Source organism: Pteropus medius, unplaced genomic scaffold (assembly GCF_902729225.1).
Source record: "Pteropus medius unplaced genomic scaffold, Ma_sr-lr_union100, whole genome shotgun sequence".
Taxonomy (NCBI): Eukaryota; Metazoa; Chordata; class Mammalia; order Chiroptera; family Pteropodidae; genus Pteropus; species Pteropus medius.
In genome coordinates this window covers 88445-207347 of record NW_024349409.1, presented here as the reverse complement: position 1 = coordinate 207347, position 118903 = coordinate 88445, and the positions used below count along the sequence as shown (strand labels likewise).

General features: G+C 31.6%; 5 protein-coding genes and 1 long non-coding RNA gene across 8 annotated transcripts; 5 read left to right on the top strand and 1 right to left on the bottom strand.

The window, feature by feature from the left end:
• Positions 1–15546: 15546 nt before the first annotated feature.
• Positions 15547–114527, top strand: LOC120618063 (NKG2-A/NKG2-B type II integral membrane protein-like). The gene is given in 8 exon segments (XM_039881917.1): positions 15547–15592; positions 16225–16318; positions 16632–16732; positions 77412–77507; positions 77998–78051; positions 78657–78808; positions 113331–113431; positions 113756–114527. Coding segments are annotated over 8 exon segments (756 nt in total). The 3' UTR covers positions 113868–114527.
• LOC120618068 (NKG2-A/NKG2-B type II integral membrane protein-like) lies at positions 25308–35883 on the top strand. Of its 2 annotated transcripts, XR_005657132.1 has the most exons (8): positions 25308–25514; positions 25908–26003; positions 26471–26524; positions 27132–27283; positions 28965–29065; positions 29395–29537; positions 30161–30206; positions 35859–35883. XR_005657132.1 is itself a non-coding variant. In XM_039881924.1 (6 exons), exons 1-6 carry the CDS (start codon positions 25328–25330, stop codon positions 29504–29506), a joined length of 702 nt encoding a protein of 233 aa, XP_039737858.1. In that variant the 5' UTR covers positions 25308–25327; the 3' UTR covers positions 29507–29547. The 2 variants fall into 2 exon arrangements, 1 of the variants encoding a protein (XP_039737858.1); XM_039881924.1 differs by lacking the exons at positions 30161–30206; positions 35859–35883 and having other exon boundaries at positions 29395–29547.
• Positions 36840–44904, top strand: LOC120618066 (NKG2-A/NKG2-B type II integral membrane protein-like). The gene is made up of 7 exons (XM_039881922.1): positions 36840–36942; positions 38661–38877; positions 39269–39364; positions 39897–39950; positions 40470–40621; positions 44339–44439; positions 44676–44904. The coding sequence occupies exons 2-7, from the start codon at positions 38691–38693 to the stop codon at positions 44803–44805; spliced, it is 720 nt and encodes a 239-aa protein (XP_039737856.1). The 5' UTR covers positions 36840–36942; positions 38661–38690; the 3' UTR covers positions 44806–44904.
• On the bottom strand, positions 51190–52855 carry LOC120618072 (uncharacterized). The gene is made up of 3 exons (XR_005657133.1): positions 52801–52855; positions 51790–51861; positions 51190–51315 (listed from the first exon to the last, which is right to left on the bottom strand). It is a non-coding gene; the product is annotated as an uncharacterized LOC120618072 (long non-coding RNA).
• LOC120618070 (NKG2-A/NKG2-B type II integral membrane protein-like) lies at positions 57801–64231 on the top strand. The gene is made up of 6 exons (XM_039881926.1): positions 57801–58125; positions 58641–58736; positions 59250–59303; positions 59824–59975; positions 63656–63756; positions 64004–64231. Exons 1-6 carry the CDS (start codon positions 58056–58058, stop codon positions 64122–64124), a joined length of 594 nt encoding a protein of 197 aa, XP_039737860.1. The 5' UTR covers positions 57801–58055; the 3' UTR covers positions 64125–64231.
• LOC120618065 (NKG2-A/NKG2-B type II integral membrane protein-like) lies at positions 90006–101684 on the top strand. Of its 2 annotated transcripts, none has more exons than XM_039881920.1 (7): positions 90006–90411; positions 90803–90898; positions 91439–91492; positions 92014–92165; positions 95872–95969; positions 96203–96303; positions 101451–101684. In XM_039881920.1, the coding sequence occupies exons 1-7, from the start codon at positions 90225–90227 to the stop codon at positions 101504–101506; spliced, it is 744 nt and encodes a 247-aa protein (XP_039737854.1). In that variant the 5' UTR covers positions 90006–90224; the 3' UTR covers positions 101507–101684. The 2 variants fall into 2 exon arrangements, with proteins under 2 accessions (XP_039737854.1, XP_039737855.1); XM_039881921.1 differs by lacking the exon at positions 101451–101684 and adding an exon at positions 96828–98067 and having other exon boundaries at positions 90009–90411.
• Positions 114528–118903: the final 4376 nt, after the last annotated feature.

Genomic DNA, 118903 nt, shown 5'->3' with positions numbered 1-118903 from the left:
TTCATTCCCTTGTCGAGGATACTCCCTCTGCCGAGAAGGCATGCTCTACCACTGTTCCCTGCACTCACTCTGCTCCAGCTCTCCCAGCCTCCGTGCTGATCCTCGAAGATGCCAGGCATGCTTCTGCAGGAGGAAATTACACTACCTGTTAGCTCAATTAGAAATGCTCTTCTCTATCTTTACGCATTGCTAGTTTTCACACCAACTTCATGTTTTTGTCTATATATTATATTCCCAATGAATTCCAATTGAATGCCAGTTCCCTCCCACAGATGGCGCTTTCTCTCATATTTACTGATTCTGACAGTTTAGGAACAGAGTGTGAGGCAGATGAGAGAAAAAATAACTGGAAAAAGAATGATGAAATGCATGATGAGTAAACATGATACCTAGACTAGATAACTTTCATTTTAGTACTTATTCCCAGATAATTTATTTTAGAGTCTTTTGCACAGCTAAGCCCTTTGGTTAAATGTAAAACCAGCAGCCACATTATTATTTTTTTTTTCAATGCTGTAATGGAAATAATCTTTTTGATGGCATAAACACTTTTTTGCATCTTAATAGTTAAGGAAATTAAAAACCGAAGCTATGAAAATCCAAGTTATACATTTCAATGATTCAGGCTTTTTTTTTTCACAAAATATGAAAACTTCTGCTAACCTTTTTTCCTCATATGAAGCATATAATTCACTTAGGCAAAGTTGCTAGCATTGACCTTTCTATTCTTTTGTGTTAATGAACTGCATGTTTTTAAGACCCCATACTTTCATCCCATCATTTTTTCACCTCGATTATACTTCTCAGAATATAACAGGTAATAAGTGATGACATCGTTCATAGGGCTTTCAAAAGTTGCACTTAAATGAGTGGGATAAAACCATATTATAGAACTTTCTTTTAGAACTTCTTATATTCGGCATGTATATCTCAATTGAAAATTTTCAATGCGTGCTTTATTTTGTTAACTTTTTCTCCCTCAGGTGAGAACATTTAGATTCAATCTCACAGTAAATTTCAATTATACGATACAAAGCAATTCACTATAGTTATCATGTAATAAATTAGATCCTCAGGCCTTATTGAGTTTATAACTGAAAGTTTGGTCCTTTTTACCAACTTCTCCCTATTTTCTCCAACCCGTAGCTCCTGGAGACCTCTTTCTATGAATTTTATTTTTTATAATTCCTTGTAAAATGATACCATACATTATTTGTGTTTTCTTTTTAACTTATTTAGCCAAGCAAAATACCTTACAGTTTCATCCTTGTCGCAAATGACAGAAATTTCTTTTTCTCATGTTAGGAATACAACCTAATTATTATTGATACTTTTTGTGTGTGTGTGTGTGTACTCATAATATTTTGATACCTATTCATCCATTGAAAAAACTTTGGTTGCTTCCATATCTTAGTTATTATGAATAATGCTGCAGTGAAAATGGCAATACTGATATCTCTTTGAGATAATCGTGTCATTTTTTTAGATCTATCCCCAGAAGTGAGATTGGTAGTTCCTATGCTACTTCTAATTTTAATTTCCTTAGGAATGATAAACATTCCCCTTTTATTGATACACGAAGAGTAGGATGAAAAGAATTCCATCTAATTCTAACTAGATAATTTAGATTTCACGTGCTTTTTTTTTTTTTTGACATTAGTGTGTCATTTAATTTGTGTTTTCAAAGTCTACTATTTCTACCCTCGTTATTTTCGGTTAAGTGAAATAAAAAAAAATTACCTTTGTTTCCCCCTACATAGTGAGACTTGCACTTTTGTCATCAACAAAATATTTCTATTCAAATACAGATAACTAGTTATGATTGGAGGATGAATTAATGACTAAAATAATGAGTAATATTTAATATTTCAATGTCTTTGTGACAGAGTTCAATGCTGTTTTAATGTTTTATCTTTCACAGACACATTGATTTTTATCAGAGGAAGTATAAATCACTTATACCTAATATTAAAATTGAGTGCAGTGATTTTCAGTATGAGGGCAGAGAATTAAGGATGATAAGTTTGGGAACTGATGATTGTTGTGACAGTTATAATGAAGTTGAAAGTGTAGTAATTCTTCAACAGATTGGTGATCAATATCATTAAATACTTATTATTAATTAAATTATGATTTTATAATTTTTCCTTGTGATAGAAATGACATCATGAGAGGAAAAGAAGTATGTAATGCCATGATTGAGCAATCTGGAGTAAGAGTAGAACATAAGCATCTAATACACTCTTAAGAAGGCCTGGGTTTTCAGTGCTTGTGATGAAGATGGAGGCAAGTTAACAGCATGATGGTCAAGTTTTTTGTCCCCAGAAATCATTTAGAATATGAAAACAATTTCTCACAGCACTTGCCATGGACAAAGTAAATGGCATAGTACGAGCTCAAAGTCTCCTATATTCTGCAGGTGTATGACGAGACAAGCTGTCTTCAAAATAGCTCAAGTACAGAATTTCCTGTTCAAACTTTAAGTGACACGTTAATGAGAAATCTACTTTTTTCACATTGCTTCACACTGAGTCTTCACATGCAGGCTGTGAAGACCATGAAAATTATAGTAGCAACCTGGTCTCCCGCTAATGGATGCACGCCTTTCTGGCCTACAGAGGTATGTGTCTCTGCTCTCCTGTCTGTCTACTGGCCCAATTCATTTAATGGTAAATTATAAATTCTAGATGTGATACAATTGAAGTATAGTTAATATGCAATCAAATCAAAGAAACATTGGTATCTTTATTTGTACAATTCAGGATAAAAACAAGAATGAAATATAAAACATGTTTGAGAATATCTTAAAATATTCAAACTTTAGCCTGTGGAAAATTACTCAAGTGCATGCACACATGCATAATTGGGTTTGTAAGTCAATATAACTTAATGTGAAACCCCATAAGCAACACGACCAGGAAGAGTTATTTATGGATTTTGAAATGAATAAATATAATTATATGATTAATTACATATATGATCTTTTATATTTGAAAAACGATTCTTAAAATGAAGTCATTGAATAATGAAGGTCTAATATAGTTTCTCATACATGTACCTTGATTAAATAAAAGCAATTTGACCTGTAATAAAAATCAGGATGAGATAGTCTCCATAAAATGTTTATTTATAATTAGTTATTAACAATCAACAGACTTTTTAGAAATTGAATAAAACATTGTAGGAAAAGATACCACACTGACAACAAACCCTTGTCTAATGAATTATGTTATATTAATTGATGTGAATCAGAAATAGCAACATAGCAATTGTATGAAAATAATAATTAAGCTAAGTAACATATATTGAGTGTTTATAATTGCCAGATTGGGTATTAAGTGTTTTACATGCACTATAATTTATATATTTTTATTCCACTTTAGATTAGTAAACTAGGTTGCTAGACTAAGTAATTTTTAAAATTGTAAATTTCAAAGCCAGAATTTATTCTAGAACTGTAGAGCCAACTCGCTAATTTATTAAATAATTTATCTGATTTATTAGATTTGCTTACACAACTAAAGCTACCCTCACCAACTCTGGCAGCCATAGGATCCTTCAGGAAGTTTGTACCAACAGTGTTTCTCCATAAATGATCCACAGATTTATTTTTCATCTTATGGTTTCATGTCTTATCCATTAACTAAATTATAAATTACTCATATAAGATAAGTATTTTAAAAAATCATTTTATATTGTGTTTTTTTATTTATTTATTAAGTTTTGGATAACTTCAGTGAGTCATTTAACATTTTTTCAACACATAAAATATTTCTTTAAAATTTTAATAACTTGTCAGAAGTCCACAGTCATTCAAAATAAAACATCATTTGATAACACATGCCTTTTTGATAACTAAATGTGATGAAATAAAAGTAATTTAATGCAGACTATTACTGTATATGCTAAGGCTACTATTTGCTCAACTAGAACACTTAAACGATTAGTGGATATAAAAGTTATCATAAAAATTGGTGCCTTCTTATTTTTTCCATACAATGTTTTCATTTTCACACAGTTATTCTAAAAGTGTTAAAATGTTTCAATGGAATTTGACATTAAATTAATAAAGATATTATTTACTTCTTTTCTAACTTATTCGTTTTCATTGCTTCAACCAATAATATCATGTCATACATAAATTATCATTTTAAGAGCTATTATTCTGTCGTGAAACACTCATTTAAAGCTCTAAGTAAATTAAAACCTGACTTTCCATTGGTCACCTGCAAAATCAGTGCTGTTCCTTCTCACACTCCACCCACGTTGACTCCACCCACATATCCTAGGGATCTTGTCTGTGTTCATACCCTTTATTAATGACTTCAGGACAGTTATCATAGAGCACTGTCACTGGCGTTACTGAGCTGAAGAGATGAATATCCAACAAGAAAATGACTCAGACTCGAATCTGGCTAAGGTGTCAATGAGAGCAAATGAAAGGTAAGGGCACTAAAAACTTCATTTCACTAACAGAACAGCAAATATCTCTCCTATGTGGAATTAAATCTTCACAATGCTTTTCAGAACTTCAAGAGAATGACAAGAGCGACCACTGTAAAGTTAACACATTGAAGGGACACACAATATAACTGTTTTAGGATGTGCAGCTGGGATGCAGAGATGTGGGAAAAGAATAGTGAATAAGCTCACATATATTTTATTTGTGAGGTTCAGAGATGAAAGTTGAAATACAGTACTCTAATATGCAATCTGAGGACTGATTTTATTCAGGCATTCTTATAAGGTGTAATTTTTGATCAACAACTCATGGAGCATTATATTTCCTGAAAATTCAATGGTATATTCTGAGAGGAACATTACAATAATACCTGTGTGTTTGGAATCCAATTTTATATATATGATTCCCAGTGCATGTGGATTCTCTGTGTGTAAACTGTCTAAGCGATTGTCTCCATCTGTCCTTTCTCAGTGTTCTCATTTCTCTCCCTGCATCTTTACCATCACCTCCAGAGAAGCTCATTGCTGGCATCCTGGGCGTTTTCTGCGTTTTCTTGATGTATGCTGTAGTAAGAATGATACATTTTATTCGTTGTAAGTAATTTTTTGAAAGATTTTATGAGTACTTTTCACTTCAATAATCATCAGTGCCTCTAATCACTTCTTGATACAATGAATAGAACTCTAATTTTCATGTATGCTTTTAAACTAATTGTGAAATGTTCTTCTGATATCATCCAAGATTTAAATGTCAGAATGATTGCAGAATGTATTTTATAAATACGTGTACATATAGATATACATTTCTATTCTGATTTCATAACTCAAAGACATACTTAGGATACGAAAGTATTGAGAAATACAGATTATTTGTTAAGATTGGTAAATCAAATATTGTAAAAGATAGTGTAGTTTTTTTCTTGCAGCTTTTAAAATGTTTTTGTCCTCTTTATTATTTCATTAATTTTTCTTGGTAAAATCAACTTTATCCCAGATTATTCCAATCTTAAACAATACATCAAATGTCAAAGTAAAAGTCAAAATGTATTATAATTTATCTAGATTATTTAAAATGTCATGTTATAAGAATTACTTCTGGTTTCTTTTTTTAGCTTCCCTAATACTAGAGCAGAATAATTCCTCCTTGGTAACAAGAATCCAGAAAGATACAGAATGGTTTTCAAACTTCTGATATTAGTAATTTATACTTTGTCTCTAACTCAGCATAGATCAAAATGGTAATAGTTTTTTTGAAAACAAATCATAATAATTGGGTAATAGATATTCATAAATAATAATTATAAGGGAATGTTTTCCCTAAACTCTTTTATTACTTTATTAATTTTTCTTAGTATAGTCAGCTTTATCCCTGATTATTCTCATCCTAAACATGTCAAATTTCAAAGTAAGAAACAAAGTATTATGATTCATTTAGATTATTGAAAATATTATTTTTTTAGTACTAATTACTTTGTGTATTTTTTTAGCTACCTTAAACCCAGAGCAGAATAATTCCTCCTTGGTAACAGGAATCCAGAAAGGTACAGAATGGTTTTCAAACTTCTGATATTAGTAGTTTATACTTTGCCTCCAATTCAGGGTAGATGAAAATAGTAATAGTTTTTTTTTAAAAACAAGTTATAATAGTGGGTAATAGATATTCATAAATAATAATTACAGGAGAATGTCCCTTCTTATGCAACAATATGAAGAAATATTTATTCCAAATCATCATACCCATTGTTGTCATTTGGCTGGAATTTCCTCCTGCTATTCTATGAAACGAATCACTTACTCTTCTAAAAAGGTGGCTTTGTTCATTGACAATGAGGACATGTGTTAGAGTGGATATTGTTGCTTGTGTGTTTTCTTGTTAAGGGCACATAAATTAGGGGCTGAGAGGTTGACTCTTCTCTGTGAGTGTGTGTGACTGTGTTTTGTTTCATATGTAGCAGCCAGTGAAGGTGCATAGATACGTTATGCGCATATATGTTTATACTTAGGCTAATGTAAATTAACTTTTTCTTTTTAAAATTCAAATTGCTTTTTGATAATTTCTTCAGCATATCATTGTGGTCGTTGTCCAAAGGAGTGGTTTACATATTCCAACAACTGCTTTTACTTTAGTACCGAAAGGAAAACATGGAATGAGAGTCTGACGGCCTGTGCTTCTAAGAACTCTAAGCTGCTCTATATAGATAATGAAGAAGAAATGGTAAGATTTTAAATGTTTCCAACATGTTATTAAAAGTTTTTTGGTCTATTGCACATTGTAGAATATATTCATATTCTTGTATACAACTGTAGTTTATCTGAAAGTCTGTTAATATACCATTGTTTGACACTGTAATCTTTCATTTCTATTTTATGCCATTAATGAACATATGATAATTTCCAGTTTTTAGATTTCATAGACAACCATGTTTCCATAATCGCTTTTCTCGCTAATAAATTTTGCTGTTTATTTTTATAATATATCAAGGAAACTAATCATATCATCTTTGTGCAGATTGATTACAAACTGGAAAGACCCATGTAATTATAAATCAGATCATGAAACAGAAGTTTCCAGTTTGCAGTAGCCCTTCTCCTGTGTATCTTCTCAGAAGATCTCCCTCCTTACATAACCATTATTGAGATTTTCAATATTAGAATTATCTTGGCTTCATTTTGAACGTTATATAATGAGGATCATTCAGTATGCATTTTGTGTGTGTCTCCTTTTATTCCCATATGACATTTTTGCAATTATTCTATGCTAGTGCAGTTATCTGTACATTGTTAATTTTCAGTGCGATCATTGTATATATATGACATCTTTAATCTATCCTACTCAGAATATAGTTATTTTATTAGTGTGTGGATATTATGAATAATAATAATTATATAGATAATGAGGAAGAAATGGTGAGATAGAATACATTTCACATGTTTCATTAAAGATTTATTTCAGCCAATATTATATAATTGTAGAATTTATTTGTATTTTTGTATATATTTGTAGTTATTTGTTTTAAAGTCTAAAATATTCCATTGTTTGACTTTATAATATTGTATTATATTTTTATACTTCTAATGCACATTTGATAATTTTGTTCTTGCTATTCATAGAAAACTGTGCTTCTGTGAATGTTTTTTCTAAAATAAACTTAGCTACTTAATATTAATATATCAAGAAAACTAAACCTATCACGATTGAGCAGATTGATTACAAAGAGAATGGGACCATATAATTACAAATTAGGTCACAAAATAGAGTTTGCAGTTTTCTGCGGCTCTGCTCCTGTGTATTCTCTCATCACTTCTCCTCCTTTATCACTTAACCGCTGTCCTGACTTTTAATATTAGAGAATCTCTTTGCTTGTTTTTGAACCTCATATAAATAAAATCAAACAGTACATATTTTTTTTTACTGTCTCTTTTTACTCCCAAATAATATTGTTGAAATTTATGTGTATCATAGCGTTTATTTGCAGTTTGTTAACTCTCACTGTGGAGCTATGTAAATGTAACACTTTAATATTCATTCTGTTTGATGACTTTCATTGGGAGTGTGAATCTGCTGTCCTTAGGAATAAAGAGCCTTTTTGAGTCCAAAAATTTTAGTCTTAGGATTCCCTTTGCTGGTCTCACCTCCAAGCCCCTTACCCTGGTGTCTCCTGGACACCAAGAAGGAGAAGCACTTTCCCTGGCTCACATTGTTAGCAGGTGTCCTGATGGATCACATTGCAGGCTTGCCTGGTGCTGTTGAGCGGGGTTCTCTCTCTAAAGCAGAAGTCAGATGGCTTCCCTAAGCCACCTCCTATTGTTAGGCTGAGTATTGGGAAGGAGCAGGCCTAGGTTACTTTCTTCCATTAAGTGGGGAATATAAGAAAACTTGTTATTCTATTGTTCCTTTATCTGAGGATACCAAATTATTTTCCTTTCTCTTTCCACCTTTCAGAGTTCTCCTTTAACTGTACCTTTCATTAGTTCCAGAATTTATAGCTGTACTTAGCAAGGAGTAGCAGAGAAATGAGTCTCTGACACCTTGTCTGGGCCATTGGATTCTATCAACACAGAAACAGGTCAATTTGGGGCTTATCTGGTTAACTAGTGGTGTGGGGCTCAGAAAACCAAAGTTTTGGCTTTCATGTTATTTGTTTCCTTAATTACAATCCCTTAATGTTTTTTAAAGCCTGATCTCTGAGAAACATAGTAGAAAACTACATTGTACATTGATTTAGTCACAGTATCAAATATGATAAATAAGTATTTGGTAACTTATGGCTGAGTAACATTTCATTATATATATATGTATGTATGTATGTAAGTACATATAAATATATGTACATATATATATGTATGTATATATATAAAACATCTTCTTTATCCAATCATCTATTGAAGGACACTAGTTGTTTCCATGTCTTAGCCACCTGAAATAATGCTGCAATGAACATCAGGGTGTCTATATCTTTATGAATAAATGGTTTTAAATTTGGGGGGTAGATACTCAGAAGAGGGATTGCTGGGTCATATCATAATACTATTCTTAAATATTTGAGGAACCACCATAGTGTTTGCCATAGTTGCTGTAGCATTATGCATTCCCACCAGCAATGTATGAGGGTTTGTTTTTCCCCACAACCTCTCCAATACTTGTTATTACTTGTCTTGTTGATAACTGTCATTCTAACCGGTGTGAGATGGTATCTCATTGCGGCTTTGATTTGCATTTTCTTAATAGCTAGTGACCCTGAGAATCTTTTCTTGTGTATTGGCCGTTTGTATGTCTTCTTGGGAGAAGTGTCTGTTTGGGTCCTCTGCCCATTTTTTAACTGTATTGTTTTTTTGTTGTTGAGTTCTATGAGTTCTTTATATTTTTTGGATATTAGCCCTTTATCAGGGGCATTGTTTGCAAATATCTTCTCCTATTCAGCAGTTTGCCTCTTTGTTTTGTTGATGGCATTCTCTTTTTTTTTTGGCTATGCAGAAGCTTTTTAGTTTGAAATAGTCCCATTCATTTATTTTTGCATTTACTTCCCTTGCCTTTGAGGTAAAATTCATATCTTGAGGTAATCATGCTAAATGAAATTTCAGACCAGAATGGTTGAGATCCATAAAATTTCACTCATATATAGGACATAAACCTAAAAGCAACAAACAAACAGGACAAACAAAAACTCAGAGACACAGACAATCATTTAGTGATTACCAGAGGAATAGGGGGGAAGAGATGAGATAGATAAGGATAAAGGAGAACAAATATATGGTGACAGATGAATATTTGACTTTGGTTGGTGAACATGCTATACAATGTACAGATGATGTATTATTGAATTGTACACTCGAAACGTATATAATTCTATTAACCAATGTCCCTATAACAAATTTATTTTTTATTTTTTATATTTATATTTATTTATTTATTTAATAAAATAAATGATTAAAAATTTTTTTTCCCACCATCTTCTTCCCTGAACCACCTACACTCTGGTAACCACTAGACTATTGTCCATGTCTATGAGTCTCTGTTTATTTGTCCTGTTCGTTTGTTGCTTTCAAGTTTATATCCCACACATAAGTGATATTATGTGATTTTCAACTTTCCCTTTCTGGCTTATTTCACACAGCATGATTATCTTGAGGTCCATCCATGTTGTCGCAAATGGCAGTATTTCATCTCTCTTATGGCTGAGTAATATTCCATGTTATAATATATGTACCACAGCTTCTTTAGCCAGTCACCTATTGTAGGACACTTCGGTTGCTTCCATATCCTGGCCACTGTGAATAATGCTGCTATAAACATCGGTGTGCAAATATCTTTTCGGATATGGATTTTCAAGTCTTTGGGGTAAATATCCAGTAGAAGGATTGCTGGATCATATGGTAGATCAATTCTTATATTTTTGAGGAACCTCCATAGTGTTTTCCATAGTGGCTGTACCAATTTTCAGTCCCACCAGCAGTGTATGAGGGTTCCTTTTTCTCTGCATCCTCTCCAACTTGTTCTGTTGATTATAGCTAATCTAACAGGTGTGAGGTGGTATCTCATTGTGGTTTTGATTTGCATTTCCCTAATAGTTAACGATGTTGAGCATCTTTTCATATAGTTGTTGGCCATTTGTATGTCATGTAGGGAGAGATGGCTGTTCAGGTCCGCTGCCCATTTTTTTCATTGGATCATTGGATCATTTGTTTTTGTTGTTGTTGTTATTGAGTTGTATAAGTCCTTTGCATATTTGGATATTAGGCCCTTATCAGAGGCATTGCTTGCAAACATATTTTCCCTTTCGGATGTTTGTCTCTTTACCTTGTTGACGATTTCTTTTGTTGAACAGAGCTTCTTAGTTTGATATAGACCCATTCATTTATTTCACCTTTTACTTCCCTTGCCTTTGAGGTCAAATTCACAAAATCTTCAAGTCCAAGGTCCTTGAGTTTAGTTCTTATGTTTTCTTCTATGCATTTTATTGTTTCAGGTTTTATATTCAGATCCTTAATCCATTTTGAGTTAATTTTGGTGTGTGGTGTTAGACACCAGTCTAGTTTCATTCTTTTGTAGGTGGCTTTCCAGTTTTCCCAGCACAATTTATTGAAGAGGCTTTCCTTTCTCCACTGTATGTTTTGGCTTTTTTGTTGAAAATTATTTGCCTGTATAAATATGAGTTTACTTCTGGACTCTCGATTCTGTTGCACTGATCTGTGTGCCTGTTTTGCTGCCAGTACCATCAGTTATGATTACTGTCGCTTTGTAGTATAATTTGAAGTCAGGTAGAGTGATGCCTCCAGCCTCATTTTTATTCACAGGATGGCTTTGGCAATTCAAAGTCTTTTGTGCTTCCATACAAATCTGATGAATTTTGTTCCAGTTCTTTAAAAAATGTCGATGGAATTTTGATGAGGATTGCATTAAATCTGTATGATGCTTTAGATAATAAGGTTATTTTAACTATGTTGATTCTTCTAATCCAAGAACATGGAATATCTTTCCATTTCTTTGTATCTTCTTTGATTTCTTTTAACAGGGTCTATAGTTTTCATTATATAGGTCCTTCACAGGTTTCATTAGATTTATTCCTAGGTATTTTATTCTTTTGTTGCAATTGCAAAAGGAATTACTTTTTCCACTTCCATCCTGACATTTCGTTATTAGAGTATAGGAACGCTATGGATTTTCAAACATTGATTTTGTATCCAGAAACTTTACTGTATTTGCTTATTGTTTCTACTAGTGTTCTTGTGGAGTCTTTAGGGCTTTCTATATCGGGAATCATGTCATCTGCAAATAGTGAAAGTTTGACTTCTTCGTTTCCTATTTGGATGCCTTTTACTTCTTTCTCTTGCCAGATTGCACTCGCTAGGACCTCCAATGTTATTCTGAATAACAGTGGCAATAGTGGACAGCTTTGTCTTGTTCCTGATCTTAGAGGGAAGGTTTTTAGATTTTCACTATTAGGTATAATGTTGGCTGAGGGCTTGTCATATATGGTCTTCGTTATGTTAAGGTACTGTGGTGAACCACATTAATCAATTTGTGTATGTCGAACCATCCCTGTGCACCTGGAATGAAGCGCATTTGATCGTAGCGTATAATCTTTTTAATGTATTGCTGTATTCATTTCACTAGTGTCTTATTTAGGATTTTTGCATCTGTGTTCATGAGAGATATTGGTCTTTAGTTTTCTTTTTTTGTGTTATCTTTACCAGGATTTGTTATCAGGGTAATATTGGCCTCATAAAATGAGTTGAGAAGTATTACCTCCTCTTTGATTTTTTTTGGAAGAGTTTGAGGAGAATAGATATTAAGTCCTCTTTGAATGTTTGGTAGAATTCACTGGTGAAGCCATCTGGTCCTGAACTTTAATTTTTGGTAGGTTTTTGATAATTGTTTCAATTTCCATACTGCTGATCGGTCTATTTAGATTTTCCAGTTCTTCTTGATTTAGTCTAGGAAATTTGCATTTTTCTAAATACCGGTCTATTTCTTCTAGGTTATTAAATTTGGTATTATATGCTTTTTCATAGTATTCTTGTATGATCCTTTGTATTTCTGCGATGTCAGTCATAATTTCACCTCTGTCATCCCTGATTTTGTTTATTTATGTCCTTTCTCTTTTTTCTTTAGTGGGTCTGGTCAGGGGTTTGTCAATTTTATTAACCTTCTCAAAGAACCAGCACTTTGCTGTATTTATTTTTTCTTCTTATTTTTTGTTTGTTTGCTTTCAATTTAATTTTTTTGCTCTAATTTGTTCTTCCTTTTCTAGTTTTTTAAGATAAAGCGTTAGGTTGTTTATTTGGGCTTGTTCTTGTTTTTGGAGGTAGGCCTGTCATTATCATTTGTTTCTATGTATTTCTTGATCTTTCTTTTTATTTCTTCTCTGACCCAGTTATTCTTCAGTAGTATGTTGTTTAATCTCCATGTATTTGTGGTTCTTCCTGATTTCTTAATACAGTTGACCTCTAGTTTCAAAGCAGTATGAGTAGAGAATATGGTTGGTATGAATTCAACTCTGTTATATTTGTTGAGGCCATTTCTGTGTCCCAGGATGTGGTCAATCTTTGAGAATGTTCCATGTGTACTAGAGAAGAATGTATAAGCAGCTGTTTTGGAATGAAAGGCTCTGTAAATGTCAATTATGTCCAGTTAGTCTAATGTGTCATTTAAGGATGTTATTTCCTTATTGATTTTGTGTGTGTATGATCTGTCCATATCCGACAGTGGGGTATTTAGGTCCCCTACTATGAAATGTTTTGGTCTGCTTCTCTCTTTAGTTGTTAGTAATTGCTTTACATATTTTGAGGCTCCCTGATGGGGAGAATAGATATTAATAAGTGTTATGTCTTCTTGGTGTGTGACTTCCTTTATCATTATGAAGTGTCTCTCAGTATATTTCTTTACCTTTTTTATTTCAAAGTCTATTTTGTCTGATATTAGTATAGCTACTCCCGCTTTTCTCTGAATGCCATTTGCTTTCAGTTTGAGTCTATATTTGTCTTTGGAGCTGAGATGTGTCTCCTGGAGATAGCATATGGTTGGGTTTTGTTTTTGATACATTCTGCAACTCTATGTCTTTTTATTGGTGAGTTCAGTCCATTTACGTTTAGGGTCATTATTAAAATATGAGGTTTTCTTATAGCCATTTTATCTTTTGCTTTCTGGTAGCTCGGAGTTTCCATTGCTTTCTTGTCCTTGTGTTTCTGTTTATTCTGGTTGGGTTTTGTCATTTTTTTCACCTGGTCCTTCTCGTTTTATGTTATTTACTTCAGTTCTGAATCTTTGGTGTGTGGTTACCATAAGAACATGTAAAGGATAGTTTTATATATATACATATACATATACACATATATATATATATATACATACATACATACATACATATACATATATATATGTGTATGTGTATATGTATATGTATGAATGTATGTATGTATATATACATATATATAAATATTTACATATGTAATAGTCATCCCTTTTCTTCTGCATGTGCCTTATCTCCATTCCCCTTTGTGAATCTGGATCTTTGAATCCTCCCCTTTATAGTTATTACTGTCTCAATTCATCCTTATGTATCCTGAATGTTCATTACAGTCTTGCTATAGCAAATTTTTCTTATTTTTTAAGCTTATAATGCTCTGTTCTTAGTAAGGTTTGCATTCCTCTGCTTTTATCAGACTGCTAGTCACCTTACTCCAATTATGTATTTTTTTTTTTTTATTATCATTTAGCTTTAGGTGAGCTGACCCCTTTCAGTATTTCCTGTAGTGCAGGATTGTAGTGGAGAATTCCCTCAGTTTTAGCACGTCTGGAAAAGTCTTTATGTCTACTTCATATCTAAAGGAGAGCTTAGCTGGATACATTATTCTTGGCCGGTAGTGCCTTTCATTAAACGGTATGAATAATTGATTCCACTACCTTCTGGCTTGTAAGGTTTGTGCTGACAAGTCCGACAATACTTTAATGGGTTTCCCTTTATAAGTTACTCCTTTCTTTTTCCTGGCTGCCTTGAGAATTCTGTCTTTGTGTTTGAGTTTTGATAATTTTCATACAATGTGTCTTGGTGAAGGCCTTTTGGGGTTGAGATAATTGAGTGTTCTGTTGACTTCTTGAATTCCAAGCTCTAGCTCATTCCTTAGATTTGGGAAATTCTTGTCAATTATTTGTCTGAAAATGCTTTGTAATCCCTGTTCCTTTTCCTCACTTTCAAGAATGCCCATTATTCTTATGTTTCCTCTCCTGATGGTATCAGTTAGTTCTTGTATTTCTCTTTTATTATTTTTCATTCTTTGATTTCTCTCTTCTTCCTTCTGATTTATTTCTAGATTTCTGTCTTCGACATCACTGATCCTTTCCCGAGTTTGTTATTTCATTTTTCAACTCTTGTAGTGCATTCTTTATCTCCAGAAGATCTATTCGGTTCTTTTTGAGGGTTTCTATCTCCTTGCTAAAGAACTCATTCTGCTCATCTAGTTGTTTTTTCAATTCCTGAAATTGTTGATATGATTCATTTTGGATCCCATTGAGTTTTTTCAGAAGTACATTCCTGAATTCTCTTTCATTTAACTTCCATATCTCTATGTCTGTAAGCTTATTTTCTGGAGATTTTTTTTTCTTTCTGAGATGCCTTGTCATCTTGGTTGTTCATGGTGTTTAATGGACTATTTCTCTGCCTGGGCATTAATAGAAGTGTATTCTGCTCCACCACCCCTCCCCGCCCCCGAAATAAGATTTACTATATAATGGTCTCTCTAGCCTGTTGCAAAGATGGCATTTTTCTTTTGATTTCCAGTAAGTGGTGTCTAAGCCTCTTGGATCCCTGCTATATATATAGCCTTAATAATGCCCTTTTTTCTCTTGTATATCTTTAATCACACTCGCTACTCTCAGTCACAGTTCCTGTCAGTATTAGTGACAATTTTGGTAGCTTTTGCTCAGATTCCCCTGGGGCTCTGGGGTATTCTGTCTTGGAGGGTATGGGGGGAGGGGCCATGTGGGTTAGGGATTAGGGACTACAGCTCAGCCTCAGTTTTGTAACCATGGCTGGTAAAAATCAACTGTTGTTTCTTTGCCGTCTTGCTTCTCTGCTTTCTTCCCTTATGAATGGGCCGTGCCGCAGGCGCGTGGTGCTCACTGCACTTCCAGGTAGTGCTGCTCAGGAAATTCCCTGCTCCATTCCCCCTCCACCTCCTCCTACAGGGAGCTCCAGCAGCTGCTAGAGGCAGCTTCTTTGTTTCTCCCAGTCCAGCGCCCGACACCCGGAGTTCTGACCTGTGGTAGCTCTTATGCGCAGATCCCATGCTCAGATGGGCTGGTGTGGAGTTGGCGTGTTTTTTGTTGAATTTTAGATGTTCATCTTATTGTTTCAAGGGGAGAGTACTAGGGATGTCTCTCACTCAGCCATGTTTTTGACGTCACACCAACAAATTTATTTTTAAAAAGTATTTGAAAACTTGTTTGAAGCCTTGCTCTTTTAGTTTTGTCAATATGGGTAACCATTAAATTACATGAATCAGAATTTTCCTTATCAACCTAAGAAGAATAAAACTACTAAGCATAAGTATTTAAGAGTTAATTTTAAATCAAAATACAATATTGCTGAACATTTTTGGCAACATGAAAGCGGTGTTCAACTTTATATTTAAATTAGGATCCAATACTCTCATTTTGTTCTGAAAATTAAAGAACCCATGAAAAAATACACTACCTGCATTTTATGAAAATAATACCAACTTTTATAATAATTATTTAAATAAAAATTCTTTATTTTTCGGTAGAAGTTTCTGAGTTACTTCCATCATGGATTGGAGTCTTCCGTAAAAGCAGTGATCAGCCATGGATGTCGATAAGTGGTTCAAATTTTACACTAAAGTAAGTTGTTTTATAAGCTCTACAGAAGAAGAAAAGTATAAGAAATAAAAATTCAGAAGAGTATTATGAATGCATTTGTTTACATTGAATTATAAACATGAAGAATTATGTTCAAAGTTAATGAAACATTAATATAAATATTAACGAATGACTACTCAGTTTCCCTAATAACCAGCTCTTACTAATATTATATGGAAAATGTCATCACCCATTTTGAAAATATTCTTCTATTACAATTACATGAAAATGCTATTGTTTTATAACTCGTTCCCATACTACATAACAAGAGAATTTTGCATTTTTCTCATTATAGGATAGCAGAGGCATCATCTGGTAAACATAACTGTGTCATGCTATCCTCATCTGGCCTCACGTCAAATTACTGTGGATCTCCAAAAATATATCACTGCAAGTGTAAGCTTTAGAGTTAAAACTCTTGAATTGGATTCTGTTGGGTAACTTTATTCTTCTTAAAATATCATGATTGCTTAAGTCTTAAATAAATATATTATTTGCTCTAACAATGAAACATTTTTCCATAAGAAATATTGGAAAACAATATACATCCCAGAGTACAGATATCATTACTTTTAGTGTCTGGCTTTCTTGGTTCAACATATTTGTGGCATTCAAGCTTTCTAAAAAATCTCATGTTGTGTGAGTCAAATTACATGAAACATCAAGAATAGGTAAATCCATAAAGGGAGAAAGTAGATTAGCAATTGCCAAGGGCCGAAGGGAGGTGGGCAGAGGAAATGATTGTTAATTGGCACTCTGTTTCTTTGGGGAGCTGAAAACTTTCTAAATTTTGATAGTGGTGATGGTTGCAAACTCTGTGAATATATTAAAATTTACTGATGTATACACACTAGAAGGATGAATTTTATGCTGCACACATTACATCTCAATAAAGCTGTTAAAAAACACTTGGGTTTATGTTTGAAATTACATTTAAATTTTAATTTATAAAGATTCATCATTTTACAATATCGATCCTTCCAATCAATATGCTTTATCGTTCCAAATATTAGGTTTTCTTTATTTTTCTACTATATTTTGATTTTTCTACATTAAGGGTTTATATGAATATTTTACAGTCATGATTTTGTAACTGACATCCTTGATGTCGATTCCACGTGGAGAGCTGCCCTATGTGGGCCACTCTTGACAGAAGCCCTTTTGGTAACTGGCATCCTTATTTTTAATTTTTCTTTAGTAAATTTTTTGCTTTAGACATAAATACAATTGAAGTTTACATGTTGATCTTCAATGACTTCATTGAAGTTTTGTATTAATTCTATCATTTCAAATATATATTCTCTTGAATGTTTTAAATAAAAAGCTATTTTATCTGCAAACAATCACGCTTTTATTTCTTTTTCCCTAATGCAATTATTTTCTTTCTTGACTTACCTTCACAGGCTAAGGTTTTATTTCTAATGTTGAATGGCAGGAATAGTAAAATTTCTATATGTATCTTTCTTTGTTTAGAACAAAATATTTAAATATTTCATCCTTGTGTATGACGTTTATTTAAAGCTTTTTTCATCATACCTTTCTCATATTAAAGCAATTCTATAATATTCTTATTATTCTAATAGATTTTATAATTACTCAATGTTACATTTTGATTATTTTTGTATCAATTGCCATGATACATATTTTTCTGTGTAATGTTTATGAAACGAGTTACCTTTATTTCTTTGAAATGTTAAACCAATCTTGCATTTCTAAAATGAAAGCACTATAAACATTTAATATCGTCCTTTTTAAAAAATCAGTGCATCTATTACACTTAGATTGCGCTCTTTTCCTTTTGTGTTCACAAAGAGATTAGAATAAATTTTTATTTATGTTATGTATTTGACAGTTTTTAATATCAGGACTATATCTGGAAGCATTTCTCTTTTTCTATTATCTGGAAGTCTTTGTATAAGTGCACTATTTTTTTTAGATGTTATTTTTCACTACTGACACCATCTGAGCCTGAAAAAGTTTTTTGTGAGAAAGTTTATAAAATTGACTCAATTTCTCTAATACAGGCTAGATTTACTGAAGTTTTTATTTGTTGCAGTGTATTTTTATAATTTTCTGTTTCATGTAGATATTAAAATGCATTTATTATATTGCTTTATTATCATGTCAGTATCTGTAAAAGCGGTAATGATATTTCCATGTTTATTCTAGATTTAAAAGATTTGTATTCTCTCAGTTTTTCCTCCAACAGTCATTTATCAATTTTACTAAGTATTTTCAATGAGAATAACTTTGACATTGTTGATTCTATTGTAATTTTGTTTTTTACCCTGATTTTGTATTCTTTTGTTTTTGTCTTCATTTGGATTTAATTTCACGGAATTTTAGCTTTTCCATTTTCTTGAGATGCATGTGTGGATTTCTTCTTTTTTTTGTAACGTGTATTAATGCAATAAATATCTCACAAGATTTTTGCCGTTATATTTTCCTTGGAATTCATATAAAAACTGTGATCATTCATTGCGATCACTTCTTTGGCCCTATATGTTATTTAGAAATGTATTACTGAACTTAAAACCAGACAAGGTTTATTAAATTTTGGATTATTCACTTTTATTTTTGGTAAACTGAGATTAGAGAATTTTTGTAAGGCTGGAAATGTTCTACATCTTTAATTATTTACTTTTATTTATTTATATTTATTTATTTATTTATTTTTAGGCAAGGCAAGCCTTGTTTGATCTCACAGATTGCAAGGACCTTGTCAGCTTACAATCCTTTGTTTTTTTATTTTTTATGTCTGCAGCACCTGGTCTTCTTAGTTAGTCTCCCATCTCAGCCAGCTTAGCTTCTGAGATCAGATGGGATAGGGCTTGTTCAGGAAAGCATGGCCATAGACACTACATCTCTATTTAAATGAAGCTAGTTGACTTAGAAACCTATCTTAAAATTTTATTTATTTTTAATTAATTAAATTTGAATTTGAATAGCCACATTTCAAGTGCCCACGTACAAAATGGCCATTGTCTACTTCAGTGACATCACAGTTTTATACATTTTATACTAATAGCGTTGAAATATTAGTATGTAGCATATAGTGTATTTTTTAAATATTTTCATGTGAACATAAACATATTCTATATTATTATATTTTTGAGTAATATATACTATTATTGTGTGTGTGTCTGTGTGTGGTTAATTGTGTGGTTTAAAACTCTGTATGGAATTTCTGATATATCTGTTACTTTTATAAGCAATGAGAGAAAATTATTTAAATTTCCACTTATGAGTGTTTACTTCTTCACTTGTTTACATATGGAGAACTTGAATATCAGGTACATACAGATTAAAAAAAATATCGCCAATGGCTTGTGAATTTAATCTGTTTTAATGAAATATGCTTCATCATTTTCAACAATGATTCTTGCTTTAAATTGGGTTAATACATTAACTATAGCAGTTTACTATTGGTTTGTGGTTTGTTTTGCATGATTTATTTTCTTCATCTTTTTACCTTCATCTGTCTTTATGCTAATGTTAAAAATGTCTCATTATGACAGCAGTTATTTTAAATATAAACATTTTTGAAATTTAGATAGAAAATTATCTATTTATATTTAAGATAATTATTAAATTATTAATATAATTATTATTTATATTCCTTATTTATTTGTATAAATATATTGTAATTAATTATTATATAGCTTTCATTTAATTGGGATGACCACTACTATTTTTTGAACTCTACCTTTTATTTCGTTTCTTATCTTTCACAGGAAATATTTTTGTTTACTTTCTTCTATAAAAACTTATTAATTTTATATGCTTTAAAAATTCTTTGTTAGTAGCCTGCATTTTACAGCATACATTCTTTACTCATTAAAGCCTAATAAATTAGTATTTTTTCACTCTCACCAATAGTGAAAATACCTACCATCTATTTTTATTTACTGTTAGCTGTATTTGCTCCCTTGAATTCTAATACAAACATTTATTATAAAATATGAAACTTTATCATTAATATTTTATCCACTCAATAACCAGACAGATATAGCTACAAAATTTATTTTCTGCAAATCTTCTTTTCTTTATGTATATCCAAGTTTCTATCTAGAATAAGTGTTTTTTCTTTAGAAGACTCTTAAATATTTTCTTTAGTTAGTTAGAGTCAGTTAATAGCAGTTACATTAAGAAACAAGAAAGATTCCAAATAAATGACCTACCACTATGCTTTAAGAAACTAGAAAAAGAAAAACAAACTGAGCCCAAAGTTAGCAGAATTTAGAAAATAACAAATATTAGAGCTGAAATAAATGAAATCGAGAACTGAAAAACAAAAGAACCAAACTAAAAGTTGGCTCTTTGGAAAAAAATAACAAAATTCACAAACCTTCAGTTCGACTAAGGAAAAAGGAGATAGGACCCAAATGGACACGATTATGAATGCAAAAGACACAACAACTGAAACCAAAGAAATTCAAAGGATCACTAGAGGCTACTATGAACAACTATATGACAACAAACTGGACAACTTAAAAGAAATGAAAATATTTTAGAAATGTACAACCTATAAGACTTAATCAGGAAGAAATAGAAAATATGAACAGATTAATTACTAGCAAGAAAATTAAATCAGTAATGAAAAACTCCCAATAAAGAAACACCCCGCACCATATGGCTTCATTGGAAAATGTTACCAAACATTTAAAGAATTAACACGGACCCTTCTCAAACTCCTCCAAAAAACTGAAGCGAGTAACCACAGCCAAACTGATTTTTTGAGGCCGGCATTACCCTGAAACGAAAACCAGAGAAAGGCATGACTAGAAAAGAAAACTACAAGTCAATATCTCTGATAAATGTAGATGGAAACTTCAAATTAAATGCTATCAAACTCAATTCAGCAGCACATTAAAAGGATCATTCACGACGATCAAGTGGGATTTTTACCTAGGATGCAAGGATTGTTCAATATATACAAATTAATCAAAGTGATACTTCACTTTAATAGAATAAAAGAAAAAATATATATGATTATATCAATAAATGCAGAAAAACATTTGACGAAATGTAACATTTGCCATGATATGAACTCAACAAATGAGGCATAAAAAACTACATATCTCAACATAGTAAAGGCCATATATGACAAGTTCACAGCTAACATACTCAAAGGTAAAAAGATGAAAGCTTTTCATCTAACATCAAGATCAAGGCAAAAAGGTCCACTCTCACAACTTCTGTTTAATATAGTATTGGAATTCCTAGCTAGAACAATCAGGCAAGAAAAAGAAATAAAAAGAATTAGAATTTAAAAGGGAGAAGTAAAATTGTCTCTATTTGCAGATGACATGATTTTACATATAGAAAATCTTAATGACACCACCAAAAATTGTAAGATCTAATTAATAAATTGAGTAACGTTGCAGGAAACAAAATTAACATACAAAATCAGTAGCATTTCTACATGCTAACAACAAAAGTTCTGAAAAACATAAAAAATAGTATCAAGAATAATAAAATACTTAGGAAAACTGAGACTGTGAAAGATCTCTATACTAAAAACCACTAAATATTAATGAGAGAAATTGAAGACACTAATAAATAGAAAGGTTTCCCATATTTCTGTGTTAGAAGGGTTAATATTATTAAGTTGCTAATACTAATAAAAGCCATCAATAATGCAATCCCTATCAAGAGTCCAATGGCATATTTTAGAGAAGTAGGGAAAAAAAGTATCTAAACTTATATGGAAGCACAAAAAAGACCTTGAATAGCCAAGGAAATCTGAGAAAGAAAAACAAAGCAGGATGTATCATACTTCCTGATTTCAAACTGTCCTATACAGCTATAGTCATCAACACTATGATCGCAAGAGTAAATCTGAAAACAGCTGCCAAAATAACAAAGTCATAGAGAAAGAAATCAGACTTTTGTTGCCAAAGGTGAGGGATAGGATGGGAGGAGGAAATTGGAGAAAGGTGGTCAAAAAGGTGCAAAGTTCAGGTATAGGATAAATAAGTACTCAGGGGTGTAATGTACAACATAATGACTATAGCTAACAGTGCTATAGGATATACGGAAACGCAGATAAAGGGGAACTATTATATAGTAAAATCGTTAAGAGAGTAAATGCTATCAGTTCTCGTCATGAGGAAATTTTTATTTCTTTATTCTTTTCTTCTTTGTTTTCTTTTCATTGTTTCACTTATGAGAAGATGAATGTTGCCTGAACCTATGGTGATAATATTTTCACAATATACGTAAATCAAACAATCACATTGTAAGGTTCTGTTTCTTTTGTTGCTCATGTGTCTTTCACTTGTGTTTTCAAAGTCTACTTTTTCTTTAGAATTTTTGGATAAGGAGAAACCTTTTTTAATTACTTTTGTTTTCCCCCTACATAGATCGAGGCTTTTGTCTTTTAAAACATATATTCCTATTAAAATACAACGATTAGTTGTCATTCTAAGATGCATCAATACAAAATATAATTGTTATGTAATATTTCAATCTCTGCCATGGTGATACAGTTCAATACTACTTAATGTACTATATACTTCAAGAGACATTATTTTTATCAGGTGAAATCTAAATAACTTATTTCAGAATCATAAGATGCATAAAAAGTTAGAATTAGGGCAGAAATATTGAGAAGATAAATTTAGAAATTGGTGATCATTATGAAAGTTACCATAAAGCTAAATGTACAGTAATTCTTCAAAATATTAGTGACAAATGTCATTAAATATCTATTGTTATAAAATCATGATTTTAGACTTTTTTCATTGAAATTGAAAGACATAATGAGGATAAAAGGAAAAGAAGTATGTAATTCCAGAATTTAGTAACCCTGCCCAAGAGTAGAATTTAAACATCTAAGATGCTCTCGCCAAGGCTTAAGTTTTCAGAGTTGATGATTGAGATGGAAGCAAATAAACAGCATGAGTGGTCAAGTCTTTTGTCCTCTGATATCTTTTAGAATAAGACACCCGTTTCTCAGAGTCACATGCCAGTGGACAATCTAAATGATATACCACCAGCCAGAATATCCTATATTCTGAAGATGTGTGATGAGATAAACTGTCTTCAAAATAACTCGAGTGTAAGAATTTCCTGTTCAAACTTTAAGTGACACATCAGTGCGAAATCTACTTTTTCCACTCTTGCTTCACTCTGAGCCTTCACGGTGCAGCCTGTGAAGACCACAGATATAGTTTGTTTACAAGAGTAACCTGGTCTCCCACTAAAGGATGCACACCTTTCTGGCCTACAGAAGGTATGTGTCTCTGCTCTCTTGTCTCTCTATTAGCCCATCTCCTGTAGTGGGAGATTACCAATGCTGGATGTGATGCAACCTAAGTACAATTAATATACAATTGAATCGGAAGAACATTGGTATGTTTATTTAAATAATTCTGGGCAAAAAATACAAATAAAATATGACAATGTTGGAGGATTTCTTAAACTCTTCAAATTTTTGCCTGTGTAGAATAACTCAAGTGCATTCACACATGCATAATTGGGTGTGTAAACCAAACAATTTAAAGTAAAATCCTATAAGAATTACAGGAAGAAACAGTTACTTTTAGATTTTTAAATCAGTACAGACATAATTATAAGTAATAGTTTATATTTAGCCTAGACTTTAAAGATAGATTCTTAAAATGAATTATTTGAATTGTGAAACTTTAATTACTCATACGCTTAGATTAAGTAAAAGCCGTTGGCTGTTAATAAAAATCAGGATGAACTAGCTCTCATGAAATACTAATTTAAGTTTAATCATAAGTGATTAAAAGATTTTCTAAAAAATTACACAAAACACTGCAAGAAAAGATACTACATTTGTAAAGAGACTCTTGTCCAATGAATTCTATTACAGGGTCTAACTGATATGAGTTAGAAATAATAACATGACAATTTGTTAAAATAATAATCAGCATAACTCATTATTGAGAATTGTAAAAGTCAGATTAAATATTGTTTTACATGCATTATATCTACATATTTTTATTTCTACTTTTCGTTAGTAAATTAAGTAGCCAGACACCAAGGGACTATTTAAAGGTCATATATTATAAATTTCAAAGCTGGGTTTATTCTAGAACTCAGAGACCGCGGAGCCCATTGACTGAATTATTAAATTACATTGCTTGAGTCATCACCATTGCTCACAAAACCAAAGCTATGCTCACTGACTTGACATCCAGAGGGTCATTTTGGAAGTTTGAAACAACAGTGTTCTTCTATACATGATGTATGCATTTATTCATTATTTCATAGTTTTATATCTTTTCCTTTAAATCAAAGGCCAGTTTCTTGTGTTACAGAAATACCTTAAAAATTTTGTTGTTCTATTTTAGTCAATATTGTTTAGGTTTTGACTTCGTGTGTCTGTAGCATTTTTCAACATATAAAGTATTTCTTTAAAATTGTAATAATTCCTCATAACTTCACAATCATTCAAAATAAAAGATCATTTGATAACAACTCATTCTCTTTACTGAATACTTGTGAGTCGCCAAATAAAATTAATTTAGTGCAGGAAATGACTATACATGCCAACACTGCTAATCCCTCTCATCTTTGACCACCCACTCTTTTACCATTATTGGATTCCAGAACTATCATAAATATTATGATCCCTTTTTTTGAATACAGAATTTGAATTTTTAATACAGACATGCTAGTGGTGTTAAAACATTTCTATAGAGTCTGAGTTATATTGAGGATATTATTATTTATGAACTTCTTTATTCTTTACTAATTTATTGTGGTTTATTGTTCCAACTAATAATATATTATCAAATGTAAAATATCTTTAAACATGTATTTAATCACGAGACTCTTGTTTGAAGCTCTAAGGCATTTAGAACATGACCTTCAGTTCTTTCAGCTGGGAAATGAGCCCAGTACTAACCCTTTACTCCACCCAGTTTTACTCTGCTAGGCATCTCATTAGTGCATATACCATTTATTCTTAAGTACACTTACTTCACAGCACAGACCTGGTACCACTCAACTGCAAAGATGAATAACCAAGGAGTAACCTATGCAGACCTGAATGTGGCCAGGTTTTCAAGGGGACAGGAACTAAAACCTAAGGGCACAAAAAGCTCCATCTCAATAAGTGAGCAGGAGATAACCTACGCAGAATTAAATCTTCAAGATGTTTCTCAGGATCCACAAGGGAATGACGAGAAATACCACTGCAAAGGTAAAACATTTAACAGACACACAGTATAGACTGTTCTAGGATGTATAGCTGGGTTGCAGAGATGTGAAGAAAGAATAGGAGATAAACTCATATTTTTTCATTTGTGAGGATCAGAACCTGAAGTTAGAATACAGTATTGTAACACGAAATCTCAGGACTAATTTTATTCAGGCATCGTTGTAAGGTGTAGTCTTTGACCAACAACTCACAGAGCATTATATTTCCTGAAAATGCAGTAGTATATTCTGAGAGGATGATTACAATGGTAGATACAGTTTTGGGTTCCAAGCTTGTGTATACGATTCCCTGTGCATGTGGGTTCTCCGTGTGTCAACTCTCTTAGCATTTGTCTCCATCTGTCCTTTCTCAGTGTTCCCATTTCTCTCCCTGCAGCTTTACTGTCACCTCCAGAGAAGCTCATTGCTGGGATCCTGGGGGTCATCTGCCTTGTCTTGTTGTCCACTGTGGTAATAATAGCTGTTATTCCCTGTAAGTTAATTTTGGAAGATTATTTGAAAGCTTTTCATTAATAATCATCAATGCCTTTAATACTTTAGAATATTATTGCATAGAACTCTCTTTTAATGTTTGTATTTAGACTGAACGTGATATACTTTTCTAAATTTGTCCAAAGTATAAATATAGAATGATTTTAGAATTATTTTATAAATATATGGACATATATACATGTATTTATTCTGATTGCGTAACTCAAAGTCATGTTTTAGGAGACTCGAAGACCATATTGAGAATTCATTTTGAGATTGATTAAATCAAATATTGTAAGAGATGGTGAAGTTTAGTTCTTTCAGCTTTATAGTATTTGTCCCCTTTTACTTCTTTATTAATTTTTCTTGGTAAAATCTTGTTTATTTCAGATAATTATAATTCTAAAAACCAAAATTATTCTGATTGATATAAATAATTTTTTTAAAGAATCACTTTAATTTTTGTAGCTACTGTAATACTGGAGAAGAACAATTCACTTCCAATAACAAGGATCCAGAAAGGTACATATGATTTTCAAAGTTATGATAATACCCAGTTTATATTTTGTCTCTATCTAAGTCTAGGTAAAATGATACAAATTTTTTACAGGGAATATAAATTATAAAATGATCAATAGATATTCATCAATAATGATTGTAGAAGGGTGTTTCTTCTCATACAACAATATAAAGAAATACTCATTTTAAAACACCATACCCATTGTTGCCAATTGGCTCAAATTTCCTATTGCACTAATGTGATAAGAGATGTCGTATTTTTATTTTAATTTTTAATTGTTAATTAATTAACTTATTTTTTAGGGTGACATTGGTCGAGTTTTTTTTTTAATTCTAAAGAGTGTTTTTGTTCATTGACATTCAGGATATGTGCAGAGTGAATATTTTTATTTGGGTGTATGCTTTATAAGGACACACAAATTATGAATAAGAGGGTGACCCTTCTCTGTGAGCGTGTGTATGAGTGTGTTTTGTTTTATATGTACTATGGAGTAAATGTACATAGATATACTACTTACAAATATATTTATACCTATGCAAATCTGTAATTTTATTTTCATTTTTGAAAATTCACATTGTTTTTGAATAATAACTCATAATTTTTCTTCAGCATATCATTGTGGTCATTGTCCAAAGGAATGGTTTACATATTCCAACAATTGCTATTACTTTAGTACTGAAAGTAAAACATGGACTGAGAGTCTGACAGCCTGTGCTTCTAAGAACTCTACTCTGCTTTATATAGATAATGAAGAAGAAATGGTAAGATATTAAACTTTTTATGTACTTTATTAAAGGTTTGTTTCAGTCAATATTATACTTGTAGTTTTTATCCATACTTTTGTATATATTTGTAGCTATTTATTTTAAAGTCTGTTTAATAACACTCCATTGTTTGACTTTCAAGTATTTTATTTTGATACCAGAAACACACATTCGATAATTTCTCATTCTTTCTTTTCATAGAAAACCGTGTTTCAATAAATGCTTGTTTTCTAAAATAAACTTTTCTATTTAATTTTACCTCATACCAAGGAAACTAAACATATCATGATTGAGCAGATTGATTACAAAGAGACTGGAACCATGTAATTACAAATCAGATCACAAAATTGAGTTTTCAGTCCTCAGCAGCCCTGGACCTATAGATCCTCTCATCTCAACTCCTCCCTCATCACTTAACCACTGTCCTGACTTTTAACATTATAAAGTCTCTTTGCTTGCTTTTGAATCTCCAATAAATAAAATCAAACAGCATGTACTTTTCTTACTGTCCCTTTCCACTTCCATTTAATATTGGTGCAATTCATTTACATGATTGCATTTACCTGCATTTTAATTTTTATTGTTGAATTATGTGAACGTAACATTTTAAATTCCATTCTATTTGGTGACTTTAGTTGAGAAACGAAGTCTCCTGTCCTGAGGGATAAAGAGGCTTCCTGGGTCCAGAACTTTTAGTCATAAGATTCCCTTTGCTAGTCTAACTCCAAGACTCCTCCCCTGGTGTCTCTTGTTGGGAAAGGGGAAGCACTTCTCCTGGCTCCTTTTGTTAGCAGGCGTCCTGGTGGGTCACCCTGTGGGCTTGCCTGGTGTTGCTGGGTAGGATCCTTCCCTAATGGCAGAGGAGGACTGGCTTTCCTCAGCCATCTCCTATTGGCAGGTGTTGGGAAGCAGCAGGCTTAGGTCACAATCTTGTGTTGGGTGGGTGATAAAACAATTCTGTCACTCTGTTGTTCCCTAATCCGGGGGATTAAACCATTTTCCCTTTCTCTTTCCACCTTTCAGAGTTCTCCTTTACTTGTATCTGTCACGAGTTCCAGAATTTATAGCTGTATTTAATAAGGAGTAGCAGAGAAATGTATCTCTGACACCTGGTCAGAAACAGAAACAGATTCCACTGAAACAGAAACAGATCAGCAAGGGCTTATTTGGTTAAAGAATGTTTTGTGGCCCCCAAATCAAAAATTTGGCTCTCATGTCATTTCTTTTCTTAATGGAAATGCCTTAATTTTTTCACTATTAAATCCTAAACTTTGAAAAACATAGTAGAAAACTACACTGATTTATTCATAGTTTCTGGAGAAATAATGCCACGGTTATCTGGAAACTTCTTTAAAGCCTTGCTATGTTAATCGTCAACATAGGTAACTATTAAATCACATAAATCAGAATGTTCCTTAGTAACATAAGAAGATTAAAACTACTAAGTAGAAATGTTTAAAGTCAATTTGAAACCAAAAATACCAATAATGCTGAGTGTTCTTGGCAATATCAAAGTGGTTTTCGACTTTAATGTGTCTTTACTGTTAGATTAGGATCCAAAGCTCTCATTTTGTTTTTGAAAATTAAGAACCTTACAAAAGAATACACTACTTGCATTTTTAAAAAGTGATACAAGCTTTCACAATGATTTAAATAAAAATTCTTTATTTTGGGGTAGAAATTTCTGAGTTCCATATTACTTCCATCATGGATCGGAGTCTTCCGTAAAAGCAGTGATCAGCCATGGATGTCAAAAAGTGGTTCAAACTTTACACTAAAGTAAGTTGTTTTTATATGTTCTACAGAAGAAGAAAAATATAAGAAATAAAAATTCAGAAGAGTATTATGAATGCATTTATTTACCTTGAATTATAAACATGAAGAATGATGTTCAAAGTTAATGAAACATTGATATAAATATTAAAGAATGACTACCCACTTTCCCTAATAACCAGATCTTACTAATATTATATGGAAAATGTCATCACCCATTTTGAAAATATTCTTCTATTACAGTGACATGAAAATGCTATTTTCAAATTATAAAAGTTTTATAATTTGTCCCCATATGATATAACAAGAGAATTATGCATTTTTCTCCATTACAGGATAAAAAGATTATCATCTAGTAAACTTAACTGTGCTGTGCTATACTCACATGGCCTTATAGCAAGTGATTGTGGATATCCAAATAAGTATTATTGCAAGCGCAAGCTTTAGAGTTAAAATGCTTGAGTTCGGATTCTGTTGGGTAACTATTTTTCATGAAATGAAAATAATATTATGATTGCAGAAGTCTTAAAATGAATTATACTATTTGTTCTAATAACAAAAAATGTTTCATAATGATTATTACTAAATAATGTACACAATCAAAAGTACAGATGTCATTATTTTCAGTGTCTGGTTTTTTAATCCAACATTATAATTGTAGCCTTCAAGCTTTCTAAAAGATCACATGCCGTATGAGTTCATTTATATGAAATATCAAGAATAGAGAAACCCACAAAGGCAGAAAGTGGATTAGCAGTTGCCAAGGGCTGAAGGAAGATGGGCATAGGAAATGACTGCTAACTGGTACACTGCTTCATCTGAGGACTGAAAACTTTCTAAATTTTGATAGTGATGATGGTTGTAAACTCTGTGAATATATTAAAAATTACTGTTGTATACTCTAAAATGATGAACGTTATGCTGTGTAAATTATACCTCAATACAGCTGTTAAAAACAACAATTCTTGGGATTATGTTTGGGACTTCTTTTAATATTTAAGTAATTTATAAAGATTATATTAACTCTTCCAATGAATATCATACTTTATCCTTCTATATATTAGGTTTTCTTTTATCTCGAATATATATTTTTTATTTTAGTATATTGAAGTCTTATAGAAATGTGGGCATTTCAAATCAAAATTATGTAAGTATCATCTTTATTTTTCAGTTTTCTTTAGTCATTTTTACTGTTTTAAACAGAAATACAGTTGAAGGTTACATGTTGATCTTATATTCAATGACTTCACTGATTTTATATATTGATTCTGTCATTTTAAATCAATATTATTCTAAAGTTTTTGCATAAACTGCTATTTCACCTGTAATCGCTATTTTGATTCTTCTACACAGGTAAATTCCTTTTTTTTTCCTGACTTATTTCCACAGTCTAGGTTTTATTTTCAATGTTTAATAGAAGGAACAGTAAAGCTTCTATATTTATCCTTCTCTATTTTAGGGAATATATTTAAATATTTCATCTCTAAGTATAAAGTTTGTTTTAAAGTTTTTTCATCATACCTTTCTTATTTGAAAACTGTTCCATAATATAGTTATTTTTCTAATCAATTTTATAACCAATCATAGTTATATTTTTATTATTTTAGCACCAATTAGAATAATAAATGTTTTTCTGTGTAATATTTATGAAGTAAATCACCTCTATTTCTAACATTAAATTAATCTTGTATTTCAAAAATAAAACCACAATCATCATTTTGTATTTCCCTCTTTAAAAATCAGTGCATTAAAACACAAAAGAACGTATTATACCTATATGAAGTTGTTTTTCTTCATGTATGTGCATAAAGAGATTAGAATGAGTTTTTATTTATGTTATGTACTTGACAGTTTTAATACCAAGGCTATATCAAGAAACATTCCTTTTTCTATTACCTGGAAGCCTTTGTATAAGGGCACTGCTATTTTTTCAATGTTATTTTCACTACTGATGCCATGTGAGCTTCAAGAATTTTTTTTTTGTAGAACAGTTTATAAAATGAACTCGATATCTCTAATATATGTTACAATTGCACCATATTTGTACAATATTTTCATACATTTCTATATCTACAGATATTAGAATGTATTCATAATATGGCTTTATTACCTGTTTAATATCTGTAAAAGTAATAACACCATTCGCATGTTTATTCTAGACCTAAAAGAATGCATCAGTTATTTACCAATTTTATTAAGTATTTTCAAAGAGAATAATTTTGACCTTGTTGATCCTTTCTAATGTAATTTTGTTCTTTGTCTTGATTTTGTACTATTTTTTTCTTCTCTATTTGGATTTAATTAAATATAATCTCCATTTATGATTGTTTGCTTCTTCACTTTTTTACCTATTTTGAACTTATTAGGTACATACAGATTTAAAACAAAAACATAGTTAATGGTTTGGACACTCAATCTGTTTTTATGCAAAACATACTTTATTATATTCAACAATGGTTATTGCTTTAAATAGCACCTACACATTAACTATAGCAGTTTTCTACTGGTTTGTGTTGCATAGTTTATTAATTTTTTTATCTTTTTACTTTCATCTGTATATGTTTAGGTTAAAGCAGTGTCTCATTAAGACAGCAGATAGATTTAGATATAAACTTTGGAATTCAACTAGAAAATTATTCTGTTTATACTTAATGTAACTTAAATGAAGTTATTAAATAAGTATTATTTACCTTTTTATTTATAAGTGCAAATATATAGTTATAATTAATTATTAAATATTATATAGTTATCATTTCATAGGGATGAACACTACCATTCTTTGAACTCCACCTTTTCTTTGTTTTCTTATCTTTTTTAACAAATATTTTATTTTCACTGTCTTCTGTAAAAACTCGTTGACTTAATATTCTTTAAATATTCTTTTATTAGTGGTCTGCATTTTACAGTATACATTCTTTACTCATTAAAGTCAAAAAATTAATACTTCTGTACTCTCACAGTGAAAAGTCCTATCTTCTACTTTTATTTACTGCTTATACAGCATTTGCTCCCTTAAATTCTAATACAAATATTTGTTTTAAAATTTGAAACTGTATTATTATTTTATCCACTCAATATCTACATAGAGAGACCCACAAAATTTGTTTTCTGCAAATTTTCTTTTCGTACATTCAAGTTTTCATCCAGAATAAGTGTTTCATCTTTAGAACACTCAAATATTTTCTTTAGTTAGAATTAATAATTCTCTCCTTTAAAAAAAATTCCTGGAAAATATATGCATTTTGCCATCATAGTAAAAGGATATTTTCACCTGTTATTGAATTTCGATTTTGTTTATCTCTCTTAAGTCGCTAGGTATTATGAGTATAGAAATAGTGATGCATACCAATATGTGTATGCATATATATACATATATGATACACACACACACACACACACAAGATTAAATTATAGCTACTTGTTATTTTGAGTAATTTTAATTGTGGCTTTATATTGTCCAAGTTTAGATTTCCTTAAAGTTAAATGCCAGAAAAAATTATAGTTTATAGTTTTACATGTGGCAAAGAACATGAGATATATAAATATACATATATGTGTGTGTGTGTATACAATTATTTATATATAGTTATTTAATTGAGAATATCAAAGGGAATGATTATAGAAGTAAGTGTATCAATTTTAAAAAGACAATATTAGAGCTTTACATTTTTTGGCATCATTAATAAATGATCTAGTTGTTATAGTTCTATAATTTGGTAATATAGAAAAAATATTATTTAATTTATGAAAATGTAATGTTTCTTGAAACAAATTGGAAACACAATATACCAGAAGTTATGGGATACAGCAAAAGAAGTCCTAGGAGGGAAGTTTATAGAAATAAATGCATAAATTAAGAAGCAAGAAAGAGCCCAAAGAAAAAATCTAACTCTATGCCTTAAGTAACTAGGAAAAGAACAAATTGAGCCCAAATTAGTAGAAATAAGGAAATAATAAATATTAGAGCAGAAATAAATCAAATAGAAACTGAAAAACAATAGAAAGGATAAAGCAAACTGAAAGTTGGTTCTTTGAAAAGAAAAACAAAATTCACAAACCCTCAGCTCAACTAAGGAAAAAGAGATAGGACCAAAATCGACACAATTATGAATGAAAAAGGAGAAACAACAACTGAAACCAAAGAAATTCAAAGGATCGTTAGAGGCTACTATGAACAATTGTATGTTAACAAACTGGACAACTTAAAAAAAATGAAAATATTTTAGAAACATACAAGCTACCAACTCTTAATCAAGAAGAAATAGAAAATATGAACAGATTAATTACTAATAAGAGAATTAAAACAGTCATGAAAAACTCCCAATGAAGAAAAACTCCGCACCATATGGCTTCACTGGAAAATGTTACCAAACATTTAAGAAGAATTATCACCAACACTTCTCAAACCCTTTCAAAAAACTGAAGAGGGGTGAACACAGCCAAACTGATTTTTTGAGGTTGTCATTAACCTGAAAGGAAAAAGAGAATGGGACAAGGAGAAAAGAAAACTACAGGCCGATAGGTCTGATGAACGTAGATGCAAAACTTCAAATAAAATACTGACAAACCTAATTCAACAGCACATTAAAGTGTCATTCGCCATGTTCAAGTGCGATTTATACCTGGAATGCAAGGATGGTTCAATATATACAGAGCAATTAATGTGATCCTTTGCATTAACAGAATAAATGAAAAAAATTATATGATGATATCAATAAATGCAGAAAAAGAATTTACAAAATTTTAACACTTGCGATGATAAAAACTCAACATATTAGGCATAAAAAACTACATATCTAAACATAGAGCAAAGGCCACATATGACAAGTCTACAGCTAACATTATACTCAATGGTAAAAGGATGAAAGCTTTTCATCTAAGATCAGGAACAAGACGAAAGTGCCCACTCTCACCACTTCTATTTCACATAGTATCGGTATTCCTAGCTACAACAATGAGGCAGGAAAAAAATAAAATGATCAGAATTGGCCAGGGAAAAGTAAAATTGTCTTTAATTGCAGCTGATATGATTTTACATTTAGAAAATCTTCATGGCGCCACCAAAAGTAAGCTGTAATGAATGAATTCAGAAACAATGCAAAATACAAAATTAACTGCCAAATCAGTAGCATTTCTATACACTAACAACACTAACAACAAAACTTCCAAAAAAGAAGAAGAAATTGATTCCATTTACAAGAGTATCAAGAAGAATAGAAATACTTAAGAGTAAATTTAACTGAGGTGGTGAAAGATTTTTATACTGAAAAGTACATGTTATTAATGAAAGAAATTAAACACATAATTAAATGGAAAGGTATTCTATGTTCACGTGTTGAAAGAATTAATATTGTTAATTTTCCAATACTATGCAAACCCATCTATAGATTCGAGGCAATCTCTATCAAGATTCCAATCGTATATTTTAGAGAGATTAAAAAAACTACTAATTATGTGGAACCATCAGAGACCTTCGATATCCCAAAAATCTGAGAGAACAGACAAAGCAGGATGTATCACACTTCCTTATTTCAAGCTGGACTGTAAAGGTGTAGTCGTCAAATACTGTATGATTACATAAGTAGAATCTAAAAACAAGAACAACAACAACAAATACATAGAAAATGATGTCAGACTGATGTCACCAAGGTGTGGGGATAGGGGATGGGGAATTGCAGGAAGGTGGCCAAAAGGTACAAAATTCAGCTATGAGATAAATTAGTACTAGGGAGGTAATACAATGGCTATAGCTAACACTGCTATATGATATGCCGCAGCTCCTCTGGTATCTGCCGAAGATACATTACAATACCCCAGTGCATGCCTAAAACCAATAATGGTGAACACTATATATACCACTTTCCCTATAAATACATGCCAATAAAGTTTGTTATAACTTTGGCATAGTAAGAGATTAACAATAACTAAGAAAAAAATAGAATAATTATAACGATATACTGTGATAAAAGTTTTGTGACTATGTTCTCTTTCTCAAAATGTCTTATTATACTGTACTCACCCTCCTTTACTTGTGATACTGTGAGATGATGAAATGCCTACGTGATGACATGAAGTGAGGTGCATGACATAGGTACTGGGACATAGCATAAGGCTACCAGTGACTTTCTGTCCATATGTCAGAAGGAGGATCATCTGCTTAAGATGATGCTGGATCATCAAGCCATGGTGATATCAATGGTTGGATGTCAGAGGTAGATAATGTCAGTGGTTAAGGATCTTTTATAGTTGCTGGTATTTTTGCCACATACTTTTTGAAAAGCATCAAAAATTGCTGTCTTTCTTTTTAACTCAGAGTATTTATACAGAAGTTGAAACCCTTTGCTGATCGTATGGGTGACTTTAAAGCTGCATTCCATCTGATGATCTTGTTCCATAATTTTTGTAAAATAAGGGTACCTTGGACACAAGCACTGTGATACCAAAACAGTCTATCTGAGAACTGAGACGGCTACTATGTGACTACTATGAGGCAAAAAGCATCCACATTTTGCATATGCTGGATAAAGAGATGATTTGAGTCCTGGGTCATACTGAGGGGGGCAAGGAAATATTGTACCAAACTACTCAGAATGGAGCACATTTGAAAATTTATGAATTGTTTATTTCTAGAATTTTTCATTTAATACTTAGGTAATGCAGTTGACTGTTTTTAACTGAAACCATGGAGAGCAAAATGTGGATAAGGGGGAACTACTGTATAGTAAAGTTAAGAGAGTAAATCCTCCTCATAAGAAAAAATTTTTCTTTTTTTCTTTTCTTTTTTCTCTTCTTTTTACAGTATCTATATGAGACAACGATGCTAGCTGAAGCTATGGTGGTAATCATTTCACATATATGTAAATCAAACTATCACGTTGTAAAGTTTTGTTTCTTTTGTTGCCCATGTGTGTTTAACTCGTGTTTTAAAAGTCTACTTTTTCTGCCCTTTCTATTTTTTGGATAAGGGGAAACATTTTTTAATTACCTTTGTTTTCTCACTATATAGATTTGGGCTTTTGTCATTTACAACATATATTCCTATTAAAATACGATAATTAGTTGTCATTGTAAGAAGAATCAACAAAAAATAGAACTGTTATGTAATATTTCAATCTCTGCCATGGTAATATAGTTCAATACCATTTAATGTACTATGCTTCAAGAGACATTATTTTTGTCAGGTGAAATCTAAATAACTTATTTCAGAATCATAAGATGAATAAAAAATTTTTGCAAAATAGGGCAGCGATATTGGGAAAATGAATTTGGAAATTGCTGATCATTGTGAAAGTTGAAATTACCATAAAGTAAATTAGTAATTCTTCAAAATATTATTGACAAATATCATTAAATACCTATTGTAATGAAATTGTGATTTTAGATTTTTGTCATTAAAATAGAAATGACATAATGAGGATAACAGGAAAAGAAGTATGTAATTCAAGGATTTAGCAACCCTGCCTAAGAGTAGAATTTAAACATCTAAGATGCTCTCGCCAAGGGTTAAGTTTTCAGAGTTTGTGATTGAGATGGAAGCAAATAAACAGCATGAGTGGTCAAGTCTTTTGTCCCCTGATATCTTTTAGAATAAGACACCTGTTTCTCAGAGGCATGTGCCAGTGGATAATCTAAACAACACACCATCAGCCAGAATATCCTATATTTTGAAGGTGTGTGATGAGATAAACTGAATTCAAGATAGCTCGAGTGTAAGAATTTCCTGTTCAAAGTTTAAGTGACACATCAATACAAAATCTACTTTTTCCACTCTTGCTTCACTCTGAGCCTTCACGGTGCAGCCTGTGAAGACCACAGATATTGTTTGTTTACAAGAGTAACCTGGTCTCCCACTAAAGGACGCACGCCTTTCTGGCCTACAGAAGGTATGTGTCTCTGCTCTCTTGTCTCTCTATTAGCCCATCTCCTGTAGGGGGAGATTACCAATGCTGGATGTGATGCAACCTAGGTACAATTAATATACAATCGAATCAAAAAGAACATTGGTATGTTTATTTAAATAATTCTGGGTAAAAAATACAAATAAAATATGATTATGTTGGAGGATTTTGTAAACTATTCAAATTCTTGCCTGTGGAGAATAACTCAAGTGCATTCACACATGCATAATTGGGTGTGTAAACCAAACAATTTAAAGTAAAATCCCATAAGAATCACAATGAGGAACAGTTACTATTAGATTTTTTAATCAGTACAGTCATAATTATAAGTAACAGTTTATATTTAGCCTAGACTTTAAAGATAGATTCTTAAAATGAATTATTTTAATTACTCATACGCTTATTTAGATTAAGTAAAAGCTGTTGGCTGTTAGTAAAAATCAGGATGAGTTAGCTCCCATGAAATGCTAATTTAAGCTTAATCATAAATAATCAAGATTTTTTTTTAAAATTAAACAAAACATTGGAAGAAAAGGTACCACATTTATAAAGAGATTCTTGTCTAATGAATTCTGTACTGGGTCTAACTGATATGAATTAGAAATAATAATATGATAATTTGTTAGAATAGTAATCATCATAACTCATTATTGAGAGTTTATAAAAGCCATATTATATATTAATTGTCTTACATGCATTATATCTACATATTTTTATTTCCACATTTCGTTAGTAAATTAAGTAGCCAGACACCAAGGGAATATTTAAAGATCATATATTATAAATTTCAAAGCTGGATTTATTCTAGAACTCAGAGACCACAGAGCTCATTGACTGAATTATTAAATTACATTGTTCGAGTCATTACCATTGCTCACAAAACCAAATCTATGCTCACTGACTTGACATCCAGAGGTTCATTTTGGAAGTGTGAAGCAACAGTGTTCTTCTATAAATGATGTACGCGTTCATTTATTATTACATAGCTTTATATCTTTTCCTTTAAATCAAATGCCAGTTTCTTGTGTTACAGAAATATCTTAACAATTTTGTTTTTGTTTGTATGTCAGTATTGTTAAGGTTTTGACATCGTGTGTCTGTAGCGTTTTTCAACATATAAAATATTTCTTTAAAATTGTAATAATTTCTCATAACTTCACAATCATTCAAAATAAAAGATCATTTGATAACAACTCATTCTCTTTACTAAATAACTATAAGTCAGCAAATAAATTTAATTTAGTGCAGGAATGACCATATGTGCCAACACTGCTAATCCCTCTTCTTTGAGCACTCAGTCTTTAACCATTACAGGATTTCAGAATTATCATAAATATTATGATCCCTTTTTTTGAATATAGAATTTAAATTTTTAATACAGACATGCTAGTGGTATTAAAATATTTCTGTAGAGTCTGACTTATAGTGAGGATATTATTATTTGTGAACGTCTTTATTTCTCATTAATTTATCACTTTTCAGTGCTCCGACTAATCATATATTCTCAAATGTAAAATATCTTTAAAAAATGTATTTAATCATGAGACAATTGCTTAAAGCTCTAAGGGTCTTAGAACATGACCTTTAGTTTTTTCAACTGAGAAATGAGCCCAATACTCACCCTTTACTCCACCCAGTTTTACTCTGCTAGGCATCTTGGTTAGTGCATATACCATTTATTCTTAAGCACACTTACCTCACAGCACAGTCCTGGACACCACTCAGCTGCAGAGATGAGTAACCAAGGCGTAGCCTATGCAGAACTGAATGTGGCCAAGTATTCAAAGGGACAGCAACTAAAACCTAAGGGCACGAAAAGCTCCATTTCAGTAAGTGAGCAGGAGATAGCCTACGCAGAATTAAACCTTCAAGATGCTTCTCAGGATCTTCAAGGGAATGATGAGAAATACCACTGCAAAGGTAAAACATTTAACAGATACACAGTATAACTGTTCCAGGATGTGTAGCTGGGTTGCAGAGATGTGAGAAGAGAATAGGAGATAGACTCACATTTTTTCTTTTGTGAGGATCAGAACTTGAAGTTGGAATACAATATTCTAACATGAATTCTCAGGACTAATTTTATTCAGGTATCAATGTAAGGTGCAATCTTTGACCAACAACTGATGGGGCATAATATATCCTGAAAATGAAGTGGTGTTTCTGAGAGGAAGATTACAATGGTAGATATCGTTTTGGGGGTCCAAGCTATGGATACAATTCTTTGTGCATGTTGGTTCTCCGTATGTAAACTGTCTAAGCAATTGTGTCCATCTGTCCTTTCTCAGTGTTCCTGTTTCTCTCCCTGCAGCTTTACCATCATCTCCAGAGAAGCTCATTGCTGGGGTCCTGGGGGTCATCTGCCTTGTCTTGATGTCCAGTATGGTAAAAGTAGCTGTTATTCCCTGTAAGTAAATTTTTGAAAGATTATAAGATAATTTTTTTTTTGTTTAGAGGCATATCATCAGTGCCTCCAAACACTTTATAATATTCTGGCATAGAACTCTCATTGTTCTGTATGCATTTAGACTAAACGTGAAATGTTTTTCTGAATAAGTCCAGGGTATAAATATCAGAATGTTTGTAGAAAGTATTTTATAAATATATGTGTATATATACGTACATACATATATATATTCTGATTTCATAACTCAAGACATGTTTTGGGAGGCTAAAAGATCTTACTGAGATATACAAATTCATTCTTGAGATTGGTTAAATCTAATTTGCAAGAGATGGTGAAGTTTCATCCTTTTGGGTTTTGGAATAGTTTTCCCCAAACTCCTTTATTATTTTATTAATTTTTCTTAGTATAGTCAGCTTTATCCCAGATTATTCTAATTCTAAATTTCAAAGTAAGAAACAAAAAGTATTATGAGTTATTTAGATTATTGAAAATATTATTTTTTTAGTAATAATTACTTTGTGTATTTTTTTAGCTACCTTAATCCCAAAGCAGAATAATTCCTCCTTGGTAACAGGAATCCAGAAAGGTACAGAATGGTTTTCAAATTTCTATATTAGTAGTTTATCCTTTGCCTCTAACTCAGGATAGATTAAAACAGTAATAGTTTTTTGGAAAAGAAATTGTAATATTGGGTAATAGATATTCATAAATAATAATTATAGGAGAATGTTCCTTCTTATGCAAAAATATGAAGAAATATTCATTTTAAATCATCATGCCCATTGTTGCCATTTGGCTGGAATTTCCTCCTGCTATACTATGAGACAAATAACTTTACTCTTCTAAAAAAGTAGTTTTGTTCATTACAATCAGGACATGAGTTAGAGTGGATATTGTTGCTTGTGTGTTTTCTTGTTAAGGGCACATAAATTAGGGGCTGAGAGGCTGACTCTTCTCTGTGAGTGTGTGTGACTGTGTTTTGTTTCATATGTAGCAGCTAGTGAAGGTGCATAGATACGTTATGCACATATATGTTTATACTTAGGCAAATGTAAATTAACTTCTACTTTTTAAAATTCAAATTGTTTTTCGATAATTTCTTCAGCATATCATTGTGGTCGTTGTGCAAAGGGGTGGTTTACATATTTCAACAACTGCTATTACTTTAGTACCGAAAGGAAAACATGGACTGAGAGTCTGACGGCCTGTGCTTCTAAGAACTCTAAGCTGCTTTATATAGATAATGAAGAAGAAATGGTAAGATTCTAAATGTTTCCAACAGTTTATTAAAAGATTTTTTGGTCTATTGGATATTGTAGAATATATTCATATTTTTGTATATAACTGTAGTTTATCTGAAAGTCTGTTAATATACCATTGTTTGACACTGTAATCTTTCATTTCTATTTTATGCCATTAATGAACATATGATAATTTCCAGTTCTTAGATTTCATAGACAACCATGTTTCCATAATTGCTTTTCTCACTAATAAATTTTGCTGTTTATTTCTACAATATATCAAGGAAACTAATCGTATCATCTTTGTGCAGATTGATTACAAACTGGAAAGACCCATGTAATTATAAATCAGATCATGAAACAGAAGTTTCCAGTTTGCAATAGCCCTTCTCCTGTGTATCTTCTCAGAAGTTCTCCCTCCTTACATAAACATTATTCTGATTTTCAATCTAAAATTATCTTAGCTTCATTTCGAACTTTATATAATGAGGATCATTCAGTATGCATTTTATGTGTGTCTCCTTTTATTTCCATAAGACATTTTTGCAATTATTCTATACTATTGCATTTATCTGTACTTTGTTAATTTTCAGTGCTATAATTGTATATACATGACATCTTTAATCTATTCCACTCAGAATATAGTTATTAATGTGTGGGTATTATGAATAATTATTTTATAAAACCTTCATGTACATTTTCTCTAATTCTGTATTAATAATTTAAATATTATATATAAATGCCATGTAGAAAATATATGGAATATAAATGTTATATTTATAATAACATAATAATAATATATAAATATAATTATATTGTTATAATCATATATATAGAATTATAATATATTGTTCTGTATGTGACGAATATAATTGCAAGGTCATAAATATATGTATATGTCCAATTTTTTAAATTATCTCTCCTTTTTTTTGTTTACTGTGTAAATACATATTTTACCATATAGTTCTTTGATCTAAAACATCACTATCAAGAATTTTAATGTTATAATTTCTTATCTTTGCAAAAAAGTGTTATTATGACATAAATAGGCATATTCCTGATTACTATTAGATTTAACACATCTTTTTGGCTACTAATCATTATGACATTGTCTTCTGAGAGAAAGAGAAGTGCCTGTTTATGTCTCTTGCCCATTTCTCCTGTATGTTCTGTCATTTTTCTTCATAGCAGTTCTTTTTATCTTTCAAATATGAGCTCTAAATTTATCAGATATAAACAGCTTTTTTGACTCCATGATTCCATTTTCACTCTCTTCTTGAAGTTTTTTAATGAGCAGAATTTATTAAATGTTAGCATAGTCCAACTTATCATTTTGAGTGTTAGTGATCATTTGGACTTATTTCAGAAATCAGTCCAAGTTCGTGAAGATAATCTCCTACATTACTGTCCCGGTTGTATTTTTTTTTCTTTATTTATTAGCTTTTACATTTAAGTCTATAATCCATTGAGAATTTATGTTTTTGTGGCTCTGTACTTGTGACTCTGTGTGGTAGAAGTGAACTTGATACTTTTCTACACCTTATGTAATCGATGGGTCATAATTTATTGTGAGTATTATTTTCTTATGAGTAAGTATATTTACATATATAATTCTACATATACGTACTCTCATCCTCTCATCTGTTTAATATAGAGATAATATATTTTATGTATCTTTATAAGATGAATATATATATAATGTTATGTGTATATAATATTATATACACATGCAGTATTCCCATCTTATATTAGGGGATATGTTCTACGACCCCAGTGGATGCTTCAAATCACAGATAGTATTGAACTTCATATACATGATGCTTTTTCTTATACATAATTACCTATGATAAAGTTTAATTTACAAGTTATTCACAGTAAGAATTTAAGAAGAATAACTACTAATAAAATAGCTCCTAATAAAATTACTAACTACTAATAAAATTACACAATATATTGTCATAAAAGTTACATAAATTAGGTCTCTCATCCTTATCTCAAAATATCTTAGTGTACTATACCTATCCATTTTGAGGTGCAGTAGCAAAACTAACACACATTTCTTTTTCCTTCACAATTTCACAGATAGAGAGTTATTTATTACTGTAGATTTTAGCAATCTCTGCATAAGATTTTTTTCCTTTCCTTATTAAATCAAGGTTTTTCACCTTTTCCCTTAAAGGAACCACTTCACAGTTTCACTTTGGCATATCAAATTGCCAGAATCATTAGCCTTGAGCTTTGGTTCCCTTATTAAGTATAATAAGGCTTAATTGAACACAAGCTCTGAGACACTGCAGCACTGGATCTGATAACCAAGTGACTAAGTACTAAGTGACTAACACTAATAGGTGGGAGCATGTACAGTGTGTTTTGTTGGACCAAGGGATGATTCAGATCCTGGGCAGAAAGTTGTGGGACAGTGTGAGATTTCACCACGCTACTCAGAACTTCACCCAATTAAAATTTATGAACTTTCTCATTTTGGCATTTCCTATTTAATACTTTCAGATCCAAGTTGACTGTGGATATCTGAAACAGGGGAAGTGAAACCAAGGATAAAGGGGGACTACTGTGTATACATCATAGTCTAAATAACCTACAGGAGCTTGAGTAAAATGGAGAAAACTTACCTCCCTTATATCCCTTTACTGTGTCTATTCATAATATAATTGTCTTAAAAGTTTTAACTACATATATTGAGAATCACATGGGAGAATGTTAAAATTTACTTCAATTTATAATTTTGCCTCGACTATTAAACAATTTCGAAAACAGAAAAGAACGAAACATATAAATCTGATATATTTTTACTCTTTCTCTGTTTTCTTTTTCTTCCTGATAACCCAATTTGGCATTTGTTTTCTGCTTAGACAATTCCTTTTAATTATTCTATTAAAGATAGCCTGGTGGTAACACATTTTCTCAGTTTTTCATCTGAGAATGTCTTGATTTCCTCTTTATTCTTGAGTGGTATTTTTGCTAGACTTTTTAATGTTTTTTTGTTGGAATAAGGCAGTTAGTGTCTTAAAGTTTTCTGTCATTTTGTCTTGCTCCTTTCATGGTCCTTTGACTGGAGAGTAAAGATTTTTCTTGTGACTTTTGTCTGTATCCATTGGTGTTTGTGGTTTACTAGCCTCTCCAGCATCTAGTCTGGGATATATGAAGTAAAAAGTTATTCCAGGGAGCTTCCCACCCCACCATACCATTCCTCATGTTCCAAGTTCTTACAACCTCGGACTGGAAAAAGCACCTTTTTCTCACTTGCTACCTAGCAAATTGTGCACTTACAGTTGAAAAAGTAGTGGACAATTTACCACCCCATCCCCACTGTGAATCAAGTCTGCCCCTGTAGCAACAACACCAATGATATTTGCAGCTTTCCCAAATTGTAAAAACTGTCATTTTTCTTACTCCTGAGATGAGATGGGGATGAGGTGCAATATAGGAGGAGTAGGCAAGAAGACTATATATTTGCTCCATTCTCACCTGAATTTCTAAATATTCCACAATTTATTAGTCTGCTCAATTTTCAGAGTTCTGGTATCGTTATTGTTCTGAATTTGTCCTCTTCACTTAGTCATACTAATTAATAGATGTTCTTAATGTGTCCAGTATGTAACAATATATTGTAAATTAAAAGACTATAAATTAGAAAGAATTAAGTTTATTGTTTTTACAAATTCAAATTAATGTACAAGCTTTTACTTGACTTCTCATAAATTTTTTTTCATAGAATTTTTTGAAGATTTTCAATGACTTTTCATGGATTGGACTCTCCCACAGAAACAATAATGTGAGGGTGTGGCCAAATGACTCATCTTTCTCTTCTAAATGGTAAGTTTCCTGAAAACTCAAATATTTTATGCCTTGAAAAAATTAATCTTGGAAACAAAATGCAATATGAAGCAATTATTTGTTTCCATAGAAAAATTATATGAGAAATATTCAGATTTATATATGTAAATATTCATCTAAATATGCATCTAAATTGGGGCTAAATGAATTGTTTATTCATCAAAATGTTAAGATATATATTACTAAATTAATGACATAGATTCTCTGTATTTCAGGTTCTCAGTAACTTCAGAGCCAGACAGTAATTGTACATATGTGAAATTATTCAGCCACGAGTTTGACTCTGAATCCTGTTTCAAGATAAACAGATATACTTGTAAGCACCAGGCACTTTCACTTACCTAAATTTGGTATGATGGTAATCTCACCATTTATAAAGAGCATATTTTTAGCATCTTTAAAAAACATACAATTATTTTTCTAGGATTATTTTTAAGACCTTTTTTTGAGACTTTTCACAACAAAATTAAGAAGACGGTACCGAGATTTCCCATGTCCCCTGCTCCACACACGCACAGCCTTTTTATCAACATCACTGACCAGAGTGGTACATTTGTTACTGAGCATAAATCTATAGTGATGCATCATATTCACCCAAAATCTATAGTTTATCTGAAGCTTTACTTTTGGTGGTATATAATTATTTCAAAATCTATATTAATTTTCAAAATTATGTATCCAGGTACATATACTACATTTCTAAACTTTTGTTTTCAATGAAAATAAATTACAAAAGTAATACAAAGAATTTTATTTCTAGTCTCCATGATGTGAAGAATTTCACTCATATCTTCAAATTAATTGATTTATCTTACCCCTTAAACATTGAAAATGAGGATTGAACAACCCAGGGTAGTGAGGTGCATAAGGCAGATTGAGTCAGGAGACAAAAACCAGGGGAACTTTGATTTAAAGGCTTAACCATTTGTTGGTGACAGCCTACAAAGAGGGAATAAAAGAAAATTATAAGGAATACTGTACGGTTAAAGAAGATTAGCAAAAGATAGACTCACTGGGAGCCAGGCCTGTTCCTTGAGGATGGGTTATAGACTACATTGCAAGCAGTGTGGCTGCAGATGACTTTATGGTGGACATGTTCACTGGCTTGCCCTGGCATAGAACAGTTCCACAGTCTGCAGGCTGAAATAGGAGAGGATGGATCTCAGACTGTGACTGACAAACAAGAAGATCTCCCTGCCACCGTGACAGCAGGCAGAGGCTAGAGGAGGGGCAGCTAAGACTGACACTGGCCACAGAAACTTTCTGGAGTGTAAATGCCACAGGATTCCTGTGTGTGCAGAGCTGGCAACCACACCAAAATAGCCAAAGGAAAGAAAACACCATGAAACCAGAAACAAGAGCCCATTCTCTGGCAGTGTCTCTCCAGTGCCTTTTCCTGACAAAACTTATCATCATGTGAGTTGACAAGATAGAAAAGGGTGTAAGATCTACCTTCATTGAAAAGACAATATAGGACAGATTTGAAGCTGAAAGTAATTTTTATTGACACTCAAAGTTATTATGCCGCAATTTCAAGGTCCCTATATAAAAGCCACTTGCACCTGGCCCACTTGCTCAAAAAAGGAAAGCAAAATATACCTTCTGAATCGATTTTAGTGCTGCATTATCGATGATTAGATTCTCTTTTTTTAGTAGAGACTGGCATTTTCATGAGGTATACTTAGTGTCCTTTGATATTTTTTACGTCTGTTTTTTCCCTCTACTAGATTTCAGATATTTTGGAAGGTATCCTGTTTTATTGAATTCTCTATCTCCCCACTTGACACCCTCTTAATTATTATTATTAAGAACATACTTAATTGGAAAAAATAAAGTGTTAAATAATAAAAAAATTTAAAGTGTAAATATATTTGTGTAAATCGAACACAAACTAGTCTTGACAGAACTTGGGATGAATCTTCGTCATTTGGCCCTGTTTCAGATATATTTTTACTGTAGTTCGATTACAAGAGGGAGAAATCTTATATTGTTTTAAAATAAATTAATATTTTATATACACCTATCTCTGTAAATGCAGTTTTTATATTCTCTGTATTTATTTCTTTTAGTCATGTAAAGTATATGAACATTCAAAATTAAGTTAATATATTATGTAAATAGTTGCTGTAGGTAATTGCTACAGTTGTGTTACAAACACCCCAAGATTGCATTGTCATTTAAAAATAAGCATTCATTTCTCATTTACCCAGTTGTGGTTTTGCTGGCTTTCCGTTGATATAGGTTGGGCACGTATGGACTCGGCTCCAGACCACAGATTCAGTTCAGATCCTTTTTTGTATATTTAATTCTCTGAATAGTGGGCTACCTAGTACATGACTTTCTCATTAGAGAGATTAGCAGCTGTCAGAGGGGCAAGCAGAACTGTGTTTCTTTATGCATGGGCTCAGAATTTATAAACTGTCACTTTCCCAACCTCATTATACTCTCAAAACAGGTCACATGGCCAAACTTATCATTAATTGTCTGCGAAGTCTACTCTTTTCTTAATGGTGAAAAGGAGGAAATGTAGATTCATTGACTAATAATCCATAGTCAATGGGTTATTAACTGCCATAGAAATAGTTTTCTCATTTTACTTCATGAGATAGATGCATTTGTTTGTAAAAAGATAACATTGGGAAATAAATTTCTTTTGGTATTTTCTGAAGTTATCATCTAGGTTTTTGATTCCTCTTTGTCAAAAATATTGTGAGGTAATTTTCTATAGGGGTAAATATCACCATGTTGCTGCTTTCACCCGGACCCTTGATCAATGTACAAAAGGAAAGTCAACAGTATGATATAAGTTGAAAAACTTGGCAAGAAAACGAGGTCACTTGAGTGTAACTTCTGAATGCACGCTATTAGTCCTGTGACTCAGTAACTATAACAGTTCTGGCTTAGTTTGCTCTTCTGTAATATATGATAGAAATAGTGTCTTATTCATGGATTACCCGAGGAACATTTCAAAAGCCCTTGCAAAAGCACTTCCTGCCACATACGTATTAACGACATCTCAGTTATTTTTACTTAAAACTTTTATGCTTCCATTCCATTGCCTGTGACATGATGATGATAATGATAGCTACCAATAAGAGCTGCTCTGACAAATACATGATATAATGCCCAAAGAGCCTTAAAACAAAGCCTAATGATATTAAGTTCTTACAATATACGATGTTTTCATATTTTCCTTCCAAATATTTAATAATGTCAAATTTCTCAGATCTGTGCTCTTAAACTTTCTTCTTTCACCTATTAAATCATTAATGTTTGAATAAATTTGTTTTATCCAGACATCAAAATTACAATCTGACTTAACCAATTTAATCGTATGTATCAAAGATATTTTCATTCAAAAAGACTTTGACAAATTCAATGCATCTCATGTATGGACAATAAATGAGAGTAATTTTTTTAACTAGGAATGCTTTTCCCTTATTAGAATCAAGTTGCAATGACTTTTTTTTCTTATTGGATAAGAAGTCCAGCCTCTTCCCCCAATGTATTATTTTGCACATATCTATGAGCTATTTTTGGGGAGGTGGGGTGTGGGAGGAAGGGCGAGGGGGTAATTGAAGAAATTTTAAATGAAATTGTCGAGTTTGGTCAAGATAACCCTTAAAAGCTCTGAGATTTGAGAACAAAGGAAAGCTTTATAATTTCTCAAAGAATGAAGAGACTAAAATGCCCTTTTTCTTTTAAAGTTGGAGTGCCTCATTCATACATGTGTATCTCTTACCATTGAGAATGGAGAAAAATACATAACACAGAAGCTACTTAATATGTTATGATGAGGAATACCTATTTTTATCTCCCAAACTATTTTCTATATATCTCGATACATGCATTAAAAACATGCTTAAAGTTTTAAATGTGTACATAAGAAGCCATGGAAATTACTTGTTAGAGCGAGCTTAGGACATACCGCCCAAAAAAGAAGAAACTCCACCAGATATCAACATAAGGGACAATATCAGGGAGATGCTAAACATGGGTGAATTTAGAATTGAAAGAGTCACAGAGATGTCAGGAACCTATGGGTCAAAATGATAGTTTTCTACAGTTCTAACATTCGAGAGTATAGATTAGGTGTGAAACATAATGGACTTGTAAGTCTGGTCTACAGAATTAAATAGTACTAACTTCAGTACTAATTTTAGGGGAAGATGGTGCCCTTATATATTTATAGTATTTGGAGCAGAGCAGAATATATGTTCTTTGCAGGAGTCAGTTTCAAAGGCAACGTAGGAAGGACTGTCCAAATGTGTTTTCCATATTTATTAATTAGAAAAATTTGTTTACCAGTAATTAATGAGTATAAAGTTATGGATAAAATGAGCCATCATATTTAATAATGTTGTTCTTCCCTACATTTTATTAGGCTCCTTTCTTAATTTCAACCATTGTGTGTTTCTGGTTTCTCCTAAGGCAATATATAAAAATTTAGCTTTCCTCCCTGAAAATCTCTGAACTGGATAAGAAACATACATTCACTAAATAAATCCATGATTTTCTGTATTTTCCTTTTCTATTTTCTCTTCAGTTCCAAATATTATTTGTTGATGGAATCCAAGATTCCCTCTCAGAGATACTGGAATGAAATTCGATAACGATGTAATTACTAGAAGAATAAAATGCATAAGTACATACAAAGAATAAAATCCTAGCAACAGAGAGGCACCTCAAAATTTAATAAACACTATAGAGATCATGAAGTTCCCAAAAGTATAACAATTAAAGAACACTGTCACATAAGTAAAGAGACATTTAAATCCAGAGGAATTTGGACTTGTGCTTCTGGTATGATTAAGTGAACTCCTACTGGATTATCTCATGATAACAGTTATGAACTCTGGACAAAATACATATACACACATATATACACACACAGCCTACTCTGGTGATGGGAGGGAGGCAAAGAGTATGGGAATATTACTTCAGACTTTGAGGAACAAAATTCACAAAGTGAGTTACCACTTCTAGTCTGAAGGCATTTAGTCTGGCTAAAATGCTAATACAAACCTTCATTTCTTTCCTATCTAAAAAAACAGAAGGTAGAGTTTAAGACAAGCTAAGCCACTGCAAAATGATGGTGAAATCCCAAAAGAAAAGAGCCAAAGAGTAGGAATAATAAACTCTGTCAGAATTTGTAGCAGACACCAAAATAGTCTTTATGTGGGAAAGAAATTACAGAACTGGGATTTGAGCTGTCAACCAAGAGAGTCTGTAGTGCCAGTCCAGCTTGATGAATTGCCTCCTAAAAAAACAATCAATACTATTCAGATAATCATAATTGAATCCATACATCAGAATGGATCTAATATTTAAAGTAACTTATATAAAGACCCAGAAAAATGTGACTTCTCAAGAGAAACGATAACTTATCCATATCTTCCTGATATTGTCTTTTTACAGCTTTTAATATGTCTAGCCCTTGTTGGTATTATACATATATATTATATATACATGTTATGTATATATAATATATATACATATATATGTTATATATATAATATATGTATATACACATATATTATATATACATATATATTATATATATGTGGATATATAATATATATATATAAAATACCAAAAGATATATATATCTTTTTCTAAAATGTTTATACACAGACTAATATTTTTTCTTCACTATTGTTTTATACCCCCAATATTTTATTTATTCCACTTGCCTATGAAGTGTAATCAGGCTAGCTGAATTTGCAACAGTTAAATTCACTTCAATGGCTGTGGTCTGTTGATGTTTCAGATGAGGGGATTATGAGCTTCACCCTGTTGATGTCGAGTTGGACACTTCTGAGATGAAATACTAAGAGGCAATTCATGATTTTCTGTAGCTCTTTTCTCTCTGACACAGGCGCCAGCAGTGTTTCAGACAGAGGCTACACTGTAAAAATTTTGTCCAAAAGAGACGATGACATTGGGTAAGAAAGAGATATAAAGCAAGAGTACGAAATAAATCTCTCTCGCTGCAGAAACAAACTTTTGTTGACGTAAGCCTCTGATACTTTGGGATTACTTGTCCTTGTAGGGTAACCTAGTCTATTTGAGTGATACAATGGTTTAAATGCTCCATTTGTCTTTTATTTCCTTTTGATTCTTGGCCAAGACAACCGTGTTTCCCCAATTGTCTTTCTCAATAACTTTCCATGTAGTAATTTGTACTTTACAATAGAGTCTCCAATATGTATTTGTGTAATATACACTTTTTATAAATATAAATATATATGTATTTATACATATAACATAGGTATAAAATTTCACGAAGATCCCTATATGGTTTTTATAAAAAAAGACATAGCTATGCTGGTGGAACGTTTTAACAGTGGTAACTTTTGGCTATTTGAATATAAAAATAAAAGTGAATCAACAGATACTTTTTCCATTTAAAAATATTATTTCTTTATTGGATCAAGTTGAACATATTTAGTGTATATAGTTGCTTCACTGCTCGTGTCATCTCTCCTGAAGCCATAGGAAAAAATTTTACAAATTACCAATTTCTACCAGAAATCAATATAAAATGAATACAGAAAAAAAAATATTTTGTAAAATTATGGTAAACAAATACAATGGGATTCATAGGAAATTAATTTTATCATAAAGGAAATGATAAACATTAATTAAAAATTAAATTATAACTGAAGTCAGTTAAATGACAAATATAGCAAATCAAACAGAAAGAAGAAATTTAAGATCGGCTTGAAGGTAACATATAATTAAAGTAGTCAGATGAATGCTTAGAACCATCTTCAGAGCAAGAAATTAAATAACTCCAGAAAACTCTTCAATTTGGGGCAGTGATGATCTAGGCTATGTGGCCTCTTTTTGAACCTGGAAAATATTAAAAGCAATACAGTTTGCCTTGTAATTATGGCTTTGAGAGAAAGGCACTTTGGAATGTGTATTCTGACATAGACATGGCAAATTTTATGCTAAGTGTGGCATAGAAGGTAGGGTCTCACCAGTTATGACCATTTGGTTGTAGAGTTATGAAAATCCCAGAAAGCAGAATACAAGATATTCACATACTTTGATCAACTACATGGTTACCCCCACAATTTCAGTGTTCCCAGAGATAAGCTTCTTTTTATGTTATCTTATATTATAATAAGTTAATAGAACTGCTACTTCGTGATCGAAAAACATTGTTCAAACTTAAAGTTGCAATTATCAGCATAAATAGACCAACAAGAATCACCAAACTTTTGAGGAGAAAGTCACCAAACCAAATGGTTAGGAGATTAAATCTAAACAGGAAATTAATTGACCAGAGACAAGATTTCCAAATAAAAGTAATCAGATTACCTGGATCATTCTTGGGAAAATAGTGGCTTTTGTATATGGAGCTAATTTCTTGTTCATCTCAACAGGTACACTCTAATATAAAAGAACAACAACAAGCAGCATCACTGTAGTCGAAGTTTGTCAGAACTGCTGTACCCTTCAGAGGTATTCGCCTTCAAACACAAATAGAGACATAAGAAGCAAAGTGTGGGGAATGGGGACTCTTCTTGAAACCATCAGGTGGACAGATTTCTTTGGATGATGAGAAAAAATATGAATGTGTAACTATTAATGTAAAATATAATTATGAATGTAAAGTAAAATAGGAAACTTCTGGAGATGCTCTCCACCAGGGCCACTTAGGGTTTGGAATTCAAGGTCCAATATTTCAAATCGTGCACCAACGTAATAAAGACAGAAAATGATGGTGTTCTTGAATTTTGTTTATAAAGTAAAAATATCTCAATTTACTAAAATGGTAAGAGATAGAAATGGACACAGCAATAAAAGAAGTCAGTTCTGTGGTTCAGGTATTGTGGAGGTGCCAGAAAATTTGAAAAAGTCACAAATGGGAATTTTAGAAATGGGAACAAAATCATTTCAATTAAAAAAAAAAACCAGTGGAGTCTTTCAATAACAAACCAGAAACATCTAGAAAGTGAAGTAAGTGGATTGAAAGAGCATTAGAAGAAAAGAGAAAACAAAGTAGAAACTATAGAAGATACTAAGAGCAAAGGATAAAATTTCGTCAAAGACAAGATGTGGAAAAGGAGAATACGTGATGTGAGAAGAGACCACAGCTGATTGTATTCGCGATTAATAATGCATGAGATACTCAGGTTCAGGAGTATAATTCATCACTCTCAGGAAAAAAATACATCTAATTAACACCTGGTTTCATCACTGTAATACTATTTCTTATTCTCCTCCTTCTATCTCCTTTAAAATCGATCACAAGATGGATTTCTGCCCTAATAGCCCATTGAAACTAAACTCTATATTTGGAAATCCTATAATAAATTCTCATCTTACTTGAATTAGCAGCAACCTTAGACAAGGTGGATCACTCGTTCATCTTGGAAACCGGTTCTTCACTTGGCACCAGGGCAATACTTTTACTGGTTTTATCCCTATGTCATTGCTACTCCTTTCAGTCTTGTTTGCTGGTTTCACCTCTTCCCCTTTACTTCTTCTCATCTGCGTGTCACAGGGCTCAGTGCTTGGACTTCCCCTTTTTTATATCCACATGTATTTCCTGCGTGATATTATCAGTCCCTTAGTTTTAAGCCCAAATTTTATGTTTTCCAGGCCAAACTGCACCATTAACTCAGGACTTAGACATCTGAGATCCCATTCCACAGCTCTATTTGTATGTTTAATAAAAAGATTCATATTAACATGTTCATCCAAAAACAGAACCCTGATTTCTCTATCCCACATCTCCTTCAAGTATATTCTTTTTCAACTTAACTAATAGAAACACGACATTTCCAGTGTTTCAAGGCAAAAATCATTTTTGACCCTTGACTTTCTTCTTCCCTCTCCAGCCACATATTATATTAGAGTCCTGTTAACAGTAACTTCAAAATATGCCAGAATCCAATCATTACTCATCATTTCCACTGTTTACCCTGGTCCAAGCCACCATCATGTCGAGCCTGAATTATTTTGAGTGTCTCTATTTTTGACCTCACTCTGTATATTGCTTCAGCAGTCAAAATGACACCATTAAAATATAGTCAGAGCCAGTTCCTCATCTTTTCAAACCCACAAGTGTCTCTCCACGCTCCCAGTGAAGATGCTAAAGCCTTTCAAAGTCTGGATGATCTGAGCCTGTTACCTCTTTCATCTTATCCTATAACAAGGTGTTTCTAGCACTTGATTCTCCCCCAATCTCAACCCACTAAGGTACCTTTGTAGATGCGTTTTCTTAGTCCGTGCCCATGAAAGTTCACAAGCACAAATATATGACACTTTTCTCTTTGTCCTTGTGTATATCTGTTCTTTCTACATACATAGGCTATTTTCAATATATTCAGGGATTAATTTTCATTCCCTTGTTGAGGATATACCCTACTCTTAAAGTATATGCACCAACGAGGTTCCCTTCACTCAGACATGCTTCTGCAGGAGGAAATTTCACTACCTGTCAGCTCAATTAGAAATGCTCTTCTCTGTTTTTACGCATTGCTAGTTTTCACACCAACTTCATGTTTTTGTCCAAATATTATATTCCCGATGAATTCCAATTCAATGCCAGTTCCCTTCCACAGATGGGGCTTTGTCTCATATTTACTGATTCTGACAGTTTAGGAACAGAATGAGAGGCAGATGAGAGAAAAAATAACTAGGAAAAGAATGATGAAATGCATGACGAGTAAACATGATACCTAGACTAGATAACTTTGTTTTCAGTAATTATTCCCAGATAATTTATTTTAGTCTTTTGCACAGCTAAGCCTATTGGTTAAGTGTAAAAAAAGCAGTCCTATTATTGTTTCTTTCCTCAGTGCTGTAATGGAAATAATATTTTTGATGGCATAATCACATTTTTGCATATTAATAGTTAAGGAAATTAAAAAACAAAGCTATGAAAATCAAACTTATACCTTTAAATGATTCAGGCTTTTTTTTTCACAAAATATGAAAACTTCTGCTAACCTTTTTTCCTCATATGAAGCATATAATTCACTTAGGCAAAGTTACTTGCATTGGCCTTTCTATTCTTTTGTGTTAATGAACTGCATGTTTTTAAGACCCCATACTTTCATCCCATCATTTTCTTACCTTGATTATACTTCTCAGAATATAACAGGTAATAAGTGATGACCTTGTTCATAGTGCTTTCAAATGTTGCACTTAAAGAGTGGGATTAAACCATATTATTGAACTTTCTTTTAGAACTTCTTATATTCGGCATGTATATCTCAACTGAAAATTTTCAATGCGTGCTTTATTTTGTTACCTTTTTCTCCTTTAGGTGAGAACATTTAGATTGTATCTCACAGTAAATTTCAATTGTATTATACAAAGCAATTCAGTATAGTCACCATGCAATAAATTAGATCTTCAGGCCTTATTGAGCTTATAACTGGAAGTTTGGTCCCTTTTACCAACCTCTCCCTATTTTCTCCACCCCGTAGCTCCTGGAGACTACTTTTCTACTGTCTCTATGAATTTGATTTTTTCTAATTCCGTGTATAAATGATACCATACATTACTTGTCTTTTCTGTATAACTTATTTAACTAAGCAAAATACCTTACAGTTTTATCCTTGTCACAAATGACAGAAATTTCTGTTTCTCTTGTCTGAGTAATAATCTATTGTGTGTGTGTGGATAGTATTTTCTTTATCCATTCATCCATTGAAAAAACTTCAGTTGCTTCCATATCTTAGTTAATGCGAATCTTGCTGCAATGAACATGAAAATACAGATATCTCTTTGAGATAATCATGTTATTTTTTAGATATATACCCAGAAGTGGAGTTGATAGATCATATGCTACTTCTAATTTTATTTCTTTAGGAATGATAAACGTCCCCCTTTTTTTGATACACGAGAAGTCGGATGAAAAGAATTCTAATTCACACTAGGTAATTTAGATTTCATGTTTTTTTTTCTTTTGATATTAGTGTGTCATTTCATGTGTGCTTTAAGTCTACTTTTTCTGCCCTCTTTATTTTTGGTAAGTGAAATTTTAAAAAATCACCTCTGTTTCCTCCTATATCGTGAGACTTGGGCTTTTGTCATTAATAAAAAGTATTTCTATTAAAATACAGATAACTAGTTATGGAGGATGAATTAATGAATGAAATAATGAATAGAATTTAATATTTCAATCTCTTTGTGATATAGTTCAATGTTATTCTAAAGTTTTATCTTTCACAGAGACATTGATTTTTATCAAGGGAAGTATAAATCAGTTATATCTAATAGTAAAATTGAATGCAGTGATTTTTAGTATGAGGCCAGAGAAATTAGGAAGGTAAATTTGATTGTTGTGACAGTGATAATAAAATTGAAAGTATAGTAATTCTTCAACATATTAGTGATCAATATCATTAAATATCTACTGTTAATGAAATTATGATTTTTAGAATTTTTTCCTTGTGATAGAAATGACATAATGAGAGGAATAGAAGTATGTAGTGCCATGATTGAGTAATCATGACTAAGAGTAGAACTTAAACATGTAATATACTCTTAACAAGGCCTGGGTTTTCAGTGCTTGTGATGAAAATGGAAGCAATTTAACAGCATGATGGTCAAGATTTTTGTCCCCACGAATCATTTAGAATATGAAAACAATTTCTCAGAACAGTTGCCAATGGACAAAGTAAAGGAGCTCAAAGTCTCCTATATTCTGGAGTTGTGCGACGAGGTAAGCTGCCTTCAAAATAGCTCAAGTACAGAATTTCCTGTTCAAACTTTATGTGACACATTAATGAGAAATCTACTTTTTTCATTTTGCTTCACACTGAGTCTTCACATGCAGGCTGTGAAGACCACGGAAATTATAGGAGTAACCTGGTCTTCCGCTAAAGGATGCACATCTTTCTGGCCTACAGAGGTATGTGTCTCTGCTCTCCTGTCTGTCTACTGGCCCAATTCATTTAATGGTAAATTATAAATTCTAGATGTGACACAATTGAAGTATAGTTAATATGCAATCAAATCAAAGAAACATTGGTATCCTTATTTGTACAATTCAGGGTAAAAACAAGAATGAAATATAAAATATGTTTGAGAATATCTTAAAATATTCGAACTTTAGCCTGAAATATTCAAGCGCATTCACACATGCATAATTGGGTTTGTAAGTCAATATAACTTAACGTGAAACCCCATAAGCGGCACGACCAGGAAGAGTTATTTATGGATTTTGAAATGAATAAATATAATTATATGATTAATTACATATATAATGTTTTATATTTGAAAAATGATTCTTAAAATGCAGTCATTGAATCGTGAAGGTCTAACATAGTTTCTCATACATGTACTTTGATTAAATAAAAGCAGTTTGACTTGGAATAAAAATCACGATGACATATTCTCTATAAAATGCTTATTTAAAATTACTTATTAACAATCAAAAGACTTTTTAGAAACTGAACAAAACATTGTAGAAAAAGATACAACACTGACAACAGACTCCTGTCTGAAGAATTATGTTATAGTAATTGATGTGAATCAGAAATAGTAACATAGCAATTGTATTAAAATAATAATTAAGCTAAGTAACATATTATTGAGTGTTTATAAATGCCTGGTTGAGTATTAAGTGTTCTACATGCACTGTAATTTACATATTTTTATTCCACTTTAGACTAGTAAACTAGGTTGCTAGACTAAATAATTTTTAAAATTGTAAATTTCAAAGCCAGAATTTATTCTAGAACTGCAGAACCAACCCGCTAATTTATTAAATAATTTATCTGTTTTATTAGATTTGCTTACACAACTTATACTACCCTCACTGACTTTGGCAACCTTCAGGAAGTTTGTACCAACAGTGTTTCTCCATTAATGATACATGTTTATTTTTCATCTTACGGTTTCATATCTTAACCATTATAAGGTACAAATTACTGGTATCAGATAAATATTTTAAAAAATCATTTTATTTTGCGTTTTTTTAACTTCAGTGTGTATCTAACACTTTTCAACGTATAAAATATTTCTTTAAAATTTTAATAACTTCTCAGAACTCCACAGTTGTTCAAAATAAAACATCATTTAACACTCATCTGTCTTTTTAATATGTAAATGTGATTGAATAAAAGTAATTTAATGCAGATAATTACTATATATGTTAATGCTACTATTTGCTCACCTAGAACACTTTAACAATTAGTGGATATGAAAGTTTTCATAAAAATTGGTGCCTCCTTATTTTTTTATGCAGTGTTTTCATTTTCATACAGTTATTCTAAAAGTGTTAAAATGTTTCAGTGGAATTTGACATTAAATTAATAAAGATATTATTTACTTCTTTCCTAATTTATTAGTTTTCATTGCTTCAACCAATAATATCATGTCATACATAAAATATCATTTTAAGAACTATTATTCTGTCATGAAACACTTATTTAAAGTTCTATGTAAATTAGAACCTGACTTTCCATTGGTCACCTGCAAAATCAGTGCTGTTCCTTCTCACACTCCACCCACGTTGACTCCACCCACATATCCTAGGGATCTTGTCAGTGTTCACACTCTTTATTAATGTCTTCAGCACAGTTATCATAGAGCACTGTCACTGGCATTACTGAGCTGAAGTGATGAATATTCAACGAGAAAACGACTCAGACTCGAATCTGGCTAAGGTGTCAAGGAGAGAGCAAATGAAAGGTAAGGGCACTAAAAACTTCATTTCACTAACAGAACAGCAAATATCTATCCAATATGGATTTAAATCTTCAAAATGCTTTTCAAGATTTGACAATGAGAATGACAAGAATGACCATTGTAAAGTTAACACATTGAAGGGACACACAATATAACTGTTCTAGGATGTGCAGCTGGGATGCAATGATGTGGGAAAAGAATAGTGAATAAGCTCACATATATTTTATTTGTGAGGATCAGAGTTGAAAGCTGGAATACAGTACTCGAATATGCAATCTTAGGACTGATTTTATTCAGGCATTGTTATAAGGTGTAATTTTTGATCAACAACTCATGAAGCATTATATGTCCTGAAAATTCAATGATATATTCTGAGAGGAAGGTTACAATGGTAATCTGTGTTTGGTGTCCAAGTTTATATATATGATTCGCTGTGCGTGTGGGTTCTCTATGTGTAAACTGTATAAGCAATTGTCCCCATCTGTCCTTTCTCAGTGTTCCCATTTCTCTCCTTGCAGCTTTGCCATCACCTCCAGAGAAGCTCATTGCTGGCATCCTGGGAGTTTTCTGCCTTGTCTTGTACGTTGTAGTAAGAATGATGCATTTTATTCCTCGTAAGTAATTTTTTGAAAGATTTTATGGATACTTTTCACTTCAATAATCGTCGGTGCCTCTAATCACTTCTTTATATGATGAATAGAACTCTAATTTTAATGTATGCTTTTAAACTAATTGTGAAATGTTTTTCTGAAATCGTCCAAGGTTTAAATGTCAGAATGACTGCAGAAAGTATTTTATGAATACGTGTACAGATATACATACATATTCTGATTTCATAGATCAAAGAAATACTTAGGAGATGAAAGTATTGAGAAATACTGATTATTTGTTAAGATTGATTAAATCAAATATTGTAAAAGATAGTGTAGTTTTTTCTTGCAGCTTTTGAAATGTTTTTTCCTCTTTATTATTTCATTAATTTTTCTTGGTAAAATCAACTTTATTCCAGATTATTCTCATCTTAAACGATACATCAAATTTCAAAGTCAAAGTCAAAATGTATTATAATCTATCTAGATTATTTAAAATATCATGTTATAAGAATTACTTCTGGTTTCTTTTTTTAGCTTCCCTAATACTAGAGCAGAATCATTCCTCCTTGGTAACAAGAATCCAGAAAGGTACAGAATGGTTTTCAAACTTCTGATATTAGTAGTTTTTACTTCGCCTCTAATCAGGATAGATTAAAATAGTAATAGTTTTTTTGGAAAAGAAATTATAATATTGGGTAATAGATATTAATAAATAATAATTATAAGAGAATGTTCCTTCTTATGCAACAATATAAAGAAATATTCATTTTAAATCATCATTCCCATTGTTGCCATTTGGCTGGAATTTCCTGTTGCTATACTATGAGACAAATAACTTTACTCTTCTAAAAAAGTAGTTTTGTTCATTACAATCAGGACATGTGTTAGAGTGGATATTGTTGCTTGCATGTTTTCTTGTTAAGGGCACATATATTAGGGGCTGAGATGCTGACTCTTCTCTGTGAGTGTGTGTGACTATGTTTTGTTTCATATGTAGCAATCAGTGAAGGTGCATAGATACATTATGCACATGTATGTTTATACTTAGGCAAATGTAAATTAACTTTTACTTTTTAAAATTCAAATTGCTTTTTGATAATTTCTTCAGCTTACCATTGTGGTCGTTGTCCAAAGGAATGGTTTACGTATTCCAACAATTGCTATTACTTTAGTACCAAAAGGAAAACATGGACTGAGAGTCTGACGGCCTGTGCTTCTAAGAACTCTAAGCTGCTTTATATAGATAATGAAGAGGAAATGGTAAGATTCTAAATGTTTCCAACATTTTATTAAAAGATTTTTTTTGTCTATTGTATATTGTAGAATATATTCATTTTTTTGTAAATAACTGTAGTTTATCTTAAAGTCTGTTAATATACCATTGTTTGACACTGTAATCTTTCATTTCTATTTTATGCCATTAATGAACATATGATAATTTCCAGTTATTAGATTTCATAGACAATCATGTTTCCATAATTGCATTTCTCGCTAATAAATTTTGCTGTTTATTTTTACAATATATCAAAAAATCTAATCGTATCAACTTTGTACAGATTGATTACAAACTGGAAAGACCCATGTAATTATAAATCAGATCATGAAACAGAAGTTTCCAGTTTGCAGTAGCCCTTCTCCTGTGTATCTTCTCAGAAGATCTCCCTCCTTACAAACCATTATTCTGATTTTCAACATTAAAATTATCTTGGCTTCATTTTGAACTTTATATACAGAGGATCATTCAGTACGCATTTTATGTGTGTCTTCTTTTATTTCCATATGACATTTTTGCAATTATTCTACACTATTGCATTTATCTGTACTTTGTTAATTTTCAGTGCTATAATTATATATACATGACATTTTTAATCTATCCTACTCAGAATATAGTTGTTTTATTAATGTGTGGGTATTATTAATAATTATTTTATATAAATCCTTATGTACATTTTCTCCAATTCTGTATTAATAATTTATATATTATATATAAATGCCATGTAGAAAATATATGTAATATAAATGTTATATTTATAATAACATAATAATAATACATAAGTATAATTATAATGTCCCAATCCTATATATAGAATTATAATATATTGTTCTGTATGTGACAAATAAAATTGCAGCATCATAAATATATGTATATGACCAATTTATTTAATTATCACTACTTTTTTTTGGTTTACTGTGTAAATACATATTTTGCCATATAGTCTTTTGATCTAAACAGCAAGACTTTTAATGTTATAATTTCTTATCATTGCAAAAAAGTGTTATTATGACATAAATAGGCATTTTCTTGATTACTATTAGATTGAACACATCTTTTTGGCTAGTAATCACTATGACATTCTCTTCTGCGAGAAAGAGAAGTGCTTGTTTATGTCTTTTGCCCATTTCTCCTATATGCTGTCATTTTTCTTCATAGTAGTTCTTTTTATCTTTCAAATATGAGTTCTTTATTAAATTTATCATATATAAATTGCTTTTTTGACTCCATGACTCCATTTTCACTCTCTTCTTGGAGATTTTTAATGACCAGAATTTATTAAATGTTAGCATAGTCCAACTTATTTTGGGTGTTAGTGATCATTCGGACTTCTTTCAGAAATCAGTCCAAGTTCATGAAGATAATCTCCTACATTACTCTCTAGGTTATATCTTTTTTCTTTATTTATTAATATTTACATTTAAGTCTATATTCCATTGAGATTTAATTTTTGGGGGGCTCTGTATTTGTGACTCTGTGCAGTAGAAGTAAAATTGATACTTTTCTACACATTATGTAATCGATGGGTCATAATTTATCGTGAGGATTATTTTTTTCATGAGTAAGTATATTTACATATATAATTCTACATATATATACTCTCATCCTCTCATCTGTTTAATATAGAGATAATATCTTTTATATATCTTTATAAGATGTAAATATATATAATGTATTCTCATCTTATATTAAGGGACATATTCCAAGACCCCAGCAGATGCTTCAAATCACAGATAGTACTGAACTTCATATACATGATGATTTTTCTTATACATACATACCTATGATAAAGTTTAATTTATAAGTTAGTCACAGTAAGAGCTTAACAGGAATAACTATTAATAAAATAGCTACTAATAAAATTAATAACTACTAATAAAATTACACAATATATTGTCATGAAAGTTATATAAATGTGGTTTCTCTCTCATCTCTATCTCAAAACATCTTAGTGTACTATACCTATCCAGTTTGAGGTGCGGTAGCAAAACTAACACACATTTTTTTTCCTTCACAATTTTACAGATAGAGGGTTATTTCTTACTGTAGATTTTAGCCAACTCTGCATAAGATCTTTTTTCTTTTCCTTATTAAATCGAGGTTTTTCATCTTTTCCCTTAAAAGAAACACTTCACAGTTACTTTGGCATATCAAATTGCCAGAATCATTAGCCTTGAGCTTTGATTCCCTTATTAGTATAATAAGGCTTACTTGAATTCAAGCTCTGAGATACTGCAGCACTGGATCTGATAACCAAGTGACTAAGTACTAAGTGACTAACACTAATAGGTGGGAGCATGTACAGTGTTTTTTTTGGACCAAAGGATGATTCAGATCCTGTGCAGAAAGGAGTTGGACAGTGTGAGATTTCACCATGCTACTCAGAACTTCACCCAATTAAAATTTATGAACTTTCTCATTTTGGCATTTCCTATTTAATACTTTCAGATCTGGGTTGACTGTGGGTATCTGAAACAGGGGAAATGAAACCAAGGATAAAAAGGGACTACTGTATATAAATCACAGTCTACATAGCCTGCAGGAGTTTGAGTAAAATGGAGAAACCTTACCTCCCTTATGTCCCATTACTGTGTCCATTCATAATATAATAGTCTTAAATGTTTTAACTACATATATTGAGAATCACATGGGAGAATGTTATAATTTACTTCAATTTATAATTTTGCCTTGACTATTAAACAATTTTGAATACAGAAGAGAAGAAAACTTATAAATCTGATATATTTTTACTCTTTCTCTGTCTTCTTTTCCTTCTTGATAACCCAAGAGTTCCTCGTTTGGCATCTGTTTTCTGTTTAGATAATTCCTTTTAGTTATTCTATTAAAGATGGCCTGGTGGTGACACCTTTTTTCGGTTTTTCATCTGAGAATGTCTTGATTTCCCATTCATTCTTGAGTGGTATTTTGCTGGACTTTTTAATGGTTTTTGGTTGGAATAAGGCAGTTAGTGTCAAAGTTTTCTGACATTTTATTCTGTTTCGTTCAAGGTTTTTTGACTGGAGAGAAAAGACTTTTCTTGGGACTTTTGTCTGTCCCCATTGGTGTTTGTGTTTTGCTGGCCTCTCTGGCTCTCTGGTGTTTGTGGTCTGGGATATATGAAATAAAAAGTAATTCCAGGGAACTTACCACCCCACCATTCCATTCCTCATGTTCCAAGTTCTTACAACCTTGGACTGCAAAAAGCACCTTTTTCTCACTTACTACCTAGCAAATTGATCACTTTGAGGTGAAAAAGTAGTGGACAATTTACCACCCCATCCCCACTGTGAATCAAGTCTGCCCCTGTAGCAACAACACCAATGATTTTTGTAGCTTCCCTGAACTGTAAAGCTATCATTCTTCCTAACACTGAGGGCGACATAGGAGGAGCTGGCAAGAAGACTTCATATTTGCTCCATTCTCACCTGAATATCTAAAACCTTTTTCAATGATAAATATTCCACAGTTTTCAGAGCTCTGGAATTGTTATTGATGTCAATTTGTCCTCTTTCTGATACTAATAGATTTTCCAAATGTGTCCAATGTGTAACAAATTTAATAATTTAAAAGGCTATAAATTAGAAAGAATTAAGTTTATTCGTTTTTACAGATTCAAATTAGTATAGAAGCTTTTACATGACTTCTCATAAAATTTTCTTCTTTATAGAATTTTTTGAACAGTTTTAATGTATTTTCATGGATTGGACTGTCCCAGAAAAACAATAATTCGTGGATGTGGTCAAATGACTCAACTTTCTCTTCCAAACGGTAAGTTTCCTGAAAACTCTAATATTTTACACCTCGAAAAAAATTAATCTTGGAAACAAGCCGCAATATATAACAATTATATAAAGACAATTATTTGTTTCATAGAAAAGTTATATGAGAAAGATTCAAATTTAGATATGTAACTGTCTAAATATTTGTCTAACTTTGGGCTAAATAAATTGTTTATTCTTCAAAATATTAAGATATATGTTATCAAATTCTTGACATGAGATTTTCTGTTTTTCAGGTTCTCAGTAACTTCAGAGCTGGACAGGAATTGTACATATGTGTATTTTGATGAGCACAAGTTTATTTCTGAATCCTGTTTCAAATTACACACATATGTTTGTAAGCACCAGACACTTTAGCTTACCTAAATTTGGTATGATGGTAATCTCACCATTTATGAAGAACATATTTTTAGCTTCTTAAAAATACATGCAATGATTTTTCTCGGATTGCGTTTAAGACATTATTTTGAGACCAATTTTAGTTTCACAACAAATTTAAGAGGACAGTGTCAAGATTTCCATGTCTCCAGCCCCCACATGCAGAGCCTCTCCCTTTGTCAGCATCGTTCACCAGAGTGGTACATTTGTCCTGAGCATAAATCTACAATGATGCATTGTAATTACCTAAAATCTATAGTTTATCTAATGCTTCACCCTTGATGTTGTAGAATTATTTCTAATTCTATATTAATTTTAAAAATAGATATATGGGTACTTACATTACATTTTTAAGCTTTCGTTATTAATGAAAATAAATCATGTATAAATTATAAAGTATAATACAAAGAATTGTTATTTCTAAGTCTACAACAACATGGATAATTTCACTCATATTTTCAAATTAATTGAATTGTTTTAGGCCTTGAACATTGAAAATGAGGATTCAACAACCCAGTGTAGCTAGGTGCATAAGGCAGATAGAGTCAGGAGACAAAAACCAGGGGACCACTGACTTAAAGACTTAACCATTAGTCGGCAGTAACCTACAAAGAAGGGATAAAAGAAAATGATAAGGAATACTGTATGGTTAAAGAAGAGTAGCAGAAGGTGAACTCATTTGGGAGGAAGGCCTTTTTCTTAAGGATGGGTTATAGACTGTATATCATGCAGTGTGGCTGCAGATGACTTTATGGTGGATATGTTCACTGGATTTCCCTGGCGTAGAGCAGTCCCACAGTCTGCAGGCTGAAATAGGTGAGGATGGATCTCAGGCTGTGACTGGCAAGCAGAAAGAACTCCCTGCCACCGTGACAGAAGGCAGAGGCTGGAGGAGGGGGAACTAGGACTGACACTGGCCACAGAAACTTTCTGGAGGGTAAATGCCACAGGACTTCCTGTGTGTGCAGAGCTGGCAACCACACCACAGTAGCCAAAGGAAAGAAAACACCATGAAACCAGAAACAAGAGCCTGTTCTCTGGCAGTGTCTCTCCAGTGCCTTTTCCTAACAAAACTTAACATCATGTGAGCTGACAAGGTAGAAAAGGGTGTAGGATCTACCTCTATTGTCTCAGAAAAGACAATATAGGACAGATTTGAAGCTGAAAGTAATTTTTAATGACTTGTTAATTGAAACTCAAGGTTACTATGCCACAATTACAAGGTTGTTATATAAAAGCCACTTGCACCTGCCCCACTTGCTCAGAAAAGGGAACCAAAATGTACCTTCTGAATCGATTTTGGTGCAGCATTATCGACTATTAGATTCCCTTTTTGATAAAGACTGGCATTTTCATGAGGTATACTCAGTGTCCTCTTATATTTTTTACATGTCTGTTTTTTTTCTCTACTAGATTTCAGATATTTTGGAAGGATCCTGTATTATCGAATTCTCTATCTCCTCATTTGACTCTCTTTATTACTATGCTTGGGAAGATACTTAATGAAAAAAATAAAGTGTTAAATAATAAAAAAATTAAAAGTGCAAATATATTTGTGTAAATCAAACACAAACTAGTCATTGACAGAACTTGATATGAACTTTCATAATATGACTATGTTTCAGATATAATTTTACTGTAATTCAATTACAAGAGGGAGAGATCCTATATAATTTGTAAAATTAATATTTAATATACATTTATCTCTGACTGTAAATGCAATTTTTATATTCTCTGTGTATATTTCTTATATTCATATAAAGTATATGAATATTCAAAATTAATTTCATATATTATGTAAATAGTTGCTCTATGTCATTGTTACAATTTTGTTACAAACAACCCAAGATTGCGTTGTCATTTAAAAATAAGCATGCATATCTCATTTACCCAGTTGTGGTTTTGCTGGCTTTCAGTTGATATAGGTTGGGCACGAATGGACTCAGCTCCAGACCACAGATTCAGTTCAGATCCTTTTTTGTAATTTTGATCAGAGTACAAAAGAGAAGTAAGCAGTATGGTATAAAGTTGAAAAGCTTGGCAATAAAAGCAGGTCATTTGAGTGTAAATTCTGAATGCACCCTATTAGCCTGGTGTCTGTAGTAACACAACAATTACTATAACTGTTCTAGCTTAGTTTTCTCTGCTGTAAAATATGATAGAAATAGTGTCTTATTCATGGATTATCCAAGTAACATTTGAAAAACCCTTGCAAAAGCACTTGAAAAGCACTTCCTGCCACATACGTATTTACTACATCTCAGTTTTTTTTACTTAAAAACTTTATGCTTCCATTCCATCACCTGTGACATGATGATGATAACGATAGCCACCAATAAGAGTCTCTCTGAAAAGCATGTAACATATTGCCAAAGGCTTTAAAACAAAGCCTAATGATATTAAGTTCTTGCAATATATGATCTTTTCATATTTTCTTTCCCAAATATTTAATAATGTCAGATTTTCAAGAGGATCTGTGCTCTCAAACTTTCTTCTTTCACCTATCAAATCTCAAGTGTTTTAATAAATTTATTTTAGCCAAACATCTAAAATATAATCTGACTTAACCAATTTAATCATATATATCAAAGACATTTTCAATCGAAAAGACTTTGACAAATTCAATGCATCTCATGTATGAACAATAAATGAGAGTAATTCTTTTTTACTAGGAATGCTTTTCCCTTATTAGAATCAAGCTGCAGTGACTATGCTTTTTCTTATTGGTCAAGAACCCCAGGCTTCTCCCTCAATGTATTATTTTCACATATCTAGAAGCTATTGTGTTTTTTGGAATCGAAGAAATTTTAAAAGAAATTGTCAAGTTTGGTCAATATAGCTCTTAAAAGCACTGAGATTTGGGACAAATGAAAGTTTTGTAGTTTCCCGGGGAAAGAGACTAAAATAACCTTTTTCTTTTAAAGTTGGAGTGCCCTATTCATACATGTGTATCTCTTACCACTGAGAATGGAGAACATACATAACACAGAAGCTACTTAATATGTAATGATGAGGAATACCTGTCATTATCTCACAAACAATTTTCTATATATTTAAATACATGCATAAAAAGATGTCTAAAGTTTTATATGTGTACACAAGAATCCATGGGAATTACTTGGTAGAATGAGCCTAGTTCATAACCACTCACTCCAAAAATCTCCACATGATATCAGTTTAAGGAACAATATAGGGAGATGCTAACCAAGGTTGAATTTAGAATTGGAAGAGACACAGAGAAGTCAGGGACCTATGGATCAAAATGATAGTTTTTTATGGATCTAACATTCGGAGTGTAGGTTAGGTGTGAAGTATAATGGACTTGTAAATCTGGACTAGAGTATTAAATAGGACTAATTTCAGTCTAATTTTAGAGGAAGATGGTGCCGTTATAAGGGCAAGAGGAAGATGGTGCCCTTCTTTGTAGCGAGCCAGTTCTAAATGCAATGTAAGAAGGACTGTTCTGTATATGTTCAATCGTATGTTCCAAATTTATATATTAGAAAAAAAATTGTTTACTGATAATTAATGAGCGTACAGTTATGGAAAACATTAGCCATTGTAATTAATACGTGTTGTTCTTTCCTATATTTTATTAAGATCCTCCCTTAATTACAACCATCGTGTGTTTCTGGTTCCTCCTAAAACAATACACAAAAATTTAGCTTTGACCTTGAAAAAGCTCTGATTGGATAAGAATCATACACTCACTAAATAAGTCCATGTTTTTCTGTATTCGAGGGTTATATTTTTCTTTTGTCTTTCCTCTTCTGTTCCAAATTATGTATGTCAATGGAATCCAAGATTCTCTCTTACAGATACTGGAACACAATTCAATAACAACATAATTACTAGAAGAGTAAAATGCATAAGTACATACAAAGAATAAAATTCAAGCATAAGAGAGGCACCTCAAATTTTAACGAACACTATAGAGATCATGAAGTTTCCAGAAGTATAACAAAGATCACTTTCAGATAAGTAAAAAGAAATTTAAATCTGGAGGAATTTGGACATGTGTTTCTGGTATGACTATGTAAACTCCTACTGGACTATCTCATGATAACAGTTATAAAATCTGGAAAAAATACACACATATACACACACACCCTGCCCTGGTGATAGGAGGGAGACAAAGAGTTTGGGAAAAATAGTTCAGACTTTGAAGAACAAAATTCACAAAGTGAGATACCACTTCTAGCCTCAAGGGAAAGCAAATTCAATTCCATTTAGTTTGGCTAAACATTAATACAAACCTTCCTGTCTTTCCTCTCTAAAAAAACAGAGGCTAGTGTTCAAGAGAAGCTGAACCACTGCAAAGTGATGGTGACATCCCAAAAGAAGAGAGCCAAAGAGTGGGAATAATAAACTTGGTGTGCACGCACACTCAGCAGCAAACTCTACCAGACACCAAAATAGTCTTTATATGGAAAGAAAACACAAAACTGAAATATGATTAGAGTTGTCAACCAAGAGACAGTCTTCAGTGCCAGTCTAGCTAGTTGAATTGCCTCCTAAGAAAACAATCAATACTATTCAGATAAATATAATTGAATCCATACTATGGAAGTGATATAATATTTAAAGTAACTTATATGAAAATCCAGAAAAATGTCTCTTTTCTCAAGAGAAATGATAATTTATCCATATCTTCCTGATATTGCCTTGTCACAGCTTTTGAAATGTCTACCCCTTGATGGTATTTATTACATACACATATATATGTTTATATCTGTTTCTGAGATATTTATACACACACGAACATATTTTTTCTTCAGTATTGTTTTATTCCACTAGTGTTTTGTTTATTCCACTTCCGTACTAAATGTATTAAGGCTAGCTGAATTTGTAACAGTTGAATTCACTTTAATGGCTGTGGTGTACTGATGTTTCTGATGAGAGGATTATGAGCTTCACCTTGTTGGTCTCAAGTTGGAAACTTCTGAGTTGAAATACTGAGAAAATTTGTGGTTTTCTGTAGCTCTTTTTTCTCTGACACAAGAGCCAGCAATGTTCCAGACAGTGACTACCCTGTAAACTTTTGTCCAGGAGAGAAGATGACATGGGTGAGAAAGGGGTTATATGCAAGAGTAGAAATAAAGCTCTCTTGCTGCAGAAATAATCTTTTGTTTATATAAGCCTGTGACACTTTGGGATTACTTGCCCTTGTAGGGTAACTTAGTCTATTTAAGTAATACAATGGTTTTAAGGGCTTCATTTGCTTTTTATTTCCTTTTGATTTTTGGCCAAGACAACTGTGTTTCTCTTACTGTCTTTCTCAATAACTTTCCATGCAGTAATTTTTACTGTACAATAATATCTCCTATATATATATATTTATGTAATATACACAACATAAAAATATTAATATATATGAACTTATACATGTAACATAGGTATATATTTTCACAAACTCTGTATGGTTTATAAAAACAAAGGCATAACTATGCTGGCTGAACATTTTAACAGTGGTACCTTTTGGTCATTTGAATATAAAAATAAAAGTGAATTAGCAAGTAACTGTTTCCATTTAAAATATTATTTCTTTATTGGATCAAGTTGAACAGATTTAGTGTATATAGTTATTTCATTTCTCATGTCATCTCTCCTGAAACCGTAGGAAAAAATTGCACAAAATACCAATTTCTACCAGAAAACAGTATAAATTGAAAACAGAAAAAATATATTTTATAAAATTACTTGACATGATAAATAAATACAATGGATTACCCAGAAAATTAACTTTATCATAAATTAAATTTAAATAAACATTAATTAAAAATGAAATTATAAATGAAATCAGTTAAATGACAAATATAGCAAATCGAACTGAAAGAAGAAATTTAAGATTGGCTTGAAAGTAACATATAATTAAAGTAGTCAGATGAATGCTTAGAACCATCTTCAGAGCAAGAAATTAAATACCTCCATTAAACTCTTCAATTTGCTGCAGTGATGATGTGGCCTCTTTTTGAACCTAGAAAATATGTGGCCTCTTTTTGAACCTAGAAAATATCAAAAGCAATACAGTTTGCCTTGTTATTATGCCTCTGAGAGACACTGGGGAATGTGAATTCTGACATAGGGATGGCAGATTTTATGCTGTGTGGCATAGAAGGTAGGATCCCACCAGTTATGATCACCTGGTTATAGAGTTATGAAAATCCCAGAAAGCAGAATACAAGATATTCACATACTTTGTCTTACTACATGGTTACTCCCAAAATTTCAGTGTTACCATAGATAAGCTTCTTTTTATATTATCTTATATTATAATAAATTAATAGAAATACTAGTTTGTGATCGAAAATCATTGTTCAACTTTAAAGTTTCAATTATCAGTATAAATAGACCAAAAAGAATCACCAAACTTTTGAGGAGAAAGTCACGAAACCTAAAGGTCAGGAGATTAAGTCTAAACAGGAAATTAAGTGACCAGAGACAAGATTTCCAAATAAAGGTAATCAGATTACTTGGATGGTCTTTAGGAAAATAATGGCTTTTGTCCATGTAGTTGATTTTCTTTTCATCTCAAAGGATATGCTCTGATATAAAAGAACAACAAGCAGAATCACTGTGGCTGAAGTTTGTCAGAACTGCTCTATTGTTCAGAGCTGTTCACCATAAACGACAAATAGAGAGATAAAAAGCGCAGTGTGGGGAGTGAGGACTCTCCTTGAAACCATCAGGCAGACAGATTTCTTGTGATGATAGGGGGGAAATATGAATATGGAACTATTAATGTAAAATATAATTATGAATGAAAAATAGAAATAGGAAATGTCTAGATATGCTCTCCTCAAAGGCCACTTAAGGTTTGGAAGTCACAGAACAACATTTCATATTGTGCACACACGTAAAAAAAGACATGAAATGATGATGTTCTTGAATTTTGTTTATAAAGTAAAAATATTTAAGTTTACTAAAATGATAAGAGATAGAAATGGACACAACAAAAAAAGAAGTCAGTTCCTGAGGTTCGGGTATCGTGGAGGTGCCAGAAAATTTGAAAAAGTGACAGATAGGAATTTTAGAAATGGGAACAAAATCATTTCAATAAAATAAAATCTGCGGAGTGATTGAATAACAGACCAGAAACATCTAGAGAGAAGTGAGTGAATTGAAAGAGCACTTGAAAACAAGAGAAAATGAGGTAGAAATTATAGAAGATACGAAGAGCAAAGAATAAAATTTCATCAAAGACAAGATATGGAAAAGGAGAATATGTGATGTGAGAAGAGACCACAGCTGATTGTATTCAAGATTGATAGTGCATGAGATACTCAAGTTCAGGAGTGTAATTCATCACTCTCAGAAAAAAATACATCTAATTAACACCTGGCTGCATCACAGTAATACTCTTTCTTATCCTCCTCCTTCCATCTCCTTTAAAATCTATCACAAGTTGGAATTTTTGCCTCAATAGCTCACACAAATCATTCCCTATATTTGGAAATCCTATAATAAATTCTCATCTTACTTGAATTAGCAGCAACCTTAGAGAAGGTGGATCACTCGTTTGTCTTGGAAACTGGTTGCTCACTTGGCACTAGGGCAAGGGTTTTACTTGTTTAACTCTTATGTCATTGCTACTCCTTTTAGTCTTGTTTGCTGGTTTCACCTCTTCCCCTTCAGCTCTTCCCATCTGAGCGTCACAGAGCTCAGTGCTTGAACTTTTCCTTTTTAATATCTACAGGTATTTCCTGCGTGATATTATCAGTCCCTTAGTTTCAAGCCCAAATTTTATGTTTTCCAGGCGAAATTGCACCATTAGCTCAGGACTTAGACATCTGAGATCCTATTCCACAGCTCTATTTGTATGTTTAATAGAAAAATTCATATTAACATGTTCATCCAAAAATAAACCCCTTATTTCTCTATCCCACATCTCCTTTGAGTATATTCTTTTTCAACTTATTTAATAGAAATACATTTCCATTTTTTCAAGGCAAAAATCATTTTTGACCCTTGACTTTCTTCTTCCCTCTCCAGCCACATTTTATGTTAGAGTCCTGTTAACACTAACTCCAAAATATGCCAGAATCCAATCATTACTCATCATTTCCACTGTTTACCCTGGTCCAAGCCACCATCATGTCGAGCCTGAATTATTTTGAGTGTCTCTATTTTTGACCTCACTCTGTATTTCACTTCAGCAGTCAAAATGACACCATTAAAATATATTCAGAGCCAGTTCCTCATCTTTTCAAACCCACAAGTGTCTCTCCACGCTTCCCAATGAAGAAGCTAAAGCTTTATAAAAAGAACAATCTGAGCCCTGTTACCTCTTTCATCTTATCCTCTAACATGGTGTTTCTCGACCTTGTTTCTCCCACAACCGCAACCCGCTAAGGTGCCTTTGCAGATGCATTTTCTTAGTCCATGCCCATGAAAGTTTAAAATCACAAATATGCGACACTTTTCTCTATGTACTTTGTGAGTATCTCTGCTTTCTACATAAAGTAAGATATTTTCGCTACCCTCAGGGATCAATTTTCATTCCCTTGTCGAGGATACTCCCTCTGCTGAGAAGGCATGCTCTACCACTGTTCCCTGCACTCACTCTGCTCCACCTCTCCCAGCCTCCGTGCTGATCCTCGAAGATGCCAGGCATGCTTCTGCAGGAGGAATTTACACTACCTGTTAGCTCAATTAGAAATGCTCTTCTCTATTTTTACACATCGTTAGTTTTCACACCAACTTCATGTTTTTTGTCTAAATATTATATTCCAATGAATTCCAATTGAATGCCAGTTCCCTCCCACAGATGGCGCTTTCTCTCATATTTACTGATTCTGACAGTTTAGGAACAGAGTGTGAGGCAGATGAGAGAAAAAATAACTAGAAAAAGAATGATGAAGTGCATGATGAGTAAACATGATACCTAGACTAGATAACTTTGTTTTCAGTAAGAATTTCCCAGATAATTTATTTTAGTCTTTTGCACAGCTAAGCCAATCGGTTAAAAGTAAAAACAGCAATCACATTATTGTTTTTTTCTTCAATGCTCTAGTGGAAATAATCTTTTTGATGGCATAAACACATTATTGCATCTTAATAGTTAAGGACATTAAAAAGCGAAGCTATGAAAATCCAACTTATACCTTTCAATGATTCAGGCTTTTTTCTCACAAAATATGAAAACTTCTGCTAACCTTTTTTCCTACTAGGAAGCATATGATTCACTTAGGCAAAGTTGTTTGCGTTGGCCTTTCTATTCTTTTGTGTTAATGAACTGCATGTTTTTAAGACCCCATGCTTTCATCGCATCATTTTCTTACCTCAATTATACTTCTCAGAATATAACAGGTAATAAGTTCATAGGGCTTTTAAAAGTTGCACTTAAAGAGTGGGATAAAAGCATATTATAGAATTTTCTTTTAGAACTTCTTGTATTTGGCATGTGCATATCAATTGAAAATTTTCAACCCGTGCTTTATTTTGTTACTTTTTTCTCCCTCAGGTGAGAACATTTAGATTCAATCTCCACCCCGTAGCCCCTGGAGACCGCTTTCCACTGTCCCTATGAATTTTATTTTTTATAATTCCATGTATAAATGATACCATACATTATCTGTGTTTTCTTTTTAACTTATTTTGCTAAGCAAAATACCTTACAGTTTCATCCTTGTCACAAATGACAGAAATTTCTTTTTCTCATGTTGGAATAATAACCTAGTGTGTGTGTGTGTGTGTGTGTGTGTGTGTATTTTTTTATCCATTCATCCATTGAAAAAACTTTTTGGTTGCTTCCATATCTTAGTTATTTTGAATAATGCTGCAGTGAAAATGGCAATACTGATATCCCTTTGAGATAACCGTGCCATTTTTTAGATCTATACCCAGAAGTGGGATTGGTAGATCATATGCTACTTCTACTTTTAATTTTCTTAGGAATGATAAGCAGGATGAAAATAATTCCATCTAATTCTAACTAGATAATTTAGATTTCATGTACTTTTTTTTTTGACATTAGTGTGTCATTTAATTTGTGTTTTCAAAGTCTACAATTTCTAATCTTATTTTTGTTTAAGTGAAATTAAAAAAGCTTACCTTTGTTTCCGCCTACATAGTGAGACTTGCAATTTTGTCATTAACAAAAAATATTTCTATTATAATACAGATAATTAGTTATGATTGGAAGATGGATTAATGAATAAAATAATGAGTAATATTTAATATTTCAATGTCTTTGTGACACAGTTCAATACTGTTTTAATGTTTTATCTTTTACAGAGGCATTGATTTTTATCAGAGGAAGTATTAAATCACTTATACCTAATATTAAAATTGAACACAGTGATTTTCAGTATAAGGGCAGAGAATTAATTATGATAAGTTTGGGAACTAATGATTGTTGTGACAGTTATAATGAGGTTAAAAGTGTAGTAATTCTTCAGCAAATTAGTGATTAATGTCATTAAATACTTATATTACTGGAATTATGATTTTAGAATTTTTCCTTGTGATAGAAATGACATCATGAGAGGAAAAGAAGTATGTAATGCCATGATTGAGCAATCTGGAGTAAGAGTAGAACAGAAGCATCTAATATACTCTTAACAAGGCCTGGGTTTTCAGTGCTTGTGATGAAGATGGAAGCAAGTTAACAGCATGATGGTCAAATTTTTTGTCCCTAGAAATAATTTAGAATATGAAAACAATTTCTCACAGCACCTGCCTTGGACAAAGTAAATGGCATAGTACGAGCTCAAAGTCTCCTATATTCTGCAGGTGTATGACGAGATAAGCTGCCTTCGAAATAGCTCAAGTAGAAGAATTTCCTGTTCAAACTTTAAGTGACACGTTAATGAGAAATCTACTTTTTTCACTTTGCTTCACACTGAGTCTTCACATGCAGGCTGTGAAGACCATGAAAATTACAGGAGCAACCTGGTCTCCCGCTAATGGATGCACACCTTTCTGGCCTACAGAGGTATGTGTCTCTGCTCTCCTGTCTGTCTACTGGCCCAATTCATTTAATGGTAAATTATAAATTCTAGATGTGATACAATTGAAGTATAGTTAATATGCAATCAAATCAGTGAAACATTGGTATCCTTATTTGTACAATTCAGGGTCAAAACAAGAATGAAATATAAAATGTGTTTGAGAATATCTTAAAATATTCAAACTTTAGCCTGTGGAAAATTACTCAAGGGCATGCACAAATGCATAATTGGGTTTGTAAGTCAATATAACTTAACGTGAAACTCCATAAGCAACACGACCAGGAAGGGTTATTTATGGATTTTGAAATGAATAAATATAATTATATGATTAATTACATATATGACCTTTTATATTTGAAATACAATTCTTAAAATGGATTCATTGAATAATGAAGGTCTAATATAGTTTCTCATACATGTAAATTGATGAAATAAAAGCAGTTTGACCTGTAATAAAAATCAGGATGAGATAGTCTCCATAAAATGCTTATTTAAAATTAGTTATTAACAATCAACAGACTTTTTAGAAATTGAATAAAACATTCTAGGAAAAGATACCACACTGACAACAGACTCCTGTCTCATGAATTATGTTATATTAATTGATGTAAATCAGAAATAGTAACATAGCAATTGTATTAAAATAATAATTAAACTAAGTAACATATATTGAGTGTTTATAATTGCCAGATTGGGTATTAAGTGTTTTACTTGCACTGTAATTTATATATTTTTATTCCACTTTAGATTAGTAAACTAGGTTGCTAGACTAAATAATTTTTAAAATTGTAAATTTCAAAGCCAGAATTTATTCTAGAACTGCAGAACCAACCCGCTAATTTATTAAATAATTTATCTGATTTATTAGACTTGCTTACACAACTAAAGCTACCCTCAACGACTTTGGCAGCCATAGGATACTTCAGGAAGTATGTATCAACAGTGTTTCTCCATAAATCATCTACACATTTATTTTTCATCTTACGATTTCATATCTTATCCATTAACTATATTATAAATTATTCATATAAGATAAGTATTTTAAAAAATCATTTTATGTTGTGTTTTTTTTATTTAAGTTTTAGATAACTTCAGTGAGTCATTTAACATTTTTGACATATAAAGTATTTCTTTAAAATTTTAATAACTTCTCAGAACTCCACAGTCATTCAAAATAAAACATCATTTGATAACACCTCATCTGTCTTTTTAATAAATAAATGCGACGAAATAAAAATAATTTAATTCAGACAATTACTGTATATGCTAATGCTACTATTTGCTCAACTAGAACACTTAAACGATTAGTGAATATAAAAGATATCATAAAAATTGGTGCCTCCTTATTTTTTCCATACAATGTTTTCATTTTCACACAGTTATTCTAAAAGTATTAAAATGTTTCAGTGGAATTTGACATTAAATTAATAAAGATACTATTTACTTCTTTCCTAATTTATTAGTTTTCATTGCTTCAACCAGTAATATCATGTCATACATAAATTTTTAAGAACTATGATTCTGTCATGAAACACTTATTTAAAGCTCTAAGTAAATTAGAACCTGACTTTCCATTGGTCACCTGCAAGATCAGTGCTGTTCCTTCTCACACTCCACCCACGTTGACTCCACCCACATATCCTAGGGATCTTGTCAGTGTTCACACCCTTTATTAATGACTTCAGGACAGTTATCATAGAGCACTGTCACTGGTGTTACTGAGCTGAAGAGATGAATATCCAATGAGAAAATGACTCAGACTCGCATCTGGCTAAGGTGTCAAGGAGAGAGCAAATGAAAGGTAAGGGCACTAAAAACTTGGTTTCACTGACAGAACAGCAAATATCTCTCCTATGTGGAATTAAATCTTCAAAATGCTTTTCAGGACTTCAAGAGAGTGACAAGAATGACCCCTATAAAGTTAACACATTGAAGAGACACACAACATAAGTGTCCTAGGTTGTGCAACTGGGGTGCAGAGATGTGGGAAAAGAATAGTGAATAAGCTCACATATATTTTATTTGTGAGGATCAGAGTTGAAAGTTGAAATACAGTACTCTAATATGCAATCTGAGGACTGATTTTATTTAGGCATTGTTATAAGGTGTAGTCTTTCACCAACAACTCACAGAGCATTATATTTCACGAAAATGCAGTGGTGTATTCTGTGAGGAAGATTAAAATGGTAGGTATGGTTTTGGGGTCCAAGCTTATGTATACGATTCCCCGTGCATGTGAGTTCTCCGCGTGTAAACTGTCTAAGCAATTGTCTCCATCTCTCCTTTCTCAGTGTTCCCATTTCTCTCCCTGCAGCTTTACCATCACCTCCAGAGAAGCTCATTGCTGGGGTCCTGGGCGTCATCTGCCTTGTCTTGATGTTCACTAGAGTAATGATAGTTGTTATTTCCTGTAAGTAAATTTTTGAAAGATTATTTGAAAACTTTTCATTAATAATCATCAGTGCCTTTAATACTTTAGAATATTATTGCATAGAACTCTCTTTTAACATTTGTATTTAAAATGAACGTGAAATATTTTTCTAAATTTGTCCAAAGTATAAATATAGAATGATTTTAGAACTATTTTATAAATATATGGACATATATACATGTATTTATTTGATTTCATAACTCAAAGTCATGTTTTAGAAGACCATATTGAGAAAACAAATTCATTTTGAGATTGGTTAAATCAAATATTATAAGAGATGGGGAAGTTTAATTCTTTCAGCTTTATAGTATTTGTCCCCTTTTACTTCTTTATTAATTTTTCTTGGTAACATCTATTTTATTTCAGATAATTATAATTCTAAACAATAGAAAAACCATTAAGCTAAAGAACAATATTATTATAATTGAGATTAATTAATTTTTTTAAAGAATCATTTTAACTTTTGTAGCTACTATAATGCTGGAGAAGAACAAGTCAGTTCCGATAACAAGGACCCAGAAAGGTACATATGATTTTCAAAGTTATGATAATACCTAGTTTATATTTTGTCTCTATCTAAGTCTAGGTAAAATGATATAAATTTTTTACAGGGAACATAAATTATAAAATGATCAATAAATGTTCATAAATAACAACTGTAGAAGGGTGTTTCTTCTCATACAACAATATAAAGAAATACTCATTTTAAAACACCATACCTATTGTTGCCAATTGGCTCAAATTTCCTATTGCACTAATGTGATAAGAGATAAGTAGTATTTTTATGTTATTTAATTTTTAATTAATTAACTTATTTTTTAGAGTGACATTGGTTGACGAGTTTTTTTTATTTTTAAAGAGTGTTTTTGTTCATTGACATTCAGGACATTTTCAGAGTGAATATTTTATTTGGGTGTTTACTTTAAAAGGACATATAAATTACGAGATGAGAGGGTGACTCTTCTCTGTGAGCATGTGTATGAGTGTGTTTTGTTTTATATGTACCAAGAGTGAAGGTGCATTGATATGCTACTTACAAACATACTTATACCTATGCAAATCTATAAGTTAATTTTCATTTTAAAAATTCAAATTGTTTTTGGATAATAACTCATAATTTTTCTTCAGCATATCATTGTGGTGGTTGTCCAAAGGAGTGGTTTACATATTCCAACAATTGCTATTACTTTAGTACTGAACGTAAAACATAGACTGAGAGTCTGACGGCCTGTGCTTCCAAGAACTCTACTCTGCTTTATATAGATAATGAAGAAGAAATGGTAAGATACTAAACTTGTTGTATACTTTATTAAAGGTTTGTTTCAGTCAATACTATACTTGTAGAATTTATCCGTATTTTTGTATATATTTGTAGTTATTTATTTTAAAGTCTGTTTAATACTTCTGTATAATACTTGTTTGACTTTCAAATATTTTATTTTTATACCAGAAACACACATTTGATAATTTCTCATTCTTTCTTTTTGTAGAATACTGTATTTCAATAAACGTTTGTTTCCTAAAATAAACTTTTCTATTTAATTTTACCTCATATCAAGGAAACTAAACATATCATGATTGAGCAGATTGATTACAAAGAGAATGGAACCATGTAATTACAAATCAGATCATAAAATTGAGTTTTCAGTCCTCAGCAGCCCTGGACCTATAGATCCTCTCATCTCAACTCCTTCCTCATCACTTAACCACTGTCCTGACTTTTAACACTATAAAGTCTCTTTGCTTGCTTTAGAATCTCCAATAAATAAAATCAAACCGCATGTATTTTTCTTACTGTCCCTTTCCACTTCCATTTAATATTGGTGCAATTCATTTACATGATTGCATTTACCTGCATTTTAATTTTTATTGTTGAATTATGTGAACGTAACATTTTAAATTCCATTCTATTTGGTGACTTTGGTTGGGAAACGAAGTCTCCTGCCCTGAAGGATAAAGAGGCTTCCTGGGTCCACGACTTTTAGTCATAGGATCCCCTTTGCTAGTCTAACTCCAAGGTTCCTCCCCTAATGACCCTTGTTGAGGAAGGAGAAACACTTCCCCTGGCTCCTTTTGTTAGCAGGTGTCCTGGTGGATCACCCTGTGGCCTTGACTGGTGTTGCTGGGTAGAATCCTTCCCTAGTGGCAGAGGAAGACTGGCTTCCCTCAGCCACCTCCTATTGGTAGGTTGGGTGTTGGGAAGCAGCAGGCCTAGGTCATGCTCTTCTGTTAGGTGGGTGATAAAAAAATTCTGTCACTCTGTTGTTCCCTAATCCGGGGGGACTAAGCCATTTTCCTTTTCTCTTTACACCTTTCAGAGATCTCCTTCACTTGTATCTGTCACGAGTTCCAGAATTTACAGTTGTATTTAATAAGGAGTAGCAGAGAAATGAGTCTCTGACACCTGGTCAGAAACAGAATCAGATTCCACTGAAACAGAAACAGATCAGCAAGGGCTTATTTGGTTAAAGAATATTTTGTGGCCCCCAAATCAAAAATTTGGCTCTCATGTCATTTATTTTCTTAATGGAAATGCCTTAATTTTTTCACTATTAAATCCTAAACTTTGAAAAACATAGTAGAAAACTACACTGATTTATTCATAGTTTCTGGAGAAACGATGCCACAGTTATCTGGAAACTTCTTTAAAGCCTTGCTATGTTAATCGTCAACATGGGTAACTATTAAATTACATAAATCACAATGTTCCTTAGTAACATAAGAAGATTAAAACTACTAAGTATAAATGTTTAAAGTCAATTTTAAACCAAAAATACCAATAATGCTGAGTGTTCTTGGCAATATCAAAGTGGTTTTCGACTTTAATGTGTCTTAACTGTTAGCTTAGGATCCAAAGCTCTCATTTTGTTTTTGAAAATTAAGAACCTTACAAAAGAATACACTACTTGCATTTTTAAAAACTTTCACAATGATTTACATAAAAATTCTTTATTTTGGGGTAGAAGTTTCTGAGTTCCATATTACTTCCATCATGGATTGGAGTCTTCCGTAAAAGCAGTGATCAGCCATGGATGTCAAAAAGTGGTTCAAACTCTACACTAAAGTAAGTTGTTTTTATATGTTCTACAGAAGAAAATATAAGAAATAAAAATTCAGAAGAGTATTATGAATGCATTTATTTACCTTGATTTATAAACATGAAGAATGATGTTCAAAGTTAATGAAACATTGATATAAATATTAAAGAATGACTACCCAGTTTCCCTAATAACCAACTCTTACTAATATTATATGGAAAATGTCATCACCCATTTTGAAAATATTCTTCTATTACAGTTACATGAAAATGATATTTTCAAGTTATAAAAGTTTTATAATTTGTCCCCATATGATATAACAAGAGAATTATGCATTTTTCTCCATTACAGGATAAAAGGATCATCATCTGGTAAACTTAACTGTGCTGTGCTACACTCACATGGCCTTATAGCAAGTGATTGTGGATCTCCAGAAAAGTATTATTGCAAGCGCAAGCTTTAAAGTTAAAACGCTTGAGCTTGGATTCTGTTGGGTAACTTTATTTTTCATGAAACGAAAATAATATTATGATTGCAGAAGTCTTAAAATGAATTATGCTATTTGTTCTAATAACAAAAAATGTTTCAAAAACGATTATTATAAAATAATGTACACAATCAAAAGTACAGATATCATTATTTTCAGTGTCTGGTGTTTTAATCCAACATTATAATTGTAGCCTTCAAGCTTTCTAAAAGATCACATGCCATATGAGTTCATTTATATGAAATATCAAGAATAGAGAAACCCACAAAGGCAGAAAGTGGATTAGCAGTTGCCAAGGGCTGAAGGAAGATGGGCATAGGAAATGACTGCTAACTGGTACACTGCTTCATCTGAGGACTGAAAACTTTTTCTAAATTTTGATAGTGATGATGGTTGTAAACTCTGTGAATATATTAAAAATTACTGTTGCATACACTCTAAAATGATGAATGTTATGCTGTGTAAATTACACCTCAGTACAGCTGTTAAAAACAACAACTCTTGGAATTATGTTTGGGACTTCATTTAATATTTAAGTAATTTATAAAGATTATATTAACTCTTCCAATGAATATCATACTTTATCCTTCCATATATTAGGTTTTCTTTTATCTCGAATATATATTTTTTATTTTAGTATATTGAAGTCTTATAGAAATGTGGGCATTTCACAGTCAAAATTATGTAACATCTTTATTTTTTAGTTTTCTTTAGTTATTTTTACTGTTTTAAACAGAAATACAGTTGAAGTTTACATATCGATCTTAGATTCAATGACTTCACTGATTTTATGTATTAATTCTGTCATTTTAAATCAATATTATTCTAAAGTTTTGGCATAAACTGCTATTTCACCTGTAAATCGCTATTTTGATTCTTCTACACAGGTAAAATTACTGTTTTTTTCTGACTTATTTCCACAGGCTAGGTTTTTATTTCCAATATTTAGTAGAAGGAACAGTAAAGCTTCTATGTTTATCCTTCCCTATTTTAGGGAATATATTTAAATATTTCATCTCTAAGTATGAAGTTTGTTTTAAAGTTTTTTCATCATACCTTTCTTATGTGAAAACTGTTCCATAATATAGTTATTTTTTTAATCAATTTTATAACCAATCATAGTTATATTTTTATTATTTTAGCACCAATTAGAATAATAAATGTTTTTCTGTGAAATATTTATGAAGTAAATCATCTCTATTTCTAACATTAAATTAATCTTGTATTTCCAAAATAAAACCACAATCATCATTTCCCTCTTTAAAAATCAGTGCATTAAAACACAAAAGAATGTATTATACCCATATGAAGTTGTTTTTCTTCATGTATGTGCATAAAGAGATTAGAATGAGTTTTTATTTATGTTATGTACTTGACAGTTTTAATACCAAGGCTATATCAAGAAACATTCCTTTTTCTATTACCTGGAAGCCTTTGTATAAGAGCCCTGCTATTTTTTCAATGTTATTTTCACTACTGATGCCATGTGAGCTTGAAGAATTTTTTTTTGTAGAACAGTTTATAAAATGAACTCAATATCTCTGATATATGTTACATTTAATGAGGTTTCTATTTTTTGCACCATATTTTCATACATTTCTATTTCTACAGATATTACAATGTATTCATAATATGGCTTTATTACCTGCTTAGTATCTGTGAAAGTAATAACACCATTTGCATGCTTATTCTAGACTTGAAAGAATGCATCATCAGTTTTTCTCTGCAACAGTTATTTACCAATTTTATTAAGTATTTTCAAAGAGAATAATTTTGACCTTGTTGATCCTTTCCAATGTAATTTTGTTCTTTGTCTTGATTTTGTACTATTTTTTTCTTCTCCATTTGGATTTAATTAAATATAATCTCCATTTATGATTGTTTGCTTCTTCACTTTTTTACCTATTTTGAACTTATTAGGTACATACAGATTTAAAACAAAAACATAGTTAATGGTTTGGACACTCCTGTTTTTATGCAAAACATACTTTATTATATTCAACAATGGTTATTGCTTTAAATAGCATCTACACATTAACTATAGCAGTTTTCTACTGGTTTGTGTTGCATAGTTTATTAATTTTTTTATCTTTTTATTTTCATCTGTCTATTTGTTTAAGTTAAAGAAGTGTCTCATTAAGACAGCAGATAGATTTAGATATAACATTTGGAATTCAACTAGAAAATTATTCTGTTTATACTTAATGTAACTTAAATGAAGTTATTAAATAAGTATTATTTACCTTTTTATTTATAAGTGCAACTATATAGTTATAATTAATTATTAAGTATTATATAGTTATCATTTTATTGGGATGAACACTACCATTCTTTGAACTCCACCTTTTCTTTTTTTTCTTATCTTTTTTAACAAATATTTTATTTTCATTGTCTTCTGTAAAAACTCATTGACTTAATATTCTTTAAATATTCTTTTATTAGTGGTCTGCATTTTACAGTATACATTCTTTACTCATTAAAGTCAAAAAATTAATACTTCTGTACTCTCACAGTGAAAAGTCCTATCTTCTACTTTTATTTACTGCTTATACAGCATTTGCTCCCTTAAATTCTAATACAAATATTTGTTTTAAAATTTGAAACTGTATTATTATTTTATCCACTCAATATCTACATAGAGAGACCCACAAAATTTGTTTTCTGCAAATTTTCTTTTCGTACATTCAAGTTTTCATCCAGAATAAGTGTTTCATCTTTAGAACACTCAAATATTTTCTTTAGTTAGAATTAATAATTCTCTCCTTTAAAAAAAATTCCTGGAAAATATATGCATTTTGCCATCATAGTAAAAGGATATTTTCACCTGTTATTGAATTTCGATTTTGTTTATCTCTCTTAAGTCGCTAGGTATTATGAGTATAGAAATAGTGATGCATACCAATATGTGTATGCATATATATACATATATGATACACACACACACACACACACAAGATTAAATTATAGCTACTTGTTATTTTGAGTAATTTTAATTGTGGCTTTATATTGTCCAAGTTTAGATTTCCTTAAAGTTAAATGCCAGAAAAAATTATAGTTTATAGTTTTACATGTGGCAAAGAACATGAGATATATAAATATACATATATGTGTGTGTGTGTATACAATTATTTATATATAGTTATTTAATTGAGAATATCAAAGGGAATGATTATAGAAGTAAGTGTATCAATTTTAAAAAGACAATATTAGAGCTTTACATTTTTTGGCATCATTAATAAATGATCTAGTTGTTATAGTTCTATAATTTGGTAATATAGAAAAAATATTATTTAATTTATGAAAATGTAATGTTTCTTGAAACAAATTGGAAACACAATATACCAGAAGTTATGGGATACAGCAAAAGAAGTCCTAGGAGGGAAGTTTATAGAAATAAATGCATAAATTAAGAAGCAAGAAAGAGCCCAAAGAAAAAATCTAACTCTATGCCTTAAGTAACTAGGAAAAGAACAAATTGAGCCCAAATTAGTAGAAATAAGGAAATAATAAATATTAGAGCAGAAATAAATCAAATAGAAACTGAAAAACAATAGCAAAGATAAACCAAACTGAAAGTTGGTTCTTTGAAAAGAAAAACGAAATTCACAAATCTTCAGCTCGACTAAGGAAAAGAGATCGGACCGAAATCGACACAATTATGAATGAAAAAGGAGACACAACAACTGAAACCAAAGAAATTCAAAGGATCATTAGAGGCTACTATGAACAATTGTATGTTAACAAACTGGACAACTTAAAAAAAATGAAAACATTTTTAGAAACATACAAGCTACCAAGTCTTAATCAGGAAGAAATAGAAAATATGAACAGATTAATTACTAATAAGAGAATTAAAACAGTCATGAAAAACTCCCAATGAAGAAAAACTCCGCACCATATGGCTTCACTGGAAAATGTTTCCAAACATTTAAGAAGAATTAACACCAACACTTCTCAAACCCTTTCAAAAAACTGAAGAGGGGTGAACACAGCCAAGGTGATTTTTTGAGGCTGGCATTAACCTGAAAGGAAAAAGAGAATGGGACAAAGAGAAAAGAAAACTACAGGCCTATAGGTCTGATAAACGTAGATGCAAAACTTCAAATAAAATACTGACAAACCTAATTCAATAGCACATTAAAGTGTCATTCGCCATGATCAAGTGCGATTTATACCTGGAATGCAAGGATGGTTCAACATATACAGAACAATTAATGTGATCCTTTGCATTAACAGAATAAATGAAAAAAATTATATGATGATATCAATAAATGCAGAAAAAGAATTTACAAAATTTTAACACTTGCAATGATAAAAACTCAACAAATTAGGCATAAAAAACTACATATCTAAATATAGAGCAAAGGCCACATATGACAAGTCTACAGCTAACATCATACTCAAAGGTAAAAGGATGAAAGCTTTTCATCTAAGATCAGGAACAAGACGAAAGTGCCCACTCTCACCACTTCTATTTCACATAGTATCGGAATTCCTAGCTACAGCAATGAGGCAGGAAAAAAATAAAATGATCAGAATTGGCAAGGGAAAAGTAAAATTGTCTTTAATTGCAGCTGATATGATTTTACATTTAGAAAATCTTCATGGCGCCACCAAAAGTAAGCTCTAATGAATGAATTCAGAAACATTGCAAGATACAAAATTAACTACCAGATCAGTAGCATTTCTATACACTAACAACAAAACTTCCAAAAAAGAAGAAGAAATTGATTCCAATTACAAGAGTATCAAGAACAATAGAAATACTTAAGAATAAATTTAACTGAGGTGGTGAAAGATTTTTATACTGAAAAGTACATGGTATTAATGAAAGAAATTAAACACATAATTAAATGGAAAGGTATTCTATGTTCACGTATTGAAAGAATTAATATTGTTAAGTTTCCAATACTATGCAAACCCATCTATAGATTCGAGGCAATCTCTATCAAGATTCCAATCGTATATTTTAGAGAGATTAAAAAAAGTACTAATTATATGGAACTATCAGAGACCTTCAATACCCCAAATATCTGAGAGAACAGACAAAGCAGGATGTATCACACTTCCTTATTTCAAGCTGGACTGTAAAGCTGTAGTCGTCAAATACTGTATGATTACATAAGTAGAATCTAAGAACAACAACAACAAAAACAAATCCATAGAAAATGATGTCAGACTGTGGTCACCAAGGTGTGGGGATAGGGGATGGGGAATTTCAGGAAGGTGGCCAAAAGGTATAAAGTCCAGCTATAAGATAAATTAGTACTAGGGAGGTAAAGTAATGGCTATAGCTAACACTGCTATATGATATGCAGCAGCTCCCCTGGTATCTGCCGAAGATACATTACAATTCCCCAGTGCATGCCTAAAACCAATAATGCGGAACCCTACATATACCATTTTCCCTATACATACATACCTATGATAAAGTTTGTTATAACTTTGGCATAGTAAGAGATTAACAATAACTAAGAAAAAATAGAACAATTATAACGATGTACTGTGATAAAAGTTTTGTGACTATGTTCTCTTTCTCAAAATATCTTATTGTACTGCAATCACTCTCCTTTTCTTGTGATATTGTGAGACGATGAAATGCCTACATGATGACATGAAGCGAGGTGCATGACATAGGTACTGAGACATAGCACAAGGCTACTAGTGACTTTCTGTCCATATGTCAGAAAGAGGATCATCTGCTCAGGATGATGCTGGATCATCAAGCCATGGTGATATCAATGGTTGGATGTCAGAGGTAGATAATGTCAGTGGTTAAGGATCTTTTATAGTTGACAGTATTTTTGCCACATACTTTCTGAAGAGCATCAAAAATTGCTGTCTTTCTTTTTAACTCAGAGTATTTATGCAGAAGTTGAAACAGTTTCCTGATCATAAGGGTGAATTTAATGCTGCATTCCATCTGATGATCTTGTTCCATAATTTTTGTAAAATAAGGGTACCTTGAATACAAGCACTGTAATACCAAAACAGTCTATGTGATAGTCGAGACTGCTACTATGTGACTACTATGAGGCAAAAAGCATCCACCTTTTGGATACGCTGGATAAAGGGTTGATTAGAGTGCTGGGTTGAACTGAGGCGGGCAAGGAAATATTGTACCAAACTACTCAGAATGGAGCACATTTTAAAATTTATGAATTGTTTATTTCTAGAATTTTTCATTTAATACTTAGTTACTGCACTTGACTCTTTTTAACTGAAACCATGGAAAGCAAAATGCGGATAAGGGGAACTACTGTATAATAAAGTTAAGAGAGTAAATGCTCATCATAAGAAAAAATTTTTCTTTTTTTCTTTTCTTTTTTCTCTTCTTTTTATAATATCTATATGAGACGATGATGCTAGCTGAAGCTATGGTAGTAAATCATTTCACATATGTGTAAATCAAACAATCACGTTGTAAAGTTTTGTTTCTTTTGTTGCTCATGTGTCTTTAACTTGTGTTTTAAAAGCTACTTTTTCTGCCCTTTCCTTTTTTTGGATAAGGAGAAATATTTTTTAATTACCTTTGTTTTCTCACTATATAGACTTGGGCTTTTGTCATTTACAACAAATAACTTATTAAAATACAATAATTAGTTGTCTTTGTAAGAAGAATCAACAAAAAATATAACTGTTATGTAATAGTTCAATCTCTGTCATGGTAATATAGTTCAACACCACTTAATGTACTATGCTTCAAAAGACATTATTTTTGTCAGGCAAAATCTAAAAACTTATTTCAGAATCATAAGGTGAATAAAAAATTTTTGAGAACTAGGGCAGCGATATTGGGAAAATAAATTTGGAAATTGCTGATCATTGTGAAAGTTGAAATTACCATAAAGTTGAAAATGTTGGAATTCTTCAAAATATTAGTGACAAATATCATTAAATATCCATTGGTATGAAATTGTGATTTTAGATTTTTTTCTTTAAAATAGAAATGACATAATGAGGATAACAGGAAAAGAAGTATGTAATTCAAGGATGTAGCAACCCTGCCTAAGAGTAGAATTTAAACATCTAAGATGCTCTTGCCAAGGCTTAAGTTTTAAGAGTTTGTGATTGAGATGGAAGCAAATAAACAGCATGAGTGGTCAAGTCTTTTGTCCCCTGATATCTTTTAGAATAAGACACCTGTTTCTCAGAGTCACATGCCAGTGGACAATCTAAATGACACACCATCAGCCAGAGTATCCTATATTCTGAAGGTGTGTATGAGATAAACTGAATTCAAGATAGCTCGAGTGTAAGAATTTCCTGTTCAAACTTAAAGTGACAGATCAATACGAAATCTACTTTTTCCACTCTTGCTTCTCTCTGAGCCTTCACGGTGCAGCCTGTGAAGACCACAGATATAGTTTGTTTACAAGAGTAACCTGGTCTCCCACTAAAGGATGCATGTCTTTCTGGCCTACAGAAGGTATGTGTCTCTGCTCTCCTGTCTATTAGCCCATCTCCTATAGTGGGAGATTACCAATGCTGGATGTGATGCAACCTAGGTACAATTAATATACTATCAAATCAAAGAGAACATTGGTATGTTTATTCAAATAATTCTGGACAAAAAATACAAATAAAATATGAGCATGTTGGAGTATTTCTTAAACAATTCAAATTCTTGCCTGTGGAGAATAACTCAAGTGCATTCACACATGTATAATGCGGTGTGTAAACCAAACAATTTAAAGTAAAATCCCATAAGAATCACAACGAGGAACAGTTACTATTAGATTTTTTAATCAGTGCAGACGTAATTATAAGTAATAGTTTATATTTGGCCTTGACTTTAAATATAGATTCTTAAAATGAATTATTTTAATTACTCATACACTTACTTAGATTAAGTAAAAGCCGTTGGCTGTTAATAAAAATCAGGATGAGTTAGCTCCCATGAAATGCTAATTTAAGCTTAAAAATAAATAATGAAGAGATTTTTTTAAAAATTAAAACATTGGAAGAAAAGTTACCACATTTATAAAGAGACTCTTGTCTAATGAATTCTGTACTGGGTCTAACTGATATGAATTAGAAATAATAATATGATAATTTGTTAGAATAGTAATCAGCATAACTCATTATTGAGAGTTTATAAAAGCCATATTATATATTAATTGTCTTACATGCATTATATCTACATATTTTTATTTCCACGTTTCGTTAGTAAATTAAGTAGCCAGACACCAAGGGACTATTTAAAGATCATATATTATAAATTTCAAAGCTGGATTTATTCTAGAACTCAGAGACCGCAGAGCCCATTGACTGAATTATTAAATTACATTGTTCGAGTCATTACCATTGCTCACAAAACCAAAGCTACGCTCACTGACTTGACATCCTGAGGTGCATTTTGGAAGTGTGAAGCAACAGTGTTCTTCTATAAATGATGTACGCGTTCATTTATTATTACATAGCTTTATATCTTTTCCTTTAAATCAAATGCCAGTTTCCTGTGCTACAGAAATATCTTAACAATTTTATTGTTGTTTTTACGTCGGTATGTTTAGGTTTTGACTTTGTGTGTCCGTAGCATTTTTCAACATATAAAATATTTCTTTAAAATTGTAATAATTTCTCATAACTTCACAATCATTCAAAATAAAAGATCATTTGATAACAACTCATTCTCTTTACTAAATAACTATAAGTCACCAAATAAATTTAATTTAGTGCAGGAAATGACCATATGTGCCAACACTGCTAATCCCTCTTCTTTGAGCACTCAGTCTTTAACCATTATTGGATTTCAGAACTATCATAAATATTATGATCCCTTTTTTTGAATAAAGATTTTGAATTTTTAATACAGACATGCTAGTGGTGTTAAAACATTTCTGTAGATTCTAATTTATATTGAGGATATTATTATTTGTGAAATTATTTATTCCTCATTAATTTATCGCTTTTCAGTGCTCCAACTAATAATATATTGTCAAATGTAAAATATCTTTAAAAAATATATTTAATCATGAGACAATTGCTTAAAGCTCTAAGGGTTTTTAGAACATGACCTTTAGTTTTTTCAACTGGGAAATGAGCCCAATAGTCACCCTTTACTCCACCCAGTTTTACTCTGCTAGGCATCTTGGTTAGTGCATATACCATTTATTCTTAAGCACACTTACCTCACAGCAGAGTCCTGGACACCACTCAGCTGCAGAGATGAGTAACCAAGGCGTAGCCTATGCAGAACTGAATGTGGCCAAGTATTCAAAGGGACAGCAACTAAAACCTAAGGGCACGAAAAGCTCCACCTCAGTAAGTAAGCAGGAGATAACCTACGCAGAATTAAACCTTCAAGATGCTTCTCAGGATCTTCAAGGGAATGACGAGAAATTCCACTGCAAAGGTAAAACATTTAACAGATATACAGTATAACTGTTCCAGGATGTTTAGTTAAGTTGCAGAGATGTGAAGAAAGAATAGGAGATAGACTCACATTTTTTCTTTTGTGAAGATAAGAACCTGAAGTTGGAATACAATATCCTAACATGAATTCTCAGGACTAATTTTATTCAGGTATCATTGTAAGGTGCAGTCTTTGCCCAACAACTCATGGGGCATCATATATCCTGAAAATGCAGTGGTGTTTCTGAGCGGAAGATTACAATGGTAGATATCGTTTTGGGGGTCCAAGCTATGGATACAATTCTTTGTGCATGTTGGTTCTCCGTGTGTAAACTGTCTAAGCATTTTCCTCCATCTGTCCTTTCTCAGTGTTACCATTTCTCTCCCTGTAGCTTTACCATCACCTCCAGAGAAGCTCATTGCTGGGATCCTGGGGGTCATCTGCCTTGTCTTGATGTCCACTGTGGTAATAATAGCTGTTGTTACCTGTAAGTAAATTTTTGAAATGTTATAAGAGAACTTTTTCTTCGTTTAGAGGCACATCATCAGTGCCTCCAAACACTTTATAATATTCAGGCATAGAACTCTCATTTTACTTATGCATTTAGACTAAATGTGAAATGTTTTTCTGAATAAGTCCAAGGTATAAATATCAGAATGTTCGTAGAAAGTTTTTTATAAATATATGCATATATATATGCACATACATATATATATTTTGATTTCATAACTCGAGACATACTTTGAGAGGCTAAAAGACCTTATTGGGAAATACAAATTCATTCTTAAGATTGATTAAATCTAATTTGCAAGAGATGGTGAAGTTTCATCCTTTAGGGTTTTGGAATAGTTTTCCCCAAACTCTTTTATTACTTTATTAATTTTTCTTAGTACAGTCAGCTTTATCCCAGATTATTCTAATCCTAAATATGTCAAATTTCAAAGTAAGAAACAAAAAGTGTTAAGATTCATTTAGATTGTTGAAAATATTATTTTTTTAGTTCTAATTACTTTGTGTATTTTTTTAGCTACCTTAATCCCAAAGCAGAATAATTCCTCCTTGGTAACAGGAATCCAGAAAGGTACAGAATGGTTTTCAAACTTCTGATATTAGTAGTTTATACTTTGCCTTTAACTCAGAGTGGATTTACATAGTAATAGTTTTATATATATTGGGTAATTATAATATTGGGTAATAGATATTCATAAATAATAATTATAGGAGAATGTTCTTTCTTACACAACATCATGAAGAAATATTCATTTTAAATCATCATACCCATTGTTGCCATTTGACTGTAATTTCCTTCTGCTATACTATGAAACAAATAACTACTCTTTAAAAAGGTGGCAGTGTTCATTAACAATCAGGACATGTGTTAGAGTGGATATTGTTGCTTGTGCGTTTTCTTGTTAAGGGCACATACATTAGGGGCTGAGAGGCTGACTCTTCTCTGTGAGTGTGTGTGACTGTGTTTTGTTTCATATGTAGCAGCCAGTGAAGGTGCGTAGATACGTTATGCACATATATGTTTATACTTATGCAAATGTAAATTAACTTTTACTTTTTAAAATTCAAATTGTTTTTTGACAATTTTTTCAGCTTTTCATTGTGGTCGTTGTCCAAAGGAATGGTTTACGTATTCCAACGATTGCTATTACTTTAGTAGCAAAAGAAAAACATGGAATGAGAGTCTGACGGCCTGTGCTTCTAAGAAATCTAAGCTGCTTTATATAGATAATGAAGAAGAAATGGTAAGATTCTAAATGTTTCCAACATTTTATTAAAAGATTTCTTTGGTCTATTGGATATTGTAGAATATATTCATTTTTTTGTAAATAACTGTAGTTTATCTTAAAGTCTGTTAATATACCATTGTTTGACACTGTAATCTTTCATTTCTATTTTATGCCATTAATGAACATATGATAATTTCCAGTTTTTAGATTTCATAGACAACCATGTTTCCATAATTGCATTTCTCGCAAATAAATTTTGCTGTTTATTTTTACAATATATCAAGGAAACTAATCGTATCATCTTTGTGCAGATTGATTACAAACTGGAAAGAACCATGTAATTATAAATCAGATCATGAAACAGAAGTTTCCAGTTTGCAGTAGCCCTTCTCCTGTGTATCTTCTCAGAAGTTCTCCCTCCTTACATAACCATTATTGTGATTTTCAAAATTAGAATTATCTTGGCTTAATTTCGAACTTTATATAATGAGGATCATTCGATATGCATTTTATGTGTCTCCTTTTATTCCCATATGACATTTTTGCAATCATTCTATACTATTGCATTTATCTGTACTTTGTTAATTTTCAGTGCTATAATTGTATATACATGACATTTTTAATCTATCTTACTCAGAATATAGTTGTTTTATTAATGTGTGGTTATTATGAATAATTATTTTATGAAAACCCTTATGTATATTTTCTCCAATTCTGCATTCATAATTTACATATTATATATAAATGCCAAGTAGAAAAGATATGTAATATAAATGTTATATTTATAACATAATAATAATATATAAATATAATTATATTGTTACAATTACATATATAGAATTATAATATATTGTTCTATATGTGACAAATAAAATTGCAGCATCATAGATATATGTATATGAACAATTTATTTAATTATCACTACTTTTTTTTTGGTTTACTGTGTAAATACATATTTAACATATAGTCCTTTGATCTAAAACAGCACTATCAAGATTTTTAATGTTATAATTTCTTATCATTGCAAAAAAGTGTTATTATGACATAAATAGGCGTTTTCCTGATTACTATTAGATTGAACACATCTTTTTCGCTACTAGTCATTAGGACATTCTCTTCTGTGAGAAAGATAAGTGCCTGTTTATGACTTCTGCTATATGCTGTCTGTCATTTTTCTTCATAGCAGTTCTTTTTATCTTTCAAATATGAGCTCTTTATTAAATTTATCAGATATAAATCGCTGTTTTGACTCCATGATTCCATTTTCACTCTCTTCTTGGAGATTTTTAATGACCAGAATTTATTAACTGTTAGCATAGTCCAACTTATCATTTTGGGTGTTAGTGATCATTCGGACATGTTTCAGAAATCAGTCCAAGTTCATGAAGATAATCTCCTACATTACTCTCTAGGGTATATCTTTTTTCTTTATTTATTAATATTTACATTTAAGTCTATAATCCGTTGAGATTTAATTTTTTGGGGGCTCTGTATTTGTGACTCTGTGCGGTAGAGGTGAAGTTGATACTTTTCTACACATTATGTAATCGATGGGTCATAATTTATCGTGAGGATTATTTTTTTATGAGTAATTATATTTACATATATAATTCTACATATACATACTCTCATCCTCTCATCTGTTTAATATAGAGATAATATCTTTTATATATCTTTATAAGATGTTAATATATATAATGTATTCTCATCTTATATTAAGGGATATATTCCAAGACCCCAGCAGATGCTTCAAATCACAGATAGTACTGAACTTCATATACATGATGATTTTTCTTATACATACATACCTATGATAAAGTTTAATTTATGTTAGTCACAGTTAGAGCTTAACAGGAATAACTATTAATAAAATAGCTACTAATAAAATTAATAACTACTAATAAAATTACACAATATGTTGTCATAAAAGTTATATAAATGTGGTCTCTCATCTCTATCTCAAAATATCTTAGTGTACTATACCTATCCAGTTTGAGGTGTGGTAGCAAAACTAACACACATTTTTTTCCTTCACAATTTTACAGATCGAGGGTTATTTCTTACTGTAGATTTTAGCCAACTCTGCATAAGATCTTTTTTCCTTTCCTTATTAAATCAAGGTTTTTCATCTTTTCCCTTAAAGGAAATACTTCACAGTTTCTTTGGCATATCAAATTGCCAGAATCATTAGCCTTGAGCTTTGATTCCCTTATTAGGTATAATAAGGCTTACTTGAATACAAGCTCTGAGACACTGCAGCAGTGGATCTGATAACCAAGTGACTAAGTACTAAGTGACTAACACTAATAGGTGGGGAGCATGTACAGTGTGACAGTGTGTTTTTTGGACCAAAGGATGATTCAGATCCTATGCAGAAGGGAGTGGGACAGTGTGAGATTTCACCACGCTACTCAGAACTGCACCCAAATAAAATTTATGAATTTTCTCATTTTGGCATTTCCTATTTAATACTTTCAGATCTGGGTTGACCGTGGGTATCTGAAACAGGGGAAATGAAACCAAGGATAAAGGAGGACTACTGCGTATACATCACAGTCTACATAGCCTGCAAGAGTTTGAGTAAAATGTAGAAAACTTACCTCCCTTATGTCCCTTTACTGTGTCCATTCATAATATAATTGTCTTAAATGTTTTAACTACATACATTGAGAATCGCATGGAAGAATGTTATAATTTACTTCAACTTATAATTTTGCCTTGACTATTAAACAATTTTGAATATAGAAGAGAAGGAAAACTTATAAATCTGATATATTTTTTACTCTTTCTCTGTTTTCTTTTCCTTCCTGATAACCCGAGTCCCTTGTTTGGCATCTGTTTTCTGTTCAGATAATTCCTTTTAGTAATTCTATTACAGATGGCCTGGTGGTGACACTCTTTTTTAATTTTTCATCTGAGAATGTCTTGATTTCCCATTCATTCTTGAGTGGTATTTTTGCTGGACTTTTTAACAGATTTTGATTAGAATAAGGCAGTTAGTGTCAAAGTTTTCTGACATTTTATCCTGCTTTGTTCATGGTTTTTTGACTGGAGAGAAAAGACTTTTCTTGTGACTTTTGTCTGTCCCCATCGGTATTTGTGGTTTACTGGCCTCTCTGGCTCCAGTCTGGGATATATGAAATAAAAAGTTATTCCAGGGAGAGCTTCCCACCCCACCATACCATTCCTCATGTTCCAAGTTCTTACAACCTCGGACTGGAAAAAGCACCTTTTTTTCATTTGCTACCTAGCAAATTGAGTGCTTTGAGCTGAAAAAGTAGTGGACAATTTACCACCCCATCCCCACTGTGAATCAAGTCCGCCCCTGTAGCAACAACACCAGTGATTTTTGCAGCCTCCCCAAACTGTTAAAAACTTGTCATTCTTCTTACTCACTGAGCTGAGTTGGGGGGCGACCTAGGAGGAGTAGGCAAGAAGACTTCATATTTGCTCCATTCTCACCTAAATTTCTAAAACCTTTTTCAATAATAAATATTCTACAATTTATTAGTCTGCTCAATTTTCAGAGCTCTGGAATTGTTATTGTTGTCACTTTGTCCTCTTTCTTATACTAATAGATTTTCCAAATGTGTCCAGTGTGTAACAAATCTTGTAAATTAAAAGGCTATAAATTAGAAAGAATTAAGTTTATTTGTTTTTTCAAGTTCTAATTAGTATACAAGCTTTTACTTGTCTTCTCATAAAATTTTCTTCTTTATAGAAGTTTTTGAACAGTTTCAATGACTTTTCCTGGATTGGACTGTCCCAGAAAAACAATAATTTATGGGTGTGGTCAAATGACTCAACTTCTTCCAAACGGTAAGCTTCCTGAAAACTCAAATATTTTAATGTTGGAAACAAACAGCAATATAGAACAATTATATAAAGACAATTATTTGTTTCCATAGCAAAATTATGAGAAATATTAAAATTTAGATATGTAACTATTCGTCTAAATATATGTCTAAATTTGGGCTAAATAAATTGTTTATTCATCAAAATATTAAGATATATGTTACCAAATTCTTGACATGAGATATTCTGTATTTCAGGTTCTCAGTAACTTCAGAGCTGGACAAGAATTGTACACACGTGTATTTTCACAAGCGCAAGTTTATTTCTGAATCCTGTTTCGAATTATACAGATATGTTTGTAAGCACCAGGCACTTTAGCTTACTTAAATTTGGTATTGTGGTATTCTCACCATTTATAAAGAACATATTTTTAGCTTCTTAAAAATACATGCAATGATTTTTCTAGGATTGTATTTAAGACATTATTTTGAGACCAGTTTTAGTTTCACAACAAAATTAAGAGGACGGTACCGAGGTTTCCATGTCTCCAGCCCCACACATGTAGAGCCTCTCCCTTTGTCAGCATCGCTCACCAGAGTGGTACATTTGTTCCTGAGCATAAATCTACAGTGATGCATCGTAATTACCTAAAATCTATAGTTTATCTGATGCTTCACCCTTGGTGTTGTAGAATTATTTCTAAATCTATATTAATTTTAAAAATATATATCTGGGTACTTATATTACATTTTTAAGCTTTTGTTATTAATGAAAATAAATCATGTATAAATTATAAAGTATAGTACAAAGAATTGTTATTTCTAAGTCTACAACAACATGTATAATTTCACTCGTATTTCCAAATTAATTGATTTGTTTTAGCCCTTGAACATTGAAAATGAAGATTCAACAACCCAGGGGAGCGAGGTGCATAAGGCAGATAGAGTCAGGAGACAAAAACCAGGGGAACTTTGATTTAAAGACTTAACCATTAGTCGGCAGTAACCAACAAAGAAGGGATAAAAGAAAATGATAAGGAATACTGTATGGTTAAAGAAGAGTAGCAGAAGGTGAACTCATTTGGGAGTCAGGCCTGTTCCTTGAAGATAAATCTACTGTGAGGATGAGTTATAGACTACATTGCAGGCAGTGTGGCTGTAGATGACTTTATGGTGTATATGTTCACTGGATTGCCCTGGCATAGAGCAGTTCCACAGTCTGCAGGCTGAAATAGATGAGGATGGATATCAGGCTGTGACTGGCAAGCAGAAAGAAATCCCTGCCACCGTGACAGAAGGCAGCGGCTGGAGGAGGGGGAACTAGGACTGACACTGGCCACAGAAACTTTCTGGAGGGCGAATGCCACAGGACTTCCTGTGTGTGCAGAGCTGGCAACCCCACCACAGAAGCCAAAGGAAAGAAAACACCATGAAACCAGAAACAAGAGCCTGTTCTCTGGCCTTGTCTCTCCAGTGCCTTTTCCTGACAAAACTTAATATCATATGAGCTGACAAGGTAGAAAAGGGTGTAGGATCTACCTTCTTTGTCTCAGAAAAGACAATATAGGACAGATTTGAAGCTGAGAGTAATTTTTAATGACTTGTTAATTGAAACTCAAGGTTACTATGCCGCAATTACAAGGTTACTATATAAAAGCCACTTGCACCTGCCCCACTTGCTCAGAGAAGGGAAACAAAATGTACCTACTGAATCGATTTTGGTGCAGCATTATCGATTATTAGATTCCCTTTTTGATAGAGACTGGCATTTTCATGAGGTATACTCAGTGTCCTTTACTATTTTTTACATGTCTGTTTTTATTCTCTACTAGATTTCAGATATTTTGGAAGGGATCCTGTATTATCGAATTCTCTATCTCCTCATTTGACTCTTCATTACTATGCTTAGGAAGATACTTAATGAAAAAAATAAAGTGTTAAATAATAAAAAAATTAAAAGTGCAAATATATTTGTGTAAATCAAACACAAACTAGTCATTGACAGAACTTGATATGAACTTTCATAATATGACCATGTTTCCGATATAATTTTACTGTAATGCAATTACAAGAGGGAGAGATCTTATATAATTTGTAAAATTAATATTTAATATACATTTATCTCTGACTGTAAATGCAATTTTTATATTCTCTGTGTATATTTCTTATATTCATATAAAGTATATGAATATTCAAAATTAATTTCATATATTATGTAAATAGTTGCTCTATGTCATTGTTATAGTTGTGTTACAAACAACCCAAGATTGCATTGTCATTTAAAAATAAGCATTCATTTATCATTTACCCAGTTGTGGTTTTGCTGGCTTTAAGTTGATATAGGTTGGGCACGTATGGACTTGGCTCCAGACCACAGATTCAGTTCAGATCCCTTTTTGTGTATATGATCAGGGTAGGAAAGGGAAGTAAGTAGTATGGTATAAAGTTGAAAAGCTTGGCAATAAAAGCAGGTCACTTGAGTGTAAATTCTGAATGCACCCTATTAGCCTGGTGTCTATAGTAACATATAGTATCATATTTTACAGCAGAGAAAACTAAGCTAGAACAATAACTGTTTTCTCTGCTGTAAAATATGATACTATATGTTACTATAGACACCAGGCTAATAGGGTGCATTCAGAACTATAACTGTTCTAGCTTAGTTTTCTCTGCTGTAAAATATGATAGAAATAGTGTCTTATTCATGGATTATCCAAGTAACATTTGAAAAACCATTGCAAAAGCACTTGAAAAGCACTTCCTGCCACATACATATTTACTACATCTCAGTTATTTTTACTTAAAAACTTTATGCTTCCATTCCATCACCTGTGACATGATGATGATAACGATAGCCACCAATAAGAGTCACTCTGAAAAGCATGTCATATATTACCAAAGGCTTTAAAACAAAGCCTAATGATATTAATTTCTTGCAATATATGATCTTTTCATATTTTCTTTCCCAAATATTTAATAATGTTAGATTTTCAAGAGGATCTGTGCTCTCAAACTTTCTTCTTTCACCTATCAAATCTCAAGTGTTTCAATAAATTTATTTTAGCCAGACATCTAAAATATAATCTGACTTAACCAATTTAATCATATATATCAAAGATATTTTCAATCAAAAAGACTTTGACAAATTCAATGCATCTCATGTATGAACAATAAATGAGAGTAATTCTTTTTTACTAGGAATGCTTTTCCCTTATTAGAATCAAGCTGCAGTGACTATGCTTTTTCTTATTGGTCAAGAACCCCAGCCTTCTCCCCCAATGTATTATTTTCACATATCTAGAGCTATTGTGTTTTTTGGAATGGAAGAAATTTTATAAGAAATTGTCAAGTTTGGTCAATATAGCCCTTAAAAGCTCTGAGATTTGGGACAAATGAAAGTTTTGTAGTTTCCCAGGGAAAGAGACTAAAATGATCTTTTTCTTTTAAAGTTGGAGTGCCCTGTTCATATATGTGTATCTCTTACCACTAAGAATGGAGAACATACATAACACAGAAGCTACTTAATATGTAATGATGAGGAATACCTATCATTATCTCACAAACAATTTTCTATATATTTAAATACATGCATAAAAAGATGTCTAAAGTTTTATACGTGTACATAAGAAGCCATGGGAATTACTTGGTAGAATGAGCCTAGTTCATATCCACTCACTCCAAAAATCTCCACATGATATCAGTATAAGGAACAATATCAGGGAGATGCTAACCAAGGTTGAATTTAGAATTGGAAGAGACACAGAGAAGTCAGGGACCTATGGATCAAAATGATAGTTCTTTATGGATCTAACATTCGGAGTGTAGGTTTGGTGTGAACTATAATGGGCTTGTAAATCTGGACTAGAGTATTAAATAGGACTAATTTCAGTCTAATTTTAGAGGAAGATGATGCCCTTATAAGGGCAAGAGGAAGATGGTGCCCTTCTTTGTAGGGAGCCAGTTCCAAATGCAATGTAGGAAGGACTGTTCTGTATATGTTCAATCGTATGTTCCAAATTTATATATTAGAAAAATTTGTTCACCGATAATTAATGAGTGTACAGTTATGAAAAACATTAACCATTGTAATTAATAAGTGTTGTTCTTTCTTATATTTTATTAGGCTCCTCCCTTAATTACAACCATCGTGTGTTTCTGGTTCCTCCTAAAGCAATACACAAAAATTTAGCTTTGACCTTGAAAAAGCTCTGATTGGATAAGAATCATACACTCACTAAATAAGTCCATGTTTTTCTGTATTCGAGGGTTATATTTCTCTTTTGTCTTTCCTCTTCTGTTCCAAATTATGTATGTCAACGGAATCCAAGATTCTCTCTTACAGATACTGGAATAAAATTCAATAACAACATAATTACTAGAAGAGTAAAATGCATAAGTACATACAAAGAATAAAATTCAAGCATAAGAGAGGCACCTCAAATTTTAACAAACAATCTAGAGATCATGAAGTTTCCAGAAGTATAACAAATATCACTTTCAGATAAGTAAAAAGACATTTAAATCCAGAGGAATTTGGACTTGTGTTTCTGGTATGACTATGTAAACTCCTACTGGACTATCTCATGATAACAGTTATAAAATCTGGACAAAATACACACATATACACACACACCCTGCCCTGGTGATAGGAGGAAACAAAGAGTTGGAGAAAAATAGTTCAGACTTTGAAGAACAAAATTCCCAAAGTGAGTTACCACTTCTAGCCTCAAGACAAAGCAAATTCAATTCCATTTAGTTTGGCTAAACATTAATACAAACCTTCCCGTCTTTCCTATCTAAAAAAACAGAGGCTAGTGTTCAAGAGAAGCTGAACCACTGCAAAGTGATGGTGACATCCCAAAAGAAGAGAGCCAAAGAGTGGGAATAATAAACTTGGTGTGCACGCACACTCAGCAGCAAACTCTACCAGACACCAAAATAGTCTTTATATGGAAAAGAAAACACAGAACTGAAATGAGATTTGAGTTGTCAGCCAAGAGACAGTCTTCAGTGCCAGTCCAGCTAGTTGAATTGCCTCCTAAGAAAACAATCAATACTATTCAGAGAAATATAATTGAATCCATACTATGGAAGTGATATAATATTTAAAGTAACTTATATGAAAATCCAAAAAAATGTCTCTTTTCTCAAGAGAAATAATAATTTATCCATATCTTCCTGATATTGCCTTGTCACAGCTTTTGAAATGTCTACCCCTTGGTAGTATTTATTACATACACATATATATGTTTATATCTGTTTCTGAGATATTTATACACACACGAACATATTTTTTCTTCAGTATTGTTTTATACCACTAGTGTTTTGTTTATTCCACTTGCATACTAAATGTATTAAGGTAGCTGAATTTGTAACAGTTCAATTTACTTTAATGGCTGTGGTGTACTGATGTTTCTGATGAGAGGATTATGAGCTTCACCTTGTTTGTCTCAAGTTGGACATTTCTGAGTTGAAATACTAATAGACAATTTGTGGTTTTCTATAGCTCTTTTTTCTCTGACACAAAAGCCAGCAATGTTCCAGACACTGGCTACCCCATAAACTTTTGTCCAGGAGAGAAGATGACATGGGTGAGAACGAAGCTACAATGTAAGAGTACAAAATAAAGCTCTCTTGCTGCAGAAACAAACTTTTGTTGATGTAAGTCTCTGACACTTTGGGATTACTTGTCCTTGTAGGGTAACTTCATCTATTTGAGTGATACAATGGTTTTAAGTGCTTCATTTGCTTTTTATTTCCTTTTGATTTTTGGCCAAGACAACTGTGTTTCTCTAAGTATCTTTCTCAATGACTTTCCATGCATTGTAAAATTTTAAAATTGTAAAATTTTCACTTTACAATAATATCTCCAATATATATATTTATGTAATATACACAATTTATAAATATAAATATATATGTACTTATACATATAAATAGGTATATATTTTCACGAACTATATATGGTTTATAAAAACAAAGGCATAGCTATGCTGGCTAAACATTTTAACAGTGGTACTTTTTGGCTATTTGAATATAAAATAAAAGTGAATCAGCATATAACTTTTTCCATTTAAAAATATTATTTCTTTATCGAATCAAGTCGAACAGAATTATTTTGAGTGTCTCTGTTTTTGACCTCACTCTGTATTTCACTTCGGGAGTCAAAACGACACAATTAAAATACAGTCAGAGTCAGTTCTTCAGCTTTTCAAACCCACAAGTGTCTCTCCACACTTGCCAATGAAGAAGCTAAAGCCTTATAAAAAGTACAATCTGAGCCCTATTACCTCTTTCATCTTATCCTCTAACATGGTGTTTCTCGACCTTGTTTCTCCCACAATCTCAATCTGCTAAGGTGCCTTTGCAGATGTGTTTTTTAGTCTATGCCCATGAAAGTTTAAAACCACAAATATGCGACACTTTTCTCTATGTACTTTGTGGATATCTCTGCTTTCTACAGAAAGTAAGATATTTTCGCTGCCCTCAGGGATCAATTTTCATTCCCTTGTCAAGGATACTCCCTCTGCCGAGAAGGCATGCTCTACCACTGTTCCCTGCACTCACTCTGCTCCAGCTCTCCCAGCCTCCTTGCTGATCCCCGAAGATGTCAGGCATGCTTCTGCAGGAGGAAATTTCACTACCTGTTAGCTCAATTAGAAATGCTCTTCTCTATCTTTACGCATTGCTAGTTTTCACACCAACTTCATGTTTTTGTCCAAATATTATATTCCCAATGAATTCCAGTTAAATGCCAGTTCCCTCCCACAGATGGCGCTTTCTTTCATATTTACTGATTCTGACAGTTTAGGAACAGAGTGCGAGGCAGATGAGAGAAAATATAACTAGAAAAAGAATGATGAAATGCATGATGAGTAAACATGATACCTAGACTAGATAACTTTGTTTTCAGTAAGAATTTCCCAGATAATTTATTTTAGTCTTTTGCACAGCTAAGCCAATTGCTTAAAAGTAAAAACAGCGGTCACATTATTGTTTTTTTTGTTCAATGCTCTAATGGAAATAATCTTTTTGATGGCTAAACACATTTTTGCATCTTAATAGTTAAGGACATTAAAAAGCGAAGCTATGAAAATCCAACTTATACCTTTCAATGATTCAGGCTTTTTTCTCACAAAATATGAAAACTTCTGCTAACCTTTTTTCCTACTAGGAAGCATATGATTCACTTAGGCAAAGTTGTTTGCGTTGGCCTTTCTATTCTTTTGTGTTAATGAACTGCATGTTTTTAAGACCCCATGCTTTCATCCCATCATTTTCTTACGTCAATTATACTTCTCAGAATATAACAGGTAATAAGTTCATAGGGCTTTTAAAAGTTGCACTTAAAGAGTGGGATAAAAGCATATTATAGAATTTTCTTTTAGAACTTCTTGTATTTGGCATGTGCATATCAATTGAAAATTTTCAACTCGTGCTTTATTTTGTTACTTTTTTCTCCATCAGGTGAGAACATTTAGATTCAATTTCACAGTAAATTTCGATTATATGATACAAAGCAATTCACTATAGTTATCACTTAATAAATTAGATCCTCAGGCCTTATTGAGCTTATAACTGAAAGTTTGCTTCCTTTTACCAACTTCTCCCTTTTTTCTCCACCCCGTAGCCCCTGGAGACCACTTTCTACTGTCTCTATGCATTTGATTTTTTATAATTCCTTGTATAAATAGCATACATTATTTGTGTTTTCTTTTTAACTTATTTTGCCAAGCAAAATACCTTACAGTTTCATCCTTGTCACAAATGACAGAAATTTCTTTTTCTCATGTTGGAATAATAACCTAGTGTGTGTGTGTATGTGTGTGTGCTCATAATATTTTTTTTATCCATTCATCCATGAAAAAACTTTGGTTGCTTCCATATCTTAGTTATTATGAATAATGCTGCAGTGAAAATGGCAATGCTGATATCCCTTTGAGATAATTGTGTCATTTTTTACATCTATACACAGAAGTGGGATTGGTAGTTCATATGCTACTTTTATTTTTAATTTCCTTAGGAATGATAAACATTCCCCTTTTTTTGATACACGAAGAGTAGGATGAAAAGAATTCCATCTAATTCTAACTAGATAAATTAGATTTTATGTACTTTTTTTTTTGACATTAGAGTGTCATTTAACTTGTGTTTTCAAAGTCTACTATTTCTATCCTCCTTTTTTTCAGTTAAGTGAAATTAAAAAAAATTACCTTTGTTTCCCTCTAAATAGTGAGACTTGCACTTTTGTCATCAACAAAAATATTTCTATTCAAATACAGATAACTAGTTATGATTGGAGGATGAATTAATGAATAAAATAATGAGTAATATTTAATATTTCAATGTCTTTCTTTGTGACACAGTTCAATACTGTTTTAACGTTTTATCATTCACAGAGACATTGATTTTTATCAGAGGAAGTATAAATCGCTTATATCTAATAGTAAAATTGAATGCAGTGATTTTCAGTATAAGGGCAGAGAATTAATTATGATAAGTTTGTGAACTGATGATTGTTGTGACAGTTATAATGATGTTGAAAGTGTATTAATTCTTCAGCATATTAGTGATCAATATCATTAAATACTTATTAATGGAATTATGATTTTAGAATTTTTCCTTGTGATAGGAATGACATAATGAGAGGAATAGAAGTATGTAATGCCATGATTGAGCAATCTGGAGTAAGAGTAAAACTTAAGTATCTAATGTCTTAACAAGCCGTGGGTTTTCAGTGCTTGTGATGAAGATGGAAGCAAGTTAACAGCATATGGTCAAGTTTTTTGTCCCCAGGAATCATTTAGAATATGAAAACAATTTCTCAGAGCACTTGCCATGGACAAAGTAAATGGCACAGTACGAGCTCAAAGTCTCCTATATTCTGCAGGTGTATGACGAGATAAGCTGCCTTCAAAATAGCTCAAGTACAAGAATTTCCTGTTCAAATTTAAGTGATACGTTAATGAGAAATCTACTTTTTTCACTTTGCTTCACACTGAGTCTTCACATGCAGGCTGTGAAGACCATGAAAATTATAGGCGCAACATGGTCTCCCGCTAAAGGATGCACATCTTTCTGGCCTACAGAGATATGGGTCTCTGCTCTCCTGTCTGTCTACTGGCCCAATTCATTTAATGGTAAATTATAAATTCTAGATGTGTTACAATTGAAGTATAGTTAATATGCAATCAAATCAAAGAAACATAGGTATCCTTACTTGTACAATTCAGGGTAAAAACAAGAATGAAATATAAAATGTGTTTGAGAATATCTTAAAATATTTAAACTTTAGCCTGTGGAAAATTACTCAAGCGCATTCACACATGCATAATTGGGTTTGTAAGTCAATATAAGTTAATGTGAAACCCCATAAGCAACACGACCAGGAAGAGTTATTTATGGATTTTGAAATGAATAAATATAATTATATGATTAATTACATATATGACCTTTTATATTTGAAAAACGATTCTTAAAATGAGTTCATTTAATAATCAAGGTCTAACATAGTTTCTCATACATATACATTGATTAAATAAAAGCAATTTGACCTGTAATAAAAATCAGGATGAGATAGTCTCCATAAAATGCTTATTTAAAATTAGTTATTAACAATCAACAGTCTTTTTAGAAATTGAATAAAACATTGCAAGAAAAGATACCACACTGAGAACAGACTCTTGTATAATGAATTATATTTATTGATGTAAATCAGAAATAGTAACATAGCAATTGTATTAAAATAATAATTAAACTAAGTAACTTATATTGAGTATTTGTAATTGCCAGATTGGGTATTAAGTGTTTTACGTGCACTGTAATTTACATATTTTTATTCTACTTTAGATTAGTAAACTAGGTTGCTAGACTAAATAATTTTTAAAATTGTAAATTTCAAAGCCAGAATTTATTCTAGAACTGCAGAGCCAACTTGCTATTTTATTAAATAATTTATCTGATTTATTAGATTTGCTTACACAACTAAAGCTACCCTCACAGACTCTGGCAGCCATAGGATCCTTCAGGAAGTTTGTACCAACAGTGTTTCTCCATAAATGATCTACGCACTTATTTTTCATCTTACGGTTTCATATCTCATCCATTAACTAAATTATAAATTACTCATATAAGATAAGTATTTAAAGAAATCATTTTACATTGTGTTTTTTTATTTATTTATTATGTTTTGGATAACTTCAGTGAGTCATTTAACATTTTCAACATATAAAATATTTCTTTAAAATTTTAATAACTTCTCAGGACTCCACAGTCATTCAAAATAAAACATCATTTGATAACAACTCAGCTGTCTTTTTAATAAATAAATGTGACTAAATAAAAATAATTTAATGCAGGTAATTACTGTATATGCTAAGGCTACTATTTGCTCAACTAGAACACTTAAACGATTAGTGGATATAAAAGTTATCATAAAAATTGGTGCCTTCTTATTTTTTCCATACAATGTTTTCATTTTCTCAGTTATTCTAAAAGTGTTAAAATGTTTCAGTGGAATTTGACATGAAATTAATAAAGATATTATTTACTTCTTTCCTAACTTATTAGTTTTCATTGCTTCAACCAATAATATCATGTCATACATAAATTTTTAAGAACTATGATTCTGTCGTGAAACAGTTATTTAAAGCTCTAAGTAAATTAGAACCTGACTTTCCATTGGTCACCTGCAAGATCAGTGCTGTTCCTTCTCACACTCCACCCACATTGACTCCACCCACATATCCTAGGGATCTTGTCAGTGTTCACACCCTTTATTAATGACTTCAGGACAGTTATCATAGAGCACTGTCACTGGCGTTACTGAGCTGAAGAGATGAATATCCAACAAGAAAATCACTCAGACTTGAATCTGGCTAAGGTGTCAAGGAGAGAGCAAATGAAAGGTAAGGGCACTAAAAACTTGGTTTCACTAACAGAACAGCAAACATCTATTCTATGTGGAATTAAATCTTCAAAATGCTTTTCAGGACTTCAAGAGAATGACAAGAATGACCACTGTAAAGTTAACACATTGAAGGGACACACAATATAACTGTTCTAGGATGTGCAGCTGGGGTGCAGAGATGTGGAGAAAGAATTGTGAATATGCTCACATATTTTTTTTTTATTTGTGAGAATCAGAGTTGAGAGTTGAAATATAGTACTCCAATATGCAATCTGAGGACTGATTTTATTCAGGCATTATTATAAGGTGTAATTTTTGATCAACAACTCATGGAGCATTATATTTCCTGAAAACTCAATGGTATATTCTGAGAGGAAGATTACAATGGTACATCTGTGTTTGGAGTCCAAGTTTATGTTATGATTCCCTGTATGTGTGGGTTCTCTGTGTGTAAACTGTGTAAGCAATTGTCCCCATCTGTCTTTTCTCAGTGTTCCCATTTCTCTCCGTGCAGCTTTACCATCACCTCCAGAGAAGTTCATTGCTGGCATCCTGGGAGTTTTCTGCCTTGTCTTGTACGTTGTAGTAAGAATGATGCATTTTATTCCTTGTAAGTAATTTTTTGAGATATTTTATGGGTTCTTTTCACTTCAATAATCATCAGTGCCTCTAATCACTTCTTGATATGATGAATAGAACTCTAATTTTAATGTATGCTTTTAAACTAATTGTGAAATGTTTTTCTGAAATCGTCCAAGGTTTAAATGTCAGAATGACTGCAGAAAGTATTTTATGAATACGTGTACATATGTACATACATATGTATTCTGATTTCATAGATCAAAGACATACTTAGGAGATGAAAGTATTGAGAAATGTAGATTATTTCTTAAGATTGGTTAAATCAAATATTATAAAAGATAGAGTGGTTTTTTTCTTACAGCTTTTAAAATGTTTTTTTCTCTCTTTGTTATTTCATTAATTTTTCTTGATAAAATCAACTTTATCCCAGATTATTCTAATCTTAAACAATACATCAAATTTCAAAGTAAAAGTAAAAATGTATTATTTAAAATACCATGTTATAAGAATTACTTCTGGTTTCTTTTTTTAGCTTCCCTAATACTAGAGCAGAATAATTCCTCCTTGGTAACAAGAATCCAGAAAGATACAGAATGGTTTTCAAACTTCTGATATTAGTAATTTATACTTTGTCTCTAACTCAGCATAGATTAAAATGGTAATAGTTTTTTGAAAACAAATTATAATAATTAGGTAATAAATATTCATAAATAATAATTATAAAAGAATGTTTTCTCAAACTCTTTTATTACTTTATTAATTTTTCTTAGTACAGTCAGCTTTATCCCAGATTATTCTCATCCTAAACATGTCAAATTTCAAAGTAAGAAATAAAAAGTATTATGATTCATTTAGATTGTTGAAAATATTATTTTTTTTAGTACTAATTACTTTGTGTATTTTTTTAGCTCCCTTAATCCCAGAGCAGAATAATTCCTCCTTGGTAACAGGAATCCAGAAAGGTACAGAATGGTTTTCAGACTTCTGATATTAGTTTATACTTTGCCTCTAACTCAGGGTAGATGAAAATAGTAATAGTTTTTTTTAAAAAACAAGTTATAATAGTGGGTAATAGATATTCATAAATAATAATTATAGGAAAATGTTCCTTCTTATGCAACAATATGAAGAAATATTCATTTTAAATCATCATATCCATGTTGCCATTTGGCTGGAATTTCCTCCTGCTATTCTATGAAACAAATAACATACTCTTCTAAAAATGTGGCTTTGTTCATTGACAATCAGGACATGTGTTAGAGTGGATATCGTTGCTTGTGTGTTTTCTTTATAAGGGCACATATATTAGGGGCTGAGAGGCTGACTCTTCTCTGTGAGTGTGTGTGACTGTGCTTTGTTTCATATGTAGCAGCCCGTGAAGGTGCATAGATACATTATGCACATATATGTTTATACTTAGGCAAATGTAAATTAACTTTTACTTTTTAAAATTCAAATTGCTTTTTGATAATTTCTTCAGCATATCATTGTGGTCGTTGTCCAAAGGAGTGGTTTACATATTTCAACAACTGCTATTACTTTAGTACCGAAAGTAAAACATGGAATGAGAGTCTGACGGCCTGTGCTTCTAAGAACTCTAAGCTGCTCTATATAGATAATGAAGAAGAAATGGTAAGATTCTAAATGTTTCCAACATTTTATTAAAAGATTTTTTTGGTCTATTGGATATTGTAGAATATATTCATATTTTTGTATACAACTGTAGTTTATCTGAAAGTCTGTTAATATACCATTGTTTGACACTGTAATCTTTCATTTCTATTTTATGCCATTAATGAACATATGATAATTTCCACTTCTTAGATTTCGTAGACAGCCATGTTTCCATAATAACATTTCTCACTAATAAATTTTGCTGTTTATTTTTACAATATATCAAGGAAACTAATCGTATCATCTTTGTGCAGATTGATTACAAACTGGAAAGACTCATGTAATTATAAATCAGATCATGAAACAGAAGTTTCCAGTTTGCAGTATCCCTTCTCCTGTGTATTTTCGCAGAAGATCTCCCTCCTTACATAACCATTACTGAGATTTTCAATATTAGAATTATCTTGGCTTCATTTCGAACTTTATATGATGAGGATCATTCAGTATGTATTTTATGTGTGTCTCCTTTTTTCCCATATGACATTTTTGCAATTATTCTATGCTATCGCATTTATCTGTACTTGTTAATTTTCAGTGCTATAATTGTATACACATGACATCTTTAATCTATCCTACTCAGAATATAGTTGTTTTATTAATGTGTGGGTATTATAAATAATTATTTTATGAAAACTCTTATGTACATTTTCTCCAATTCTTTATTAATAATTTATATATTATATATAAATGCCATGTAGAAAATATATATAATATAAATGTTATATTTGTAATAACATAATAATAATATATAAATATAATTACATTGTTATAATCGTATATATAGAATTATAATGCATTGTTCTGTATGTGACAAATAAAATTGCAGGGTCATAAATATATGTTTATGTTCAATTTATTTAATTATCACTACTTTTCTTTGGTTTACTGTGTAAATACATATTTTACCATATAGTCCTTTGATCTAAAACAGTACTACCAGGAATTGTAATGTTAAAATTTCTTATCATTGCAAAAAAGTGTTATTATGACATAAATAGGCATTTTCCTGATTACTATTAGATTGCACACATCTTTTTGGCTACTAATCATTATGACATTGTCTTCTGTGAGAAAGAGAAGTGCCTGTTTATGTGTCTTGCCCACTTCTGCTCTATGCTGTCTGTCATTTTTCTTCATAGCAGTTCTTTTTATCTTTCAAATATGAACTCTTTATTAAATTTATCAGATATAAACAGCTTTTTTGACTCCATGACTCCATTTTCACTCTCCTCTTGGAGTTTTTTAATGACCAGAATTTATTAATGTTAGTATAGTCCAACTTATCATTTTGGGTGTTATTGATCATTCGGACTTATTTCAAAAATCTGTCCAAGTTTGTGAAGATAATCTCCTACATTACTGTCCCGGTTGTATCTTTTTTCATAATTTACTAGCTTTTACATTTAAGTCTATAATCCATTGAGAATTTATGTTTTTGTGACTGTATTTGTGATTCTGTGCACTAGAAGTGAAGTTGCTACTTATCTACACATTACATAATCGATGGGTTATAATTTATCGTGAGGATTATTTTTTATGAGTAAGTACATTTACATATATAATTCTACATATACATACTCTCATCATCTCATTTGTTTAATATAGAGATAATATATTTTATATATCTTTACAAGGTGAAAATATATATACTGTTATATGTATATAATCGTATATACACACACACAATATTCACATCTTATATTAAGGGATATCTTCCAAGACCCCAGCGGATGCTTCAAATCACGGATATTACTGAACTTCATATACATGACGATTTTTCTTATACATACATACCTATGATAAAGTTTAATTTACAAGTTAGTCACAGTAAGAGTTTAACAGGAATAACTACTAATAAAATAGTTACTAAGAAAATTAATAACTACTAATAAAATTACACAACATATTGTCATAAAAGTTACATAAATGAGGTCTTTCTCTCATCTTTATCTCAAAATATTTTAGTGTACTATACCTATCCATTTTGAGGACCGGTAGCAAAACTAACACACATTTTTTTTCCTTCACAATTTCACAGAGAGTTATTTCTTACTGTAGATTTTAGCAAACTCTGCATAAGATTTTTTTCCTTTCTTTATTAAATCAATGTTTTTCACCTTTTCCCTTAAAGGAACCACTTCACAGTTTCTCTTTGGCATATCAAATTGCCAGAATCATTAGCCTTGAGCTTTGGTTCCCTTATCAGGTATCATAAAGCTTACTTGAATACGAGCTCCAAGACACTGCAGCAGTTGATCTGATAACCAAGTGACTAAGTACTAAGTGACTAACACTAATAGGTGGGAGCATGTACAGTGTGTTTTGTTGGACCAAGGGATGATTCAGATTCTGGGCAGAAAGGAGTGGGACAGTGTGAGATTTCACCATGCTACTCAGAACCCCACCCAATTAAAATTTATGAACTTTCTCATTTTGGCATTTCCTATTTAATACTTTCAGATTAAGGTTGATCGTGGGTATCTGAAACAGGGGAAATGAAACCAAAGATAAAGGGGGACTACTGTGTATAAATCACAGTCTACATAGCCTGCAGGAGTTTGAGTAAAATGGAAAAAATTTACCTCCTTTATGTCCCTTTACTTTCGTATATATTTGTAGTTATTTATTTTAAAGTCTGTTTAATATTCCATTGTTTGACTTTCAAGTATTTTATTTTGATACCAGAAACACACATTCGATAATTTCTCATTCTTTCTTTTCATAGAAAACCGTGTTTCAATAAATGCTTGTTTTCTAAAATAAACTTTTCTATTTAATTTTACCTCATACCAAGGAAACTAAACATATCATGATTGAGCAGATTGATTACAAAGAGACTGGAACCATGTAATTACAAATCAGATCACAAAATTGAGTTTTCAGTCCTCAGCAGCCCTGGACCTATAGATCCTCTCATCTCAACTCCTCCCTCATCACTTAACCACTGTCCTGACTTTTAACATTGTAAAGTCTCTTTGCTTGCTTTTGAATCTCCAATAAATAAAATCAAACCGAATGTATTTTTCTTACTGTCCCTTTCCACTTCCATTTAATATTGGTGCAATTCATTTACATGATTGCATTTACCTGCATTTTAATTTTTATTGTTGAATTAAGTGAACATAACATTTTAAATTCCATTCTATTTGGTGACTTTGGTTGGGAAACGAAGTCTCCTGTCCTGAGGGACAAAGAGGCTTCCTGGGTCCAGAACTTTTAGTCATAAGATTCCCTTTGCTAGTCTAACTCCAAGACTCCTCCCCTGGTGTCTCTTTTTGAGAAAGGGGAAGCACTTCCCCTGGCTCCTTTTGTTAGCAGGTGTCCTGGTGGATCACCCTGTGAGCTTGCCTGGTGTTGCTGGGTAGAATCCTTCCCTAATGGCAGAGGAGGACTGGCTTCCCTCAGCCACCTCCTGTTGGTAGGTTGGGTGTTGGGAAGCAGCAGGCCTAGGTCACGCTCTTCTGTTAGGTGGGTGATAAAAAAATTCTGTCACTCTGTTGTTCCCTAATCTGGGGGGACTAAACCATTTTCCCTTTCTCTTTCTACCTTTCAGAGTTCTCCTTCACTTGTATCTTTCACGAGTTCCAGAATTTATAGTTGTATTTAGTAAGGAGTAGCAGAGAAATGAGTCTCTGGCACCTGGTCAGAAACAGAAACAGAATCAGATTCCACTGACACGGAAACAGATCAGCAAAGGCTTATTTGATTAAAGAATGTTTTGTGGCCCCCAAATCAAAAATTTGGCTCTCATGTCATTTATTTTCTTAATGGAAATGCCTTAATTTTTTCACTATTAAATCCTAAACTTTGAAAAACATAATAGAAAACTACACTGATTTATTCATAATTTCTGGAGAAACAATGCCACGGTTATCTGGAAACTTCTTTAAAGCCTTGCTATGTTAATTGTCAACATGGGTAACTATTAAATTACATAAATCAGAATGTTCCTTAGTAACATAAGAAGATTAAAACTACTAAGTATAAATGTTTAAAGTCAATTTTAAACCAAAAATACCAATAATGCTGAGTGTTCTTGGCAATATCAAAGTGGTTTTCGACTTTAATGTGTCTTTACTGTTAGATTAGGATCCAAAGCTCTCATTTTGTTTTTGAAAATTAAGAACCTTACAAAAGAATACACTATACACTACTTGCATTTTTAAAAAGTGATACAAACTTTCATGATGATTTAAATAAAAATTCTTTATTTTGGGGTAGAAGTTTCTGAGTTCCATATTACTTCCATCATGGATCGGAGTCTTCCGTAAAAGCAGTGATCAGCCATGGATGTCAAAAAGTGGTTCAAACTTTACACTAAAGTAAGTTGTTTTTATATGTTCTACAGAAGAAGAAAAATATAAGAAATAAAAATTCAGAAGAGTATTATGAATGCATTTATTTACCTTGAATTATAAACATGAAGAATGATGTTCAAAGTTAATGAAACATTGATATAAATATTAAAGAATGACTACCCAGTTTCCCTAATAACCAGCTCTTACTAATATTATATGGAAAATGTCATCACCCATTTTGAAAATATTCTTCTATTACAGTGACATGAAAATGCTATTTTCAAATTATAAGTTTTATAATTTGTTATATGATATAACAAGAGAATTATGCATTTTTCTCCATTACAGGATAAAAGGATTATCATCTAGTAAACTTAACTGTGCTCTGCTATACTCACATGGCCTCATAGCAACTGATTGTGGATATCCAAATAAGTATTATTGCAAGAGCAAGCTTTAGAGTTAAAATGCTTGAGTTCGGATTCTGTTGGGTAACTATTTTTCATGAAACGAAAATAATATTATGATTGCAGAAGTCTTTAAATGAATTATACTATTTGTTCTAATAACAAAAAATGTTTCATAACGATTATTACAAAATAATGTACACAATCAAAAGTACAGATATCATTATTTTCAGTGTCTGGTTTTTTAATCCAACATTATAATTGTAGCCTTCAAGCTTTCTAAAAGATCACATGCCGTATGAGTTCATTTATATGAAATATCAAGAACAGAGAAACCCACAAAGGCAGAAAGTGGATTAGCAGCTGCCAAGGGCTGAAGGAAGATGGGCATAGGAAATGACTGCTAACTGGTACACTGCTTCATCTGAGGACTGAAAACTTTCTAAATTTTGATAGTGATGATGGTTGTAAACTCTGTGAATATATTAAAAATTACTGTTGCATACACTCTAAAATGATGAACGTTATGCTGTGTAAATTACACCTCAATACAACTGTTAAAAACAACAACTCTTGGGATTATGTTTGGGACTTCTTTTAATAATTAAGTAATTTATAAAGATTATATTAACTCTTCCAATGAATATCCTACTTTATCCTTCCATATATTAGGTTTTCTTTTATCTCAAATATATATTTTTTATTTTAGTATATTGAAGTCTTATAGAAATGTGGGCATTTCAAAGTCAAAATTATGTAAGTAACATCTTTATTTTTCAGTTTTCTTTAGTCATTTTTACTGTTTTAAATAGAAATACAGTTGAAGGTTACATGTCGATCTTATATTCAATGACTTCACTGATTTTATGTATTAATTCTGTCATTTTAAATAAATATTATTCTAAAGTTTTTGCATAAACTGCTATTTCACCTGTAAATCGCTATTTTGATTCTTCTACACAGGTAAAATTACCTTTTTTTCTGACTTATTTCCACAGGCTAGGTTTTTATTTCCAATGTTTAATAGAAGGAACAGTAAAGCTTCTATATTTATCCTTCTCTATTTTAGGGAATATATTTAAATATTTCATCTCTAAGTATGGAGTTTGTTTTAAAGTTTTTTCATCATACCTTTCTTATGTGAAAACTGTTCCATAATATAGTTATTTTTCTAATCAATTTTATAACCAATCATATTTATATTTTTATTATTTTAGCACCAATTAGAATAATAAATGTTTTTCTGTGTAACATTTATGAAGTAAACCACCTCTACTTCTAACAATAAATTAATCTTGTATTCTAAAATAAAACCACAATCATCATTTTGTATTTCCCTCTTTAAAAATCAGTGCATTAAAACACAAAAGAACGTATTATACCTATATGAAGTTGTTTTTCTTCATGTATGTGCATAAAGAGATTAGAATGAGTTTTTATTTATGTTATGTACTTGACAGTTTTAATACCAAGGCTATATCAAGAAACATTCCTTTTTCTATTATCTGGAAGCCTTTGTATAAGAGCCCTGCTATTTTTTCAATGTTATTTTCACTACTGATGCCATATGAGCTTGAAGAATTTTTTTTTGTAGAACAGTTTATAAAATGAACTCGATATCTCTAATATATGTTACATTTAATGAGGTTTCTATTTTTTGCATCATCTTTTCATACATTTCTATTTCTACAGATATTACAATGTATTCATAATATGGCTTTATTACCTGCTTAGTATCTGTGAAAGTAATAACAGCATTCGCATGTTTATTCTAGACCTAAAAGAATGCGTCATCAGTTTTTCTCTGCAACAGTTATTTACCAATTTTATTAAGTATTTTCGAAGAGAATAATTTTGACCTTGTTGATCCTTTCTAATGTAATTTTGTTCTTTGTCTTGATTTTGTACTATTTTTTTCTTCTCCATTTGGATTTAATTAAATATAATCTCCATTTATGATTGTTTGCTTCTTCACTTTTTTACCTATTTTGAACTTATTAGGTACATACAGATTTAAAACAAAAACATAGTTAATGGTTTGGACACTCAATCTGTTTTTATGCAAAACATACTTTATTATATTCAACAATGGTTATTGCTTTAAATAGCATCTACACATTAACTATTGCAGTTTTCTACTGGTTTGTGTTGCATAGTTTATTAATTTTTTTATCTTTTTACTTTCATCTGTCTATATGTTTAGGTTAAAGAAGTGTCTCATTAAGACAGCAGATAGATTTAGATATAAACTTTGGAATTCAACTAGAAAATTATTCTGTTTATACTTAATGTAACTTAAATGAAGTTATTAAATAAGTATTATTTACATTTTTATTTATTAGTGCAACTATATAGTTATAATTAATTATTAAGTCTTATATAGTTATCATTTTATTGGGATGAACACTACCATTCTTTGAACTCCACCTTTTCTTTGTTTTCTTATCTTTCTTAATAAATATTTTATTTTCACTGTCTTCTGTAAAAACTCATTGACTTAATATTCTTTAAATATTCTTTTATTAGTGGTCTGCATTTTACAATATACATTCTTTACTCATTAAAGTCAAAAAATTAATACTTCTGTACTCTCACGAACAGTGAAAAGTCCTATCTTCTACTTTTATTTACTGCTTATACAGCATTTGCTCCCTTAAATTCTAATACAAATATTTATTTTAAAATTTGAAACTGTATTATTATTTTATCCACTCAATATCTACATAGAGAGACCCACAAAATTTGTTTTCTGCAAATTTTCTTTTTGTACATTCAAGTTTTCATCCAGAATAAGTGTTTCATCTTTAGAACACTCAAATATTTTCTTTAGTTAGAATTAATAATTCTCTCCTTTAAAAAAAATTCCTGGAAAATATATGCATTTTGCCATCATAGTAAAAGGATATTTTCACCTGTTATTGAATTTCGATTTTGTTTATCTCTCTTAAGTCGCTAGGTATTATGAGTATAGAAATAGTGATGCATACCAATATGTGTATGCATATATATACATATATGATACACACACACACACACACACAAGATTAAATTATAGCTACTTGTTATTTTGAGTAATTTTAATTGTGGCTTTATATTGTCCAAGTTTAGATTTCCTTAAAGTTAAATGCCAGAAAAAATTATAGTTTATAGTTTTACATGTGGCAAAGAACATGAGATATATAAATATACATATATGTGTGTGTGTGTATACAATTATTTATATATAGTTATTTAATTGAGAATATCAAAGGGAATGATTATAGAAGTAAGTGTATCAATTTTAAAAAGACAATATTAGAGCTTTACATTTTTTGGCATCATTAATAAATGATCTAGTTGTTATAGTTCTATAATTTGGTAATATAGAAAAAATATTATTTAATTTATGAAAATGTAATGTTTCTTGAAACAAATTGGAAACACAATATACCAGAAGTTATGGGATACAGCAAAAGAAGTCCTAGGAGGGAAGTTTATAGAAATAAATGCATAAATTAAGAAGCAAGAAAGAGCCCAAAGAAAAAATCTAACTCTATGCCTTAAGTAACTAGGAAAAGAACAAATTGAGCCCAAATTAGTAGAAATAAGGAAATAATAAATATTAGAGCAGAAATAAATCAAATAGAAATGGAAAAACAATAGAAAGGATAAACCAAACTGAAAGTTTTTCTTTGAAAAGAAAAACGAAATTCACAAACCTTCAGCTCAACTAAGGAAAAAAGAGATAGGACCGAAATCGACACAATTATGAATGAAAAAGGAAACACAATAACTGAAACTAAAGAAATTCAAAGGATCATTAGAGGCTATTATGAACAATTATATGTTAACAAACTGGACAACTTAAAAAAAATGAAAATATTTTTAGAAACATACAAGCTACCAAGTCTTAATCAGGAAGAAATAGAAAATATGAACAGATTAATTACTAGTAAGAGAATTAAAACAGTAATGAAAAACTCCCAATGAAGAAAAACTCCGCACCATATGGCTTCACTGGAAAATGTTACAAAACTTTTAAGAAGAATTAACACCAACACTTCTCAAACTCTTTCAAAAAACTGAAGAGGGGTGAACACAGCCAAGCTGATTTTTTGAGGTTGACATTACCCTGAAATGAAAACGAGAGAATGAGACAAGGAGAAAAGGAAACTACAGGTCGATAGGTCTGATGAATGTAGATGCAAAACTTCAAATAAAATACTGACAAACCTAATTCAACAGCACATTAAAAGAATCATTCACCATGATCAAGTGCAATTTATACCTGGAATTCAAGGATAGTTCAACATATACAAAGCAATTAATGTGATACATCACATTAACAGAATAAATGAAAAAAATTATATGATTATATCAATAAATGCAAAAAAGAATTTACAAAATTTTAACACTTGCAATGATAAAAACTCAACAAATTAGGCATAAAAACCTATATATCTAAACATAGAGCAAAGGCCACATATGACAAGTCTACAGCTAACATTATACTCAAAGGTAAAAGGATGAAAGCTTTTCATCTAAGATCAGGAACAAGACGAAAGTGCCCACTCTCACCACTTCTATTTCACATAGTATCGGAATTCCTAGCTACAGCAATGAGGCAGGAAAAAAGAAATAAAATTGGCAAGGGAAAAGTAAAATTGTCTTTAATTGCAGCTAATATGATTTTTACATTCAGAAAATCTTCATGGCGCCACAAAAAGTAAGCTCTAATGAATTCAGAAACATTACAAGATACAAAATTAACTACCAAATCAGTAGCATTTCTATACACTAACAACAAAACTTCCAAAAAAGAAGAAGAAATTGTTTCCATTTATAAGAGTATCAAGAACAACAGAAATACTTAAGAGTAAATTTAACTGAGGTGGTGAAAGATTTTTATACTGAAAAGTACATGATATTAATGAAAGAAATTAAACACATAATTAAATGGAAAGGTATTCTATGTTCACGTATTGAAAGAATTAATATTGTTAAGTTTCCAATACTACGCAAACCCATCTATAGATTCGAGACAATCTCTATCAAGATTCCAATGGCATATTTTAGAGAGATTAAAAAGCTACTAAACTTATAGGGAACC

Excerpts from the sequence above, each read along its gene's own strand:
- LOC120618068 (XM_039881924.1), top strand. The coding sequence starts at position 25,328 with ATGAATAACCAAGGAGTAACCTATGCAGACCTGAATGTGGCCAGGTTT. Across the intron at positions 27,284-28,964 it reads TAGATAATGAAGAAGAAATG|AAATTTCTGAGTTCCATATT; the intron begins GTAAGATATTAA and ends ATTTTGGGGTAG. Across the intron at positions 29,066-29,394 it reads GGTTCAAACTTTACACTAAA|GATAAAAAGATTATCATCTA; the intron begins GTAAGTTGTTTT and ends TCTCCATTACAG.
- LOC120618066 (XM_039881922.1), top strand. The coding sequence starts at position 38,691 with ATGAGTAACCAAGGCGTAGCCTATGCAGAACTGAATGTGGCCAAGTAT. Across the intron at positions 39,365-39,896 it reads AAAAGTAGCTGTTATTCCCT|CTACCTTAATCCCAAAGCAG; the intron begins GTAAGTAAATTT and ends GTATTTTTTTAG. Across the intron at positions 44,440-44,675 it reads TCATCTTTCTCTTCTAAATG|GTTCTCAGTAACTTCAGAGC; the intron begins GTAAGTTTCCTG and ends TCTGTATTTCAG.
- LOC120618070 (XM_039881926.1), top strand. The coding sequence starts at position 58,056 with ATGAATATTCAACGAGAAAACGACTCAGACTCGAATCTGGCTAAGGTG. Across the intron at positions 59,304-59,823 it reads GGTAACAAGAATCCAGAAAG|CTTACCATTGTGGTCGTTGT; the intron begins GTACAGAATGGT and ends TAATTTCTTCAG. Across the intron at positions 63,757-64,003 it reads TCAACTTTCTCTTCCAAACG|GTTCTCAGTAACTTCAGAGC; the intron begins GTAAGTTTCCTG and ends TCTGTTTTTCAG.
- LOC120618065 (XM_039881920.1), top strand. The coding sequence starts at position 90,225 with ATGAGTAACCAAGGCGTAGCCTATGCAGAACTGAATGTGGCCAAGTAT. Across the intron at positions 90,412-90,802 it reads CGAGAAATTCCACTGCAAAG|CTTTACCATCACCTCCAGAG; the intron begins GTAAAACATTTA and ends CTCTCCCTGTAG. Across the intron at positions 96,304-101,450 it reads CGAATTATACAGATATGTTT|CTCTTTTTTCTCTGACACAA; the intron begins GTAAGCACCAGG and ends GGTTTTCTATAG.